The 140,852-nt window shown below is 42.1% G+C and overlaps 6 protein-coding genes, 3 long non-coding RNA genes and 1 pseudogene across 18 annotated transcripts in view; 4 read left to right on the top strand and 6 right to left on the bottom strand.

Moving 5' to 3' along the window:
* Positions 1-46,841, bottom strand: part of LOC140641333 (uncharacterized) — a 66,532-nt gene extending 19,691 nt beyond the window's left edge. Inside the window, exons 1-3 of one of the 3 annotated variants that reach the window (XR_012037869.1) lie at positions 46,740-46,841; positions 40,330-40,507; positions 35,816-36,115 (exon numbers count right to left, since the gene is read on the bottom strand). This is a non-coding gene — a long non-coding RNA (uncharacterized lncRNA). Of the gene's footprint in view, positions 1-35,815; positions 36,116-37,246; positions 38,679-40,329; positions 40,508-46,739 lie in introns of those variants that run through there. The other 2 variants (XR_012037868.1, XR_012037867.1) reach the window with 2 other exon arrangements.
* AFF4 (ALF transcription elongation factor 4) overlaps positions 1-72,668 on the top strand; it is a 92,928-nt gene extending 20,260 nt beyond the window's left edge. The window contains exons 2-22 of one of the 4 annotated variants that reach the window (XM_072840987.1): positions 11,715-11,806; positions 12,276-12,402; positions 15,258-16,052; positions 18,216-18,260; positions 21,778-21,864; positions 44,269-44,305; positions 45,863-45,908; positions 48,220-48,274; positions 48,748-48,785; positions 49,168-49,330; positions 49,989-50,906; positions 53,851-53,939; positions 54,543-54,783; positions 58,759-58,853; positions 59,450-59,513; positions 59,628-59,764; positions 60,021-60,092; positions 61,209-61,302; positions 62,089-62,132; positions 63,400-63,620; positions 66,835-72,668. In XM_072840987.1, coding sequence (XP_072697088.1) covers positions 12,280-12,402; positions 15,258-16,052; positions 18,216-18,260; positions 21,778-21,864; positions 44,269-44,305; positions 45,863-45,908; positions 48,220-48,274; positions 48,748-48,785; positions 49,168-49,330; positions 49,989-50,906; positions 53,851-53,939; positions 54,543-54,783; positions 58,759-58,853; positions 59,450-59,513; positions 59,628-59,764; positions 60,021-60,092; positions 61,209-61,302; positions 62,089-62,132; positions 63,400-63,620; positions 66,835-66,962 — 3,492 coding nt within the window. In that variant the 5' untranslated portion in view covers positions 11,715-11,806; positions 12,276-12,279 and the 3' untranslated portion in view covers positions 66,963-72,668. The remainder of the gene's footprint in view (positions 1-11,714; positions 11,807-12,275; positions 12,403-15,257; positions 16,053-18,215; positions 18,261-21,777; positions 21,865-44,268; positions 44,306-45,862; positions 45,909-48,219; positions 48,275-48,747; positions 48,786-49,167; positions 49,331-49,988; positions 50,907-53,850; positions 53,940-54,542; positions 54,784-58,758; positions 58,854-59,449; positions 59,514-59,627; positions 59,765-60,020; positions 60,093-61,208; positions 61,303-62,088; positions 62,133-63,399; positions 63,621-66,834) is intronic. The other 3 variants (XM_072840990.1, XM_072840988.1, XM_072840991.1) reach the window with 3 other exon arrangements.
* Positions 26,783-26,865, bottom strand: LOC140642076 (U4 spliceosomal RNA; annotated as a pseudogene).
* A 612-nt stretch (positions 72,669-73,280) lies between the features above and the next one.
* On the bottom strand, positions 73,281-74,481 carry LEAP2 (liver enriched antimicrobial peptide 2). Its single transcript, XM_072840998.1, has 3 exons — positions 74,143-74,481; positions 73,855-73,994; positions 73,281-73,562 (listed from the first exon to the last, which is right to left on the bottom strand). Exons 1-3 carry the CDS (start codon positions 74,197-74,199, stop codon positions 73,526-73,528), a joined length of 234 nt encoding a protein of 77 aa, XP_072697099.1. The 5' UTR covers positions 74,200-74,481; the 3' UTR covers positions 73,281-73,525.
* Positions 74,482-79,909: 5,428 nt separating this feature from the next.
* UQCRQ (ubiquinol-cytochrome c reductase complex III subunit VII) lies at positions 79,910-82,097 on the bottom strand. Its single transcript, XM_072840997.1, has 3 exons — positions 81,371-82,097; positions 81,057-81,224; positions 79,910-80,075 (listed from the first exon to the last, which is right to left on the bottom strand). Exons 2-3 carry the CDS (start codon positions 81,208-81,210, stop codon positions 79,981-79,983), a joined length of 249 nt encoding a protein of 82 aa, XP_072697098.1. The 5' UTR covers positions 81,211-81,224; positions 81,371-82,097; the 3' UTR covers positions 79,910-79,980.
* GDF9 (growth differentiation factor 9) lies at positions 81,497-86,462 on the top strand. Of its 5 annotated transcripts, none has more exons than XM_072840993.1 (3): positions 81,497-82,155; positions 83,415-83,592; positions 85,108-86,462. In XM_072840993.1, the coding sequence occupies exons 1-3, from the start codon at positions 82,066-82,068 to the stop codon at positions 86,070-86,072; spliced, it is 1,233 nt and encodes a 410-aa protein (XP_072697094.1). In that variant the 5' UTR covers positions 81,497-82,065; the 3' UTR covers positions 86,073-86,462. The 5 variants fall into 5 exon arrangements, with proteins under 5 accessions (XP_072697094.1, XP_072697096.1, XP_072697097.1 ...); XM_072840995.1 differs by having other exon boundaries at positions 81,497-82,329; XM_072840996.1 differs by having other exon boundaries at positions 81,498-82,155; positions 83,279-83,592.
* Positions 86,463-101,851: 15,389 nt separating this feature from the next.
* Positions 101,852-118,664, bottom strand: LOC140641326 (uncharacterized). The gene is made up of 2 exons (XR_012037865.1): positions 118,468-118,664; positions 101,852-102,399 (listed from the first exon to the last, which is right to left on the bottom strand). It is a non-coding gene; the product is annotated as an uncharacterized lncRNA (long non-coding RNA).
* Positions 107,394-116,926, top strand: SHROOM1 (shroom family member 1). Its single transcript, XM_072840986.1, has 9 exons — positions 107,394-107,529; positions 110,991-111,188; positions 112,241-113,289; positions 113,382-113,437; positions 113,664-113,873; positions 114,072-114,644; positions 114,748-114,874; positions 114,972-115,244; positions 115,351-116,926. Exons 3-9 carry the CDS (start codon positions 112,279-112,281, stop codon positions 115,681-115,683), a joined length of 2,583 nt encoding a protein of 860 aa, XP_072697087.1. The 5' UTR covers positions 107,394-107,529; positions 110,991-111,188; positions 112,241-112,278; the 3' UTR covers positions 115,684-116,926.
* Positions 118,665-118,704: 40 nt separating the features above from the next.
* LOC140641327 (uncharacterized) lies at positions 118,705-119,059 on the top strand. Its single transcript, XR_012037866.1, has 2 exons — positions 118,705-118,805; positions 118,929-119,059. It is a non-coding gene; the product is annotated as an uncharacterized lncRNA (long non-coding RNA).
* A 1,878-nt stretch (positions 119,060-120,937) lies between these two features.
* SOWAHA (sosondowah ankyrin repeat domain family member A) lies at positions 120,938-129,445 on the bottom strand. Its single transcript, XM_072842628.1, has 2 exons — positions 129,316-129,445; positions 120,938-124,453 (listed from the first exon to the last, which is right to left on the bottom strand). Exons 1-2 carry the CDS (start codon positions 129,443-129,445, stop codon positions 122,361-122,363), a joined length of 2,223 nt encoding a protein of 740 aa, XP_072698729.1. The 3' UTR covers positions 120,938-122,360.
* Between the last annotated feature and the right edge of the window lie 11,407 nt (positions 129,446-140,852).

Raw genomic sequence — 140,852 nt, 5'->3', positions numbered from 1 at the left:
GGAAAGATCATTCATCTGTGAAAGATAGTGAAATTTTGGGAAGCTTTCAGGGCCTCGTTCAGGGTGAGTTATGAAAAATGATTATGAGAGATTCAGATAATATATAAAGATATGATGAACAAAGCACAAATAGTATGGAATTCCCTTTGTTTCCATGTGTTTCATGATAGTATTTTAAACCCAAAGGCTATAGAAGTCTCATGACTGATTCGGGGGCAAAGATCCTTCTCTGCAAAATAGTTTTGGGACCTGGTGTTTCACTGCTAGTGGCTTTGATCTCCAGGCATACAATCTTAGTTTCTCTGCCTTTCAGGAATTAACTTCTTCAGATTCTCAAGATAGAGAAATCCTACCAAATGAGGCCAAGAAGGGTTTCGGTACTCATGAGGGTTTTGCTTTAATACATTGTGATAAGGTTACAGTTTAATAGCATTTCTTATATACTGAATCCTGAAATGATTGTGATCTTAGCTCAAGTCTCATTTAGACTTTTGGAGTTTAAATCATTTAATAGTCTGGTAGTGGAATGGCTCTGTCAGCAGTTTAGTTCTAAGACAGTACTTGAAAAAAAAAACATAGTAATAGGTTCTGAACACCACTAAGAGGTAAGTTAAAGGTCACATTTTTAAAAAAATATTTTATTTCTTTATTCATGAGAGACAGAGAGAGAGAGAGAGGGAGAGACACAGGCAGAGGGAGAAGCAGGCTCCATGCAGGGAGCCCGATGTGGGATTCGATCCCGGGACTCCAGGATCATGCCCTGGGCCTAAGGCAGGCGCCAAACCGCTGAGCCACCCAGGGATCCCCTAAAGGTCACATTTTACTTAAACTTTTTGTAAATAAAAAAATGTAAGGGGTGCCTGAGTGGCTTAGTTGATTAAATGTCCAACTCTTGATCTCAGCTCAGGTCTTGATCTCAGGGTCATGAGTGTGGGGCCTATTTAAATTTAAAATGTAATAAAACTAATAATGTGTTTTTTGAAAGATTATAGAAGATTAATTTCTGGTTCATTTGGGAATGCACATTAAAATTTTTTACTGTGTGCTTTACTGTAATTTTTTATTGTGGTAAAATGTATATAACACAATTTATTTAAACCATTTTAAGTGTATAGCTCAGTGGCATTAAGCACATTCACAATGTTGTGTAACCATCACCATTATCAGTTTACAGAATTTTTTATCATCCGAACAAACTCTATACTTGTTAAATGTAGTCCTCTATTCCTCCTTATCCCCAGCCCCTGGCAACCACAATTCTACTTTCTCTCTTTCTGAATTTGCTTTTTCTGCGCACCTCATGCATGTGGGATCATATAGTATTTGTCTTTTTGTTACTGGCTGATTTTACTTTGTATGATATCCTCAAGGTACATACATGTTGTAGCATGTCATTCTTTTTTAAGGCTCAGTAATGTTCCATTGTAGGTATATCCCACATTTTGGGATGAATGGATTTTGTTTTTTCCATTCATCTTTTGATGGGCATTTGGGTTAATTCTACCTATTGACTCTTGAGGATAGTCTGCTATGAACATAAGTGTCCAAGTGTCTGAGTCCCTGCTTTCAGTTCTTTTGGGTATAGATGTAGGAGTGTAATTGCTGGATCACATGAAATTGTATGTTACACTTTGAGTAACCACCACAGTGTTTTCCACTGCAGCTGCACCATTTTACATTCCCACCAGCAATGCACAGGGTTCTAATTTCTCAACATTCTTACCAAGAGTTATTTATTTATTTATTTTTTTACTTTTTGAAAATAGCCATCCTAATGGGTGGTTATATGGTATCTCATTGTGGTTTTGATTTGCATTTCCCTAATGACTAATAATGTTGAGCATCTTTTCACGTATTAACTGGCCATTTTTTTTCTTCCTTTTCTTTTTAAAAAATTTAATTCAGTGTAGATAACATACAGTGTTACATTTCTTATTAGCCATTTTTATATGTTCTTTGGAGAAATATTTAAGTCCTTTTCCCACTGTGTTATTATTTACCTTGGCACTTTTTTGGAAAATCAGTTATAAATGTGTGTTTCTGGACTCTTGGTTCTGTTTGATTTATATGTTTGTAGTAAGTTTTGAAATTGGAAAGTGTGTATCTTCTAGCTTGCTTTTGCAAGACCGGTTTTTTGTTTTGTTTTGGTTTGGTTTGGGTTTTTTTGGCTGTTTATGACCCTTTGAATTTCCATACTAATTTTAGGATCGGATTGTCAATTTCTGCATAGAAGTCAGCTGGGATATTGATGGAGATTGTGTTGAATCTGTAGATGAGTTTAGAAAGTATATCCATCTTAACAATAATTAGATCTTCCATTCCATGATATGAGATGTCTTTGCATTTATTTTGGTCTTCTTTCATTTCCTTGATTTTATAGTTTTCAGAGTATGTTTGTTTTTTTGTTAATTTCTGAGGGCTCTGGGTGGCTCAGTTGGTTTTGACTGCCTTCAGCTCAGGTTATGATCCCAGGATCTTGCTCAGCACAGAGTCAGCTTCTCTCTTTCCCACTCCCCCTGCTTGTGCTCTCTTTTCTCTGTCAAAGAAATAAAATCTTTAAAACTTTTTCATTTCTGAGGATTTTATTCCTTATGATGATACTGCACTTTCAAGTTCAAATCCCAAGAGACTATAATGTTTGTCCTTATTTATATCCTTTATCTCTTGAGTAACATCTGATTGTTGTTTTAATGGTATGAGACCTCATTTGTTTCTGATAGGGAAACACACAGTTTAAGCAAAAGGTGAGGAGCCTGAATTATTTAAGGGAATGCACTGGTGTTCAGCCCATCCGTAAGGCCTTGAAGATGGAGGAACAGTTGACAAATGGTAGTAATCAAGGATCCTTTTCAAGTTAATATTCGTTTATTCTTTTTTTAAAAGCAGCTTTATAGAGATAAAATTTCATAAAATTCCCTCATTTTTAAGCCTACAATTGAGCAATTTTTAATCATTTTATAGAATATGCAGCTATCATCACAGTTTATTTGTAGAACATTTCCATCACCCCAAAATGATCTCTTGTGCTTGTTTGCAGTCACCTTTCGTTCTTTGTTTTATCCTTTATGCGTGTGTAGTCGTAAGTACCCAGTACATTCAAATACTTTTCTCATTTAATCAATATCATCAGAGTAGTGTGGACATTTTATGAGAGACAAAACTGAAATTTAGGGAACTTACTCAAACCTAGTATATTATATAACCAGGACTAAAAATCTGGTACCCTTAACCTGTTCCAACTACTAAATTACATGCCTCACCTGTTTATAATTCAGTTAAAATATGGAATTTACATTACTTTGTTAATTAAGAGGTAATTGCCTGTGTTGGTTTTTGATTACTAGACATTTTATATTTTAGAATGTTTATTAGCCAGGATACCATGCTACATCTAGATTATCAAATAAATCCATGATTATAGCTAAACCACTTGAATCACCTACAATTTAAGGTACTGTGTATTGGGAGATAAAGGGTCATCTTGAGAATTGATACCCTAGCCTCTTGATGGTGATTACAGAGAAATAAAGACCTCTCTTTTGCCCCCAAATATTCATCCAGCAGATAGTTATCACACATGTATCATATTATTGAGTTATTCTTGATGTTCTTCTGAGATTGCTATTCTTTTTTTTTTTTTCTTTAAGATTTTAGTTATTTATTCACAACACACACACAGGCTGAGAGGCTGAGAGGCTGAGACATAGACAGAAGGAGAAGCAGGCTCCATGCAGGGAGCCCGATGCGGGACTTGATCCTGGGACTCCAGGATCACATCCTGGGCCAAAGGCAGGCGCTAAACCACTGAGCCACCCAGGGATCCCTTGAGATTGCTATTCTTAATCCCTCTCTCATTGCCTGCCTTTTTCCCCAAGAGGTCCTAAGGATCTTCAGAGAAATTTAAATGGCTGAGAAGTAACCTCTTTCTAATTTGCCCAGTTCTACTATAAATGCAGTTTGACTTGGCTGGAGCTGCTAGTCGTGGGTGGATGAGACTTTTGTAATAACTGCAGTGGGTGGCAGGGGCTGCCAATGAAAGCCAGCTGTTTCCTTCCTTAAATACTCCAATCCCATGTTGTCCCTAATAGAACTCATTTTTGGTCTTTTTGGATACCAAATAACTGAGAATTAAAGATATAGATAGCACAGTATCTGTAGCATTGGAATTTAAAATTATTTAGATTAATTTAGTTACCTCACAGAAATAAAGAATGGAAAATTCCAGAGAGGCTGAGCAGTTGCAGATCAGGGTGAAAGGAAGGAGGCAGACAGAAGAAATAAATCATGAGACTTGGAGAGATAACTGACAAATTTCCACAACTGCAGTATGCTTTACTTACTGTGAAGGGATTGAGGAGAGTTTAGGCATGGCTTGCCAGTAGAGTTTGGGAATAGTCTTGGAGAAGGAGGCAGAAGATTTGAAAACAGGTAGTCAGTTAAGTTAGAATGCACACTTAAGTATAAGATTTAATTCTATATTGGTATTCCTAAAAAAGTAATAATAATAAAAAATAAATTGGTATTCCTTAGTTAAGATATGTGACAAATTGAGAAAGCATAGGTACCACATAATCAAAAGACTGTCACTTTAATAGAGAAATGGACAAAAGATGTGAATACATAGTTTACAGAAAAAGAAATATAAATAGCTAAGTGACACATGAAATATGTGCAATCGGGGATCCCTGGGTGGCTCAGCAGTTTAGCGCCTGCCTCTGGCCCAGGGCGTGATCCTGGAGTCCAGGGATCAAGTCCCACGTTAGGCTCCCTGCATGGGGCCTGCTTCTCCCTCTGCCTGTGTCTCTGTCTCTCTCTATCTCTCATGAATAAATAAATAAAATATTTTTAAAAATATGTGCAATCTAATTATCAGGAAATTCGGAAGAATGCAGTTATTAACTGTGAGATCGGCAACGGCTATCTCTGTCATCCACCATTTTATCCCTAGCTCCTGGCACGGTGCCTAGCAATAGTAGATAGGCTCATATATTGGTTGAGTAAATGAAATAAACAAATGAAGTTGGGTTTTTACCCTCTTGGGTTGGTGGCACAATTTAAAAAGATTCCTAATGCCTAGGATTGAGAATGGCATGATTAAAGAAAGGGCAGTCTTGTATTTTGTTGCTGGGGTTGTCTGTGATACAGTTTTTTTGAAAAGCAGTCTGGTGATACATATTAAAAGGGTATAACATGTACTCTTTGACTTAGCAATTGTACACTTAGAAATCTATCTGAAACTAAAATAATTTCACATATAAACATTCACTGTAATGTTTATGATACTAAATTTTGGATATAACCCAATTATCAGGGGTTTCTGGTTAGATGAATACTATATAGTCAATAAAATAATGAAAATTCATATATATTGATATGGAATTATGTTCATTATGTATTAAATGAAATAAGAATTATGTAGTATTTTTTGCATGATATGACTGTATGTGACTCCACATTATTGCTTATTTCAGGGGATTGAAATTGTTGATTTTATTTTTTTTTATTTTTTATTTTCTTAATTTTTATTTATTTATAATAGTCACACACACAGAGAGAGAGGCAGAGACATAGGCAGAGGGAGAAGCAGGCTCCATGCACTGGGAGCCCGATGTGGGACTCGATCCCAGGTCTCCAGGATCGCGCCCTGGGCCAAAGGCAGGCGCTAAACCGCTGCGCCACCCAGGGATCCCATGAAATTGTTGATTTTAGATTTCAACTTTATATTAACCATATTAGAGTTTTTAAGCAAAGAGTATACTTTTATATTTGGAAAAACAAAACCATTTAGGTTTATCTCTTTGAAAAATGCATAAGTGGAAGAATATTTTTCATTCACATTTACAGAACCAAAACATTTATTGAGGACCAAGAAAGAAGATATAGCTAAGTAGGGAGACATGCTATATCTTGTGTATGAAAACTGTATATTCAATTTTCTGGTGTTTAGCTTGTCAGAGTATTCGTTGTCACATTTTGATGTTAGTTGAGTTAGTTGTATCTAATTCTTATCTATGTGTTCAGCACCTAACAATTCTACTTATGAAGTTGGGCAGCCCAGGTGGCTCAGTGGTTTAGTGCTGCCTTCAGCCCAGGTCGTGACTCCGGAGACCTGGGATTGAGTTCGACATCGGGCTCCCTGTGAGGAGCCTGATCACTCCCTCTGCTTGTGTCTCTGCCTCTCTTTCTCTTTGTGTACACGTTCTCGTGAATAAATAAATAAAGTATTTTTAAAATATAATGAAGGATCAGTCATATTATATATATTGTGTTATATCTACTTATTGTCACATAACAGCAATTATGGAAATCCCTTCAAGTTCATGGGCAGAGGTCTGCTTCTTTTGTTTTAATAAACTGGCTTGTTTAACTGTTAACTATTTTTCTGTTCTTGGTCATGTAGTTATTTTTAGTTGTTTTGCCACTAACAACAGTGCTTCAGTAAATATTTTTATAGCTTATGGCAATATAAGCCATAGCCTTTGGGATATAGCCCTGCAAGTGAGGCTCCTGGATTGAAGGGTTTGTGTATTTTTTCTGAGTTTGAAACATTGCTTCACCATTTTAATGACTCATTTTAGGAAAAATACTTGGCTTTTACTGTTGTTATTAAATAGAACATTTTATTTTATTTTTTTTCAAATTATTTTTATTTACTTTTTGAAAGTAATCTCTATACTCAGTATGGGGCTCCAGCTCATGATCCCAGTGGGCTCAATAGTTGCATTAGTTGCATGCTCCACTGACTGAGCCAGCCAGGTACCCCTAGAACATTTTAAATAAAACATTTTTTTCTCGGGGATCCCTGGGTAGCTCAGCGGTTTAGCGCCTGCCTTTGGCCCAGGGTGCGATCCTGGAGTCCTGGGATCAAGTCCCACGTCGGGCTCTGGGCATGGATCCTGCTTCTCCCTCCTCCTGTGTCTCTGCCCCCCCCCCCCCCCCCCGGTCTATCATGAATAAATAAATAAATCTTAAAAAAAAACACATTATTTTCTCATTGAATTTGATTTGTGAACTATTAAAATCCCATATATCTTTGAGTTCATTTCTGGTTTCGGTTTTGGAGATAATTTCGTTCATTTCTGTGCACTACCATGCTATTTTGATAATGATGATTTTATAGTAAATTTTAATATCTACTGTGACAAATTCTTGTTTTCTCTCTGGTACTAAGTATATGATCAATACTTCTTGCATGTTTATTAAGTTAATAAGTAAACTTAATAAACATAATAAATATTAAATATTCAGTCTTGGCTTTAGATAAATTTGACAAGCCTATTTACTTTAGGGAAACTGAAGCATGGCATGTTGATGGTTTGCCCTACTAGCCAAGAATGATATTACACTTTCTTAAATGTAATAAACAGTGATGTAGAGGAGGAGTTTAGAATTGAATGATCAGTTTAAACATGGTAGGCATGAAAGAAAACTTGAAGCCCTAGAGAAGAGATAGTTTGATTGTAAATCCCAAGGCTGAAAACTGCTGGAGAGTACCCATAGTGCTCTACTATATAAATTTTTATCACTCTTTTCCTTCTTTTATTTTAAAAAATTTCAAACCCATAATATGGTATATGTCCGTATTCCCTTCCATCTGGTTATACCAGTTGTCAGTATTTTTACTGCAATTGCTGCTGCTCTACTGTTCGCTTCCTGTCTTTTGTCCCTCCTTCCTGTTCTCTCTCCTTCCTCTGCCCCCGAGTGTGTGTGTGTGTGTGTGTGTACACACACACACATTCTGTTTCTTTTTCTATCGCTCACTCACTGTCTACACATACTAGATCTATATTCAGATGGCTACCGAACCATTTGAGAGTTGCAGACATGATGATATTTCACCTGTGTATGTTTTGTACATTGTAAGACCCCAGAACATTCTCCTACATAACCAGTTATAATTATTATAGTTCAAAAACTAAACATTGATATAGTTATCTGAAATACTGTTCATATTCTGATGTCCCCAAGTTTCCCTGTAATGCCCTTCACAACCATTTTTTTCCTCTCCAGATCTAGTATGTGAATCATACATTATTGCCCTTACTCGTCGTTTTTCCTTGCATGTAGAAGAATATAGAAGTAATCCCCAGCCTCTTTTGTTCGTTTTCATGATACTGGCTTTTTTTTTTTTTTTTTTTTTTTATACTGGCATTTTTGGAGAGTCCAGGCCAGTTTTGCAGACTTAAGGTTTGTCTGCTTATTCCTGATTGGATTCAGATTAAATTTTTAGCAGGAAGAATACCTAGGTGGTGATACGTCTGATCAGTTGATTTGAGGATATTGTTTATTGTACTTCTCTGTTTTAAAGATTTTTTTTCTAACAGTTTGTGGGGTGATACTGAAGATTCCATTCCCCCCAACTTTTTTCCCAATACTTCTAGCTTTGGTTTATTTTTTTTTTATTTTTTTTTCATTGATGATTCTTAGTGGTCACAAAGTGATTTTCTAATTCTTCTATTTCTTCTGCATTTATTAGTTGACATTCTTCTACAAAGAAGGCCTTTTGCTCCCTGCTTTATCTCTCTTCATTTTATTTTTACTGTGGACTCAAATATTTGTGTGTATTTGTGTGTGTGTGTGTGTGTATTAACTAGGCTCCACACTTGCATGGGATTTGAACTCAACCCCAAGAGCAAGAGTAGCCACACTCTACTGACTGAGCTAGCTAGGAACCCCTCGGGGAGCCTTTTTTTACTCATTTGGTTATATTCCATTCTTGTCTTTATTTTGATGCGTGTGTTTCTAAATCTGACCAGTGAGAGCACCTTCAGGCTGGTTCCTGTGCCCTTTTGCTATCTCCATCTGTTTTTATACATTTTCTTGCTGTTAAAACAAGATGTTTTAAGGTCTTTTTGTACTTCCTCTACTGCAGTCTTCGAATGAACTATTTGTCCAAGAAGTTTATTTCACTTTAGTAGGAAATGATAATAGAAATCAGAATTTGCATGCTTAGGGTGCTTCTTTTTTCTGGTATGTCGCTGCTCCTAGAATTTCAGTATACAGAGATGGAGATTGTATCTGTCTTTCTGGAAGTAGATAGATCGATAGATATATTTTTAAAAATATAAGCATGTGTTCATAGTGCTACTTCTGGTTCCCAATGCCCAAAAGTTCTTTTCTCTTTATTCTTTTGTATATTTGTACCCCTCTTCTCTCACAGTAACATGCCTGGATCCCCAAAAATTTCAGTATATTTACTCATTTGCTTCCTCTTGTAGCAATGCAATTGCTACACCATAGAATATTATTTGTAATAAATGTATCAGCTTAAGTACTTCATGGGTACTTAAAACCGTTTACCTTAAGTAATTAAAAAAATTTAGATGGAGAACTCTCTTTTCTATTTGCTAATATTCTTTTAAAAATTATTTTGTCTGGTGGTCCCACAGATTTTGTTTTGATGAGGCAGTTAGCTAATTTTAATGGAATCCTTTTTCAGTGTAGTAGTTGCAAATGTCCTGAGGTGTACATGCTGTAAAACAGGTTTGTCCATACAACACAGGTGTACTTCAAATTGACTCATTTAAATTTTAATTTTAGGGGAACTCAGGTTTGATCACTTGATTACTGGAATTATTACTTTGTGTGAAACTTTATCCTAGGCAGAAATACTCATGTTTAAAGACACAAGAGAAAAATGCGGATCTGATAAATTAGATGTGAAAATAAGGCACATCAGAAAGAAATTAGAGAACAAGAGCTATACCTAGGATATTAGTTATTATAAACAGTCATTTAATTTTGTTCTGCTTCTTGGCAGTCTTTTTAGAATGAAATATTCAGTCAGATGACTTACATTGCTTAAGAAAAGAAAACACTATGAATTGTAGGAGGAATTTTATTGTGGGAATCATATCTGTTCCTACAATAAATGTACAAGTGTTCTTGCATGAGTATTTTAGTGGTTTAATTAAATTATAGGCATTTCTTTTTCAGGAATTGAATTTAGGAAATACAAGGAAATTAATATTTAGCATACTCTTTAGACTCTTAGGATACGAATAACCTCATATGCAGTAGCACCATAGCTGTAGAGGTCTATCTGAAACCTGATTGTTAGTGATACACAGTTATTAGTTGGTTCAAGTGTATTATAATATATATGTTCTTTGGTTTTACTCTTTGAATACCAAAATGTAGATGTTTTCTAGTATTTATTAAAGAAAGAATCAGGGATGCCTGGGTGGCTCAGTTGGTTAAAGGTCATGATCCCTGGGTCCTGGGATTGAGCCCCCAGTCAGGTTCCCTGCTCAGCGGGACTCTGCTTCTCCCTCTTCCTCTTCTGCTCCCCCTACTTGTGCTCTCTCGCTCTCTTTCTGTCAAATAAATAAAATCTTAAGAAAGAATAAAATACTTTAAAAGATTTATTTTAGTGAGAGAGGAAGTGGGGTTGGGGATGGATGAGAGGGGCAAAGAGAGAATCCCAAGCAGATATGGGACCGATTTCACAACCCCAAGATCATGACCTGAGCTAGGATGCTCAACAGATTGAGCCTCCCAGGTACCCCAAAAGAATCAAATAATTTTAGTGATTCTGTATAGTGTTCTGTACCAGGGAGGCCAAAGAAAGCACATACTATTTCAGTACCTCAAAATAGCTTATATTCTTGTCTAAATTTATTTTAGAATACAGACAAATTGAAAAACCTGAATATACATTTAGAGTACTTAGAATATTTTTTAAATATTAGATTGCTTTGATAGATGTTTATTTTTTTATTTTTATTTTTTAAAGATTTTATTTATTCATGAGAGACACAGAGAGAGAGAGAGGCAGAGACACAGGCAGAGGGAGAAGCAGGCTCCATGCAGGGAGCCTGCGTGGGACTTGATCCCAGGTCTCCTGGATCACACCCTCAGCTGAAGGCAGCGCTAAACCGCTGAGCCACCAGGGCTGCCCAGATTTTTATTTTTGAATGTTTACTTGCACTGTTCTTACCATATAAAAATCTCCGAGTATATTGGTTTTACTGTCCATTCTCTTGTTTGTTTTAAAATTTTATTTATTTGAGAAAGAGAGAGAGAGTTCACAAACAGGGTGAAGGGGAGGGAGGAGGAGCAGAGGGAGAGAGAGAAGCAGACTCCCCACTGAGCTGGGAGCCCAACGTTGGCCTCAATCCCAGTACCCCGAGATCAACACCTGAACTGAAGGCAGATGCTCACCTGACTGCACCACCCAGGCACCCCTGCTGTCCGATTCTGATTGTAAAATTACAGTTTCTTTCCAATCTTGATTTACATTAATTTTCTGGATAGATTTGATTCATGAATCATAAGGCTAGAAATGCTCTACAAGTATAACCTGGTTTTTCCCCTTTGGTCTCCAGCAGGAGTTTCCCCTATGCCCCCCTTTAAACAAAACCAAGACAGATGATTTACTCTATTTCCAAGGAAGAATGTTGCAGAGTCCCTGGTAATCCCTCATCCCAGGGTTTGACAACTTTTTTATTATCTAACCATAAGTCCCTGCTACTATAAATAAACTATCTTCTTTGGTTTGTTCTTAGTACAAATACAACATGCTATAATGTTCATAGAAATGACACCCTCATTTTCCCCTCCACCCCAAAAGACTTTCTTTTTCAGTACAATTTTGACTACTATTACTAACCCAAGTTAATTTTAGATTCTATTACTGAAAGCCTCAGTTTTGCCATTTATTGAGGTATTAATTGAAATATTAATGTATTTAGAGCAGAAATGTCGTTTTTTAGGGAATCTAGAGCAACAGCAAAGCTGAGGTCAAACTGCCATAAGGATGGACACCAAGGAAGCTGTGTTTGGGACAAAAAGAAATCAAGATAAGGTAGATGCAAAGTAGAGAAAAAGCACTGGACCCCTGGGGGGGAGGGAGTGGTAGGCGGGAGTGGGTTTGTGTGCCTCTAATGGCAAAGAATAGTTAGATTTCTGAAGAGGAAGCCGTGAAAGGCTTATAGGAAATATTAAGGATTTGGGTTTAACTACATCTGTCTGAATGTATAAGTTTTAACTGACTTTTAGTTAGCTTGACTACTTTAGAAATTGCTAAGGTTAAGTGTTTCAATGGGGTGGATCCTAATACTCTGGGCTAGTGTTTCCTGTCTCTATAGTTGTGCAAGACACTATTGATATTAGTTGATAAAATAATTACCAATACCCAGCTTCAGCACTAGGCCTGTTACTACTTGGAAGTCGAAAGGGACTCTCGAATGAAACATTAAACTCACAAAATGAGTACAGAACATTTAATTTTTCCTATCCTTTTTGTGATACAAAAATTGTGTTTCTCTTCTTAGCAACATGAACCGTGAAGACCGAAATGTGCTGCGTATGAAAGAACGGGAAAGGCGGAATCAGGAAATTCAGCAGGGCGAAGACGCCTTCCCACCTAGCTCTCCTCTCTTTGCTGAGCCATACAAAGTTGTAAGTCGTCCTGTGAATAGTTTTTTTCCCTTAACAGTGTGACATTTTTGCTTTTTTAAGTGTTTAAACTTGATTTTTATAGTAGAAAAGAGTTACTATCATATATGCCATTTAACATTTTTCTTTTCCTCTAAGTAAGAATGTACTTTTGGGGGGTAAACTTGTCATTGAAGTATAACATACATACAGAAAGGTACACAAAACCAGTGTTTTAGCTGAAAGAATTTTCACAATATGAACAACCTTATATAATCAGTACCCAGATTAGGAAACTGAGTATTGTTAGCATACTGAAGTTGGCCTCAAACCCAAACCTCCACCCCTCCCCCTGCTGCTATCTAGTATTCTTGAAAATGTGGTCCAGATTAGCTCAGACAATAATCTCTGCATCCCAGGCATTTCACCTTTCTGAATTAAATTAAAATTTTGAAGATTGGTGTGTATCATCTGCTATTTCCTAGGTTCTTTTGCGTATAACATTAAAGACAAATATGTCAGATTCTTTTGTTTCTCACTTATTTCTTGCCATTTGCTTACTTAGGTTTTTTTTTTTTTTTTTTTTTAAAGATTTTATTTATTTATTCATAGAGACAGAGAGAGAGGCAGAGACACAGGCAGAGGGAGAAGCAGGCATCATACAGAGAGCCTGATGTGGCACTCAATCCAGGGTCTCCAGGATCACGCCCTGGGCTCCAGGCGGCGCTAAACCGCTGCACCACCAGGGCTGCCCCTGCTTACTTAGTTTATTAAGTATCAGCAACTGCTACTGTGTTTGAATAAATGTGTCTTCAGTATCAGTCTGGTTCCTTTTTCTGTTATATACTAAATTTATGGCTTTTTTTAATGTGCTTAATGAACCATATCCATTTTAGATTAAGAGCTTGTTGTCAGATGTTCAATGAAGTGAACCAGTTACTATTTTTATAACTTATCGTTGTACTTGATTTGAGATCACATAAAACACTGAATGGTATCATCACTTCTCATGACTCTAATGTGGCCACAAATGTCTCTAATATTTGATTTGGCTTTGGATTTCATTTGATCTACCTTTAACATTTTAAAAGCTTATACTGTGTATAATGGTATTGCAGCAGTAATGACCATTTTTGGTTTACAGTGTGAGACTGAGAGTGTTAGACCTTATAACATTTGGTGTTTGTAGAAGCCATTTATGAGATCTATAAAAGCCATTTTTTTAGAGTTTTTAAGGATTTTCATTTAAAGGCAGTTACACTGACATCATTTATTTTTATTTTTATTTTTTTTAAATTTTTTTTTAAAATTTATTTATGATAGTCAGAGAGAGAGAGAGAGGCAGAGACATAGGCAGAGGGAGAAGCAGGCTCCATGCACTGGGAGCCCAACGTGGGATTTGATCCCGGGTCTCCAGGATCGTGCCCTGGGCCAAAGGCAGGCGCCAAACCGCTGCGCCACCCAGGGATCCCCACTGACATCATTTATATGAGTGTAACATAAAACCTAGGGTTTGGGATTAGGAAGTAAAGGCAATTTAAAAAAAAAAATACAAAACAGGAACTTGGTCCAGAATCTTTGAATCATACTACCATTTATTTTGTTATTACATTGTAATCAATTAGATTCCTGATCTTTTTTTTTTTTTAAGATTTTATTTATTTATTCATGAGAGAGAGAGAGAATGAGAGAGAGACAGGTAGAGACACAGGCAGAGGGAGAAGCAGGCTCCAGGTAGGGTGCCTGATATGGGACTCTATCCCGGGTCTCCAGGATCACGCTCTGGGCTAAAGGCAGCGCTAAACCGATGAGACACCCGGGCTGCTCTTGATTCCTGATCTTGATGTTATCTACAAATTGCTATGTATTTTCCTCTCTTGTTTAATAGAGGTCAGACTGATTTTTCAAATAATCTAAAGTCATTATCAATTCATGCCAACCTCAAAATAAATTGTAGTTCTGTCTTGATTTCCTCTTTAATGCAATCAGTAAGCTTAGTGTCTTTCATGTTTATGAATGTGAAAGAGTTCTTAAGCTTGTAGATATTTTGGACTGTTTTTTATTATCCAAGACTGATTTTTAAAACTTCAAGTCTCTACCATTGACTTCAAAACTTGGAGTGTTTCTTGGTCAGAATTAATAGAGTTAATATTTGAAACTTTATCAATGGATTTTCCATCCTTTTTTTAAAAATTTTTATTTATTTATGATAGTCACACAGAGAGAGAGAGAGAGAGGCAGAGACATAGGCAGAGGGAGAAGCAGGCTCCATGTACCGGGAGCCCGACGTGGGATTCGATCCTGGGTCTCCAGGATCGTGCCCTGGGCCCAAAGGCAGGCGCTAAACCGCTGTGCCACCCAGGGATCCCGGATTTTCCATTCTTAATTTGTGATTGACTTTTATTAACGTAGTTGGTCATAGTAACAGAAGGAATTAAAATTTCATTTCTCCTTTTAATTATATCATTGAACTCTAGGAATATAATGTTTTCCTAGATGGCCAGAATAATGAAGAGTTGGCTAATCTCACCTAGAACTTAACTACATAAGGGCATATTACTTCTCTGCTCTTCAAAAGATTTTTATTACTGTTCAGTATATTTATTGGTGAAATTTTTTCCCCTCTTGGAATCTTGTACATACTTCTCAGTGTCCTATAGAATATTTGTGTCTATGCATGAATGTTTTTCACTTTCACTGCATTTTTTTCACTATAAAAATTAGGTATTTGGAATTTGCTTTTGAGATGTTAACCTTAAGATAGAAGATGAGGCCTCCTGTTGAAAAGCCTCCTTGAATTTGAAGTTAGGAAAGTCTGTTTAGAAGCATTATTTCCATTTATGCTAATTATATTGTTTTACTTTACAATTTTTTTGTAGACTAGCAAAGAAGATAAGCTATCAAGTCGTATTCAGAGTATGCTTGGAAACTACGATGAAATGAAGGATTTCATAGGAGACAGATCTATACCAAAGCTTGTTGCAATTCCCAAGCCCACAGTACCACCAACAGCAGATGAAAAATCTAACCCAAATTTCTTTGAACAGAGACATGGGACCTCTCATCAGAGTAGCAAATGGACTCCAGTAGGACCTGCACCCAGTACTTCTCAGTCTCAGAAACGGTCTTCAGGCTTGCAGAGTGGACACAGTAGCCAGCGGACCAGTGCAGGTGGCAGTGGTGGCACTAATAGTAGTGGCCAGAGGCATGACCGTGACTCATACAGCAGTAGCGGAAGCAGTAGTCGGAAAAAAAGCCAGCATGGATCAGAACACTCCAAATCACGCTCTTCCAGCCCTGGAAAACCCCAGGCTGTTTCTTCATTGAGCTCTAGTCATTCCAGGTCTCATGGGAATGATCACCATAGCAAGGAACATCAGCGTTCGAAATCACCTCGGGACCCTGATGCAAACTGGGATTCTCCTTCCCGTGTACCTTTTTCAAGTGGGCAGCACTCAAATCAGTCTTTCCCACCTTCATTGATGTCAAAGTCCAGTTCAATGTTACAGAAACCCACTGCCTATGTGCGGCCCATGGATGGACAGGAGTCCATGGAACCAAAGCTGTCCTCTGAGCCCTACAGCAGCCAATCCCATGGCAACAGCATGACTGAACTGAAGCCCAGTAGCAAAGCACATCTCACCAAGCTGAAAATACCTTCCCAACCTTTGGACGTAAGTCTCACATTTAGAATTTTTTGTTTGCTTTTTTAATTTATACATTTGTTTTAGAGAAGGAGAGAGGGAGAGAGAGAAGGAAAGAGAACCTCCAGCAGACTCCCATCACCTCGAGATCTGGACCTGAGCTAAAATCAAGAGTTGAACGCTTGATCAACTGTGCCACCCAGGTGCCCCTGGAGCCTTTAATATTATGACTCTGTGAAGCAGTTGACTATGAAATTATATTTGAACTTGAACTGTGTCTCTGTTTAAATAATAAGATATATATAAGTTTAAAAAAAAGACTTGTGGATTGACTCCCAAGTGGATCGGTAGACCAGTTAGCTTCCCCTATTGGACAATAGAAGAAATGTCACTCACTGTTTTGAAATATTCACATGATAATCAGTTATCGAATAAAAGTATTATCTTTGAAATCAAAACTTTATTTTATTTTTTTTTAAAGATTTTATTTATTCATAGAGAGGCAGAGACACAGGCAGAAGGAGAAGCAGGCTCCATGCAGAGAGCCTGACGTGGGACTCGATCCAGGGTCTCCAGGATCACGCCCTGGGCCGCAGGCGGCGCTAAACCGCTGCGCCACCGGGGCTGCCCTGAAATCAATACTTTAAATTTCCTCCTTTTGATTATACAAAAGAATACATCTTGACGACTTTTTTTTTTTTTTTTTTTAAAGATTTATTTATTTATTCATTCAGAGAGAGCTAGAGAGAGGCAGAGACACAGGCAGAGAGAGAAGCAGGCTCCATGCAGGAAGCCCGATGCGGGACTCGATCCCTGGTCTCCAGGATCACACCCCGGGCTGCAGGCGGCGCTAAACCACTGCGCCACCAGGCTGCCCCATCTTGACTTCTTTTGTTTAAAAAAGTTATCTTCTGTATTCTCATTGGGATAATTATGAGCGTGATGTGGGCCGTGGATCATTGTAGGGAATATTGGGATTTTGGGAGGGGGCATCCATCAAGATGGTAATATTGATAATTTTCAATGCCATGATCTTTTTCTCTGGTTACACTTAAGGGTTTGAGACAGCTGCTCTAGATTCATAGTGGTGGTTTGAAATTTACAGTATTTATAACTGCATACCAAAGCATCAGAATAACCAAAGAAATTGAGGATTGACTGTGAAATAGTTGAAGTTTTATCTTTTAACGTAAGTCTTAAAAGTGGTGTCTATAACTGATAATCATAGTTCATAGCTTTTTTTATTTTATTTTATTTTATTGACTTATTTGACAGAGAGAGAGTGCACACACAAGCAGGGGGAACAGCAGGTAGATGGAGAGAGAGAAATAGGCTCCCCGCAAAGCAAGGAGCCCGATGTAGGGCTCAATCCCAGAACTCTGGGATCATGACCTAAGTGGAAGGCAGGCACTCAACCAACTGAGCCACCCAGGTGCCCCAGTTCATAGCTTTTAAAACAGTGGCAGAAGGGATCAAGGATAGGTAAAATGCTATTTTGAGAACATTTAAACATTTTTCTAGTGGCCTTGAGAAACTCATGTTCATGGCAGTTGTCATCTAATTATTTCTCTCAAGAAAACAGTGAAGTGTAGTTATTTGTACTTTTTTCAAACAGTGTGATTGTTGGAGGTAGACTTATGTTCAAACTCTAGCTCTTTAATTCCTGATTGTGCTTTAGAATAAACAACTTTTCTGTGATTTTAGAAAAGTAGTGTAAAATGTCCATCATGTTCCAGACAAGTGTTCTTTCAATAATAATGGTTTTATTCTGATTGTTAGTTTATGTGAAATGATGTTTTTCAGTATCATGGTATATTTTGTACATAAACTCGAATTTTTGACAAATTGCTCACCTGCAAAATGACATTTAAAAATTTATTTCTAATCTAAATATAAGAAAGATAAAATTTTAAAAAAAAGGAAAGATAAAATTTTTCAAAAATTTTGGAAAATACAAAGTTCTTCAAATCCTGTATATTTGTTGATTAAATCTTTTTAGAGCTTGAAAAATTTGTATTTAAAGAAATTTGTTGAAAGATTCTAATTAGTGTTGTGATTTAGAGTTGTGGGATCATAAATATGTCTTTAAATTTAATTCGTTTTCTAACAATGTTGCTGAAATTGTGCAAGAAATGATAAAAATCTAAATAATAAATGACTCTAAGTCTAACGTGTATTTCTTTTCCTTTTAAGGCATCTGCTTCTGGTGACGTAAGCTGTGTGGATGAAATTCTTAAAGTAAGTTGTTGTTATAATACTTTAGGTCTTTTTTGTTTATGATACTCTACTATATTCTTGTCCTCTTTTCCCTGATATTTCACAAAGGTTCTAGGGCAGCAGATTGCTTACATGTGAAACCATATTACATCTATGAAAAATAATGCTGCTTTGCTTACTTTCATACTTAGTTTCTGAGTCATTTGGTTTATGTACTCTCTGCCCTCAAAGAACTGGTTTTGTTTGTTTTTCATTTTTAAGTGAAACAAGTTCCAGTCATAATAGTTTGCCTTGAAAAGAGAAAGAAACCAAATACAACAATACTTTCTAAGGCTTATCAGTAAATTACCAGTCCAATTATTTCACTGAAAATAGCTTGCTTTGTAATTCATCTGTACACACTGGTCAACTCCTACAATGAAAGACCTCCTCTGAATACTGCTCATTTTGAGTGTTGGATGGAATATTTTTAAAATTGATACATGACCGAAATGTGCATTCCTCTTTTGGGAGAAGAAAAAGTTGTCTGTTGGAAAAAGAGAAAAGTCCAGTGGGTTAATCAGTGGCAGTGACTGCTTTTGGCTCAGCAGTGAAAAACTGTCAGTCATACATTACTTGTGTTTTTACATAAGCTCCTGAATTTTTTGTGTGTATATCTGCATTTCACTGTGGATACTTATGAAAGACTACTTTTGTTGCTACTTATGCACTTTATTCCCTCCTTCCTTTCTTCAGCCCAGCACAGTCTCATTTACCTCTGTCATTCTGCTGAAGCTGTTTCTGTAAGGTCCTGATCTTCCCCTTCAGTGGTGGCTTATTTGAGTTCTTTGCTCTTTCTGCTATTTCATCGAATTTTTAGTTTTTCCTTCTGGAAACCTCATTCTTCCTTCGTTGCTTGTTGTTATGCTTTATTTATTGTTTTTATTTCCATCTACCTTTCTTGTCTCTCATTCTCTGCCTTTTGGGAACCTTTGTGTCTTCTTTTACCTTTTAAATATGGTTCTTTTCTCTCAGTTTCTTTCTGCTCTGTCTTGATTTTCCTCCATTGTTAACGGCTTCACCTGTTAGGTAACTGTTTGGTCTTTCTCTCCTTCCTGGCCTCCTCTGAGTTCTAGTTTATGTCTCTTCTTTGCTTCGTAGTTGTGTGTCCTTTGCATTTCTCCTTGCTTCTTTGGACTCAGTGTATCTAAAGGCAGATTTCTCAGACTTCCTTCTCTTAGTAGTGCCTCCTGTGCTTATAACTGCATGTACACTTCGAATATTCCTTGAAAATACCATTCCTTTATTTCCATTTTTGTCACCTTGAGCTTTAAGAATTGTAATGTTATAGTCCTCGCTTTGCTCATCTGTCTTCTGCATTGCTACCAGATTCTCCCTTTAATCCATTATGTTCCTAAGTTAATCTCCACCTTAGAAATTTCAGTGATTCTGTAAGCCTCATAGAACTTTGTAGACCTTTCACAGATTGATTCCAGCCTCTCTTGCTGTTGATTCACCACTTTTGTCAAATTGTCACACACTTTCTTTCCCTTTTACCTTTTTAAAGTAAATTTAAGTGAAATAGGTTTCTCCTTTGTCTTCATATACAGATTCTGTTTTTTCTTAGAATTCCAGTGAAATCCTTCTTTCCCCTGTGTCAGACCATCAGATCACAATAGTAACTCTTTCTTTTGAATCTCATACAGCATGCATTTCTCAGTTGCCATGTATATAAAAAGTGTAACGGACTGTTTATCATTTCTCTCTGAAACCTCAGGAACGCATAGCATTGTAATACCTGGAAGAATCTTTTTCTTGCATTTAATTATCTCTTTGATGATACTGACCATTTATTCTACATTTTATTTATGCAGGGCTTGGCACATGGCCTTGGATGTAGTAGGTCATTTAATTTAATTTAATGGAGTTAAGTAGATTTTCCTTTGAAAGTACTTTGGTATTTGAGGTGTAAAATGCCATCACTGAAAACCTGGAGTGTTTGAGTTTGTTTCCTTTCCCTGTATGCAGTACATAAGGAACTGCAGGCCCAAATTACTTTCATGTTTTCTTGATGTTTATAATCAATACTGTTTCTAGGAACTCCATAATGAACTTAAAGAAAAAACTTTTAATCTAAAAATGACATATGTTTATTGTAAGAACAAAAAAGGTTAATTTGCAGCTTTCTAATAAGGAAGCACCTGCCATGTATCAAGCTCTTTGGATACAGTACTGATAATGATAGTGTTGCACCTTTGAGCTGACGTTCTTGCTGCATATTGGAAATAATTATGCAATATTTCAGAAAATGAAATGCTATTAAAAAAATCATTGTAAGAAGAGAAAGCGCAATTACTGTTTTATGAGATTCCAGTAGTAGAGATTGTATCAAGTGCCCATGTCTCTTTCCCCTTCTGTTGTTCTGTTGCCCAAAGGTAACCAGAGATTTTTTTCATATATATTTTTTCATATTTAAACATTTACTAGGACATGGACTATCAATTAATAGTATTTTGAGGACATCGTTTCACATCAGTAGTTAAGTCCCTTATTTTACTATCTGCTTGGTGTTCCATTGTATGGCTTTCTGGTAATTTATTTAATCTGTGCTATGGATATTTAGGTTGTTTCCATTTTTTAAGTGTAGGCCCCTTGAACATGTATCTTTACATAACTGGGTGGGTATAACCACAGGGTAAATTCCTAAAGTTAAACAACCTTTAATTTATTGTATTTTCTTAGTCTTCCTAATGGCTCACTTTGAACCACATGACAGAAATAAAACCCTCCCTCCTTATTCTAGATCTGATGTTTCTCTTTGCTCCTCTAACATATATATTGTGATCTTATCCAGATCTCCACTTGAACATAGTTGGCATGTGATTAAACAAAGTGTTGAATGAAATCATACTTAAGACCTTGCTTGTCTGTCTTCCTTCTCATGTGTTTTTAATCTCTCTCTTCTGGTTTCCTCCACCTGACCAAAACTTGCGAATGGGCTCTGCAGCCAGACTTCCTAGGATGAAATTTTGTGTCCATTTGTGTCCACAAATATGTGATCTTTAATAAATAACTTCTGTGCTTCAGTTTCATCACACATAGAGTTAGGATAATGATGGTCTCTACCTCCTAATATCATTGTGGGAGCTAAATGAGTAACAGACATGCAAAACGGTATCTGGCCCATTAAAGGTCCACAAAAAATGTTAGCTCCTTTTCTTATCACTATCCCCTCCTCCTGTTCTCACAGCACGCTCTTCCTCAGTAGCATTATACTGTGCACCTTGTATTTGATTACAGGCTGATTTCTGTGACAATTCACAGGTTTCATCATCTTAACTCTAAGCTTGAAGCCAGGGAGGGTATATTATTTATCTGACTACTTCCTACCCCATAGTACCTTGCACACAATTGTGCTTAATTAATATTTATTGATTAAATATGTATACTTTTGGAGGAGCTATCATGAAACCAGCATTTATAATAAAAATCTGGTTTTTAGCTATGTAATTTTTATCCTTGAACTGGTTGAAAACAAACTGTAATAATTACGTTTCAGGAGATGACGCATTCATGGCCTCCCCCTCTAACGGCTATTCATACACCATGCAAAACAGAACCTTCCAAATTTCCTTTTCCAACTAAGGTAAGTAAATAACATGTGTCTTTGGTACTGTTAGAAAACTCTAAATGGCTTGACTGAAATCATATAAATTCAAAATTGTCTTGCCATTTCCATTCTAGTGGGAGACAGACAATAAGTGAATAAATACATAAGTTCAAATAGTGGTAATTGCTGTGAAGAAAATAAAACAAGATAATGGAATCAAGAGTGACTTGGATTAAGAGGTTCTTGAAAAAGCTTTGAAGGCAATTGGGAAGAGAATTAAAAGGCATCGGGGTTTATTGCAACCTGTTACAATGTTCTAGGCTGCAGGTGGTAAGGGCTTCTCAAACTTTTGTCTGAGGACCCCTTTTCCATTGGACGTAACAACCATACTAATGTGCTGTGGAAAGAGGTTCCACAAACAACAATTCCAAGTGTGACTGCAATTAGAAGATGTGTTTTTCTTTAACATTAATTTATATTTACACGGATCATGCAAGAATATATTCTCCTTGTGGGAGTTTGACCAGAACTCCTAATAATAGCCTTCCCCAGTGTTGCCTCCTCCATCTTACCAGAGCAACTTCCACGCATACCTTTGCAAGTCTTTTCACATGGATTTGCAGACATACGCATGTGATCATTGTATGTAAGCACTCTCTCATTGACTTTGTTTCTGCCCAGATCTTTTGTTCTGGTTTTTTAATCAGCAACAGGTCTTAGAGACCATTCCATGTTATTGTGTCTTTATTATAAAAAGATCTTAGATTACATATAGAGGTATTTCACTTCTTTATTTACATCCATAGTATAAGTGTATCTTAGTTCTATTATTTTCCTTTGGTATTTAGGTTGTCAAGTTTCATTTCTGTAAACATTGCTTTTGTGGGTATCTTTTTGATGCCTTCTTGTGTGCATATGAGTTTCTTTTGGGTAAAGTAAGAAGTAGAATTGTTGAGTATTGAGACTATATACTTAATACATATTCTCAAATTTCCTCTGTATCAGTTGTACCAGTCACCACTCCCCATTTGTATTCCCTCTTATTCCTCACATGCACACCACCGTTTATTACTCTAAGCACTAATCTTTTGAGTGCAGAATGGCATTTCATTTCCTAGATTGCTAGCAAGGTTCATCATCTTTACACATTTGTCATCTGTGTGAGTAAATTTACCTGTTTCTTCAGCCTTGGGGTTGCATCCTTCACCTAAAGAGTTTCCGGAGGATTTGTTTTTGTGTTTGAATTGTGGATTCTAATATTTTCTTCTGTGTGCTGCTACAAATACATCTCCCAAATTAGAGGCCTTTTAAGTATTATGGTCTGGAAGGTTTTAATTTTGTTTTTTTTTTTTTTAAAGATTTTTTTTTTTAATTTTTATTTATTTATGATAGTTACAGAGAGAGAGACAGAGGCAGAGACACAGGCAGAGGGAGAAGCAGGCTCCATGCACCGGGAGCCCGATGTGGGATTCGATCCCGGGTCTCCAGGATCGCGCCCTGGGCCAAAGGCAGGCGCCAAACCGCTGCGCCACCCAGGGATCCCTGGAAGGTTTTAATTTTGATAAATAAGTAGATCATTCTCTTCTGTGAAGCTTTTACTTTTTTTTTTTTTTAATTTTTATTTATTTATGATAGTCACAGAGAGAGAGAGAGAGAGAGAGAGAGGCAGAGACACAGGCAGAGGGAGAAGCAGGCTCCATGCACCGGGGCCCGACGTGGGATTCGATCCTGGGTCTCCAGGATCACGCCCTGGGCCAAAGGCAGGCGCCAAACCGCTGCGCCACCCAGGGATCCCTGTGAAGCTTTTACTTTTTATAATGTCTTGTTAAAGAAGGTTTTTCCTTCCCCAGGATCATAAGCATACCCTTTTATTTTTTATTTTAATGTAATTGTAATTTTGTTTTCTATGTTTATCTTTAGCCCAATTTATTTTTGTGTATAATGTAAGGGAGACATGTAACTTTCTGCCTCTATGTGTGCCATCACATTCTTTTACTTTTTAAATCAACCTTATGGGTGCCTAAAAAATGCACATGTATTTAATGTACAGGTGTGTAAGTATATGCACCTGTGTAACCACCATCCTAATCAAGAATTAGAATATTTCCATCACTGCCAAAAGTCCCCTCATGTTTCTTTGCATTCTACCTCTCACCCCCATCATTGGCCCCTCAGTTACTGACCTGTTTTATGTCTAGAGAAGTTGTACTTTTTCTAGAATTTCATATAAATGGAATCCATACCATATGTACTCCTATTGTATATATGTTTTCATTCTTTTGCTCAGCATATACTTTTGGAATTCTTCCATGATTATGAATGTATCAGTAATTTGTTCGTTTTTACTCTTGAGTTTTCTTTTTATTTGTGTTGTATGAAAATATCAGAATTTGTGTATCTATGACCTGTTGATGAACATTTGGGTTTTTTCCAGATTTGGGCTATTAAGAATAGACTATAAAACAAGCCTTTGTGTAGACTTAAGTTTTCTTTTTTCAAGGATAAATATTGGGTTATATGGTAAAAAGTAGAATTGCTGAGTCATATATTGAATTCATGTTAAATTTATACTACAGTAAAAACTATTTTTCAAAGCAGTTGTGTCATGCTCCTGCCTCACTCCACTCACATCCCTCAGCAGTATTTGATTTATTCTATATCCTTTTCTACTTTTGGTATTGTCTTTTTAGTTTTAGCCATTTTCCTGGACATGTAAAGGTGACTCATCCTGGTTTCAGTTTGTAGTTCCCTGACAACTAATTATGTTGAACCTCTTCTTATGACCTTATTGACCATTCTTTTTGAGTATCAGTTCAGATCGTATGCCTGTGTGTGTGTATGTGTGTTTGTGTGGTGGTGGTGGCAGGAGTAGGAGATTTTGTTTCTGGTTTTCTTTAATATCTTTGGTTCTGGTATCAGGGTAGCTGTAGCTCTTTAAAAGGAGCACAGAAATGTTCTCTTCATCTCTGTTTTCTGTACGGTTTGTGGAATTAGTTTTCATCCTTCCTTGAACATTTTAATATACTTCCAACAGTGATGCCTTCTGGGCCCATCGTGTTCCTTATTAGAAGGTATTCAATTATAAGTTCAGATTTTTCCTTAGACATGGAGCTATTCAGATTTTCTTTTCCTTGTGTTAGTCTTGTAATTTTTCATTTCATCTTAGTAGTCAAATTTATTGACAAAGTTATTTATAATATAAAGTTATTCTTTTAATATCTGTGTAGGATCTCTAGTAAAGTCATTTTCTCCCTGATAATCAGGGATTTGTATTTTCTCTTTTTTCATTTTCCTTGATTAGTCTAGCTAGAGGTTTGTTGCTTTTATTGATCATTTCCAAGAACCATCTTTTAGTTTTTTCAACTATTTCTTTGGTTTTTCCTTTATTGCAGTTGCTTTCTTTCAGCTTATTGTGAGTTTCATTACTTTCTTTTAACTTCTTCAGATGGAAGTGTAGGTCATTAATCATAAACATTTCTCGTTTTCTGTATTTAAAACTATCAGTTTGCCTCTGAGCCCTACTTTAGATGTATCTCACAAGATTGTGATATATTGTGTTCTTATTACCATTTAGTATGTCCTATTTATTTCCTGTGTGACTTCCTCCTTGATCCATGGGTTATTTAGAAGCATGTGGTTACATTTTCAAATATTTGTGGATTTTCCACATACTGTTTTATTACTGATTCTGATTTATTTGTATTCTTGTTAGAGAATGTAAACAGTATAATTTCAGTTTTTAAAAATGTACTTTAATGTTTTACGGCCAGTACACAATCAAGTTTCTTGGTGAGTATTTTATGTATGCTAGATAGAATATGTTCTGTGTCTATCAGATCAAGTTGGTTGAGAGTAATTAGTTGTCTACATTTTTTACTGTCTTTCTCTTTGTCCTATCAAATAATGAGAGTGTTGACATCTGCACCTCTATTTGTGGGTTCTTCTGTTTTCCTTTCTCAGTTTTGGCCATTTGGGATTCATGTATTTTGACGTTTTGTTATTAGGTATGTACACTTTCAGGATTATGCTTTCTTTCTGATAAATTGATCCCCTTTTTTCATTATGAGATGTCCATCTTTATATCTGATATTATGCATATTCTAAAATCTACTTTAGAATTTTGATCTTCATATAGTCACTCCAGGTTTCTTTTAATTTACTGTTAACACAATTTAACGTTTTCTATTCTTTTATTTTTAATCTATTGGTGGCTTTATATTTAAAGTGAGTTTCTTATAGGCAGCATTGTTGGGTCTTGGTTTTGCAGTTTGCCAATCTCTAGCATTTAATCTTGGAGTGTTTAAACCATTTCTTTTTAATGTAGTAATTGATATTGTAGGGGTTTTTTTTTGTGGAGTTTTTTTTATATTGTAGGGTTTAAATATACCATTTGCTGTTTGTTTTCTCTTTGTCTCAACAATTCTTTCTTTGTTCCCTTTCTTGAGATTGTTTCAGATTAAAATAATTATTTTTAATATCCTACCTTGAATTATTTAATAGGTATACATCTTTTTTTAATTGCAAAATTAAAGCTTGAGTTCATTAGAAGACTTTGAGCATAAGTTCATAGTTCTGGCTTATGAATGCAAGTCCATTCATAATTTTTTTTAGGTAACAGTTTTACTGAGGTATAATACACCATATAGTTCAGTAACTTAAAATGTACAGTTAACTGGTTTTTAGTATTTTCATAGTTGTGTAATCATCACCACAAATATTTTAGAACATTTTATCACCACAAAAAGAAACCCTATACTATTTAGCAGTCACTTTTTTATGTCCTCCAGCCCCCTACCCTGGCCCTAAAGCCATCACTAATCTACATTATATCTCTATTTATTTGTCTATTCTGAACATTTCATATAAATCAAATTAGACAATATGTGGTCTTTTGTGACTGGGTCTTTTACATCTAGCATGATGTTTTTATTTTATTTTATTTTTATTTTTTATTTTTTTTAGCATGATGTTTTTAATTAGCAATAATCGCACCTCAGATAAACCTCATTGGTTCTGAAACTGCCACTGGGCAAAGCACTAGCACGATGTTGTTCCATATTATGGCTAAATATATTCCATCGTATGGATATATCACATTTTGTTTATGTTTAGCAGTTGATTGACATTTGGGTTGTTTTCAGTTTGGGGCTATTTTTTTTTGTTACATTTTAAAAATTTAAATTCAATTTTCCAACATAGAATTTAAGACCCAGTGCTCACCCCATCAAGTGCCCTTCTCAGTGCCCATCACCCAGTTATCCCATCCCCCCACCCGCCTCCCCTTCTGCCACCCTTTTTTTGTTTCCCAGAGTTAGGAGTCTCTCATGGCTTGTCTCCCTCTCTAATTTTTCCCACTCAGTTCTCCTTCTTTCCCTTATATAGTTTGGGACTATCATGAAAATTGCTGCTGTAAACATTAGTGTGTAGATGTAGATTTTTAGTTCTCTTGGTTATTCCACCTAGGGGTGGAATTGCTGGGTCATATAGTAACTGTGTTTAATCTTTTGAGGAACTGTCTGATAATTTTCCAAAGTAGTTGTTCCATTTTATATTCCCATCAGTAGTGTATGCGAGCTCCAGTTTCTTCAAATCCTGGCTGAGTAGTTACCCTTCTTTTTGACTATAGCTGTTTCAGTGGGTGTGACATGGTTTACCATTGTGGTTGTGATATCCCATTGAATCTCCTTGGTACCTTTGTGGAAAATAAATTGACCATAAATGTGAGGGGTATTTTGTGTACTCTGAGTTCTTTTTCACCGATGTATCTGGCCTTATGGCATTACTACACTGTCAGGAGTACTATAGCTTTGTAGTGAATTTTGAAATAGGGAAGTATGAGTTCTCCAGGTGTGTGTGTGTGTGTCTGTGTGCCCGCTCTAGGGTTTACAGCATCACATAGTACGATTACTATAATACATCATTTCGCATACAGGTTAATTGTAACAGTTTAACTTCATTTCCTTTTTATTTTTTCTGCTTTTATCATACATGTTGCTGTCTGTATGTTATAAACCGCACAATACATTATTATCCCTTACATTTTAAACAATCAAGTAGGGACGCCTGGGTGGCTCAATGGTTGAGCATCTGCCTTTGGCTCTGGTCGCAATCCTGGAGTTCCAGGATCAAGTCCCACATCAGGCTCCCTGCATGGAGCCTGCTTCTCCCTCTCCCTATGTCTTTGCCTCTCTCTTTCTGTGTCTCTCATGAATAAATAAAATCCTTAAAAAAACAAACTATCGGGCAGTCCTGGTGGCTAAGTGGTTTAGCGCCGCCTTCAGCCCAGGGTATGATCCTGGAGACCCGGGATCGAGTCCCACATCAGGCTCCCTGCATGGAGCCTGCTTCACCCTCTGCCTCTGTCTCTGCCTCTCTCTCTCTCTCTGTGTCTCTCATGAATAAATAAATAAAATCTTTAAAAGAAAAAAAATAAACTATCAAGTATATTATTTTAAGTAGCTTTATTGAGTATTATATTCAATAAACAGAACATGTTTTAAATTTGATATTTTGACTTATGTGTAAACCCATTATGACAGTACAATTAACATATCAATTACTCCAAATATTTCTCTTAAAAATTTTTTTGGGGGGATGGGTACCTAGGTGGCTCAGTCCCTTAAGCATCTGACTTTGGCTCAGGTCATGATCTCGGCGTCCTGGGATTGAGCCCTCTGTCGGGCTTCCTGCTCAGTGGGGATCTCTTTGTCCCTCTGCCCTGACCCCTGCTTGTGCTCTTTCTCTTTCTCTCTCTCTCTCTCAGATAAATAAAATCTTGAAATTTTGTAAAAAATTAATTCCTCTATAATTAGTATAGTGCTGTATTAGTTTCAGGTGTACTGTATAGTGATTAAACAATTCTGTACATTACTCATTGGTCATCATGATAAGTGTACTCTTAAATGCTTTCACCATTTCACCCATTCCCCCCACCTCTCTTCTGGTAGCCATCTGTTTGTTCTCTAGATTTCAGAGTCTCGGTTTTTTGTCTCCTTTTTTTGTTTATTTGTTTTCTTAAATTCTACATTTAAGTGAAATCATATGGTACTTTGTCTTTCTCAGACTGACTTGTTTCATTTAGCATTATACTTTCTAGACACATCCATGTTGCAGATAGCAAGATTTTATTCTTTTGTATAGCTGAGTAATGTTCCATTATATGTATATATTACGTGTGTGTCACTACAACTATTTTACATATATGTGTATATATGCATATGTTTGTATATATGTGTGTGTGTGTATATATATACACACACACATACATACACTACATCTTCATCCCTGCATCTATTGATGGACACTTGGGTTGCTTCCATAATTTGGCAATTGCAAATAATGCTACAGTACATATAGGGGTGCTTATTATCTTTTTGAACAGGTAGTTTCATATTCTTTGGGTAAATACCCAGTAGTGTGATTATTGGATCATAGAATAGTTCTATTTTTAATTTTTTGAGAAACCTCCACACTGTTTTCTAGAGTGACTGCACCAGTTTGCATTCCCAGCAGCAGTGCACAAGGGTTACTTTTTCCTCCACATTTGCCAGCAGTGCTTGTTGTGTCTTGTATTTTTTATTTTAGCCATTCTGACAGGTTTGAGGTAAGATCTCATTGTGGTTTTGATTTGCATTTCTCTCATGAGTGATGTTGAACATCTTTTCATGTGTCTGTGAGCCAACTGTATGTCTTCTTTGAAGAAATACATGTTCTTGTCTTTTGTCCATTTTTTTAAATTTATTTTTTGGTGTTATGTTGTATAAGTTGTTTATATATTTTGGATACTAACCCTTACTGGATATATCATTTGCATATATTTTCTCCCATTCAGTAGGCTGTCTTTTTGTTTTATTGTTTTCCTTGCTATGTAAAAGCCTTTTATTTTGAAATAGTCCTAATAGTTTATTTTTACATACTTGGAAAAATGTTACTATAGCCACTGTCAGAGAAATTATTGCCTGTACACTCTTGTAGGATTTTTATGGTTTCAAGTCTCACATTTAGGGCTTTTAATCCATTTTGAGTTGGTTTTTGTGTATAAAATAAAAATAAAAATGGTGTGAAAGTGGTCCAGTTTCATTCTTTCACATGTAGCTGTCTGGTTTTCCCCACATCATTTGTTGATGAGATTGTCTTTTTTTTTCTTTTCTTTTCTTTTTTTTTTAACAGATTTTATTTATTTATTCATGAGAGACAGAGAGAAAGAGAGAGGCAGAGACACAAGCAGAGGGAAAAGCAGGCTCTACACAGGGAGCCCGATGTGGGACTCGATCCCAGGTCGCCAGGATCATATCCTGGGCTGAAGGTGGTGCTAAACCACTGAGCCACCTGGGCTTCCTCTTCTCTTCTCTTCTCTTTTCTTTTCTTTTCTTTTCTTTTTTTTCTTTTCTTTCTTTTCAGATTTATTTATTTATTCTAGAGAGAGAAAACTTTTGCATGAGTGGAGGGAGGGGCAGATGGAGCCACTCTTAAGCAGACTCCCTGCTGAGCACAGAGCCAGATGTTGGTCCCAACTCATGAGATCATGACCTGAAACCAAGAGATTTGCACACTCAACTGGCTGAGTCACCCAGGCGTCCCCCACCCCATTGCATATCCTTGCACTTTTTGTTGTAAATTAATTGACTGTATAATCATGGGTTTATTTCTGGGTTCTCTATTCTGTTCCATTGATCTATGTGATCAGTGTGTCTTTTTGCCAGTGCCATGCTGTTTTGATTACTATAGCTTTGTGTAGTATATCTTGAAATATGGGATTTTGATACCGCCAGTTTTATTCTTTTTTAAGATTACTATTCAAGGGGCAGCCCGGGTGGCTCAGCGGCTTAACGCCGCCACCTTCAGCCTGGAGACCCGGGATCGAGTCCCACGTCAGGCTCCCTGCATGGAGCCTGCTTCTCCCTCTGCCTGTCTCTCTGCTTCTCTCTCTCTCTCTGTCTGTCATGAATAAATAAATAAAATCTTTTTTAAAAAAAAATATTGCTATTCAGGGGCTTTTGTAGTTCCTTACAAATTTCAGCTTATCTGTTCTAGTTCTGTGAAAAATGCTATTGGTATTTTGATAAGGATTGTGTTAAATCTAGACTGCTTTGAATAGTATAGACATTTTAACAATATTTGTATTAATCCATGAGCATGGATTATCTTCCCATTTGTTGGTGTTTTCTTCAATTTCTTTCATTAGCGTTTTGTAGTTTTCCTAGTACAGATCTTTACCTCTTTGATTAAATTTATTACTAGGGGGATGCCTGGGTGGCTCAACGGTTGAACATCTGCCTTTGGCCCAGGACCTGATCCTGGGGATCTGGGATCGAGTCCCACATTAGGCTCCCTGCACGGAGCCTGCTTCTCCCTCTGCCTGTGTCTCTGCCTCTCTCCCTCTCTGTGACTCTCATGAATAAATAAATAAAATCTTTTTTAAACAATTTATTACTAGGTATTTTATTATTTTTTGGTGCAACTGTAAATGAGATTGTTTTCTTAATTTTTCCTTCTACTTTGTTATTAGTGTATAAAAATGCAACAGATTTCTGTATGTTGACTTTGTATCCTGCAGTCTTACTGAATTCATTTATTAATCCTAGTAGTTATTTGGTGCAGTCTTTACAGTTTTCTGTATATGGAATGTCATCCACAAATAGTGAAATTTTGACTTCTTCCTTACCAGTTTGAATATTTTTTTTCTCTCTCTCTTTCTTTCTTTTCTTTCTTCTTTCCTGATTGCTGTGGCTAGGACTTCTAGTACTATGGTAAGAGTGGACTTGTCTTGTTCCTGATCTTAAGGGAAAAGCTTTCAGTATTTCCCCATTGAGGATGATGTTTGCTGTGGGGTTTTCATAATATGGCCTTTATGTTGAGGTATGTTTCCTCTAAGCCTGCTCTATTGAGGGTTTTTATCGTGGATGGATGGATGGATGTTGTACTTTGTCACATGCTTTTTCTGTGTCTTTTGAAATATTCATATTTTTTAATCCTTCCTCTTGTTGGTATACCCCAAATATTCCTTGATACTTTGTAATGTTCTCTTCCTTGTAATCTCTGCCCTTCCCATCCCTAGGCAACCACTAATTTGATTTCTGTCACTAAACATGTACAATTCAAAAACTAAATAGAATGATTATACATGTACTCTTTTTGGTTGGTTTCTTTCACTCAGCACGATTACTGTTTATTAGAGCGCAAGCAAGCATGAGTTGGGGAGGGGCAGAGGGAGAGAGAGAAGGACAGAAGCCGACTTCCCTCTGAGCAAGGAGCCCCATGTGGGGCTGGATCCCAGGATCCTGAGGTCATGACTTGAGTCAAAGGCAGATGCTCAACTGACTGAGCCACCCAGGTGCCCCTCAGCACAATTGTTTTAAGATTCATTCATCTTATCAAATGTTTAAATCATTCTTTCTTATTGCTAAGTAGTATTTGGTTTCATAATTATACCAGAGTTAGTTTACCTGTTTAACTACTGATGGACATTTGGGCTATTTCTGGTTTGTAGTTAAAAAATAAAGCTACTGTGAATATTTGTATACAAGTCTTTGTATGGGCACATGCTTTTATTTTTCATCAGTAAATACCTTCAAGTATAGGGTGAATGTACATTTAACTTTTAAGAAACTCTCATATAGTTTTCCAAAGTGATTGAACCATTTTATATTCCTACTAGTGATGAGAGTTTCAGTTGAATCACATATTACAAGTGTTTGGTATCGTTAGTCTTTTTAAATTTTAGGCCTTTTAGCAGTTGCATAAGAGTGCTTCATTTGGTTTTGATTGGCATTTCTCTATGACAGATAAGGTTGAACACCTTTTTATGTACTTGTCATTTGTGTATCTTCTTTGGTGCACTGTTTAAAATCTTTTGCCCATCTCTTACTGGATTGTTGTCCTCTTTTTATTGAGCTTGAGAGTTTATATTTTCAGGAGGCAGGTCCATTATTGGATACAGGATTTATACATTTTGCCCCCAGTAAGTTAGCTTCCCTTTTCATTGTCTTAGCTTTATCTTTGGAAGAGGAGAAGTTGCTAATATTGATGAAGTCTAATTCATCAGTTTGTTTACAGATCATATTTTTGGTGTATAAGAAATTTTGCCACAGTCTCTTGTGTTTTTGTTTTGTTTTGTTTTTATTTTTATAGTATTAGGCTTTACATTTAGGTCCATGATCCATTTTAAGGTAATTTTTATATATGGTGGCACGATATGGTCAGTTTAAATTTTTGTGTAATATACCCATTTCCATCATCATTTGTTTAAAAAGCTTGTTTCTGGAGGCTCGTGGGTGGCCTAGTCAGTTAAGTGTCAGACTCTTGATTTCCAGCTCAGGTCATGATCTCAGGGTCTTGAGTTTAACACCTCCCCTCCCTCTTATGGGCTCTGTGCTGGGTGTGGACCCTGCTTGAACTTATCTCCCTCTTCCTTTGACCCTCACCCCCACCTCTTAAAAAAAGGAAGCTTGTCTCTGTATGGAATTGCCCTAGCAATTGCAGTTGATCGTGTATTTCTTTTTTTTTTTTTTTAAGTTTATTTATTTATTTTTAAAGAGGGGGATAGGGAAGGGGCAGAGGGAGAGGGAGAGAATCTCAAGCAGACTACCCCACAATGAAAACAGAGCCTGATCCCCTTTCCCATGACTGAGCCGAAATCAGGAATTGGACACTTAACCATCTGAACCACCCAGGCACCCCTTGAAGTTTTCCAATTTTCTTGCTCTTCTAAAAAACTGCTTTTGTTCCATCATTGTTTTTCAGTTTTATTGCATTGATTTCCATTGTCATCTTTATTATTTTCTTATTCTGCTTTCATGTGGTTTAATTTACACTTCTTTAAAAAAAAAAAGTCTTTTTTTTTTTTTTTTAAGATTTTATTTATTTATTCTTGAGAGACACAGAGAGAGAGAGAGAGAGAGAGAGGCAGAGACACAGGCAGAGGGAGGAGCAGGCTCCATGTAGGGAGCCTGACGTAGGACTCACTGGATCCCAGGTCTCCAGGATCACGCCCTGGGCTGAAGGTGGTGCTAAACCTCTGAGCCACCCAGGCTGCCCTAAAAAAAAAAGTCTAGAGGAAGCTAAGGTCATTGATTTGAGATCTTTCTTACTTTCTCATACAAGCTATTAGTGCAATGAATTTTCCTCTTAGTAAATGTTTTATTTGCATACCACAAATTCTGAAATGTGTTCTCTTTTTTATTCAGTTCAACGTACTTTCTGATTTCTTCTATATTCTGAGTATTGTTTTGGAGTATCATTAAGTTTTCAGATATTAGGAGATTTTCCACCTATTTTCTATTACCGAGTATATTTTGTCACTTGTGGCTTAATTCCATTGTGGTCAGAGAATGTTCTTTGGGTTACTTGAATCTTTTTACATTTATTACAGCTTATTTCATGATCCATAATATTGTTTTTTTTTGGGGGGGGGGTAAAAGTTTTGTATACACTTGAATATGTATTTTACTGTTTGGTAAGTGGAGTATTTTGTAAGTGTTGGTTAGATCAAGTTGGTTTATAGTATTAGTCTTCTATGTTCCTACTCATTTTAATTCTACTTGTTCTATCAATTGAGAATTATAGTTAATAGCCAATTATTTTGAATTTATGATTTTGAATTTGTTATTCATTTCTTCATAGTTCTAGGCGTTCTTTTTTTAAGGTGCATAAACATTTGGGATTGTTATTAGTTCTAGATGAATCAAGAACTTTACTGTTCTGAAAATGATCCTTTTAATCCTGATGATAATCTTTACTCTATAAAATTTACTTTTTCTGATATTAATATAACCAGCCTAGCTTTCTTTTGATTAGTGTATATATTGAATACCTTTTTCCATTCTTTATTTTTAACTTATCTATGTTCATTTAAAATACATTTCTTTTAAGTGGCATTTGCCTTTTAAAAAAAAAATCCAGCCTGATACTCTGCTCTTTTATTGGGGCATTTATTTATTTGGGGCGTATATGTAGGCTATTTACATTTAATGTGGTTATTGATGTGCCTGGGTTTAAATCTACCATCTTACCTTTTGATATCTACTTGTCCTATCTGTCCTCCCCCTCTTTAGCTTTCTTTTGGATTGAGTATTTTTTATATTTGCATTATAGTTTTGGCTTATTAAATTTAACTGTTTTATTTTATGTTTGCTCCAAGTCTTATAGAATATGTCTTTGTCAAAGTCCTTCTTCAAGTAATATACCATGCCTTTCTGTTATATAAGAATTTTCAACATTGCACTGTTTCTCTCTTCCCAGCATCTGTTCTATTGTTTCATACATTTAAGTTATAAACCCCACAGTGTTTGTACTGTTTTTCATTTAAACAGTCTATTATATTTTGAAGAGATTTAAATAATAAGGGAAGAGAGATTTTGTTTTTCTTAATATAATTACCATTTCTTTGGCTCTTTATTTTTTTGTGTTCATCCAGATTTCTGATTGATGTGTTTTCCTTCTACCTGGAGGACTTCTTTTTAACGTATCTTTTAATACTTGTCTGCTTGTGATGAATGCTTCCTGCTTTTGTGTGTCTGAAACTTTTACTTGACCTTTTTTCTTAAGATATTTTTTTTACTAGAAATAGAGTTCTAGGTTAAAGATGTTGTCCACTATCTTCTGGCTTGCGTTGTGTCTGATACATAATTTATTGTCCTTTTTTTCCTTCTCTGTATATAATGTGTCTTTTTTCCTTTTGGCTGCTTTTAAGATTCTTTTTGTCTCTGTCACTGATTTTAAGCTGTTTGGTTTTTATGTGTCTTGGTGTGGTTCTTTTCATCTTTTTTGTGCTTGGAATTATTTTTAGTTTCTTAGAACTTTGGTTTTATAGTTATTATCACATTTGGGAAAAATGTTTCATATTATTTTCTCAAGAGAATTTTCTGTATTCCCTCTTTCCCTTTTCTCCTTTACTTTTGGGGCTCCAATTACATGTATATTAGGCCTCTTGAAGTTCATAACTGTTCAATTTTTTCAGTCTTTTATCTTTTGTTTCATTTGAGGGTAGTCTGTTACATCTTCTCTTTTGGTAATCTTTGCTTCTGCAGTGTCTAATCCGCTGTTAATCCCATTTAGCATATTTTTGATCTCTGGCATTATGGCTTTCATCTCTATTAATTTGATAGTTATTTGTCAAACATTTACTTAATAAGTTCTTAATATGTTCCAGGTATCATATTTAACAATGTATTCTTTATTGATGATACACTTTTAATTAGAAAGCTGAGGGCCAAAGAATGATTGCAGAGGCACAAAAGATACTGGAGACGGTGAACATGTAAACGAAGATTTTCTTTTGAGGCATTGTCTGTAAAAGGGAACAGAGAAATGTGATGGTGCCAAGAAGGGTATAGTGATGTTGTCAGGTGAGTATTTTCATAAGATAAGAATATTTTACCATATATACATACATCTGTAATATGTATATATGTTGATCATGATGTTTTAGTAAAAAAGAAAAACAAATGATACATGGGAAAAACAGAGGGTAACTTTAGGAAATCTCCAAAAGAGAAGTTGAGATTCAGTGCTCAAGTAGAGAATATTGACTTTAGAATAGAGCACAGTTAAGTCATTTTCTGTCATAGAGGGAAAGCAGATTAGGTGGGTATAGTTGGGAGATAGGTTGGTAGATTTTCCAGTGACAGTTTGAAGCCTACTAAAGCTTTTAACTGCCCTTGCACATATTCAGTGTATGTTTGAAACAACAACTGGCCGTGTTCTAGGTGCTTCAGAGGTATAGCATTAAGTCATTTGGATGTTACCCCTATTCTAACTAAGATTGGTATTTTAAAAAACAATTAGGATAGTATGTGCCAATGCCTAGAATAGTTACTGGCGCATATAGCTGTTCAGTAAATGTTTGTTTACTGAATTTGGATATAAATACTCAAGTAATGTGGTTAGATTTTTGGTTTTTCTGAAACACATCAGTTAGCTACTTAGTGATCATTACTTTGATTGGGTTGCTTTTACAAGTTGGGTTTTGCTTTTTTATACCCCATCTCACTCTGACTTTCAGTGAATATACCTTTGTGTGTGAATATAGTTCATGGCTTTATACAAAGCTTTAATAGGTATTTATTCTCTGGGTGTGCCAACCATATGAACGAAGTCCACTGAGAGGACGGAGAAGGGAATAAATTTTGATACGTAGGGAATTTGGAGATGGCATCCTAAGATGATGATACCAACTGGGCTTAGAAGAACTATAAGATGCTAGAAGCACATGGGAAAATAAGGAGCACAATAGGAAGATTTCACACTCATTAGCAGATCTGAAAGATCAGTTCACATATGGCTTGTGGTGAGTGAGAAATTGAGTTTAGGAGTATGTTTGGAGAGCTGGTTTGGTGAATCCATGCCATTGACTTAAACATCCTTGATCTGTCCAATTTACAAACACCATCATACATACATACAAAGAAATAGATCCCACTATTCCATGTGATTCTCTAGCCAGTCCTCCTCCCTAGAGTTAAACTTCCTGAAAGAGTAGTTCCTCATTGCTCTTTGTTATTCTTTCCTCAGACACTCCTCAATCTAGTCTGGTTGATCTTGCTTTTTACCCCTGATACCTCACCATAAGGATTTTCATTATGACCACATTTTGTAAATCCAATTAATGTTTTTCATTTTTTATCTTCATTTGGCTTCTCATGAGCATTAAATACTATTTTAACCTATTTCTTCCTTGTCTTCCACTATACGTTGCTCATCCAGAGTTACTTTGCTTCTCTGACTTTTCCTTTTTCTCCTCTATCTTTGCCTCTACCAATGTAACTTTTCTAGGCATTGTGCTCAATGCTATAATAGAATACAAATGAAATGTGTTTTGCTTCAGTCTGCCCAACATTGGTTGTGGAAATAAAATAATACAAAAGAATGAAAAAATTACATATTACTGTTTATGTGGATGCGTAGTTATACATACCATGCTTAGACCTAGATTGTTTTGTCCTTTGTATCCTATTCCTCTTTACTTAATGTGTTCCACAAATTTTTATCTTAATAAAATTTTTTATCTTAATTCCAGATACATATATCCAGCTGCATAGTTGACAGTTCTTAGATGTTGAGTTTCAAGTCCTTTGAGACATCTTCCAGGGAAAATTTGTGATTCTCCCTGTTAGCTCCCAACCAAAAGCATGAGAAGACAAACATAATTGTCTTTTACTGTTCCCTGTCTTAGTGAAGCTAGGAAAACCTTGTTGGAATTATCTTTAGTACTTACCTCTCTTTCATACCCAATAAACTGTCACCAAGTCCTAATGATCTTACCTCCTTGAATGTGCTTTAATTCTATTCATTTTTCTCCATCTTTATTCTCACTACTATGGTAAGTCAGTGATCTCCAAAGTGGAAAGCATATACTCCAGTGTTGTGTGTATTAGAGATTGAGGGTGGTGGTGGGGGAACAGGATGAAACTTTATTATTTTTCAGTTCTCAAATTCTCTATTTTTCAGTCTCAGAAAAAAAATCCAAGTAGTATTGCTTGTCTTGATCTGAGTGGCAGCTGGTCACATTTTATTTCTGAAGTATTGCAAGAGAAGGTTAGGTCTTCTCATTATGGAAAAGTTGATAGTTGATTGTTCTCATTGATTTGCTCTTACTGGCTCCAGCATATCACAGTTTTAAACGGGCTTGGTTAAGATGATTTGCAGATTATTTTAACTGGTTTTAATTCAGCTAATCTTCACTAAATGTGCAAATGGTTTAAAAGATAGACCTGCAGTGAAACTACCCAGCGGAAAATAACACTAAAATGCATTTCTAAGCAATCAAGAAAATGACAGAGCTGAGATTTTTCTTCTTCTGGTATGAGCTCTTTATCTGTCACTGTACAAAGTAGAAACAAGGATGCCCTAAGCTAAAAAAAAAAAGAAAATATCCAGATTATCAACAGTAGTTTGAATGTGCATATATGTCATTAGCCTTGCTTTTAGTGTATAATGTACCTCGAGATACTAACAAAATTATGAGGGCATCATGATTCATAGTCACTGGTATTTTGAGTTGTGTGATAATTCAATTCAGTCCTTTAACATTTAAGTTTAGTAAGTTGTATTAAAAACCTATTTTGAGATTTCTCCCAGTGTTCTATATCTTTGTCCAAAAACTTGGTCTTTCTGCTCTAGTGAAAAATGAGTAAAATCTAGTAAAGAGAGAATATATTAAAATGCATTTCTTTGTCTGGAACCACTTTTGAGGCAGTTTTAGAAAACGTAGCTGAAGATTCAAGAAACAAATACTAGAATAAATCATTCATTGTATAAAATTAGCTATATAGAGGTCGATGAAAGTGCAGGTGCTTCTAATAATCTCAATTTGTGATTTTTGTTAGATTCTTTTCCAGTTATAAAACATTTGAAGAGCTACTACTTTGTGCATCTCTCAAAGAAAGATAAAGATAACAGAGACAATATAAACTCTCAAGTATAATGTAAATAATTTATCCTCCACCCTCCTCTTTTTCCCATGGAGAATCTTTTTTTTTTTTTTTTTTAATTTTTATTTATTTATGATAGTCACAGAGAGAGAGAGAGAGAGGGGCAGAGGCACAGGCAGAGGGAGAAGCAGGCTCCATGCACCGGGAGCCCGACGTGGGATTCGATCCCGGGTCTCCAGGATCGCGCCCTGGGTCAAAGGCAGGCGCCAAACCGCTGCGCCACCCAGGGATCCCCCCATGGAGAATCTACATAGTAATAGTACTCTTGAATCTTTTTTACACTAATATAGAAGTTCATATCTTTTTTAAAGATTTTATTTATTTATTTGAGAGAGGGGACATGCCCATGCGCACTCACACACCCATGAGTCAGGGAGTGGGGGGGAGGGGCAGAGGGGAGAGAGAGGAAGAGGGAAAGAATCTCAAGCAGAGCTCCATCCCAGAACTCTGAGATCATGACCTGAGCTGAAATCAAGAGTCAAATGCTCAAACAAGTGAGCTACCCAAATGTTCCAGAAGTTCAGATTTTTTACACTAACATAGAAGCACTGGTTGCTTTGTGACATGTTACCTTATGTGAAAATGAGTTAAACCTTCCCCTTAACCCCCCTTCCTCTCTGTCCCTCCCACAAGTCCCCAGTTTTACTAAATAGATGTGGTTGTGTGTATATATATATAAAGATTCTTTAATGTAATCTCTAAAGTCTGCATGCTATAGGATCTAGCCTTTTTAGTCTTGAGTCTCATTTCTCACTACCCTTCCTCCTGTACCTTTTCCTCTCATGGACTGCCTTTCGGTCCTTTATATACTAGTTGTGCTCCTATCTTTTCTGGCTTTACACGTGCTGTTCTCTGTACCCTGAACACTTTCCCAGTTTACTTCCTACCTACACTTCAGGTCTTAACATGAATGGTACTTGCTCAGGGAAGCCTTTGTTCATCTTCCTGGCTAGATCTGTCTGTCTCTCCCTCTCTTGCTCTAAACTCACACATTCACTCACATGCTCACGTACACACAATTATAAGCTCTTATATAATATACTGTATGTATTGCCTTTCATTGTGTACTTACCACAATTACCATTTTACCTTTATGTGCATGAATAGTTGCAGAGATAGTCATTGACATTATTCAGATGAGTGTTAAGTTCCATGAGTTACAAGGCCCTTGTCTGTTTTTGCTTATTATTCTTTTTTTCCAGTTCTTAGATATATGAATGGATAACATGTAAAGAGTTTGAGTTTCATCCCTAGGAAAAACAGAAAGAGCCATTGAAGGCTTTATGAAAAAAGAGTAGTGGTAACTCATACTAGGATTTGGGCTTTAGAAAGATTAATTAGAGGCTATGGTTGAGTGAAGGAGAAAGATTAGAGCCAGAAAGACACACCCACTAGATGGCCTATGTAGATTTAAAAAAATGAGGATGGGGTGCCTGGGTGGCTTTGGCTTGGGCCATGGTCCCAGGATCCTGGGATCCAGCCCCATCGCTGGCTTCCTGCTCATTGGGGAATCTGCTTCTCCCTCTCCCTCTGCCCTGCTTGTGCTCTCTTTCTCTCAATTAAATAAATAAAATCTTTTTTTTTTTTTTTTTTAATGTGAGGACCAGAAAAGTCTTTGCAGTGTAGGTGGAAAGGAGATGGTGTTGCATTAGTAGATGTTTTGGAGACAGATCCACTAGCATTTGGAGACCAGCAAACTGACTTTTGTCAGAAGTGTGAGGAAAAGGGGTCTGAGATTAATTGAAAGTTTGGGCTATTAACTTTTAGGCCATTTACCACTAAATGAATATAAAATAATTAGCAATTCAAGGAAGTAGAAGATTATTTGCATCTTTAACACATTTCACAGGCATGAGCTTGGCCACTGCTCTATTTGCAGTTTTTTAAATAGTTTGATTGAAATACAATCCACATACTTGCCTCCCACCCATTTAAAGTGTACAATTACATGGTTTTGAGTATATTTATAGGTATGTGAACTATCACAACAGTGAATTTTAGCGTATTTTCATCACCTCAAAGAGAAACTCCCTCTTCTTCTATTACCCACTGTCCCTCTGTCTCCCTCCCAGCCCTATGAAACCACTGTTCTTTGTTTCTGTAGATTTCCTTTTTCTGGACCTTTTGCAAAAATGGAATCTTAACCATAAATGGCCTTTTGCACCTGGATTCTTTCACTTAGCCTAATGTTTTCAAGGTTATCCCACATTGTAGCATACATTAGCACTTCATTTCTTTTTTTTTTTTTTTTTGTGGCCAAATACTTTTCCATGTATGGTTATATATCACGTTTTGTTTATACATTCATCAGCTGATGAACATTTGAGTTGTTTTGAGCTTTGGGCTATTGTGAATAATGCTGCTGTAAACATTTGTGTACAAATTTTTGTGTGGACATAATGTTTTCTTTTCATTTGGCTATATAGCTAGGAGTAGAATTACGAGGTCATACAGTAACTATATGTTTAACTATTTGAGGGACTTCCAGAATGTTTTCCAAAGCTAGCTGCACCACTTTATATTCCCACTAGGCTTTCATTTTCTCTTCATCCTTGTCAATACTTGCTGTTATCTGTGTTTTTGATCCTAATCATCCTAGTAGGTGTGAAATGATATCTCATTATGGGTTTGATTTGCATTTTCCCTGTGACAAATGATATCAAACAACATCTTTTCATGTGCTTATTGACCATTTGTAAATCTTCCTTGTAGAAATGCCTATTCAAATCCTTTGCTTATTTTTTACTGGGTTGTCTTTTTATCATTGAGTCGTAAGAGCTCTTTATATATTGTAGTAAGTAGTCTCTTATCAGATATATGATTTGCAGATATTTTCTCCCATTCTGTGGGTTGTCTTTTCACTTTCTCAGTGGTGTCCTTTCAAGCACAGAAGTTCTTAATTTTGCTGAAGTCCATTTTATCTGTTTGTTTCTTTTGTGTTTTATGCTTTTGGTATCATAAGTATAAGTTCTTTGCCAAGTCATTAAGGTTTGACTCTAAGTTTTCTTCTAAGAGTTTTTTGAAGTTTTATCTCTTACATTTAGGTCTTTGACCCATTTTGAGTTATTTTTTTAGTACTGTCTGAGGTAAGCATCCAACTTCATTCTTTTACATATGGCTATTCAGTTGTCCCAGCACCATTTGTTGGATGCTCTTCTCATACTTGATGAAAATCAATTGACCACAGATGTAGGTTTACAGTGTTTTTTTTTTTTTTGTTATCAGCAAAACTGTATATTTAAAAATTCATAGTATGTGGATTTCTCTTTCACAGATAATTCTATCATTAAAGTAAGATTGTGCTTATTTTTAAGTGGGTTTTTAGGGATGTTTGTGTAATTTTAATACTACATTGTGTACTACAGACTTAACCTAGAAAAATGCACAATTTGCACATGTATGAAACAGGTGTTGTGATCATGAAAGTTGACTTTGGAAAGCCATGTTTGTTTCACTGACAGTGACATTTGGGCTTGCTTTTTTACTAGTGCTTCCTGAGTGCTAGACACTGTACCAGTGCATGGCATACAAAGAAGTACATGACAATCTTTTCCTCAATTTGCTAATTATAAGATATTGGGAGTGGAAAAAGGAAGGTAGTAAAATGACATGTGAATACCATGTGAGGTTTTTAGTTCATGAAAGTGGTATCTTTGAGTCTATATAGGCTGCACAGCTATTTTCTAGTGTAGGTTTTTATTTTGATTGATTGATTGATTCATTCATTCATTCGTTCATTTTAGAGAGAGCATGCCGGCAAGCTGAGTGGGGATAGGCAGGCAGAGGAGAGGAAGAGAGGAAGAGAGAGAATCTTTTTTTTTTTTTTTTTTAAGATTTATTTATTTATTCATTCAGAGAGAGCAAAGAGAGAGGCAGAGACACAGGCAGAGGGAGAAGCAGGCTCCATGCAGGAAGCCTGACGTGGGACTCGACCCCAGGTCCCCAGGATCACACCCCGGGCTGCAGGCAGTGCTAAACCGCTGCGCCACCGGGGCTGCCCAGAAGAGAGAGAATCTTAAACAAGCTCCATGCCCAGAGCAGAGCCTAACACAGAGCTCTATCTGATGACCCTGAGATCATGACCTGAGCCAAAATCAAGAGTCAGACACTTAATCAACTGAGCCACCCAGGCACTATTCATTCATCCATTCATTTTTATTTATTTATTTTTAGTTTTCTTAAGACCAAGAGTTTTCTTTTTTTTTTTATTTTTTATTTTATTTTTATTTTTTTTAATTTTTTTATTTATTTATGATAGTCACACACACAGAGAGAGAGAGAGAGAGAGAGGCAGAGACACAGGCAGAGGGAGAAGCAGGCTCCATGCACCGGGAGCCCGATGTGGGATTCGATCCTGGGTCTCCAGGATCGCGCCCTGGGCCAAAGGCAGGCGCCAAACCGCTGCGCCACCCAGGGATCCCCTTTTTTTTTTTTTTTTTAAAGAGTTTTCTTAAGACCAACATTTTCTTAAGACCAAGAATCTTAAATTGAAATCATTTGCTTTCCCAGGGCTCTAAATTAGGATAAGAGTACCATGGGTGATGCTGAAAGAAATGAATAATAAAGAGGAACTATTAGGTAGCTTGATGCTTTTTTTTTTTTTTTAAGATTTTATTTATTCATGAGAGACAGAGAAAGAGATAGAGAGGCAGAGACACAGGCAGTGGGAGAAGCAGGCTCCATGCAGGAAGCCTGACGTGGGACTCGATCCCGGGTCTCTGGGATCCTGCCCTGGGCTGAAGGCAGCACTAAACTGCTGAGCCACCGGGGCTACCCGCTTGATGCTTTTTGTAATGAGCTTTGGGAAAGTTTATTGTTGACCACATGATTACTGAGGCTGAGCAAATGTGATTGTGAAATTCTTCCATTGTTTTTTCTTTTATGTGTTCTTAGGAACTCAACAGGATCTTTCATTGAATTAGCTGGAATTGAATAGTTTAATTTAAAGCATATGTCACTAATGAACGTTTCTCTTAATGCCACTGTATAATTTTATGTCCCTTTTTCTTAGGAATCTCAGCAGTCCAGTTTTGGCCCTGGAGAACAAAGTGAGTATTACTTTTCCTCTTGGTTTTCAAGTTAAGCTTTTTATTGAGCATTTATTTCTCAGGCTCACATGATATATTGCTTTCATAATTCCTTCACTTACCTTATCCCAGTTTTTAGTATCTGTTGATTAGTAATGAGTTAAACCAAATCTTGATATACTTAAAAAATGAAGAGTTACAGATCATTAGCAATCAAAATTAACTATTTTTATTAAATATTTGAAGTAATAGTTCAGAATTCATAAATTCAGTTTGATGGGCCCCTCTTAAACCCAAGAGCCATTCTTCTGTCTTCCTGTCTCCTTTGTGAAGAGTTGGTTCTTTGAGAGTTAAACTAATAAGCAAGAAGGGGTTGTAGCTTTCCGTAGCTCTTCTCTTCCTATGTCTGTATTTATTCCTTTTTCCCAGGCCTTTCGATCTGGGAAGAAAGTCCACTGTCCATCTTCTGTCTTTTGGTTTCTGAGAAGAACTTAAGGAAACTATAGCCTTAGAGAATTTAAGTGTGGTCTCAACAGAGACCAGAGACTAGGGGGTAAGGTCAGGAACCTTGCAGGTGTCTAGGCTTCCCCCATATAGCTCTGTAACAAAATAAATGGTCTTTTTGCCAAGAGTAGTAACTTCTTTAATAAGGTAGATTTACACTGGTTCTGCCTTAAAGCTATAGTTGTAGGAAAAAGTGACCTGCCATTATTGGTATGTAGAAAATAGCTATAAGCTAGAAAGTATACATTTTCTCTCTTAAAATGTTTTAAGAATGTCTCATTTTTAGTTCTGTCCTCCTCTCCCCATAACTAATAGTAAATGGGATCATAAACTGCCCTTACTGTTTATTGCTGTGTTTTCCACTTTATTTTATTTTTTAAGATTTTATTTATTTATTCATGGGAGACACAGAGAGAGAGAGAAGCAGAGGTACAACCAGAGGGAGAAGCAGGCTTGCAAGGAACCTCATGTGGGACTCAATCCCAGGACCCCAGGGTTACACCCTGAGCTGAAGGCAGGTGCTCAACCACTAAGCCACCCAGGCATCCTTCACTTAATTTATTTTAGAGCTGTGTCTGTATCAGTATAAAAATTCTGGTTCATTCTTTTTAACATGAAAGTTGTGTTATATTATATGAATGTACCATAATTTTAGTACCTCCTGATAGACATTTGTTTCCAGTTTTTGCTGTTACAAACCATACTGTGATAAACGTCTCTGTGTGTGTGTGTGTTTATGTATTTTTCCAGAAACTCCTGTAAGGTAAACATTTTTTTTTCATCATAATTGCTTACATCAGTGTATACGTGCATTTCCAGTATCAGTAGGATAATATTACCAGATTGCCTGCCAAAAAGATCGTATGAATGTATAGTCCTACAAACAGCTTCTGAGCATGCCTGTTTCTACCCATATCTCATATTTATTGGACTTTGTAGTGTTGCCAATTTGGTGGAGGGAAGAATTCTGACTCATTGTTTTGATTTACATTTCTTCCAGGGTATATTGCTACATATTTTATAATCTATATAGCCATATTGTAGTTGTTAATTTTTGCATTCTTTTTGTTCTAGAAAGATACAATCCTTCTAAAACTTCAAATGGACACCAGTCTAAATCGTAAGTTTATTGCTTAATAAGTTTGTTTTGCTAAAAGTCTATCTGTAATGTGTACATATTAGCACCACACTTAAATATGTGTACTTAATCTTTTAAGGAAGGGGCAGGCAAACTTTTATGTAAAGGGCCAGATAATGAACTATTTTAGGCTTTAGGGGCTTAGATGGTTTTTTTCCCAGCTAGTCAGCTCTGCCATGGTAGTATGAAAGCAAATATAGGCCGTGGGTGTGGTTATGTTCCCATAAAACTTCTTTATGAACAGATAGTAGTCTATATTTGACTTGGAGGCCATAGTTTGCCTATACTTCCTCTGAGATTATAGTTTTTTCTCATCTCTTAGAGATGTATTTGTGTTTGCAGGTAGGTTGGTAGTTTGTTTTTAATAAAGACCCAAAAATACAGGATTCTTCTTAGTACGCCCTCCATTTAACTGCTGTATATAGTATTTTAAGTCAGCATAGCATAATTGTACCCTCTTTAAGTTTTCCTCCTTCTGTAAGTGGAACAGGGTGGGAATATATATCAAAATGTAATTAGGCTAATATATTGGACAATAATAAATTCCAGCTTATGGGATGAGCTCCTCAGTTCCTGAGACCACATGTTGACTCGCTTGATTAAAATAAAAATTCTGAAGAAATTGTGGTCACAGTGCTAGCTTCTCAGCTCTAACCCACAATCTGTACTGATAACCTCTTCTGCTGAACAGAGGGAGAACTGCGTGAGAATGACCTTATGTGAATGCAAGAAGTCCCTCTCACTGCTGAAGAATTAAAATTATATTCATATTTATCATATTTATCCATATGCAAAGAACTGGTAAAAGCCTACCATATATGTGCGAATCACTTTGGTTTGCTGAGGAAACAAAAGCATGCAGGACCTTGAACAGTCTGGTAAAAACTTTGACATATCCACATGTGTGAACAGGTTCATTGAGCTGCCATTATTAAATCACAAGGGCTGAGAGAATTCAGAGTAAGTACATTTCCTTACAGGATATCAGTCATAGAGATGCACTAAGCCCTGTCCAAAAGAAAACTCTTTTTTTTCTGTCCCACTTAATTGGGCCAGCCTTAAAACACTTTTCATAATTCTGTAATCATCTGGTTACTTTGTTTCAAGGTGATTTTTTAGGGGATAATCTGACTTTGGGGTCAGATTTAGAAATTGAGGTTAAGCTTTGAGGGGAAACTATTAGTAGTTATTGGAGTGAAAGAAGATTTCCTTTCCACTGATTGGAGACTGTCATGAAATTTTAAGAAGAAAGGTAATGGAACTACTAGTAATGAGAAATTAAACATTTTTCTAGTGGTTTTTCTATTAATTTTTGCTCTTCTGTAAAAAGGCAAGGAGTGTTTTGTGGGTCATTACTCAGGTTCTCTATTTTAATGTTGATTTTATGGCCTTAAGGAAAATTTAAATCTGTAATTTTACTTTGAAAAATGAACTTCAGAAACTATCAGTTTATGGTATTTATTTGTGTTTTTTTTAATTGATTTGAACTTTGATCACGGAAGATGAGGCTGGAGCTTATTTTTCTTTTTAAAGATTTTATTTATTTATGAGAGAGAGAGAGGCAGAGACACAGGCAGAGGGAAAAGCAGGCTCCATGTAGAGAGCCTGATGTGGGACCTGATCCCGGGACTCCAGGATCAACGCCCTGGGCCTAAGGCAGGCACTAAACCTACTTAAGCCACTCAGGGATACCCTCATTTCTATTTTATATAAGGTTCTTACTCCAAATTATTACTTCTCCAGAGGGCAGTCATCTTTCAAAGCAAGGCATTTAGGAACCAGTGCTTTGACTTTGTGTTCTGGTTTTCACAACCACTTAGTTGTATGAATCTCTTTGTGGAGCATGAGGAACAGTGAAAGAGAATTGCTGAAACTTTCATTTTATCTTCCTTCTTTTTAGGAGTTTTATCTCTCTAGGGGACTGTTGGGTATGAGTATGGTAATTTGTTTTACTATGAATGAATGGGTATGGATACAATTAGAGAAAAATAGAGATAACTGAGTATAAGAGTTTGTAGAAGGTGACTTATTTAAATTAGAAAAGATGGTTACATGTTTAACTTACGGAAAAGTGAGAGCTTATGAAATGTTCACTTCCTCCTTTCTCAGTTTTTACTCTGGATGTGAAGCACACCAGACAGAGTAAGACGTACTGGTTCTTTTCCTTGTTTTTTAATTAAATCTTTGGCTGCCACCATGATTATTTCTAGAATGATTAGTAAATATTTAATACTGTGGTGTGCCATGATAAACTGTTACAAAAATACTAATTCTTTCTGCCTTTTCCCTCTAGTATGTTAAAAGATGACTTAAAACTAAGCAGCAGTGAAGACAGCGATGGGGAGCAGGTGTGTCTACTGCTTTATGAGTTTGCCAGTATCATACAGTATTGATTTGCATTGTATTTTTTAAGAATTATAATTGAATGATACATTTATGATTCATTTATTTAAAATGAATTACTTAAATTAAGTTCCTTAACTTCTGACAGTGAAATGTTGTCATGTTCTGGTCTGTCTTTAAACCTGCTTTTTTTTTTTTTTTAAACTGGCTTTTCCTTACTACTTATGGATCAGAGTGTACTCCTGAAGTATAAGATTGTTGCCAAGAAGAACTATTAACAAAGCTTTTCATCTTAGCCTGGAAGTTAGTTATTCTTTATGTAAAAACGGTGTGTCCTAAGTGTTAGGTAAACTAACACTTGATTGATGTATACATTAGAGCTGCTAGTGTTCCTTTTAGGGGTTCAGATATTGTTCACATTAAGCAGATAGAGTGCTACTTATTCGTTCACAGATTTCCTCTCGTGTTTTATTTTTAGGATTGTGATAAGACAATGCCAAGGAGTACACCAGGAAGGTATGCATCCTTTTATTTTTAGTTTTCTTTGGAGCATTGTAGTAATATAATAACCTTATAAAGTAAATATGGTTGGAATGGCGATTGTAAAATCTTGTAAATTAATTAAAAATCATTGAATTGTACACTTAACATGGGTGAATTCTGTGGTATGTATATTATACCTCAGGAGAACTGTTTTTAAAAGATAAGTGCTAATGGCTGAGCAGCATATTAGAAACTTTTTAAGGAAGCATTTTACTTATAAATGGAAGTTCTGGATTCATAGAGCTGTAATAGCGTAACAAACCATAAATATTTTAAGTGGATTGTCAGATTTGGATGTTTTCCTGCTATCGCTGTAAAACAACTTTGGTCATTTATATGTTTTATGTCTTTTTAGTAACTCTGAACCTTCACACCATAATAGTGAAGGAGCTGATAACTCCAGGGATGATTCTAGCAGCCACAGTGGATCTGAAAGCAGCTCTGGATCTGACTCAGAGAGTGAAAGTAGCTCCAGTGACAGTGAGGCAAATGAACCATCCCAGAGTGCATCTCCTGAGGTGAGAGGGAGGCAGGGGTACCTTCCATAGGCCTCTCACAGCCCCTGCTGATGGCCAGTTAAGACCTGATTAGGAAACAAGGTTAAGAAATTGAACTGTGTGTCTTGGAGAAAACTTAGGTACTTCAGTTTCCTTGTTATTTGAGCACATGTTCAGTCTACATTAGGAATTAGTTGAGGTCATATTTCAGGTCCCTAAAATACTGGATTTCTTTAGTCTGTGCTTCTTTTTCTGTCTCAGCATGGTAATTTATATTATGTAGTTACTTTGGTAAAAAGGAGTATTAAATTATACAGTTTTACTGTAGGTTGATAAAATAGGGTTAAAAATCTCTTATCAGTACCTAAATCATTTGTTTACTTTCTGGAATTAAGTATACCCCCATTGTCATTTACCCCCATTTACCTTTCAAGCTGGGTTCCTGACAGGAATCTTTAATGTTTGAAGGCCATATGTAACATCAAGCTTAACTTCTTATTCAAGTGATGAGAGCTCTGATGGTCAATATTCAGCCCTTTGCTTTAGTTCAGTCAGAAGTGGGAACAACAAATGCCTTTATGGCCTTAGACATTGTGCTTTTTTTCTCTTCCTTGAGATTGTTAAGGAGGGAGAAAGCTTCAGTATTGAAAAAAAACATACTTATTTCTCTCTTTTTCAGCCTGAACCACCACCAACAAACAAATGGCAACTTGATAATTGGTTAAATAAAGTGAACCCACATAAAGTGTCACCAGCTTCTTCTGTGGACAGTAACATCCCGTCATCTCAAGGCTATAAAAAGGAAGGCCGAGAACAGGGCACTGGGAATAGCTATACTGATCCAGGCGGACCTAAAGAAACAAGTTCTGCTACTCCTGGACGAGACTCCAAAACTGTACAAAAGGGATCAGAAAGTGGGCGCGGGAGGCAGAAGTCCCCTGCACAGAGTGACAGCACAACACAGAGGAGAACTGTAGGCAAAAAACAACCCAAAAAGGCTGAGAAGGCAGCCACTGAAGAGCCCCGGGGAGGCCTGAAGATAGAAAGCGAAACCCCCGTAGACATGGCTACCAGCATGCCTTCCAGCAGACACAAAGCAGCCACCAAAGGCTCAAGGAAACCCAATATCAAAAAGGAGTCCAAATCTTCCCCTCGACCATCTGCAGAGAAGAAGAAATACAAGTCAACGAGTAAATCTTCCCAGAAATCAAGGGAAATCATAGAAACAGATACCTCATCCTCAGATTCGGATGAAAGCGAGAGCCTTCCTCCTTCCTCACAAACTCCTAAGTACCCTGAGAGTAACAGGACTCCCGTGAAACCCTCCTCAGTGGAGGAAGAAGATAGCTTTTTTCGGCAACGAATGTTCTCTCCTATGGAAGAGAAGGAACTTCTTTCACCCCTCAGTGAGCCTGATGACAGGTATCCACTTATTGTGAAGATTGACCTGAATCTTTTGACCAGAATACCAGGAAAGCCTTACAAAGAAACAGAGCCACCCAAGGGGGAAAAGAAAAATGTGCCAGAAAAGCACACAAGAGAGGCTCAGAAACAAGCCTCAGAAAAAGTTTCCAACAAAGGCAAGAGGAAACATAAGGTTTGTAAAGGGTTTTTGTTGTGTTGTTTTTAAACATCAGAATCTGAAATGCAATGGAAATCTCAGTAAGCCAGAAAATACCTGACTGAGTCATAGCTATGAGAGAAAATAGAGGGTGAGCCTAAGACTCAGGGGAGGCTACAGACAGAACAGTCTCTTACGGAGCCCTGAGCCTCTACCTGTCTCCTTTACTGTCTAATCCAATAAGAAATGAGCCAGTGCTTCTCTTCAGTGTATGTGTGCTGGCCAGGGTGGAGGTGAGGGTGAAGCAGGGATTGCAAAGTGGCCTTCACAACACTCTTAACATTTTGATTTTAAATGTCTTTAGTTGAGGGGCATCTGGGTATCTCAGTCGGTTAAGTATCTGTCTTTGGCTTAGGTCATGATCTCAGGGTCCTGGTCAGGAGCCCCTGCGTTGGGCTCCCTGCTCAGCGGGAGCCTGCTTCTCCCTCTCCCCTCTGCTCCTGCTCTCTCACTCTCTCAAATAAAAAGTCTTTAAAAAACCCAAAACAAAACAAAGCAAACAAACAAACAAAAAAACCCAAAACACTGGGCTATATATTTTCCAGGTTGTCACAGTTTTTAATACTCTCTTCTCTTTTATACCCCAGGCCAAGTCACACTTTTTAAATTACTAATTGCAGCTTCAAAATTGACACCAATTTTGACACATCCTTAAGAACTTCACTAGTCCTCTGTACATATCTTTTTTCCCTTTTTGAAAACCGATGTCTACAAGTTCAGAACTAAACACGTTTGCTCACACACGGCCAGCACTTGTCCTTAAATTCTTCTGGAATGATTTGAGTTGAGAGGTGAAGCTTGGTGTATATTTAAGATCAGCCTTTTTAAAGACTTAGGAGATGGGAAGACTCACACATGTCTCTGTTGGGAGGACAATGGACAGAGGATGAAAAGATCTGAATAACTCACATGTGTAGATGGAGATTCTTTGGGGAAAACACCGTGATCTTTCAGCTCTAGTAAGAATTTTTTAGAGGAAATTTTAATGATTTGTATTGAAGAATAGTATGATTTCTCCTGGTGAATATGACTGTGTAATACCAAGGTAGTGAGCACGTGGACTCAGAGCAAAACCTCAATCCCAAATGACCTTGAAGATCTCATAGTAGAGGATAGGAAGGATAAAATATTTTCTTAAAAGGAAGTGAGGAGGAGATTTTTCCTCCTCTTCTTAAGACCACAGTGCAGTGTGTGCAGACAATGATGTATATTTGACAAACTAGAATAACCTTTTTTTTTACTTAAAAAATTGGAAGATTTTTAAAAATTTGAATTTCAAGAAAACTGAAGCTTACTACTTTGGGCACTGTAGCGAATGAGTTTCCATATATGTAGTATGGGGAAACTTTTTCAACCAGTAAGTTCAGGGCTGCTACCCCTATTAAGCTACAACCTCAGACTGCTGGACTTGGTTATGTAATTTAACTTATAGGATTACATGAAGTGAGAGCTTATATATGATGGACTCTGCTCTTTAGAAAGCTAAGGTACTTCTTAAAGAATTAAGAAATGGTCCTTTTGTGTTTGAAAAGTATTACATATTCTTTGTAAGATTCTATATAATACAGAAATACAACATAGAATGTCCTTTTTACTCTTTGGTAAAATTGTCAGGGGTAGTTCCTGAAGATAAAGCAGATGGTACTGAGAGGAGTCTCACCCAAGGGTAATGAAGGATGATGTAGATTCTTTTGTCTCATGTTTTTATGTGTCTACTTTTAATGATTTGTGTAGGAGAACAGATTTTTTGTCATGGCACAATGTTTTAGATTCTTGGGCCCTGAAGTTTAAAGCAATAGGAAAAATTAGGATCAATCAAGAAAGTAGCTTTGGCAATGATGGCTCACAGCTTTTGTTTCAGCAAAAAGAATTTTTCAGAATCATCAAGCTTGGCTATAATAAAAAATATGGACAATAACAAGTATTGGTGAAGATATGGAGGAGTTAGATTTTTAATTACAGTGCTGATGGGAATATACAATGATATGTAGATCAGATTCTAACTGCTTTAGAACACAGTTTTGACAGTTCTTCAAAAAGTGTACCTGTATGACCCAGCAATTCCACTCCATTCCACTTAGGTATAAACCCAAGAGAAATGAAAACATGTCCACACAAAAACTTATAGGTGAATGTTCACAGTAGTATTATTTGTATTATCCAAAAAGTAGAGACAACCCATATGGTCATTAACTGATGAATAGATAAATAAAATGTAGCATATGCATACAATGGAATAGATTCAGCTATAACCAGGAATGAAATCCTGATACATGCTGCAGTATCAATGAACCTAAAAAATATACTAACTGAAGAGAACCAGAGACAAGAGTCCACAAATGTGATTCCATTTATATGTGAAATGTCTAGCATATGCAGATCCAAAAAGACAAAATACAAAAAAAAATTTTTAATTTTAAAAAGGACAAAATACATAGATTAGTGACTACCAGAGTCTAGGGGTGGAAGGAATGGGAAAATGCCTGCTGAAGGGTCCAGGTGTCTTACAGATGATGAAAATGCTCTAGAATTGTTTGTGGTAATGGTTGTACACCTCTGTGAATATAGTAAAAGTCATTGAATTGTGTACTTTTAAAGAGTGGATTTTATTGTATGTGAATTATATCTTAAGTATAATTTCACTCATCCCCAGAATCATTAGGATGAAAAGATGTCATTTTAAAGATTATAGGAAATGTGTTTCAGTGTTTGGGCTCTGTTTATCTAAAATAGGAGACTTAGTCTTGAAACTCAGTTTACTAAACATTGTTTAAATGAATTATTTCACTTCACATTTATCTTCTTTCTGAAACTTATCAGGGATAAATTATTTGAGGGTGACTCATGCTGGAAACTGAAATTAGATGAATAAAAAATCAACCTAGTAGTTTCTTTTTTTTTCTGTTTTTTTTTTTTCCAGAACGAAGATGATAACCGAGCCAATGACAGCAAGAAACCCAAAACAGAGGACAAGAATTCAGCAGGTCACAAGCCATCCAGCAACAGAGAGTATGTCCCCAAAACATGTTACATGTGTGTTAAAATGTGTATGTTGTTTGCCAGTGGGTACTTTCTAATGTGTTCTGAGAATGTTCCTCTCAGTAAGTGTATGTCATATGCATGTATACATTTACATAGACCAACGAGATGGGAGCTTTTGCTGTCAGCTAACAGGGATAGAAAGTTTTTAACATTCAGTCTCTCCTTCCTTTCTTCTTGTAGTGAAGTAGGATTGAGTAGAGGCTAAGAGTTCAAGTAAAGCTTTACCACTTTCTAGTTAGATGACAAGCTTATCTCTATCTGTCCAGAGGCCAGTTTCCAACTTAGGAATTTCATATCTTCATCATTCCTCTTCTCATTCACATAACCAGGATTTATGGAATACTTGCTGTGTGGCAGGCCAGCATTTAGGTGCTGGGTGTACGTACAGCCAGGGAGTGGAAAACAGAGATGATGTCTGCCCTCAACTTTGTTTTGTTAGAAACCATGTGTCCTAGTACTCAGGGAGAAACAGACTTGTTTTGAGAGCAGGCAAAGAGAAAAAGAAAAAAAAAAATCTATCACCCCTATATGACTTGGTGGAAAAGTGAGAGCATTTGTTTGGTTTGGCAGGTCATCTAAGCAAAGTGCTGCAAAAGAAAAGGATTTGTTGCCGTCTCCTGCTGGGCCCGTTCCTTCAAAAGACCCCAAACCAGAGCATGGCTCTCGGAAGAGGACTATTAGTCAGTCATCATCATTAAAGTCCGGTGCTAACAGCAACAAAGAGAACAGTGCGAGCAGCAGGAACAGCTCCTCCACATCCAAGCAGAAGAAGACTGAGGGGAAGACCTCCAGTAGCTCCAAGGAGGTCAAGGTGAGGCGTTGGGACTCTGAGCCTTCTGAAAAGTACTCTCATTGCCACAGGAATTCTCCAAGGTGACACTGCTTTGACAGTCTTGTAAAGCTCTCATTAAATTTATAGACCTGTGCATTTTTGCTCTGAGAATGTCATAATCTTGATAATAAATGTACGGGGTTGGTCTGAGACTGTAAAAGCAATGTTTCACCTGGCCACGTGCATACTAATTAAGACAGAAACCCTTAATTGGAAAAGTTGGTTTTGGAAGAAAGTAGTTGATACTGATCTACTTATAAATTACTCCAGTTGTTAGGATCGAGTTGTCTGTGGCTTGAAATTGGCTTCAGATTCTTTAGAATTAGATTTTACAAGCAAGTGTATTACACAAAGTGAGAAAGTAACCAATTTGGCTTAGATTCGTGAAACAGAGAAAATTCTTTAGCTGAGGTAGCACGGGAACTATTTCCAGGGCATGATCATAATGTAGAGGAATATTCTTCATATTTATGGATGGAGAATTGGATCGCAGAAGCTTTTTCAGGGGTCTGTTTTATTAGATTCTCACTCTCGCTTTGTTTTCTCGGTTATTTGCATTTCTAAACCGTTTTGATCAGGAGCAAACGCTCCAACAAAACTAGGAAAATACGTAGTTTTTGTTTTTTTTTTAAGATTTTATTTATTTATTCTTGAGAGACAGAGACACAGGCAGCAGGAGAAGCAGGCTCCATGCAGGGAGCCCGACGCGGGACTCGATCCCGGGTCTCCAGGATCACGCCCTGGGCGGAAGGCGGCGCTAAACCGCTGAGCCACCCGGGCTGCCCGAGTTTTAAGAATAGATTTTTAAGAATTCACTGGGTTGTTATTTGTGACTTGAGTAAGCAAAGTTTTGAGAGTTGAAAAAAATTGATCATTAAATATAGTTACTCATGCTTATTAAGTGTGGTAGTTTAAGTCTTTTAGATTGAGTTGATTTTAATTATGAACAGTGGCTCAAATTGAGATATACAGATGACTTTTTCTCCAGGTAGACACCCTTCTCTAGTAGCTTAGAGAGTTAGTCCTAGTGTCCTTAAGGAACTTAAGTGTCCTTGTGGTCTCCTTCACCGTCCTAGTTCTGTGTCTGCTTGCTAATTGGCTTTCTCTATTTTCCATCCTTTACCTGTAGGATTTCTCCCTCTCCCTCTCTCTCTCTCTCTCTCTCTCTCTCTCTCTCTCTCTCTGTCTCTCTCTCTCTGTCTCTCGATTTATTTGAGAGAGAGAGAGAGTACCCAAGTGGGGGCAGGGGAGAGTGAAGTTCAAACAGACTTCCTGCTGAGTGCAGAGCCCATTATGGGGCTCAATCCCACAACCCCGAGATCATAACCCCACGCTGAAATCAAGAGTCAGAGGCCTCACTGAATCACCCAAGCACCATCCCCCCACTCCTCTGCTTTTAAATGTATTCTTTAAATGAGCTCACCTGTTCATTTGGCTTTTGCGATCTCACAGGTAAAACTGTCTCCCTTTATTGGCTTGTCAGGTCCTTGAAAGCAGGGATTTGTATCTTGTTCTAGGTTTTCTCCATTTTCTGACTTAATAGGTAATCAGGAAATATTTGTTGGATCAAATGTAGTTATTTGGTACTCTGTTATTGACAATATAAAATATAGGCACTGACTACTTTGATTTCAACATCTTAGGGCATGTAACTGTTAGAATGTTTTTTTGAGATTTTATTTATTTATTCATGAGAGACAGAGAGAGAGAGGCAGAGACACAGGCAGAGGGAGAAGCAGACTCCATGCAGGGAGCCCGACGTGGGACTCAATCCCGGGTCTCCAGGATCACACCCTGGGTTTAGGCAGGTGCTAAACCGTTGAGCCACCCAGGCTGCCCAACTGTTAGAGTTGTTAATGTTAGTTTTGGCAATTTCCAATTTAGGCAATTACATATGGGTTTATTAAGGAAGAATCTATAATTTAGTTGGAAAATACGTTTTTTCTTATTTTAACTAAAGAAAAATTAGGTAATATGGAAAACCAAAATTACATATACTTTTTTTTTTAAATTTTTATTTATTTATGATAGTCACAGAGAGAGAAAGAGAGAGAGGCAGAGACATAGGCAGAGGGAGAAGCAGGCTCCATGCACCGGAGCCCAATGTGGGATTCGATCCCGGGTCTCCAGGATCGCGCCCTGGGCCAAAGGCAGGCGCCAAACCACTGCGCCACCCAGGGATCCCACATATACTTTTTATCTTATGTTCTCTACATAGTCATATTATCAAATATTCAAAATATGTTGGCATAAAGTTGTTCATTACAGTCTTTTATGTTCTTTTTTTCTTTTATGCTCTTGATATCAGTAACATCTCTACTTATATTCCCCTTTTATTCTTTTTTTTTTCCCTTTTATTCTTAATATTAGTTCTGTATGCCATTTCTCTTTTTCCTTGATCAGGCTCATCAGAAGCTTATTTTACTTGTCTTTTCAAAAAATAGCCTTTGTTTTTGTTGATTCTGCATGGTTTATTTTTGTTTTCTATTTCATTAATTTATTGTCTTGATGATTTCCTTAGTCTTTCTTTCTGCTCTACTGTTCTATTTACTGACTCCTAAAAAGATGGATACTTAGCTCATTAATTTTTAAATTTTATATATATATATATATATATACACACACACACATATATATATATATATATATATATATATATATGGAACCTGGTTCCTTTTCAGATTTTTAAGCACAGGAGTAAAATTAATTTTATATTAATTGGGTTTTTAAATGTTGAAACATTCATGCATTTATAGGATAAATTCTGCTTATTTCTGGTGTTTTATTGTGGGAAAATGTGTATAGGAAAGCAGTTGGAAAGACAGGATCAGTCCCTGCATAAAGGGCTATGTAGATAGAATACAGATTAAGAAAGTGGCTAGCCTTTTAAAATGTGACAGACCTGGATTTAAAAGCCACATTCCAGGAATGCCACTTAAAAGCTGTTTAAACTTGGCTAAGTTACCCTCCTTTGCATTGCTCTTTATTCTGTCCCAATAGCAGTATGCATTCCAGAGGGTTGTGGAAGGGTTTAACCACTGTGCCCAATATGCAGTTAACTTACTGTCAGGTAGGCAGGCAGTAAGCATGGATTAAGTGTTAGATCTTATTATTGCTGTTTTCATTGACCAATAATTTTCAGTAAATTTTGTCTTAAGCAATACTGCTATTGTGATAGTAGGTTTGTGTCTTCCTTATGTTTTTATTTTTTATTTTTTAAGATCTTATTTATTCATGAGGGACCCAGGGAGAGAGAGAGAGAGGCAGAGACACAGGCAGAGGGAGAAGCAGGCTCCCTGCAGGGAGCCCGATGTGGGACTCGATCCCAGGACTCCAGGATCACACCCTGGGCTGAAGGCAGGTGCTAAACCGCTGAGCCACCCAGGGATCCCCTTCCTTATGTTTTTAAATAGTGTCTATTTCAGTGTCTGGTACATAGTAGATCTCTGCTATTATTATTATCATTATTATTTTTATTTTTATTTCACACATATGAACCAAGGAAAGCTTTATTTATTAAAATTTTGAGAACAGGGACAAAGTATTTTCTTTTGTTTTAAAATATTTTATTTATTCATGAGAGAGACACAGAGAGAAAGGCAGAAACATAAACAGGGAGAAGCAGGCTTCTCACAGGGAGCTCGATGCAGGATTCGATCCCTGATCTGAGATCATGCCCTGAGCCAAAGGCAGGCACTCAACAGCTGAGCCACCCAGGTGTCCCAGACCTCTAATATTAGAATGAATATTTTTGGTTATATAAAGTGGACCCATTCTGTTAAAAGGGTTTTTACATTCTGAATTTTAAAAATTCTGTAACAAGGAAATTAAATACTAAAGGCAGTGGAATTTTGTTTCCTTTTACTAGTGGTTCAAGAAATATTTTCAGTTTAATATTTATCACCTCCGAATTCAACATTTTATATTTTCGATGTTATATGTTTCTTTGGTCAGGAAAAGGCTCCAAATAGCTCCTCTAACTGTCCTTCATCTACACCAACTCCTGATGCTTCTAAGCCTCGGAGAACAAAGCTTGCCTTTGATGACAGGTGAGAGAAATGTTTTTTATGTATTGAAGAAATCATCCCAGTCAGCATATAAGAAACTCATTTAAATTTCTATCAGTGACCAGAAGAATTCATACTTGTGTTGTGATCCCCAGAACATTTGGATTTTAATTTGAAAGGCACCCGGTAGTCCAAGTATTGCTCCTTTAACTGAACTTCATGACTCAAGGGGGATGTGAGTAACATGACTTCATGTAGAACCTGACTCCTCCTACCACTGTTCAAGATGGGGGCTTTCTTAAATAAGGAAGAGCAGTGTTGAGGTTTTCCTCCATTTCGTAAAGAGGTTATTTCCCTTACCCACATTCCATTTATTCCAAAATTTTCAAACAACTTAGCATTTAATACTAGGGAGCTTGATTTCTCTTTTCCTAAGGTAGAAAATTTGCCAGTTGGCCAACAGGAGTTATGCTCCTAACCCAATAAAAACATTTGTCAGAAAACATGGAACTAAATGTTTAGTGGTAGGTCATCTTCTTTACTTGAGGACATGAAAACTGAGGGATGCTAAGACTAAAATGAACAAGCAATATGGAAATATTTACCATTTTTATTTACTATAAAAATTTACATTGCAGAAATTATTCAGCAGACCATTATTTACAAGAAGCAAAAAAGCTAAAGCACAATGCAGATGCATTGGTATGTAAACATTCTCACATTTGTTTAATCAAATTAACTTAAATTCTCATTTGTTGTTTGTGTTCCCATAGTACCTCAGTGTATCTCTCATTACCTTTATTCTCCTTTCTTCAGTCTGATAGGTTTGAGAAAGCTGTATACTATCTTGATGCTGTGGTATCTTTCATTGAATGTGGGAATGCATTAGAGAAAAATGCTCAGGAATCCAAATCCCCATTCCCTATGTATTCAGAGACAGTGGAGCTCATCAAGTAAGTGGGAAAACTTGCTGCCCCGTCATTGGCACTATTATTTCTTTGGTTCATTTTGGAAGGGGCTGACAGAGCTGTATACAGTAAAGCTATGGAGGGTCTTAATCCTTTCTTGTCCTGGGATAAGGAGAACCAGATACTTCAGTGGGTATTTTTGCCTTTGTTTAGGTTGGGTTCTAACGTTCTGAGGACTAAGGAAGTCCTAAGATCAAGGTGAAGTACTGTGTTTTGTATCATTTGTTGCTCTAACTCACAGATACACTATGAAGCTAAAGAATTACTTGGCACCTGATGCTACAGCTGCAGATAAAAGGCTCACAGTACTTTGGTAAGTGTTGTGTCCTAGCCTCTGCTAGATGACCAGCTGTTCCCTGGGAAATTTTGCTGTTTGTGCCCTTCTGAAAGTTATTCTTGAATCAACCTTTCATAACCCAGGCATGAATCTATTCTTGATGGGTAAAGTAGAAAATAAGTCAAAATTCCTACTGAAAGATTTTAGTTGTTGTCAGCTCCGATCCATTATGCTCACGGCAGAAACATTGGGATCTGACCTTAGAACTCCCAGTGTCCCTTTTCTGGGTTCTTCTTTTGATATCTTGCTCCTTATTCACACGTAAGTGTGATAAGTACCTTTCCTTAGGGAGCAAATGTTGAGCTTGTTCAGAGTGAAGAATGTGGCTTGTTGGCTTGGTCCCAGGGAGATATTATCAGATCATTTGTTAAAAGTATTTATTCTACCTGGCACTGGGTTTAGCAACTGGGAACGTAGCTGTGGATAAACTGACATAGTCTTTTTTGTCATGGGATCTAGTGTCTGGTGTGAGGAGACACAAATTAAGTCATCACACAAGTATATGAATTCAGTACTTTTGAGAGAAAAGAATAGTAACTGTAAGAGTAAAGTGTAGGGACACCTGGTCTTCAGGTAGGGGGGATATGTGCAAGGGCTGGACAGTGGAAAGAAACTGGGAATGACTGAGGAATGAAAGAGAAGACCAGAGAGAAGGGAAAGGTAGGCAGTGGTGATCATGCAAGGTTTTTGTAAGCCATAGTAAGGTCCCCATATGTCACATCAGAGATGTACTATGCATAGTTGAGTTTCCTAGTTTTTGTTGTTTAATTTTAGATATTTAAAATTTGACATAGAGATTCTGCTTCTCAGTGATTTCTTTTAATGCATATGTTATGATATGTTGGTGTCTTGTGGATGAGGTTTTTATTTTTTATTGTCAGCAAATAGAGTAGCCCTGAGTCTCTTACCCTCCTTTGGGTGTGCACCGTAATAAACGCATCTTGCAGTTTTACCCGAGGGTTAGTGTCATTGACTTTATAGTATGTGTTCACATGAGCCAGTCCTGTATTCTTGCACAATACAAAAGTTGTCTGTGCAAATGTGGCCAGAGTCTGCTGTGCTGGTAAATAAGCTCCCTTTTCCATTGGCTAGCCTGCGATGCCAGTCTTTGCTGTATCTGAGGCTATTCAAACTGAAGAAGGAGAATGCTCTGAAGTACTCAAAGACACTGACAGAGCACCTGAAGGTAAGTGTGGAAAAGAGGAAGGGCCGTGGCCTAGGAAACAGATTGGTAGTCTCCTGTCCCAGCCCCAGAGTGCCTCTTCATATTTTGCCTACCACCGCGAGAGAGGAGCTACTGTTCACTAACTTTCACATGGGTTTGAGATTGCTCGGAATGTTTTTTCAGTGCACATACATCTGATTGTAGAATCTGTGTAGCCATATGCAGGGGCTCTTACTAATATTTCAGTAGATGTAACCTCTATCAGGAGACCTAGTTTCTACTTCGCAGATAGCATTCTGTTTTCACTACCACCCTTCCTTAGACTGTTGTATTAGTTTCCTAAAATGTCTAGGTTTTTTTCCTCACACCACCACAGAAATCTTAAAATCTGCCCCTGGTTCTGAGTTGGAGCCCTTCAGTGACTTACTGTTGCTTTTGCCATGTCAGGTATAAACTTCTTACCCTGACCTCAAACCATCGAGGTCTCTGTCTCTTGTTCCTTACCTCTGCCTAAGGGAAGCTGTATGGGTCACGTCCTTTCACAGCCTTTGCATATAGTATGACTCAGGTTTTGTCTGAGTGTTACGCATGCTTTAAGCCTTCTGGAACCCCCAGCTCTCACATCTTTGTCGCACATTTACACACACAGGCACACACTTTGTCTCGCTCTCAATGATTATACTTTGTGTTCTTAAATGTGTAAAGCTTCTTAAAGAGCAGTTTAGCCCATTGCTTTTAAATATATATAGTTCTTCAGGAGTCGTGTTTTTTTTTTTTTTAATTTAAGTACATTTTATTTTTCCACAGAATTCTTACAATAATTCTCAAGCACCATCACCTGGCTTGGGAACGTAAGTAAATTTTATTTTATAAAATATTTTTTTTGTGACAAAATTACTTGTTTTTGTGTAAAAGTGGAATGGATAGGGCCCAATTTCCAGAAATGGAAAGGTGACACTTTAAAAAAAAAAAAAAAAGAAAACCATCTCTAATAAAGTATTTTTTTAAAGTTTCATTTTTTTCTGTTTATTTTTTACTAAGTTATTTTTTACTAAGTTGAAAATATTGGTAATGAACATAGTTTTAGAAGGAGTAGAGAGGGGACATTTCATTTGTAGAAATATGAGTTTTTATGACAGCATTTGAGTCCTTCTTAGAGTTTAATTTCTACAGCTACTTGGGTTTTTATCAGTGAGCTTTATTTTACTCAAGTCTTGACACTGCCAGAAATTAGTAACAGTGGTGCAGTTATGGTTTCTCCTCCATCCCACATCACCCCCTAAAGGAGGAAAATTACCATGACAGCTTTTGGGTTGTGATTTTTTTCTGTTCAGTTATTATTTTTATGTTAATTGACTTTCTGTCTTTGCCCTTGTGTATTTTCCTAACCAAATTTATGGTGCCAAAAGTGAAGATAAAAAACTATTCATAACAAATCATTTTTGTCCCCCCAACTTTTGTTTCATTTTCCTTTTTTTTTTTTTTTTTTTTATGGCCTTGGACATTTCCACAAATTTTAGTACTGCTGAAATGAACCTGTCAGATTTCAGCATGTATTTCTTAGAAATATTTGACAGGAAGCTTGAGATAACGGCAGTTGATTGAAAAAGCTGTACCTCTTTGTCAGCTTTGAGTAACTTGGTTAAACAAGGAAAGTACCAGAAATAATGGAATCAAATTAAGATGTTCCTGTCTACCACAATTTTCTTGTGTTAAATTGCAAATTCCATCCAACTTGCTACAAAACAACTTGAAAAGTACCTAGTTACATGCCAGAATAGAGGAAAAGTGTGTCGAGCTGGGAGTGAGGTGATCTAGCTTCTAAGCCTTGGAACTACTGCTATCAAGGTGTGTGACTTGTCATTTCTTTGTCGTCTTTTGTTCTTTTGCCGTTGTGTCCTTCATTAAAACAAAGAGTCTAGACGTGATGATTCACTGTGGGCTTTAGTGAGCCTTATAAGTGTTTACTGAGAAGAAATTGTACTTCTCTGGGAACTCTTCTGGTTTAAAAGAATCTTTAAATTGTAAAAGCTTTCATGGAAGAAGAGCCTGTAGAACATTGGTTTCATCCTATTCACCATATTCGTATGAATAAGCTTCCTGTTTCTCTGTGTGTAGCAAAGCCGTTGGGATGCCTTCCCCTGTTTCTCCAAAGTTGTCGCCAGGCAATTCAGGAAATTATTCTTCAGGGGCCAGTAGTGCTTCAGCAAGTGGTTCTTCAGTGACCATTCCACAGAGGATCCACCAGATGGCAGCCAGCTATGTTCAAGTTACATCTAACTTTCTCTATGCCACGGAAATTTGGGACCAAGCTGAACAGCTTTCCAAAGAGCAGAAAGGTAGGAAGGTCTCTAGAGAAACTTTGAAGGATGAAACTGTTAAAGGAACTTTTATGATCTACGTAAATAAGAGTCTGATTTGCATTTGGTTTATTATGTAGTCTAGAGTTGGCGGTAAAGAGTTTCCTAATCATCATTGCTTACCGGTCATACTATATGTACTGAATTTAGTCAAAAATATCTTTCACTGTACCAGTGACACACACTAAACTTAAAAATAGCTTTTTCCGGGATCCCTGGGTGGCGCAGCGGTTTGGCGCCTGCCTTTGGCCTAGGGCGCGATCCTGGAGACCCAGGATCGATTCCCACGTCGGGCTCCCGGTGCATGGAGCCTGCTTCTCTCTGCCTGTGTCTCTGCCTCTCTTTCTCTCTCTGTGACTATCATAAATAAATAAAAATTAAAAAAAAAAATTAAAAAAAATTAAAAAATTAAAAAAAATAGCTTTTTCCCTAAGACACATATGCCTTTGTTCTGGCATGTTAAGTGCAATTCCAATTATAAGAGTAATAAAATATATGTTCTACTCTAGGATGGTAAACAGTAAACTTGGCTTAGGCGTAGGATTATGTGCAGACATCTTGTATATGTGAGATATTTAATATATAGGAAAGCACATTCAGGGGCACCTGGCTGGCTCATTCAGAGAAGCGTGTGACTCTTGGTCTCAAGGTCGTGAGTTCAAGCCCTAAGTTGGGTGTAGAGATTACTAAAATAAAACTTAAAAAAAAACAAACACAATCATATTGGATTTTTAAGTGAATTAGAAAACCTATATGATAAAGGAGACCACAAAAAAATCAATTTCTAACCACCAGGGCACCCCAACTATACTGGATTTGAAATTTAAAATAATAAGTAAACAGAAGATCCCAGGTAAAAGTACTATATAAACACCATTTTATTTTCGTCATTGTTAGTAGCAGATGTGTGTGTGTGGCAGCTATTCAGGTAGATCTTTTGTAGAAAAACACGATACTAGTAAATCAAGTGTCTTTTTTTTTTCACAGAGTGCATTTAAATATTTATAATATAAACAGGTAATCACATGAAGGTGAAAGATTCCTATTCCTAAAGAAGGAAAATAGTGAAAGGTAGAAGAGGAACCCCAACATCTAACAGAAAATCCTGTTTCTCCTTTCCTAAAACTGTATTGCTCAGGAAAAGTTACAAAGCAGAAATTCTAATTAAATCACTCCTGCTTTATTTTCCATTTTTCTCCTTGATGCCAGTTTTCTAGGCTAATTTTTCCTTTTTAAAATATTCTTTTTTATTTTTACTTTTTTGTATGGTACTTTTCAGATGTTGACAACAGGAAAAATAATGGCATAACAATCCCCGTGCACCTTTCATTCAACTTCAGCTTTAGCAACGCATTTTGCTAATCTTGTTTCATCTCTTTCTTTCTGAATCATATTTTTCTCCCTGCCCCCCAGAGTATTTAAAGCAAATATCAGTTATTGGTGATGTTTCACCTGAATATACTTAGGTGTATGCATCCTTGGGTGATAAGGATTTTTCAAGAAAGTGATTGCTGTGCCTTTAACACAGTCACCAAAATTAACAGTAATTCCTTTCTCGTACCTGGTCTGCCATCCAGTTTCCCTATTGTTGCAAATACACCTATTTTTTCCCCCCTTTCCAGTTCTGTGTTTCCAACAGGATCCAAACATTCCTTCATCAGTCTCCAAAGTCTGTCTTCTTCCTCCAGTTTTTGGTGTTTGAGGGGACAGGGCGCTGCGCCATTTATTTTGAGGAGAAAATGAGTCATATTGTGATTTGACTGACTCCTTCCTTATAGTATCATTTAGCTTCTCCTCTGTCCCCCTTATTTCCTTCATACTGATAGTTTTATCTTGAGATTTGATTAGATTCATTATTTGAAATAACATTTCGTAGGTGGTCCTCTAGATTGCCAATTATATGATACTATGAGGCGTGTAATGAATACTTACCTCTTGTTTAGTGATAGTAAGATTCGACCCCTGATACAATTCAGGAGGTTTCAGCCTCATCAATTTGATGTAAAATTCCCCATTAAACCTTAATTTAGGTTTTAGCATTGATTGATGGTCATTTCCTACATCCATTATTCCATTAGGAAATAGGAATTTTCAGAATGCCTGGGTGGCTCAGCCGGTTAGGCATCCAGCTCTTGATTTCAGGGTTGTGAGTTCAACCCCCACATTGGAGCCTACTTAAAAAAAAAAAAAGGAAATTGGAATTTTCTATTCTGATACTGCATCTGCATTTATTATCTGGAATTCTATAAAGAAGACCCTTTTCTCTTCAATTCCTTGATTGCTTCTTGGATTATTTGAGTAGGCTGAGGTCTTTATCATGAGAATGACCCCCTTTTCTCTGCACGTATAAAAACTCCTTACTGTCTGAGTTCTACATGGGGATCAAATGTTAGGATACTGTCGTTCCCTCCTCCTCTTCTGCACCCACCTCACGTGCAGATCAACCTATATTTGTTCAAATAGGAAGAATCCTTTGATCTCCATCCTTTACATTTTTAAATTATACTCTCTAAGATGTGGGATTTAATTTATCAGTGTTGCATGGTATATGATTACAGCAGAAGGTTTGGGGACAGACTGTCATAAAGGAGCTCTTAGGGATGGAGAAACGTACAAAGAATCTCCTCGTTTCTTGTACCACTCACTTCTTACACAAAAACAGTACACAGGGGCACCTGGGTGGCTCAGTGGTTGAGCGTCTGCCTTTGGCTCTTGTAATGATCCCAGGGTTCTGGGATCAAGTCCCATATCGGTCTCCCTGCAGGGAGCCTGCTGCTCCCTCTGCGTATGTCTCTGCCTCTCTCTCTATGCCTTTCATGAATAAATAAATAAAATCTTTTTTTAAAAGAAGTACACAGACTGTTTGGAGTAATAGTACAATATATACATTGTCTCCACTTTAGTAATGTTTACTGCATACTAGCAATTGATAATTTCCATCAGTAGAATTCCATTTTTATATATAACAATTCCTAACCATACAGTCTGTTTGAAACATTTCATGATTACAGGAATAATAGAACTTGAAAGAGACTAGGGAATGGTTTGTTCTGAAATATGGATGGGCATCATATAGTGCAGGAGGGAGTGGTTTTTTTACTTCATTTGACTATTTATAATCTAGACTAAAATTTTAAAAGCAGTGGTTCAGGAGAGTGTGTGCATCATTTAATGACTGTTTTTGATTTTCTAGAATTCTTTGCTGAACTGGATAAAGTGATGGGCCCTCTCATCTTTAATGCGAGCATCATGACAGACCTAGTTCGATACACCCGGCAGGGACTGCACTGGCTTCGCCAGGATGCCAAGTTGATATCTTGAACTGAACACATTCTCGTTGCCTCTGATTTTCTCCACAACACTGTGTCACATCACGAAGGAAAACTGCCATAACATGCCACCTAGTCGACACTAAGAATGAGGAATGGTTTTCTCCTCCCTGGTTCATGTGTTCTTGTTATTTATGACCCAAAGCCATGATGTCAGTTGAGCCCTTTAATATTCCCAATATGAAAAATTATTTAAATGTTTTTAAATCTGCAGCACATTGATAAGATGGTTTTGGTGATCTGTAATAAGATTGAAATTCCAATTGCAATTTATAACTGATCAATTGAAATTCTATTTATTTTAATTTTTTTAAGTTCCCAGATTGGGGCTAGCTTAAAACTTAGTAGTTTCTGCCTATAAATTTACTCTGTTGAAAATTTAGCGTAAATTTAATGTAGGCATTTTTATTTATATACTTGGGGAGCTTTGTTACCTAATGTCTTTTTGTGGTAGCTCTTCTAAGAGTAAGAGTGGGTTCATCTAAAATATGGACATGTTCTTTCTACACCTACTACCTGATATTATTTTAAATCTTAACTACAATTTTATTGCAGAATTTATGCTTAGTATTAAGGATACTCTTCTACACATGAAAAATCATTTAAATATGAGAAGATGGCATTCTACAGATAGAAGATGAAATGTGTCTGATTTGGTATGCATTATTTCAAGAACTGTGAATGTGTTAATAACACTATAGCAATCACAAGGTGACTATATCTTGCATTTAATGCATTACAGAAGAGGGCAGGCAAACTTTCTAGGAGAAGGATATTTTGTAAAGGGTTTTGTAGATGGACAATCTTGAACTTCATGGATTTTATTAGAACCATGTGTTCTTTGTTGTTGCTAATAATTTGATGGTTAATTGAAAGAGAGTAAGTTACTGTGGAACGAAGGGTGATCCAGCTCCTGAGGGCTGCTGCCTTGATCTCTTTCAGTGATGATGTTTGAAGGGTTAAAGTTCTCTTCAGAATTCTTATTTTTAAAATGTTTTTGCCACACTAGATTATGGTGCTCTCATGGGAGCATACAGTGACAAATGCAGGAATGGGCTGGAGCTTTGCTGTGTGTGCTTTTGCTCTACAACTTACGGTTGTAATGCCTGAGGTAGAGATGAAGTTCTTCTTTTAAATCTGTCTTGTACTGACTCCTTTTGTACTATGAAGGCCCTCACCAGTGATTTATGTTTCTGATGATATCAGAAGATTCACACTAGGAAAGTACCTGTTTGGTTCATTGTTAGCTCTCTTGGGCAGGGGAGGGGAGCAAGAGTAGAGCCGAAGCCAACTCTGTTAGGAGTTGTATTTCAAAGTACCTTTCCCTGTAAGGTGCATATAGGAGTCAAAGGTGAGAAATGTACCCTCGATCATGCCCCGATCATGTGCCCCTATCATGTCTGGTGTGCCTTAAATCTTACCTTTGAATGAAAACTCTATGGATTGTTTACAGATGAAGTTTTACACTAGGACCAGATCACCTGTTACGGTTGGTCTTTGGCAGTAGTAATGTTAAATTCTCTTTTTTAATCTTCGTTTAGGGTCACATAAAGAGGAATTATTTCAGAAAAGTTAATGCTTTGGTTACATGACTTAGTCTGATTGGGTAATGCTGCTCCAAAAAAATAGTTTGTCCTTCTCCCCATTCCAAAAATGAATTAATCCAATCAGGAAAAACAAAAACAAAAAAAAAAAAGGATTGCCCTGCTATTCATAGATGGTTGCTAAAGCTTGAAATGGGAAAGAAAGGATAGAACTCCCAGGCCCAGTGGTGCAGTGAATCCTCTGTGTTTGAGTCTTTTGTACACTTATTTCTGAAGCTTGTGAACCTTCCTTGTCCTGTGGCTTCATATTTACAGAGCTTTTGTTTTGTTTTGTTTTGTTTTTTAACTGTTCTGTACCTCCGGCTGTTTTTGCATGTCACTGGGGATTGGAATCTAGAAATTATGCTGAAGTTAATCTTTTTCCCTTGGAGAAATTGCCTTTGAAATCTTTCTAACTTAATCTTACTAGTATGTTTTAGGAACAGTTTTCCTTAAGAAGACAACTTCTTGGTGATTAGGGTAGTTATTTGGTAAGAAACTTGCCCCTGTTAATCAAGTAGATGTATGTCCTGTCCTTCTCTGGTTGCTCTTACTCTGATTCCTTAATTTGCAGTGATATCTTAGAAATGGATAAAGTATCCTCCGAGCTTTTATGCTTTCAGCAACAGCAGCCAGTGGGGCACCTCTGAGTTCCAGCGTGTTCTAATCTCTTGTGTGTCCTGAAAGGCAGCAGGAGTGTTTCTGGGGTCACACTGATTTTTTGTTAAGACAATTTCCTGCATGTTTTATGGTGCTGTTCTAAGTTAATTCTCTCTAAAACTGTGTTAATTCTTATGGAATGAATTTTTTCAAGCTTTTCATTGTGGAGGGATTTTCCCACGATGGTAATGGGCAATGGATCAGAATCCTATCCTAAATAATTGAATTTTCAATGTAATAGTCTGTGGAAACACCACTCCCCTTCCTCTGTCCATCTCCTCAAAAGTTGTCTGTGTCTTCATCTGCTCCAGCACATACTTTGGATTCCCCTAATAGGCCACCATTCCTCCTTCCTCAATAGGTGTCTTCAGTGTTCTCGAACCATTTAAAACTGAATTTGACAAGTGGCTAAAAACTTTACTTCGTCTGAGACTTGTACTTTAATATATAGTTAATTATAGAAATAGCAACTATTTAAAAAAAATCACTCTGTTGACTGCTCTTTCCAACCACACTTGTATGCCAGGAGGCAGCAGCCTATACCACTGGACTTCCCAGGCAGCCAGTGAGCAGTTCTGCCCAGCCTGGGCTGGGCTGTGGGGGGCCCTCCCCTCCAAGCCATTCAGCTTCCACTGTCCAGCCGGGGTGCAGTCTGGCTGGGGAACACTCAGCCCAGTTCTTGCCTCAGTGCCACCTTCTCCTGGGCAAGGAGCCAAGAACTAAGTTTATAAGCAACAAGTACTTTAGATAAATCTTCGGCTTTAGTTGCCGAAGAGTGGAGAAGGTTGACCCTCACTGACGTAATTCTCCGGTGCAGAAGCAGTGTAGCGTAACGTGTGCACGTGCCCACACATGCCTGCGCTCTGGGTAGCTCTCCCCCTGGTGGATCCATAGGCACCTGGGCTGCACTTTGCATTCACTTGTGGCTTTACTAGACTCACTGTTGTTGTTGTTTTTTTAATTGTTGTTTGTTTCTTTTTATTAAAGAAAGATTTAATCAGCTAAATCAGACAAGCATCATTTTGTATTTAATGACAGAAACTTTGGGAAATTATCTTCATTGAGCGAGCTTGCATTGTGAAGCAAGAGCCTACAGAAGGCACCTGTTCTGAATGAAAGTTCCAGTTCTGGAGTCTGTGGCAGCACTGTGGAGCTCCAGAGCAGCCAGTGGTCGCTCCAGTCGGTGATGCCTCATTGTGTAGTGGAGAGGTATGCTGTGCGCTCTTCTAGGTGTGAGGGTATGCAGCTTTGGATTTTAAAATTATGTACACATACACACTTTATATATATGTATGTATGTATGAAAACATGAAATTAGTTTGTCAAAAATGTGTGTTTAGTATTTTAGCTTAGTGCAACTATTTCCACATTATTTATTAAATTGATCTAAGACACTTTCTTGTTGACACCTTGAATATTAATGTTCAAGGGTGCAATGTGTATTCCTTTTAGATTGTTAAAGCTTAATTACTATGATTTGTAGTAAATTAACTTTTAAAATATATTTGAGCCCTTCTGTAGTATAATAGGGCTCTTACAGGGTGGGAAGGATTTTCATTTTCCAGTTGCTAATTGAACAGAATGGCCTCATTATGTATTTGAATTATAGGAGTTTGCCTCTGGGTCCCAGGAACATCTAATGGGAATGACTGTTTTAGGCAGATTGTGATGATTTTTTTTTTTTTAAGCTAAGTAAATTGGGAAGCAAAGCATTTCACATTCATGTAGACTCCTATCACCCATATCCTCTAATTATGTGGAGCACAGATTTCATTTTGATTTCATGTATTAATGTGTTGGAGAGGCAGAATTTTTTCCAAAAATAAGTAATGCTGCACATCTAAGATTGCTATTCAGTAAAATTAAGAGAAGAGATAAGTATCAAACGATTTGGAGTATCCAGAGGAAGAGGCCAAGTTGGTCATGTTTTTTTGTGTGCTTATCTTTCCTGTACTCAGTAATGGAGAAATTCAGTTTAGACTTCTAGACCCTAGAACCAAGCTGGCAAGTGACAGGAAGTAAGTTATTACCAGTAGGTAAAGCAGATGCTGAGTCTCTTCATTTGAACCACATGGTTAATTAAAAAGAAGTCACTGTCTTTAGAAAAACAGTGAAAAATATCTAAATCTTTTCCTTTCAATGAAATCTGGTCACAGATTAAGAGCATTAGAGTTAAGTCTAAAACAAGTCTTCTAGATGTTTAAGCATCCTGAAATAGCAGCCTAAACATCATGTAATGAAGCTGACTTTGGGACTGTCAGCATTGACCTCTCCGTGCCACCATTGCTCAGCTAAGCATAAATTGCTATTCTTAAAAAAGAAACAAACAAAAAAGCTCTCTAAATGAGCATTGGGGAAAAAAGTTCCCACCCAGAAATTCTAGTGGTCTGCAGTTTTGACCTGTTACTGCTTCCATGTGGGGTTTCTTTTCAGCTTTTAACCACTGGAACTTTCTACCTGCTATGTTCCTCTCTGGAAAATACCTGTTTGGAAATGCTGCCTTTCATATCTATGCCATGGTTATCCATACTGTTGAGTTTGTTGTTGCTGTTCAAGAAGTGTCCCCATTTTATAACTTGATGCACACACCTGGCAAATCATTGACATGAGCGTTCAACAGTACTGGGGTTGGGAGGGGGGTGGGAGGGCTCACCAACAAAGCTGGCCCAATGGGCAATGCCTGGAAAGGCACTACCTTTGAGGACCAGATGTGAGGTTGGTTAGCGTGGTTATGGAAATTTCTATCTAGCCTCCGTTTTGATGGTTTTAAGAAATTTTGTATATGGAGGATGGAAATGCTTTATATATTTATTGAATCCTTTTATCTTATTTGAAATTAAAATTATTTGGTGAATAACAGTTTGATATTTGGGGAGGGTTTTGGAGGGGAAGTAATGTCACTGATAAAATAAAAGCCTTGTTGATTTTGCAGAAAGGTACTGTTACTGTCTGATAGGATGCCTTTGTTTTGTACATGATCCAAATCTTTGTTTTACATTTCTTTTATCCAAAATATTTAGGCATCTGACATTTTCAACCAAAATTTCAATTATATACTGTGATTTTTATTTGTTGCAATACATTAAAATTTCAGAGGTACTTTGGGGCTCAAAAGCTAGGATTTCTAAGTATGTGCATTTCACATAATAAAGCTGTTAATGGTGAGCAAAGTATTATATACTAACTAGATTTTTCCACATCTGTATAGTATATTATATGTATTTTGTGGTATTGAGATTATAGAAAGTTTAGAGTGTCAAACATGCGTTTAATGTGTATTTTTAAACAAATTTATGGCAATTAAAATATTTGGAGACAAGGGTATCACATTTCAATTTGTAAAGATCTTTTTAACTCTACTGTGTCATTAAGATGCTTTGTATAATGCCAAACCATAGCTGGAGAAACTAAGTTTAATAAATATCAAATAGATTTTCTGTATTAAAGTTTATAAACACTGTGCTCTTTAAACTTCTTCAACTCTTACTTTGCCTTTTCATGTAACTTCTGTTTTGTATCTTAGTGTCTGCTGGTAGCTACTCTGCTTGAGAAGTCTGGTCCCCCAGTCCACCTCTCATTTTCTGATTACAGAAATTCTGAACTTGCTGGCCATGAGTCCTTTTGCATAGATCAAAGTTCGCCCTATTCCAGCAGAAATCTTCAAAAAGTCTTTTCTGCTGTTCTTGGGGGCTTGGGCTTTTATTGTTTTTATTAAACTAGGTTTCTCGTGCAATTCTCTGCCTTCTCTTCAGTCCTAGACAAACTCGGGCACATCATCAGGTCGCACATGCCAACACTGCCCACCTTTGACACCTCACTGAAGAGTTCTGACACAGCGCAGGGCCAGGATTCAGAGCCACAGCTTGTGAATGTGCCAAGGCAGATCACATGGCTATTACTAAACTTTCATCTTTCAGTCGTCATGTTGTTTCTTAAATGTTCACTTCACTGTACTTTGCAGATTGAGAAGTCTGCTCTTAGGCAATGCTGGGTTGGTTTGTTTGTTCTTTCTTTTTCTGTAACATACAGAATGAATCATTTTCTCCTAAAAAGCTTGAATTCCAGACTGAAATTTTTGAGACATTTAATAGTATACATAGAAAAATAAACTCTAACAAAGTTTAGCAATGCATATCCACATAACATTCTAAGAAGAAACGGAAACCAGTTTAAAGCACATATCTGTCTTTAAATATTAAAAATACAAGATTGCTTCATTTAAGTGTCTCCAGCCAAAATGCAGTTAATCAATATTCCATAGAACGGAGCATTGTGGTAGGTAAGTGCTGTCCTCCTTTCCCCTGGTTGGACATCATTCCTGGGCCACACTTAGGGAACAGCGTCTTTTTCTAAAGGAAAAGAAAAGGTGGTTTTTAAGACAATGGTTTAGCAGTGCCCAGAGCCAGCCACCTCTGATGCATTTCCTGCCTCTGTTTGCTCTATCCAGCCTCAGGACAAACTGCAGAAAGGAAAAGCACCATTCTGGTGGTATCTGTATGGAGCTGTTCTTGGTTCTGCAGTCCTGGGGGATTTGCCATGGAGCTCCCCACTAAAGCCCAGGCAATCGCCAGCCCAGTTTTATTCTTAGGTCTGTGTGTGTGCTGCTCTTTCCTCTGCCCTGCTCTCAGGTTTGTAGAATACCTGCACAGCCTCGTGATACACTCAGAATCGTCCCGGCAGGAGGATCCAATGGGCCTTAGGGAAACCCCTCTCCAAAATGGGGTCATTCTCCGTGGCCTTCTCTTGGTTGAACTCAGTTCCATTATGGGGGAGCCATCTACCTGTAGGGCGAAGACCAATCAGCCTCAGGTATGGAAACATACACCCTCCCGCACACCCTGGGAAAAGGATCACCCCCAGGAGGCTGTAGACTCCAGAGCAGAGTCCCCCCCTCCCCCCAACCACAGTCTTTGCACATCCATCTCTTACCTGGTTCAACAGCAGCAAGCAGATCATGAGCACTGCAAAGAGTTTGAGGTGCCACATCTTGACTAATGGAGGTTGTTGGATCCCAAAATCCAGCGGCAGCTCCCACTTCCTTTTATAGAGTGAAATTCACTTCTTTTATGGTTGCCAAGTGAGATGGGGCAAAGTTTATATTTGCCATCAGGGTCAATTTAATAAGTTAATGTCTACCAGAAGAATGTGCTCAAGGCTTGCCTTTCAGGCACGTTGTATTTACTGATCCCTCATCTGGACTTTGGATGATGGTGTTGCTGGCTTGGACCCTTTCACCAAAAGTCAGCACAACCCCCTACTTACCTTTGAAAGCCACGTGAAGCCACTGAGGGAAACCAGGCACCTAGCCACATTTTGATTCCAAAATAGCTCAGTGAGATCACTGTAATCAAAATAGAATTCTCATAATGAGGTTGACCCCTTTCAGCCTTGTCTGGGAAAGAAGCACCAATCTCTTGTGTTGTAGGCAACTGGATAGGGCCTTACCTCCCCTCTGTGGGACGTTATGCCAGCCAAGTGTGATTGAACAGTGCCGCAGATCCCCCTTTTGTATAGATGGCCTGTCATGCTAGTTACCTGCTCCAGATCGTCTCCCTAGAAGAATGGACCCAGCTGTGGCAAGTTGAAAGTGTGATCTACCTGCCTTCTCCCAAGGGAAAGGCCATCATGAGTGGTGTGGGACTTGAACTGTGGGTGAATAGAATGAATGATAGTACTGGTGGATTCTTTGTTTTTAAAAATGTGAATGAGGAGTTAAGGAGCTCCTAAACCAGTGGGATTGTTTGATGGTGACAAGTCACAATGCAATCCTTGAATTATGGGCTCTCCTCCCAGTAGTTGGCTGGGGTCCCCTGTGGAGCATAGCCTTCTAGCAGCTTTGGGGAGCTAACGTAGGGCTGAACTTCAATCACTACAGCCCAAAACGTCCATCAACTTAAGTAGGAAGTGCTGCAGATTGCTAAAACAAGAAAGTGCATGTACCTAAGTCAGGAGGAGGTGTGGGTACTCATTAAATCACATGGACATTTTAATAAATTTGGGGGAAAGGTGTAACTTCTCAGGAAGATTTATAGGACTTCAGATCTTCCTATGACCTGGAAGAATGAGCCAACAAGACAAATGTAACAAGATTATTTCTCTAACTGGTGTCTTTCTCAAAGCTTGACTGATAACTTCTTCGCAAAGCCCTTATTTTCAGAAGTTGGATATGTAGTTTGAGCCTGCTTGTTCCACAAGGTGAAGTGGAGATGAGGCACAACTGAAGGTGGAACAGGATGGTCACCAGTCCTCTTGTCAAGGGAGAAGAGGTTGGTAAGGTGGACCTCAGAACTGGGACAGGAGGCAAGGGTGGTATGACTCCACAGTTCTGTCTGTCCTGGTTCAGGTCCATTAGGACCGTGGAGCCAAGCCCAGAGGCAGACACCACTGCTTGCACTTAAGGAACGTGGAGAGGCAGGAGGAGTCAGCTGCTCTTTCTCTTTACCCCTGAGCTTGGATGCTCAATCACCCCACTTAGGGGCTTAACTAGGAGCCTTTGTGGGGTGGAGAAGAAGCTATATGTGATGACCTAATGAACATTGGGTAAGAACACAAACCTGATTAGATAAGAGACTGAACAACGTGATGTCCTAGACACAGCTGGGTCTGCAGCCACAGTGCCAGCTTGCTCTTAAGAGGGAGATGCCAAATGGCATTTGGAAACTAGTTCCAAACATGGGTACTTTCTCCCCATGTTTAATCCTTTCTGCCTTCCTGTACTTCAAGCAAAATCAAAGTAGCCTTCTGTGTTCATTTATATAGCCAGTACCCCAGCCAAGGAAAGGGCCTGAGGCTATGGTGTGCATAGGGGGAAAGAAGTACCATTCATCATCACAAGTGTGACAACACTGTGGAAGCCTCTGGGGTTTGAGCCTCTATCTTGCATGCCGCCCCAACCCCCAAAAGAAAAAACCCGTTACTGTCCAAGGAAGGAAGCAGTTAGGAAAAGTATTTCAACATAGGTCTATGTTACCTGTCATTGTTTTAAATTAAACGTGGAGGGGATCCCCGGGTGGCTCAGCGGTTTAGCGCCTGCCTTCAGCCCAGGGTGTGATCCTGGAGACCCCGGATCGAGTCCCACATCGGGCTCCCGGCATGGAGCCTGCTTCTCCCTCTGCCTGTGTCTCTGCCTCTCTGTGTCTTTCGTGAATAAATAAATAAAATCTTAAAAAATAAACATGGAGCAAAAATCAAAGTTTTAAAAGCAAAGTAGCATCCAGACAGTATTAGCTGAAGTAACAGCAGTTGTCCACAGCCATCCCATAGCCCTTGAATAGTTGTGAAATCCTATTCCTGAAATTAATGAATATGAAGAATTCATGGGCTCTCCACAGTCAAGTATTTTGCTGAATGAACACAGCTACATACTCCTTCCTCCAGCAGAAAGGTCTCAGCAGCCTTTAACAGTTTCAGGCATAGGAGAAAGAATGCCTGGCTGAGAGGCAAGAGGGGGCGTCTAGGTTAATTGACCACAAGCCAGCACTTTCCCTTTGAGCTTTAGTCTTGTGTTCTCTCAACGACATGGGAGTAGATCTGAGGCCTCTCAGGCACTGACATTAGGTGTTCAAGTAATTAATTTACAGGAAGGAAATGAGAAGCATGTTTGATAGCTTCTAGCTTAGTAACTCTAGGATAACACCCAGGGATTTCTGCTGTTAAGTGCATAGGATGAAATGGGAGGAAAAGGGTGTAGCTACCTGAGCAGTTTGAAATACATTCCAGGTGGAGAGGAGACCATTAAAAGCTTGGCAGTAACTGGAGACGTTTTTTTGCTATCCCTGAGCAGGATATGCCTAATAAAAAATTAAAGACTCTGAAATGAAAAACTTTTCCAGGTAAAACTTCAAGGGCCAAAGTGTATTTGCTTTTTTGCTGGTTGGACATGGCACAGACTTCCGGGCCTCCACAGGCGATGCCTGCGTCGCGAGAACTTGGTTGGCGAACTGAAGTTCACTTTGCCACCCTGTACAGCCCAGAGATAAAAGCCCTGCTGGGGGCAGGGTGCTGCTGAGGTCAAAACGGGCTAAATGAGTAAGTGGCTGTGGCCGGGAGCAGAGAAAGGAGCCACACCCAAGCCTGGAGGCTCCAAGTGCAGGGTTCTAGGCTTTGGGACCCACAGCAGTGGTCCCCTTCTTCCTTGAGACTTCACCCATGTTTTTTTCTTTATGGATTTTGCCAGATCCACTGGTCCCTGAAATAATACCAGATCCCCTATCACGTACAGGAGCACTAAGCTAGGACAACTCCCCACATTCTAGCCTCCCACCCACTTCATTATCCCACTACACAGGCTCCATGCCTCCCCTTCCCCCCAGCTCAGAGAACAAAGCCCTTTGGTGAGAGACAGGTTTAGGATTGACTTTCACCATTTTCTTCTAAAGCAGCTCAGCACATAAAAGGGCTTACAGCAGGGTCTTCTCAGCATGCTCCTAGGAGAAAATGGATTCAGACCTGGACTCGATGCCTGGTCAGAGCTGAGAAAGGGTGTTTGCTTTTGAGCTGTAATCTCCAAAGGCACCAAGGAATCAGGAATAGTCTTGGGGTAAAAATGAAGCCAAAATGGGAGAGGGTAGCCATCTCCCCGAAGCTTGGGGCTAATCAGAGAGAAAGAATAATGTCCCGTCAAGGCAGGGCCCTTCCCTGGCGCCTGAACCTGCTCAAACTATGCAAAGTGAAGGATGGGTGGTACATTTACATCTTCAGGTCCACAGCTTCATTGGACTCTCAAGTCTATGACACAAACATGCGGTAAACCCTGGCAACAAACTTGGATGGAGCCCAAGAGAGCCAGACCATGCTGGGTGAGGCTGGAGTTTTTATTATAGCGGTCCTTTGTGACGCCTGCCAGACCTACAGATCACTTATTTCACCATTACCACAACCCTAGGGTTTTAAGATTACCTTACCTGTGAAAAGGTCAAAGCTCAGGAATGCAGGTTACTTGTATCATATAGTGAAGCACAGGATAAAGGGAATGGACCCAAGGTCACCCAACTCAGAAGTTCTTTATCCTACCTCCCAATCAATACAATTTTTTAAAGATTTTATTTGAGGGCAGCCGGGTGGTGGTTTAGCACCGTCTTCAGCCCAGGGTGTGGTCCTGGAGACCTGGGATCAAGTCCCACGTCGGGCACCCTACATGGAGTCTGCTTCTCCCTCTGCCTGTGTCCCTGCCTCTCTCTTTCTGTCTCTCATGAATAAATAAAATTTTTTTTTTAATTTTTATTTATTTATGATAGTCACACAGAGAGAGCGAGAGAGGCAGAGACATAGGCAGAGGGAGAAGCAGGCTCCATGCACCGGGAGCCCGATGTGGGATTCGATCCCGGGTCTCCAGGATCGCGCCCTGGGCCAAAGGCAGGCGCTAAACCGCTGCGCCACCCAGGGATCCCTAAAATCTTTAAAAAAAAAAAAAAAAAAAAGATTTTGAGAGACACCATGAGCATGAGCAGTGAGGAAGCAGAAGGAAAAGGAGAAAACAGACTCCCCGCTGAGCAGGGAGCCACAAAGCAGGGCTGGATCCCAGGACCCAGGGATCATGACCTGAGCTGAAGGCAGACACAATCGAATGACCAACCCAGGTGCCCCTCAATGCAATTTATAGCACCATCTTTTTGAAGTATTTTAACTCTGGTTCCTAAAAGATAATAATCATTAGAATAAGAAAAAATATACAGACAGAAACTTAACTACACTGTAAAAGTTGCTGTTCCGGCCCAGCAAGCAGTTGTCTGCAGAAGTGAGGAAGTTTCTAGAAATGGAGCAGGGAACCAGAAGTATAAAGCTACCAACACCTACTTCTACCATCTCCTGGTGATGGAAAAAGGGTTACCTTTCTACTAAAAAGGTAATTCAAAGGCTCTAGAACGGGGGTAAACTTTTCAATAAAGGGCCAGAGTAAATATTTTAAGCATTACGGACCATATGTGACTAAAACCCACTATGAGCACAACCTGGTACAAACACAGGCAGTTTAACTTAAGAGACCAAGGGGAGACCTCTCCCCTCCTTTATAGCTGACTTCCTTCCCCTCAGATTAAGAAAGGCCTGTCTAGGACAGCTTTAGGAGCAAAAACTTCAGGGGCTCCTAGGTGGCTCAGTGGGTGAGAGTAGGCCTTTGGCTCAGGCTGTGATCCTGGGGTCCTGGGATTGAGTACCGCATCAGTCTTGCCACAGGGAGCCTGCTTCTCCCTCTATGTCTCTGCCTCTCTCTGTCTCATGAATAAATAGACAAAATCTTTAAAAAAGCCAAAACTTTAGTAACAGACTCTACCATTCGTTAGCTGTGTCATTTTGCTCAAATTACTTACTCTCACTGTGCTCGTGTGTCCTCATCTGCAGAAGGAGTACAATGATACTTAATGCAAAGGCAGTTGTGAAGTTTAAAAGCACTTATTTGTGTAAAGGGCTGAGTACCTGACACATGGTAATTACAATATAGCTACCGGATTTTATGGTTACTATAGGAGCAGACCCCTGGGAACCAACTGCACAGCTGATGCCACCCACAAGTGACCAGCTGCAGGAGTAGCTGCTGCTTATTTCCTGCAGATTATAGAACAAACACTAAGCCCAAATCCTTCACCCAACTCAGAGAGTAGCCAAACTTTTCAGGACTCATGCGACAAGGGGAGTTCATGAGCTTGAGCAGCAGCAGTCACACCAAGGACTTGCTCACAAAAATGCAAAATCACAACAGTGCAGTCCATAATAAGTTTATTACTTCTTCAAGTCGTCCAGACACTGGGAACTACGATCCAGATGAGTGGCTCATTTGTCATTTTCATAGGCAGCTGGATTCTTCCTCTTGGATTTCTCAAATTCCTGGGTTCCCCATGTGTAGACAAGGTAAAACGCTATGAACGCTTTAAAAATCAAAAATGACAGGAGTGAGCCCAGGGTGTCAGTCTTTTCCCACTCACTGCACGCTCTACCCTACTGTCTCTAGCTTCCAAGAAGCCACTTTGAAACCAGATGGTCAAGGAAGGTTTGGGGCACGAGGGCGGCTCAGTGGTTGAGCCTCTGCCTTTGCTCAGGTGGTGATCCAGGAGGCCTGGGATGGAGTCCCTGCAGGGAGCTGCTTCTCCCTCTACCTCTGAGAGTGGCTCAGAGTGGCTCTGCCTCTCTCTGTGTGTCTCACGGATAAAAAAATTTTTTTAAAGATTTTATTTATTCATGAGAGACAGAAAGAGGCAGAGACATAAACAAGCTCCATGCAGGGAGCCTGACGTGGGACTCGATCTCGGGTCTCCAGGATCCCGCACTGGGCCGAAGGCGGTGCTAAACCAAGCCACCCAGGCCGCCCAAATCTTTTAAGGTTACATCACACACCCATTTTACAGGCGACCAAAAGAAAGGGCCAGCCCAGGAAAATCTGTCACCCAACCTTTCCTCGCTCTTCCATTGCACACACGCACACAAAAAACGTTAACGAGATAATTCAGGTAACATGTACCTGAATGTAACATTTACATTCGGGGCGCTTCCCCTCTGCCACTTAACAACTAGTGGTCACTTCTGTGGCTTTTGTGTGTGTGTGTGTGCCGATTCACAACGCTGTGCTCCCGCCATCCCTATCCGCTAACGCCTAACAGTTCATCGCTACGAAGTGGCCACCTCGGAGGGAGATGCTGGCACCACACAAGGGACCAAGTGTTGGTCTGTGACTCAGTTTGCTCCCTTGTAGGACGGGCGGGGGGCGGGGGGGAGGAGAATACACTAGGGCGAGGGCTTCCAGTGAGAAACCGCGTGTGCGGGGCAGGCTGCAGAGCGCCGGCGCCACGGAGGCTCCCCGAGGGAGGGCTCCGCTGTCACTCAGCATCCCCCGACCCGGCCAAGGCACTCACGGGGCACGACGCGAAGGGCGCACGCCCGCGTACGGCGCAGCACGTTGGGGATGCCTTTGCTGAAGTAGTGCGGGAAGGCGCGCTGCTCGAAGGGCGACAAACTGTAGGTGATCACATGCCGCATCCGGGTCAGGTTCCCAAACTCGCGGCCCATGGTCGCGGCGGCGCCTGCAAGACCGAGGGTGGACGGGCGCCTGCCTCAGCCCCCGCACGCGCCGCCCCCGCCCCCGCCCGCGCCCCCGCTCCCCCGCTCCCGCTCCCGCCGCCGCGGCGCCCCCACCCTCCCTCGTGACCACCCAGACCCCGCGACCCACCTCACTCCCGCACAGGGGTCACTTCGCCCTCCACCGTCGCGGGAACCGCCGGCGTCCGCCCGTCACTTCCGGGAGGCCGTGAAGTCACTTCCGGGGGATACCAGTTTCCGGCCGTCTCCGGGGGGAGGCGCCGTTGCTCCCCGTTCCGCAGAGAAGTGTTGTGCCCGGTGGCCCCGGGAGTGGGCGGGGCCGGCGCGGGACGCGGAGTACGGAGCGGGCTTTGGGGCCCGGGGGCGCTTCCCCTCTGCCTCCTGCCGCGCTGGAAGCGGCCGGGGCCGCGGGGAACAAAGAGACGTAGTGACCTCCGGCCGCGCCCTCCGCGCTCCAGTCCGGGCGTTGAAGGGGCTCCGTTCTCTCCAGGACAGCGGCGACGCCGGCACCAGGAGCGCGCACGTGATGTGGGGCCTTCTCTGGGTAGAAACGTCTCCCCCGGTGGCGCCCCCGGAGTCCCCGAGGAATGGCGGGGGCGGGGCCGAGGCCACCTCGGAGCCGCGCAGCCAGTCCGGCCCCGACGCGCTGCGGTGCGCCCCCGCTTCTCCTCTGCCCCGGCGGCCGCCTCGGGATTTCGGGAAGCGCCCTGGGCGGGAGGCTGCTGCGGGCCCGGCCGCTCTGCTCGGCGCGCGGAGTCTGTGACTTGCCCGCCCGCCGCGTGTGCTGTCGGAGCACGCTGTCACTCAACAGGGGGCAGGTGTTTTATGGGACCCTGCCTCCCAGCCGGGACTCAGGGCGCCTTGGCACGCAATCGAACTGAAAACTCGCAGACTTGCCTCAGTTTCATGACCCTAGTAGGTACCGCACAGAGTGCCCGTGAATCTTGTGCCCTGAACGCGGGTTGACGTCCTTCCAGCGCGGTCTCCTTACGGGTGGCACCGGATAAGCCCTCGTTTCAGCCTTTCACGGCACAGCTCAGTCTCCTGTTCCTAAAACATCAGCTCTAGCTTTGTCTCAGCTGCAAGAACGTGAGTCCTTAAAACAAAAACACCCTAGCAAGTTAAATTAAAAATTAGAATTTAAGTTTAAAAACAAAACAAACAAAAAACCCTGCAAACATCTTCAAATCTTTCAACCCAAGTCTATGTAGATGAATGTGTGGACCAAAGTAAAGGATCAAGATCTTACATTTAAAGATGAGTCAAGGTTAAAAGTGATGTCCTTTATTAAAACATAGTGCAGGATTCCAAGTACATAATCCATAGGAAGCTCCCTGAGAATTGGGCAACCCAAAGGTTCTCTGCTCTCTGGAGTTTTAATGTCAATTGTGACTTTTTTCCTCACTCTCCAAAGCAATATGCAGTAAGTAATTATTCTAACCACCTGGCAGTGGGGGAGGTGATGAGGATGAAGGGAGAGGAAGAGGGAACAACCCAATAAATTACATAGCAACAGACCTTCATATCATCATGAATAATTAGCTTCCCCACTTGCTTTGGAAGTCCCAGCAAGTACCTAAGGAACTTTTTAAGAATCCTAATCTCAAAAAAATGGTTGGTTTTATGATCATTTCTCAATTCCGTTGGCCTTTCAGTTTGCATAACTAGTCCATTGGCATAACAATAACTGAAGAGGTTTTAAATAAATGCCTCGAAAAGGGAGAGAGGAAAGTAAAATAACAGATACATTTGTATCTAATGAGGACAAATTAGATAAATAGGACGGTATCAGCAGTTTGATGCACAGCTGACAAAAATTGTCTTCAGCTAGGCGTCCTTGAGGTTGATTACAGAAGTGACCCTAGCCTACCCCCACACCTAAAATTTATTTAAGAGACCAACCTAGGTACTTCCGGGCTTTTAGGAAGAAGACTGATATGGGGAAATGCATCCCTGGCTAGCTCTTCCAGGCCATGGCACTTCTCAGCAACTTCTTCCTTTGGTTTTTCTGCTTAACGTTGCTGTGTTTTCCTATTAGTCTTGGTTCTCAAGTTTCGAGAGGAGAAGCTCGGGCGGCGGCTGGAGCTGAGTCGGAATCTGTGGCTGAGCCTTGGTCATTGCTGCGGCCTCCAGATGGAAGAGACAGATCTGGCTTCCTTTCTCCTCTTTTCAAGGTTCTATATGATGGGCAAGGTGGCACGCCTAGAGCTTTGCGCTACATGAAGAGGCTCTATAAGGCCTATGCTACCAAGGAGGGGATCCCTAAATCCAACAGAAGCCCTCTTTACAACACTGTTCGACTCTTCACGTCCTGTGCCCAGCACACGCAGGCTCCTGGGGACCAGGCGACAGGTGTGTAGGAGCAGACTGGTTAACGGGTGGTGGGAAGATGATAGACTTGTCTGTGTTGCAGTTATTAGAAAGGAGCTGGGCCTTGCTCCTCGAATTACATATTACTTTGCATGATCCTCAGTATCCACATTGCAACAAATCTGGTACTTGATCTTACTGTTTCTTCCTAATGCTCTCCTGGAATAAGGGGGGCTCCTATGGTAGAACTTTAGAGCTAGAAGAGACTTAACAGCTCTAAAAGCTGAACAGAGTGTGGCTGGAGGTTGGCTTCTTATCCAGGTCACAAAATTCAGACTGGAAACCAGGTATTTTGACCTCTCTTGGCTTATTCTTACCATTCTATCAGTGTTGACCTGGAACTGTGTCTAAAACATCTCCTAGCTACCGAAGTATCTATTGTGTTAAATAGGATTTTACTGCTTTATATGAGGAAAACTGAAGTCTGCATTTGGAACAGTAGGTCCTCTGAAGAACCAGGTGTTGGTCATCAACCTGACCCAGCACTTTGGAGTCCTATGTGAGAAAGGAGCAGTGCTTTAAAAAACAAAACAAAACAAAAATCCCTCTACATTCTTACTAGCTCATGACCAAAACTGTTTTTTTTTTTTTTTTAAGATTTTATTCACTTATGCATGAGAGACCGGCAGAGAGAAGCAGGCTTCTCTCTGAAGAGGAGCCTGATGCAGGACTCCATCCCAGGACCCCGGCATCCTGACCTGAGCCAAAAGCAGATGCCCAACCACTGAGCCACCCAGGTGCCCCTGACACAAACAGTTCTAACCCAACAGGTCAGCTGTGGCTGTTTTAAACCCTTTCTCCTGGGCAGCTCCGGTGGCTTGGTGGTTTAGCGCCACCTTCAGCCCAGGGTATGATCCTGGAGACCCGGGATGGAGTCCCACATCAGGCTTCCTTCATGGAGCCTGCTTCTCCCTCTGCCTGTCTCTCTCTCTCTCTCTCTCTCTCTCTCTCTCCTTCTGTCTCATGAATAAACAAAATCTTAAAAAAAAAAAAAAAACCCTTTCTCCTTTTTCAAAGTCTTATTACAGTGGCTTTAGAGCCTCCATTTGTTATCATTCTCAAGTGTTCCCAATTAGACCATTAAGTTTTTCGTTGATTCTGTTCATTAGGGCTTAAAAAGTCGTCTTAACAAGACCAATAAATGTGTTTGAGTTTTCTCTCTAGAGATTCTCCAGGAGAAAAATAGTATTTATTAGCTGCTTCTAGGTTTGGAGCCAATGATTGAGATTGGGAAACAATGATTTTCTATGGTTGTTCACCACCAAAGCCATTCAGACTTTCTGTTGATAAAATAGCTAGGTTGGGCACTCTGGCAGTTAGCGTGGTACCTGTAGCAGGTATTTTCTCTGACTCACCTCCCCCCCCCCCCTTCCTCTTTAAGACTGGGGGAAGTGGGGAAAGAGAAGGGAGAAAGCACATGACAAGGACAAATGCCTTGACTGCTTGTTATGTTGTGTTTGTATGCAAGCACTACTGGCAGGTTGTTTTTCTTCTCAGGCTCTGTTCCACCTGTGGACCTGCTCTTTAACCTGGATCGTGTTCCTCCCGTTGAACACTTACTGAAGTCGGGTTTGCTGTACTCTTTCAGCAATTCCATTTCTTTCCCCTCTGCCGTTAAATGTCTGTGCCACCTGGTGATCAAAGAGCCAGAGTTTTCTAGCTGGACCCCCCAGAGAGCTCCATCCTTATTGACCTTTAACTCACAGTTTGAATTGAAAAAGAAATACAAATGGTTTGAGGTTGATGTGACCACTGCTCTCCGGCCTCTAGTGGCCTTGCACAAGAGAAGTCTTCACATGTCTGTAAATTTTACCTGTGTGAGAAACCAGCAGCAGGATCCTGTGGCACAGGATGGGCCGTGGAATAGGACGCTGCTGGTACCCCCATCCCTGCTTTTATATCTGAATGACACAAGTGCTCAGGCTCATCACAGGTGGGATTCCCTTCACTATAAAAGGAGATCTTCACAGAGGGCTGACCAGAAGGGAGGTCTGTCTGCCTGTCCCATAGGAGAGGAATCGACTGAAGGTGGAAGATCTTCCCGTCACCGGAGAGGTCAGGACACCGTCAGCTTGGAACTGCACAAGCCTCTGGCTCCCGCTTCTTTCAATCTGAGTGAATACTTGAAACACTTTCTTTTCCCCCAACACGAGTGTGAGCTCCACGACTTCAGGCTGAGCTTTAGTCAGCTGAAGTGGGACAACTGGATCGTGGCCCCGCACAGATACAACCCTCGATACTGTAAAGGGGACTGTCCAAGGGCAGTTGGACATCGATATGGCTCGCCAGTGCACACCATGGTGCAGAACATCATCCATGAGAAGCTCAACTCGTCAGTGCCAAGACCATCGTGTGTACCTGCCAAATACAGCCCTCTCAGTGTTTTGACCATTGAGCCAGATGGCTCAATTGCTTACAAAGAATATGAAGATATGATAGCCACTAAGTGCACTTGTCGTTAACATAGGCTTCTTGAAATGAAAGCTTTTGAGCCTCTTCAGCAGAGGAAGTCCTGAGCGCCTATCTGTGCCTTCAAGGGAGAGTTCTGGGTGTCAAATCACTTTAAGTGCAGTACGAGTTGTATAAGAAGGAGCCTGTGTGGATGAACCCATGGTGTGGCACCTGTCAGTGTAAAGTGGTAACATCTGCCTTTATTTCCAGATGTAAACAAAATAATTTTGGAGGGCTTTCAACTTTTTTCCCTGAGCGATTTTTTTTTTTTCTTGGAGTCTTGTTTTTGAGTGAAAAGAAACATCTTAACATAAACCTTGGATGGAATTGCAGCTCTAAATAGTTGAGTGCTATAGTTTTATTTCCTGGAAGAATAAATCCCTCTCTGTGGCATAAATTTACCATGTGTGTGCCTTTTTTGTTTTAAAGGATTGCTTTCAAATGGTCTTTTGGGAGGGAGAAGCATACCTATAAGCTAGTTTTGGCTTAACTTTTGTCTTTTTAGAGTAAAAGAGAAGCTAGCTTCTCCACCTGAAACCTGTTGAAGGGTATTTATTGGGACTGTAAGCACATAACCTATGTCCATTTGTTAGTGTGATGGGTGTACCATATGCTATTTCAGCTCTTCAGGTGGAACGTATAAATAGGGTGGCTCACATAAACCCCAACATTTGTCCTATTTTTTTTTTTAACAAATTGTTTTGCAGATTTTTACAAGATGATGACAGTGTTGAAGATTTTTAGAATATTTTCTCTTTTATGTATTTAAAACCTCTGACCTCACGGAAGGAAGTCAAGGAACATTTTTTCCTTTTTGTTTGTTTTTGCAGATTTCCCTCAGCTACCATCACTGACCCCATACATTTTTTCCAGGTGGATTTGGGAGTGTTGCCATTAAACTAACCTGGGAGTGATGAGGTTACATTACAGAACAGGCCCATTTGGATATGATGGTTTATATGTAGGTTTTCAATAAATCCTACCTTGGGAGAGCCCTAGAGGTACACAGTTAGGATTAATGCAGTGATGCCTGTTTCAGCATTTCTAACACCCTAATACACAAACCAAAGTAACTCCTAAATGCAAGATGTACTTTTAATTCTTTTTTTAAGGTTTTATTTGAGTAATTTCTTCAGCCAACATGGGGCTGGAACTCAGAACTGCACGATCAAGAGTAGCTTGCTCTTCCAAATGAGCCAGCCAACCACCCTGCACTCTCATTCTTGTAAATCTTTTCTTAGTAGTTAGTGCTTACTGCCTAAGGAGCCAGCTGGGATTTTGATCGGGATTGTGTTGAATCTGTCAGTTTGGGAAGTATTAGCATTTTAGCAATGTTAAGTCTTATAATCCCTGAGCATGGGAAGCTTTTCCTTTTGATTGAGGTCGTCTTTCATTGCTCTCAACAATGTTCTGCACTTTTCGAATGTAAGTTTTGCACTTGATATTGTTAAATTCTAAGTATTCTTGCTGTGACTGGTAATAGAATTTTTAATTTCCTTTTCTGTTTCCTGGTGTGCCATCTTCCATACATGTCACAAGCCTGCACAAACGGACAGGAGTGCTCTTAGCTGCTCATGATTTCTTCCTCTCAAAAACATTTTTTAAAAAAGAGCCTGGGGCATCTGGGTGGCTAAGTTGGTAAAGGAATCTGTTTCTCCTCGGCTCCTCGCCCTTACGTGCGTACGTTCTGTTTCTCTCAAAAACGTGAAGGAAAAAGACTGAAACAAGGGGAGGTTTTAGGTGGCTCAGTTTCCAAGTAACTTTGCCATCTTGTTGTTTAACCTGAAGGCGTTCTTATTCTGTCGTAAATGAGGCTGGCCAGTCTAAGAGATGGTGTTTCAAGGGTTTTGTCTGGTCCTCTGTCATTCTTGAGGGTGTTAAAAAAAAAAACATGAGTAACGGTGGCGATATACAATTGAACTTACTTGAAGGTTAAGTCTCCCTTAAAGATGGCTGTTTTCCAGTGGACCACATAAAATATGTATCATGTTAAAGTATTCCTCATTATTCAAACTAAACTTAAACCCCCCCCCCAAAAAAAAGGGATTTTTTTTTATTCATGGCCTAGTTGGTTTTTTGTTTTGTTTTTCAAAGATTTATTTATTCATGATAAACAGAAAGAGACCCAGGAAGAGGGAGAAGCAGGCTCCATGCCGGGAGCTCCACGTGGGACTCAATCCCGGGACCCCAGGATTGCGCCCTAGGCCAAAGGCAGGTGCCAAACTGCTGAGCTGCCCAGGGATCCCCTGTTCTTTTGTTTTGTTTTGTGTTTTGATTCATGAGAGAGACGGAGAGGCAGAGACACAGGCAGAGGGAGAAGCAGGTTCCATGCAGAGAGCCTGATGTGGGACTCGATCCCAGGACTCCAGGATCATGCCCTGGGCCAAAGGCAGGCACTGAACCACTGAGCCACCCGGGGAGCCCCTCATGGTCTAGTTCTGTGGTTGAGTAGGGATATGGTTTGCAACCTGAAGGTTTAGAAAAAAAAAAAAAAGTTCTGATAGAAGCGAAGTGTTAGGGTTAAAGCCAAAATTAGGGGCAGAAAAGTAGTTCATCTTTAGAGGTAAGTTCTAAAGGAGACTTAATTGTGTATAGTATTTAGATGCTACAATGGTGTTGTGATAGCATGAACTGTAAGTTTGGCTTCCCTGTTATTTTGGGCTTTTTTTTTTTGGTGGGGGGGTTGCTTGTTAATCTAGTTTCTTCATTCATGGGACAGTGCTAATACTAAGGGATGATAAATCTGCTCAATTTAAACTTGAAAAAATTCTCTTCTGCGCAGCACAGGAGGATATACACTAGTCTCCCAAGTACCGCCTTCAAATGAAACCTGTTTTTCTTTAGTTACTCTTAGAAAAGCTGCCGCTTGAGAAAAGAAATGAGAAAGGACAATGGTGATTGAAATCTGGAAATTCAAGGATGAGGCTACATGTGCCTTAAAGAGATGCATTCAGCTTTGGTATTTAGTCCAGATGAGATAGGAGGTCACCTAATGGGATGGGTGCTTTAGTATGCCAAAGAACAATGGGGCATGTCAGGAGCCAGTTTTACTTCAGCTCTGGGTTTCCTGTTCCTTATCTGTTTAAATCAACTCCTGTGTTACACTGAATACTTGGTGTGTTACTAACTAGGTTCAAGGGTGGCAGCCACTGGACTTGGTTTAGACTGTTTAGACAGTCTGGGGAGGGGGGGGAATAAAGCTACTCTGTGGTGGGGTGGGTAAAGGAGGAAGTGTTCATGGTTATACAAATGATAAAAGCAAAATGTTCAGAACTTGATTTATATCCAAATTGTAAGTAATCATTTACATTGGTAATTTAAGGATTGTAAGTTATAAAATGATAAATGAAGTGAAATGAAAATACTTCAGATATTATTTTAGAGGATGTTAGTCCCCAAAACATTTTTTTTTAAAGATTTTATTTATCTGACAGAGAACGAACACAAGAACCCTGGCCAAAAGCATGCTGTTAGGGACACCTGGGTGGCTCAGCGGTTAAGTGTCTGCCTTCAGCTCAGGGTGTGATCCTGAAATCCAGAGATCAAGTCCCACATCAGGCTCCGTGCATGGAGCCTGCTTCTCCCTCTGCCTGTGTCTCGCCCCTCTCTCTCTCATGAATAAATACATAAAATCTTAATGGATCAAACAGCATGTTTTTTTTTAACTGTTCTCTAAATAGAAGGAAAAAAAAACACAACTAGAGGGTTCAAACACTTCATTCTTGACCAGAATTGACAGGTCAAGTAGGCTCTCTGTGTGTTTAATTACTTCCTGATGCAGTTGTCTTTCCCAAAGCACAGATTTATTAATCTTTGGAAAGGGCCCTAATATGTTAGACCAGGGCTATTTCAGTACTTAAAGAATGGGGGGATCCCTGGGTGGCGCAGCGGTTTGGCGCCTGCCTTTGGCCCAGGGCGTGATCCTGGAGACCCGGGATCAAATCCCACGTCAGGCTCCCGGTGCATGGAGCCTGCTTCTCTCTCTGCCCCTCTCTCTCTCTCTCTCTCTCTCTCTCTCTCTCTCTCTCTCTCTGTGACTATCATAAAAAAAAAAAAAATTTTAAAAAATGGGATTTTTTTTAGGTCGTCTATAAGTATTTGTCCCTTTTGAATATGTAATGCAACTAGCATGTAACTATTGAGTAATATATGTGGGTAAGAGTCAACAGTATTTTAGACACTGCTTGAGAAGTGCTACGTGAACAGTTCTTTACAGATCTGTCTTTGGTGCTGGTGTCTTTCCCTTTGGAATGCTATGACGGACACTGTTAGGAGTTCACAGTCTGTGCCTCGGTCATTTTGGCTTTCTCAGAAATAGCTCACTGAATAAATATTTATCGAACACAGACTATGGGCCAGGTGCTATGTGTGGTTAAGAACGGAGTCTAATGTTCTCAGCTGCAGGAAAAATATATCACGTACCGGAAACAGAAACTTCCTTTATTACTCTAAATTCCAAAAGTGAGCTTTTATCACCAGAGAACATTCTTTGGAAGAATATACTTTGAGGTGATACTACATAAGCAGACTGAATGAATAGTATTTTTAGGTTGGAATTCTTTAAAACTTAAGGTAATTGTAGATAAATATGCAATAGTAAGAAATACCAGAGATACCATGTTTATCTTTTGTCCAGTTTTCTCAATGATAATATCTTGTGAAACTGTAGCATGCTATCTCAACAAGGATATTGTTGTTGATAGATTTTTTTATATATATATACACACACACACACACACACACACACACACACATTGAAACCTACTGGTTGAAGGGAAATGTTCATCCCAACATCAAAGTCTTAATAGACCCTGGTGTTTTGTTATATTGATATTTTTATATTAATGATTGAATACTTTTTCATCTTCTGCCATTTCACTCCTACCCTTGAAACTTGGAATCCTTTAAACTATAGTTTTATTTATTCAGGAAGTACATATTGACCATATACCACACGTTAGGTACTCCTCTAAGTGGTTTAATAGTGGTAAATAAGATAAACATGGTAGTTGTTCCTATGACGCTTATATTACAGTGGAATGGAACAGGCAACATACAAACATCAGGAGCTTCTAGGCAGGACAAACTGAGGTGAGAATGAGCTTGTGTTCTCAGAACCGAAAGAACTGGGTGTGACTGGCAAGTAGGAAAGGAGGGAAGGGTGGAATGCCAAGTGGAGTGGGAGGAGAGGAGATTGAAGAGCAGACTGACCAGATAGATGATAAAGACCTTGTTTAGCCAGCACAAAGGGATTGGCTAGGAAGCCACTGACAATCTTAAATCAGGGACCGGAAATAGTTGGATTCACTTTTTTTTTTTTTTAAAGATCACTCTTTATGTCACATGTGCAGTTGTTTGGCAGAACCTAGTCTGAAGCATGAAAATGGCTTTAGGGGACTCTTGTCAGCATCCAAGGGAGAGAGGATGCTGACTTGGATTATGGCAGCGGAGATGGGGATTTAGAGGTGAAAAACTTGGCATGTTTTTCCGTGGGTTCTTGATTTTTGTTACTGGGCACATCCCTCTGAGGTTGTAGGGTTGCAACCTTCTAGACAGAAGAAACTCTGGTGCATGTGGTGACGCGAGAGAATAAAACTTCTCCCATTCCCTGGCTTCATATTCCCATCCACATGAGCTGTGTCTTAATTATAACTTTTGTTGGTTCTTTTGGTTTTCTTCATATTTCTTTTTTTTTTTTTTTTTTTTTTTTTAAATTTATTTTTGTTTATTTATGATAGTCATACAGAGAGAGAGAGAGGCAGAGACACAGGCAGAGGGAGAAGCAGGCTCCATGCACCGGGAGCCCGACGTGGGATTCGATCCCGGGTCTCCAGGATCGCGCCCTGGGCCAAAGGCAGGCGCCAAACCGCTGCGCCACCCAGGGATCCCTTTCTTCATATTTCTTAAGAGTTCTATTGGTTTGGGGGCATCTGGGTGGCTGTCGGTTAAGGTCTGCCTTCAGCTCAGGTCATGATCCCAGGGCTCCCTGCTCAGTGGGGGTCTGCTTCTCCCTCTGCCCCTAACCCCACTCATGCATGCTTGCACTCTTTCTCAAAAATCTTTAAAAAAAAAAATACTAAAAGTTCTGTGTGTTTGGTCTTTCCCTTTCGTGTTAGAGGTGTTTCCAAGAAATCTTCTGTTGTGCATCTAGAAGTCCAAGGCCCTAGAAAGCTATGGGAATATCTGGGTGAGAGGGCAGGAATTGTTTTCATTTAAGGCTTGTGCATTTGAGGCTTCTAATGGTTTCTATAGGTTTCTGCACAGAAGAATTACTGTATCTTCTGATGGGAGGAAGAGGGGACAAAATACAGACTGCAGCTGATGGTTGTAGACCTCAGTAATGCAAGGGACTATGGGCTTTTACCTAATCTTCTTATCCCCATATGGTGATTCCACCCCCCTTCCCCCAATCTCCACCACACCTGGAGTTGACTTGTCTGGAGCCTCTTTGATTACATACTTACACAGAATCAACCTTCATTCTCCTCTACTGGGGTGGAGTTGTTCACCTAGCTGCTTGGAGTAGGGGAGTGTACACTGGAGTCTAATTGTGGTATCTCTAGACTCTGTCAATACTCAGCATCCTAGCAGGCACCATTGCCTTCTATAGTATACAGCATCTTTATTTCCTGATATTTCCCGGGCTTCTCTCTGCACCTCAGGTAGTGTCTTGTTGACATCCCCATCCATAGCAGGTTTAGGTTTCCTTTTTCATGGGTGCTGCTGGCTCTCGCAGCCAATCTCCACTACCCCCAAATTTATTCACACTCATCTTCTAAACTCTCCTATCCTTTGTCCCTGGGAGTATATTTGATAATCACTTGCTCTAATGGCAGTGGAAGGGAGTAGAGATGAAGGCATATGAAAAGTCCCATGTAAAGTCTCTGTTCAAAACTTAGAGAAAATTGATTAGAAAACTAGAGCAAACTCTAATCCCTTTGTAATCTGCAAAGAACTTTTTATATGTTCCTGTTTGGTAGCTTCCTTAGACTTCTCCACCTTATCCTTGAGGTCAGGTCAGTTTTGGGTAAAGAAAGTGAACTTACGGGATCCCTGGATGGCTCAGCGGTTTAGCGCCTGCCTTCAGCCCAGGGCGTGGTCCTGGAGTCTGGGAATCGAGTCCCATGTCAGGCTCCCTGTATGGAGCCTGCTTCTCCCTCCGCCTGTGTCTCTGCCTCTCTGTGTCTCTCATGAATGAATAAAATCTTTAAAAAATATATACAAAAAAAGTGGACTTATTTCTAAGGCAGGAGAATATCCAGTATGTGGACTGCATGCCATATTTAAGATTTTTTTAAAGTACCTCATTAGATAGTACTAAGACTAGTCTACTTGTCAATAAGCAATTGAAAGTTTTGCCTCAATGTAGAAAATTTGAATTCATTTGTACGTTTTAAAAAGGGGAAAACAGTTTGTTAAAGTCAAAGGTTAATGTGCCCAACTTTCATTGTGTCATTTGCCAGGAAAATTTGTGCTGTAAACTTGGCAAATCATTGCATGGTTGGAGAAGAAAATGCTCAGGATCACAAGTTGTCATTGTGTTCATGCCCTTGACCATTGTCAGTTTGTGAAATACAAAGGGCTAAAGCCAACTGGTGGCGATGAAGGATTCTTGGAGATGGACTAAAGTGATGGCACACAGGGACCTTTCCCTGGAACCAAAGGGTTCATAGCTTCATCTTTTTCAGCTTTTTTTTCCAACAACTCTACTGGCAAGTGGGGCAAAAGGGATCCCCAGCAGAGCAGCACTTTGTTTATGACCACTCATCAAGATCCTACTGGAGAGAGATGCCTGGGTGGCTCAGTGGTTGAGCATTTGCCTTTGGCTCAGGTCTTGATCCCCAGGTCCTGGAATCGAGTTCCCCATCATGCTCTCCGCCAGGAGCCTACTTCTCCCTCTCCCTCTGCCTATGTCTCTGTCTCTCTGTATGTGTCTCCTGTGAATAAATAAAATCTTAAAAAAAAAAAAAATCCTACCAGAGAGAGAAACGGTAGACCTAGGCAAGAGAGGAATGAAAACCACAAGCCCTGGAACCACCTTGGCTGTATCTTGGGGCACTTGAGCTAACATCTCTGAACCCAGCTTCCTTATCAGTGAAATGGAGATACTAAGAGTGCCCATTTAATAGGGTTGTTGGGAAGATTCAATGAGTTAATACGTGTAAAGAGCTGAGAACAGTGTCCAGCAAATAAATTCTCAGTGCATGCTGTTTTTAAACATTTTTATTTATTTATGATAGTCACAGAGAGATAGAGGCAGAGACATAGGCAGAGGGAGAAGCAGGCTCCATGCACCGAGAGCCCGATGTGGGATTCGATCCCGGGTCTCCAGGATTGCGCCCTGGGGCAAAGGCAGGCGCCAAACCGCTGCGCCACCCAGGGATCCCTGCATGCTGTTTTTATTAGTACCATAACTAAGATGCTCTGAAGCTGTACTGTCCTAGTCATTACCATATGTGACTATTGAGCTTTTAAGATAGGGCTACTCAAAATGGAAACAAGCTGTGAATGTAACATATACAATAGCTCTTTAAGACTTACTATGGGGATCCCTGGGTGGCGCAGTGGTTTGGCGCCTGCCTTTGGCCCAGGGCGCGATTCTGGAGACCCGGGATCGAATCCCACATCGGGCTCCCGGTGCATGGAGCCTGCTTCTCCCTCTTCCTATATCTCTGCCTCTCTCTCTCTCTCTCTGTGACTATCATAAATTAAAAAAAAATTAAAAAAAAAAGACTTACTATGAAAAGATGTAAAATATCTAAATGTTATATTGATTAGGTGTTAAAGTGATGACTTTCTGACATGTTGGATCTATTTGGATATATTAAATATGTATTATAAAAATTCATCTAAATTTTAAATGAGGCTATGAGATTATTTAAAACTGCATGTGTGGCTCATAGTATTTTTACTGGACAGAACAACAATCTCTTCTTCATAGGATTTCACTGTGCACTCCAAACTGACATTGTTTCCCAAGGTAGAGCTCATGACATTTCTAAAGTACTCGCATTATATATTTATTAATCTGATACACTTCCCTCCTATTATGCAGTATCTTTCTCTTGAATAATGATCAGGGGTACTTCTCTCCCACTCTTGAACTGCCCAAGCATGGTAGAACCACTGATGGTAAGAGATGAATCCCAACTCACTGGTGAAAACCATCTCAATTGGAGGAGAGAGGCACAGATAGAGAGAGATACATGTGAAACATGCTTTCATTTCCTGTAGCTACCTTTGGATCACAGTTCTCAGGCTGATTATCTGCCCTGTCCGAGTCAAAGGAGTTGACGTACCATGAAAGTCTGCCTACCAAGAGCACTCAGGATCTGTCCTGCCAAAGTTCCTTTTCTTTCATGTCTACATGTTCTACATGTCTACCATGTAGACACATAAGTGCTGTCAGGATAAGATATGCTATAACTTGGTAGGTCCTCAGAATAATTTAGATATTCTAATGATTTCATCAAGTCAGATCAAAATTAACAGATGGCACTAGGCTGCATACTTTTTTTTTTTTTTTTTTTTAGATTTTATTATTTACTCATGAGAGAGACACAAAGGCAGAGACATAGGCAGAGGGAGAAGCAGGCTCCATGTAGGGAGCCTGATGTGGGACTCGATCCCAGGACTCAGGATCATGCCCTGAGCTGAGCCACCCAGGCATCCCAAGGCTATATACTTGTAAACAGGCTGCTTTTGTATTACTGCTAAAGATTTGTTTTTACGTAATTAGTAGACTTTAATTGGTCCTCAATAGTAGTTTCTTAAAAGTCCTAAGACTTTCATGCCTATGAATATCAGAACATGTAGCCCACAGATAAACCTCAGATCGCCTGGGTTGCAAGATGCTTTAGGTCTCTGGGCAGATCTCTGCTGTGAACTAAGTGAGTAAAAGAGGTTGAGTATGTGAACTTTATTTTTGCTTTTATTTTTAAAGACTTTATTAAGAAGAGAGCACGTGAACAAGAGAAAGAGTAGGAACAGGGGGCAGAGGGAGAAGCAGACTCTTTGCTGAACAGGGAGAGCCACATGGGGCTCGATCCCAGGATCCTGAAACCATGACCTTAGCTGAAGGCACCTGCTTAACTGCTTAACTGACTGAGACACCCGGGTGCCCCCCCCCCTTTTTTTTTGCCTTTAAACATTAACACTCAAAATGCCAGAGTGGTTAGAGCACTTGGAGGCTAACCCTTGTTTTGTATATGAAGATCTTGAGCAAGTATTGGCCAATGTCAGCAACAACTGTTAACTCCATGTGTATATGTGTATTTATCCTATATTTATCTCTGTATGTGTATATACATACACATACAGAAAGAAAAGTTGGCAGACTATAAAATTCAGTGTTAAAAACTGTACCATTTGTGATTTTGTTTTTTCACAATGTTATGCAGCTATCACCATTATCTAACTCCAGAACTCTTCTATCCTCTCTTCCAAAAACTTCATACCAATTAATACTCCCCCATCCCCCTCCTCCCAGCCCCCCTCTGCTTTCTGCCTCTATGGATTTGCCTGTTCTGGACATTACATATAAATAGAATCACAATATGTTGTCGTTTTGTCTTTTTCCATTTGGCATAATCTTTTCAAGGTTCATCCATGTATCAGTACTTAATTACTTTTTATGGTTGAATACTCCATAGTATGAATATACAACATTGTGTTTATTCATCTGTTGATGGCCATTTGGGTTGTTTGTACTTTTTGGCTGTTATGAATAATGCTGTTATAAACACATACTAGTTTTTGTATGTGCATATTTTCAATTCTGTTGGTTATATACCTAAGAGTAGAATTGCCCAGTCATAGGGTAACTGATAAACTGACAAACTGTTTCCAGAACGGGTGCACCATTTTACGTTCCCAGCAGCAGTGCATGAAGGTTCCCGTTTCTTTAGGTTCTTACCATTTTAATAAACGGTCTTTTTGATTCTAACTATTCTAGTGGGTGCTAGGTGGTATCTTATTGTGGTTTTGATTTATATTTGATATTGAGCATCTTTTTCATGTGCTTATTGGCCATTAGTATATCTTCTTGGGAGAAATGTCTATGCAAATCCTTTGCCTATTAACAAAAAAGGTGGATTATTTGTCTTGTTGACTTGTAAGCCGTTAAGTGTATTAAGGTAAATTTACTTTAGATAAAGCACTCACTGCTCCAGGGAGACCAGATGGTTGCAGTTTGGCTTTATTTTTAATTCTTTGCAGGCATGTTTAAGTCTTTGGAAACACCATTGTGTTTTTGTTTTTGTTTTTGTTTTGTTTTTTTAATATTCTGTTTATTTGAGAGAGAGCACAGGAGGGGGCAAGAGGGACAACCGCCACTGAGCTCAGAGCCCAACGCTCCATCCCAGAACCCTAAGATCATGACCTGAACCAAAGTCAGATGCTTAAAAACTGAGCCACTGAGGCGCCCAGAAACCACCATTGTTTAGAGACTGAAATAGTACCTACTGCCACCACTAATAAAGATTATTGATTTAATCCTAAGAATCCAACAGAGGGCTGGGAAATTCTATTGAATGCTCTTGGAAATCCTTGATTCCATCCTTGGCACAGCATCCCAGATCTCTTTCTGTTATGCCCAAGCAAGTGAGTAAAGCAATCTACTCTGAAAGGAAAGTTAGCCCCTTCTAGTATGGTAAGTCACATCTTTTTTTGTTAAAACTACCAAAAGGAGAAAGCAAAGCAAGAATAGTAGATACCTGCTTATTCCCCCACTGAGCAGATGAGGTGGAAGAAGCAGATGATCCAAGACCTTGCTGGCCAGCCCAAGGGGAGTGGCTAGGAGTCCAGCCCTCACTGGGAGAACAGGCTTTAAAGCAACATTAGATCCTGGACTGGTCATTTCCTTCAAGTCTCTGTAATTCTCATTGTGTTTTCTCCTTTTGGTAGTTCTAACACAAATTCTTCCAGCCAGTCTGCCCATGAGCATAGCCGGCAGCCCCTCTGAAGGATGCTGATGCTGGAGTGGATACATGTTACCGAAAACGGCTCTCTGTGGCAGGAAGGATGCTGCTGACTTCCTTTCTGGCTCTTGGCTCCTAGGATTTGTGTCTCTTGCCTCTAATTTTAAGCTATGAGCCAGTTGGTACACACAATAACTTGCTTGCTTATTAAGTGATTACTTTTTACACCATCACTTCCACTGGAGGGCCACTTGATACCTAGAATGCTGTTTGTGTGGGCATTCCCTCACACCTCCCCTGAAGCACACGTACACACATGTACACATATACATGCTAATTACTAGATCATGGAAACCAAGATCTACATCCTTGGATGTTGCTACCAGCTGTGAACTCACAGAATGGAGGAATGACACAGCTATCTGTCCAGATCAGGGTTCCTAGAAGCATTTGTTCAACAAGTTCTGAATCTGGCACAGCCAGGCATCCTTTTGAGAGTTCATATTCTGTCTAATGGGGCAGACAAATGACTATTCTACAGTGTAGCATTAGATGGGGCAGCGAGCAATGAACTCTGCCTAGAGATATTGGAGAAGCTTCACTGAGGAGGTGATACTTTGTTCGAGGGTTGTGTAATTCAGTGTCAAGATGGGTCTTCACTAGGGATGTTTGCTAGTGGGGGAGGAACAAAAAGAAGAAACTTGAACATATGCCCAGCTCTCTGTAGGAAGTAGCTGTGGGAGGGAGCCTATGATTCTGGGTCTCAAGGCAAGCCCAGCTTGGCCTGACCTCAGCTTGGACCTTTGGTCCATTCTGGTATGAAGAAACAGGTAGAATCCAGGTCAACCCTCTTTGCAAGAATAGGAAAAAGAAACATTGAAATTTTCCTGTCTTTGATTTTCTGTTTGTTAAGGGAAATCTTGTTTTCACTTTTGTAGTGAATGTTTGTGACTTTGAACCAGGAACTTGCCTGCCTTGTGTTTCTCCTGCACTGCTTTATCTTGTTTCCTGAGTTGGTAGTTTGGAGGTTGTGTAAGACTTGCTCAGGGGTCTCCAGCCACATCAAAGGCCTGGGATGGCCTCCCCTTAGCCCCAGAGCAGCTGTGCGAGAGCTCTCTTGCTCCATTGCCTGGTAGTTACTTCTTCCAGGGAAAGAGTAGCTTGCAATACCCAAGTCTGACTAGATTTCCTCCTGCCTAACACTGGTATCTCAGTGTTGAAAGAGGTCTTGGCTCCATATCAGAAACTTCTTAGTTTCAAGCAACAGCAACCAGTTATGTCTGACTCACTCAACAAAAGGAATGTATTAGAAGGAAGTGTGGTAGTTCATAGAATTGACTAGAAAGCAGGAGGACCAGACTATGAAAATGGACAGTAACCAAAAGAGCCTGGGTAACAAGAGCAGGAGACAGCTGGTCCTAACCTCCAATGTCACTGTACCCGCAGACTTTTGGTAGCTTCTCACCTGTCCTTGTGTCTCTATGCCACTCACATGAGAATCCTGGCAGGGGTGTCAGATTGGTCAAGCCCTGGTCTCAGGCTTGAGCTGAGGCTTTCAGAGTTGGAGGAGGGGCCTTGTCTTTACATCACAATGTGGGATTCCCCCAAGAGGGAAGTGTTGGTCCACTGCAGCCCTGTTTGGGGGGAGTAGTAACCAAAGTTTAGTAGTAAGCAACCAATAGCATGACCAACACTCATGGGGAGCCTCTGGTGATACATAAACCACCCTTCGAGATAAAATTGAGGCTGGGACTAGGTGATATTGTATTCCCCATAGGGGAGGCTGAAGTGAGGAATAGTAGTTGACATCATTTACTGATGGCCTGCTGCAAGCCTGCTGCTGAATATATGCGATGAAATCTCATTTAATCTTTACCCAGCAAATCTGCAGTCCTATCTCTGTTTTACAGATGAGGAAATGGAGGACCAGGAAGGTTGGGGTCTCTCCGGGGTCATACAGAGACTGGCGTTCACATTGAGTCTGTCGGGCTGTAAGCTCATACCCTTCTTCCCACTTCCCGGTTTTCCTATACCTGGGACGCACTGAATTGGAGAACATATCCCTGTTTTGTGGGGAGAAATCATAGGGTGGCCAAAAGCCTGCCTCTAAATCCATCTCTGCTTCCTCCAGGCAATTACTGTTCATTGCTATTTAACCCCAGAATTCCTTTGGGAATGTACCCAATCAATAGGTACATTCCCCCATGACCTTGTTAGCTGATTTGCTAAAAAGTCAAAAGTAACTTCCTACCTTGGTTTTTCTTTTCTAACTCAAACCTCTCTTGAGGTACAAAGAGCGGCCAACTAGAGGGTGTGTGTGTTGTCACATTCATCCCCGACAGGGTTCTAAAAATGCATGGAACATGATGGATGCTGGACATGGGCACCTATAGGTTTTAGAACGAAGTCTCCTTCGTGTGAGTAACTGATCAGATACATCAGTTAAAATCAACATTTCCTACCTGAATGTTAAATAGCTGCATGATCCACTTCCAGAGCCAACCATGACCACAATTTCTCCCACATGCACATGGCATGCTCTGACCCAATCCTGCCCAAGTCCAGCACGCGGCTTTTGTGTGCAGCTCTGGGACCAGGGCTCTAGAATTGGATTACTCTCCCCTTACAAATGCTGACCCAGCAACTTCTTGGCAAGCGGAGACCTTGGAGATCGAGCTCAAAGAGAGGGCACTTTTAGGAGAGGGCCCTTTGGGGGAGCATCTCATGGCTTTGTCAGGGCCTGAGCACAGAAGAGGTGGTTTGGCCATTTCTGAGCTTGAGCTACCTGTTGCCCTTTCTGGGCAATGCTGTTGGGGGTCTTGTTCAGAGATTGAGTGTGTTTGTGTGTGTGTGTGTGTGTGTGTGTGTGTGTTTTATTTATTCATGAGAGACAGAGAGGCAGAGACACAGGCAGAGGGAGAAGCAGGCTCCAAGCAGGGAGCCCGATGTGGGACTCGTTCCTGGGTCCCTGGGACCACCACCCAAGCCAAAGGCAGACGTTCAACCGCTGAGCCACCCAGGCGCCCTGAGTTTATATTCTTGAAGACCAGCATCAAGCTTAGCTGACACTTCCTCTGGGTCCCAGGAGACCAGAAGAGCAAAATAGAAATGCTTAGTTGACCACTACTCATCTGTCCTGGATCCACTGGGCAGGAAAAGAAGAGAGGCTTCTATCCATCTATCTCATTTAACCTCTCTTGTCCAAGGGTATGTAGGCAACATCTGAACAAAAGCAGACCAGGAAGATGAAACAGTCCCAGTCTTGAGGCTTGGGCTAGGCTAGAGGAGAAAAGCTGAATTATTATGGTTAGAGCAAACAGAGGTTGAGATGTCACCCACTCTCTGTAGAGAAAAGTTGATATATGTGAACTTAATAGGAATGTGACAGCCCAACATTCCTGCTGACCTGAAAGGGAACTTTGGTTTAATCCATGACAGTCCCTACTCAGCCTTGTCAAGAGACCTTACCTGTCAGAAGCCCCCACAGGAGGGGGGCTTTTATCTCATGGCTATCTTCCTGTGAAGTCTTATCTTTAAACAAGTGTGATGAATTCACTGTATAATAAGAAAGCGAACAAACCTGCTGCAAGGGAGCATTTACAATTTAAGTAGAGACTTGTGTATAAGCAATGATTAATGTTTTGTTGGATTTTTAAAAACAGGCAACATGATTTTATCGAAAGCTTTCTAGACTCTACCGTATTTTAACCAATACATGGCTATCTCAACTGATTAAGACAGCTATGTAGCTGCTGTCTAAAAGAAAGATAAATCTTTTAATTCAGCAAGGGATTATATATTTATTACAGATATATTGCCACCACAAAGTCAAAAGACACAGCCTTGGGAAAATACTCGCCACACATAAGAAAAACAGTTAATTGCTTTAATATATAAAGAGATCTTACAAATCAATAAAAGACCAATAATCAAATAGAAAAATGGGTAAAGGGAATTGACAGATCAAGAAAGTGAATACAAATGGCTTCTAAATGTACAAAATGGTGTGTACTTTCATTTATTAAAAATGTAAACTAAAGTAGTGAGCTACTATTTTTGCCTTTCAGATTGCAGGCATCAAATTTTGACAATACTCTTTATTAGGGAGGATGTAGGAAACGGTCACTCTCCTACATTGATAGAAATGCAAATTGGTACAACCTCATTGTAAGAAATTTAACAGTATCAACCAAATTTGAAAATTTACATTTTCAAATGTAATTTGTAAATTTCAAACTGAAATTTACTGTATAACAAACTACTCCAAAGCTTAATGACTACATTTACAATTATTTTGCTTGTGATTTTGAAGGTGAGAAATTGAAGAAAGGCTAGGTTGGCTGGTTCCTCTCTGATCTGTATGGTGTAAGCTGGGGTGGCTGGGAGGATCCATTTCCAATTCATCTTTTAGGAATTTATCCTACAAACAAATGTCAGCAAAGGTATATGATCAGGGGTACTTATTACAAAATAATTAATAGCAAAATACAGGGTTAACCTAAATATCCATCAATAACCCAATTTATTTATGCCCATGTAATGGATAACTAGGCACTTATTAAAAAGGATGCTACAGGGACGCCTGGGTGGCTCAGTGGTTGAGTGTCTGCCTTTGGCTCAGGGCATGATCCTGGAATCCTGGGATCGAGTCCCACGTTGGGCTCCTTGCAGGGAGTCTGCTTCTCCCTCTGCCTATGTCTCTACTGCTCTCTCTGTGTCTCTCATGAATAAATAAATAATACAAAATCCTTTTAAAATAGGATGCTACAGCTCTAGGATGATACAGCTCTATGTACAGATAGTGAATGAGCTCCAAGATATAACTTCAAATTTAAAAAATCAAGGTGCAGGGGCACCTGGGTATATCTGTAGATTAAGCACTGGACTCATGATTTCAACTTGGGTCCTGATCTCAGAGATGTGAGATAGAGCATGGTGTCAGGCTCCATGCTAAGTGTGGAGGCTGAGTAAGATACTTTTTTTTTTTTTTTTTTGATTGTATTTACTTATTCATGATGACTACAGAGAGAGAGGCAGAGACACAGGCAGAGGGAGAAGCAGGTTCCCCTCAGGGAGCTCGATGCAGGACTTGATCCTGGGATTCCAGTATCATGTCCTGAGCCAAAGGCAGACACCCAACCACTGAGCCACTCAGGCGACCTGTAATTAAGATTCTTTATCTCCTTATCTCCCTCCCCCACTACCCCTCTCCCTCTCTTAAGGAAAAAAAAAAAATCAAGTTGCAGAACCCCTGGAAAAGTTATCTCTTGAAAGAAAAGTTTTGACCAGCCCTTTATAATAAACCCATGGAAACTATGTGAGATTTAGCCCAGATGTGTATTAGACCATTCAGGACATAGAGAGAAGGGATTCTGTTTGGGATCTTGCTGCTGCTCATTTCTCACCTTCCCCATTTACTTTCTAGTCCTGCTCAATCTGAAGTCAAAATTCTGCTGTCCTACATGGGCCGGAAGGGTGCGTGGACATCCATATCTTGCAATTCTTTTCGCTGGTTATGTGAAAATGGCCTTTGAAACCAGCCATCATGGCGTTAAATTTTACCTCTACTTTTAAAAAGATTTTATTATTTTTATTTGTAAAGATTTTATTTATTCATGAGACGCAGAGAGAAAGGCAGAGAGAGAAGCAGGTTCCATGCAGGGAGCCCGATGTGGGACTCGATCCAGGGACTCCAGGATCACACCCTGAGCTGAAGGCAGACGCACTCAACTGCTGAGCCACCCAGGTGTCCCAAGATTTTATTTATTTAAGAGAGAGAGAGAGAGAGAGAGAGACAGCATATGAGTGGGGAGGAGGTGCAGAGAGAGGAAGAAGCAGGCTCCCCATTTGAGCAGAGACCTGGACGTGGGGCTCAATCCCAGGACCCTGAGCCAAAGGCAGTTGCTTAATTGATTGAGCCACCCAGGTGCCCCACGTCTACTTTTTATGAGCTACCTGACCTTGACAAGATATTTCATCTCCCCAAACCTCAGTTTCCTCACTTGCATAATGATACCTACTTCTCAGGAATAACAGGGTTAAAAAGGTAAGTAGCACAGATTGAGCCCAGTGCCTGGCCGCAAAGACATGGTGTGTAGTATTTATACCCTTGTCACATCACATCACCAAATCTAAGGAGGTGCAGGGATCAAAGCAAGCAGCCACAGAGACTTGTGAGGGGTCAGTGACTGAGGTATGTTTCAACAGTTCAGATGCCAAGCCATGTGGAGTGTGGCCCATCACCTTCCCCCACCCATCAGTTCCCTGAGCTAAGGCCTGGCTGGCACTGCAATCCTGACTAAGCCCTGTCACCTAGGAGGCTCTTTATTTTATTTTTTTTTAATATTTTATTTATTTATTTATGATAGTCACACACACACACACAGAGAGAGAGAGAGAGAGAGAGAGAGAGAGAGGCAGAGGGAGAAGCAGGCTCGATGCACCGGGAGCCCGACATGGGATTCGATCCCGGGACTCCAGGATCGCGCCCTGGGCCAAAGGCAGGCGCCAAACTGCTGCGCCACCCAGGGATCCCCTTAGGGGGCTCTTTAAAAAAGACCTTTCCCCAGCCTGGGAAAATACTGAGATACTAAGGGACACAGAAATCTGTTTTCTTATGTTGTAGAAAAATGTGATAAATATGTGGATGTCTCCATCCTCTTCAGAGCCCCTCCTCCCTAGCCACCACCGTTAAAGGTGAACTGAACTTTGCAGTGTTTTTTCTCCTCCCCTCCATCCCAAGATTCTTTGAGCTTCTTTTTAAAAAAATATTTTCATATAATATTTTATAAGAGAGCGCATGTGCAGGTGCTAGAGCAGGGGTAGAGGGAGAAAGTGAGGGATAACCAGACGCCCCATGGAGCTTGGAGCTCCATCCCACCACCCTGAGATCAAGACCTGAGCTGAAGACAAGAGTTGTCTGCTTCACCCACTGAGTCACCCAGGTGCCCCTTCTTTTCACTTTTATAATAAAGGTCTAGTAGGGTTTTTTTTTTTTTTTTGGAGATTTTAACATGTCATTTACATTAAGCATACACAGCAAGAAAGCAACAATACACACCTTAAAATAAATACAAGGCGATACGTGCCAAATACATTTGAATTGTCACCTGTGGCAGGGAAAGGAAGGGTATAAATCGGCATTTCTGTACTTCAGCACTACTGACATTTTGAGCTATATAATTCTATGTTGTGGGGACCTGTCCTGTGCATTGTAGGATATTTAGCAGCATCCCTGGTCTCTACCCACTAGATAAGAACTAGGAAAATTAATGCTCTCCAGTTGAAGACCACCAGGAACACACCTGTAGTTGAGCAAAGTGAAGGGGAATGCTCAGGCATGTAAGAGGGCATTAGAAAAGACTTACAGAATTTGGGCTTGTGTAGTGCCTTTGGAGACAAGCCCTTTCTCAGTGTTTGATGCCATCAGGAAGGAAGAGTAAGTCCATGATTGGGCTTATCAATAAGTCTTATCCAGAAAGAAGAGTAATGAGAATGAAGCTAAAGCCACAGTTGGGGAGCACCTGGGTGGCTCGGCGGTTGAGCAGCTGCCTTTGGCTCAGGTTGTGATCCCGGGGTCCTGGGATTGAGTCCCGCATCAGGCTCCCCACAGGGAGCCTGCTTCTCCCTCTGCCTATGTCTCTGCCTCTCTCTCTGTCTCCCATAAACAAATAAAATCTTTAAAACCAAAAATAAAGCCACAGTTGGTAAAGAAACTGCAGTTACTCATATTAGCCAGGACAGAAAGCTATTTGGTCATTTTTATGATGTGGACAAGGTTCATGGGTTGTCTGTGTTCCGCTGTGACTACAAAAGGGTTACCGAGGAGCCTTATGTAATGTTGGTGTCCTATGAAATCGATTATGTGCAACAGGAGAACACCAAGGCCTTGACTATGAATGTCAGCTCAGCTCCTAGTACAGGTCAACTTTCAGATGTCAGGGGGCTGCTTTTCTTCAGAAGACAGCAGGCAGGAGAGAAGTGGATAGACAGGATTTCAGTCTTCTGGGAGATAGGCGGAGCTTCTGTAGAGTGTGTAAGAGAAGTAAGGGAGCAGGAAGGTTGAGAGAATAAGAATTGCTGTGATCACGGTGTCCACGTTGTGGTTTTCAAGATACTTTTTTCAATATAAAATTGAAAATATACATTTAAAATGTGAGCAGTTTTTAATTGGCTCTTGGTTGCTGGGTTGTGTTCCCTCTATTGTGATAATGCTCTGAGCCCAACCAGGGGGATCAGGAACTTAAACGCAGCGGGGCCTTCAAAGCCAAGAGGTTCTGAGCCACTGTCTTAGAGCCCAGGGATCCAGCTCCAGCTGAAGCTGATGCCAGAGTGGGAGTGGTGTTCGGAGAAGCAGAGACAGGAGGGCGCCAAGCAGAAGCCAGGCTCAGGTGCCTGCTGTCTGTCTCCACCCCTAGAAGACCCAAGCAGACAGGGTTCTCCAGGCTCCCCATGCGCCCAGAAAGTGGCAGCTTTGACCCCTCATCTGAGTTCTGGGCCCTGTTAATGCCACCAACAAAAATTGTCATCCAAGGATGCCAGGATGGGGGCTGCAGTCCCCACCCTCATGCAGGCTGCTTCTGTGGGAGAGCAAGGGGTGCCCACACCAGGGGCAGAGGAACTGGAGGACTGGAAGGGATGGAGCATTTCTTGGTGGAGCCAGGATTCAGAGGATAGAGGTTTGGGAAGTCGGGGCAGGGAAAGCTGAGGACATGGCTGGGAGGAAAGCACGGTGGCAGATGACTTTAGAGCATTCTCCGAGGTCTGGAGAACCCCAGAGGCAGAGACCTTGAGAGCCAGGCTCCAGGCTGGAGTGAACGCTGTCCCAGCCGTAGGGGGTGTGCATAGCTGCAGCTACCCGGGCTGGGGTTCCGGGCGCGGGCCTCGGCGATGCGGGATAGTGGGAGGAAGGCAGAAAAGGAGACGAGGGGGCAAAATGGGAGAGAAGAGTCCACAGTGGGCGTCAGAGAGCTGGAAGAGTGTGGGCACTGGGGGACCTGGAGGGAGAGTTGGTCAAGGAGGGACTTAGCGTCTGAACGGTACTCAGAGGCTCGGCAACAGAGGCACGAGCCCCAGGCTTACTCGCCAAACCGGAAAGGAATGGGGGCCGTGGGGACCCCCGGGGCCCCCCAGCCGGCGCACCCCGGGAGCTGAAGGCTCGCCCGGCCCGGAGGACGGCGGGCGAGCGCCGGGGTCGCCCCTCCCATCCTCCTCTCCTCCCGCTTCTCCCGCTTCTCCCGCCCGGAGCCGGAGGCCGCTGTCCGGCGGGAGCACGAGCGTCCACCCCTCGCCCTCCACCCCGCCCCCAGCCCGGGGCCGCGCCGCCCGGAGGCCACCACGGGGCGGGGGTGGGGCGCGGAGATCCCGGGGCCGCGCCGCCACTCGGCGCTCCCGCCCCCTCCCCTCCCCTCCCCTCCCCTCCCCGCGGCCGGACGTGGCACCTCCCCCGCGGCGGCTGGAGCCCGGAGGTGGGGTCGGGAGCCCGGGCCCGGGCGCTGATGTCACCGCGCGGCCGCCGGCGCCCGGGAGCGCGTCTCGGGCTGGAGTTCAGGTACGCGGCGGGGCCGGGCGGCGGGCGGCGGGATCGCCCGGGGGGGTGCGCCGCGGAGCAGGCCGTGCGCGGGCCGGGTGCGGGGCTCCCCCGCGGGGCGGCGGGGCGGCGGGGCGGCGGGGCGGCGGGGCGGCGGGGCTGCCGGGGGAGCGCGGCGGCGCACAGTGCGGGCTCCGCCGAGCAGCGGGCGGAGGCGGGGCCCTCGCGCCTGAGTCCGCGCCGCGCCCGCCCGCGTCCGGTCCCGGCCTCCCCGACCGTGACCCGGGCGGGAAGGGCCCCGCGAGGCGCCCGCCGGCGGCCAGCGGCTCCCCCGGCGTCCGCGGGTCCCGCCGTCGCGCCGCGCCGCGTGACTCTGCCGCCCCCTGCGGTCGCCCGCCTCGGCTCGAGTCCGCCCGGGGCCGCCGCCTCCCGCCCGCGGGCGCGGGCGCAGGCAGCGCGGAGCTCGAGGCCCTGGGGACCACCTCGGGGCGACAGCGACGCGGAGCGGAGGCCACGCGGGCTGCAGGCTGCCGGGTCCGCGGACCGCGCTGGGAGAAAGGGCCCGCAGGGCGCCGGGGGAGCCGCGCAGCTTCCCCGCCGCCTGCCTGGCCAGACCCAGCCTGCGGAGCCGGCGCCCAAGACGCGGCCCGGCCCGCTCAAAGCCCCGCCCGGCGGGGACGCTTGCCCCCCCGAGAGCCCCCCAGAGAGCGTGCCACCCAGGGGAGACCGCTGAGCCGGGCGGCCTGACGACCTCTCCACGGAGAGGAGTGACGGGAGGTGGCCTCTGAGAGGGTATGCTTTCATTCCCCATCATTGCGCATCATTGGAGGTTGCCTGCCTTTCTGGCAATCTTACCTGGATCTGCCCCCGTTGCATGGGTGTGACTTTACCAGCCCGAAGCTGCCCTCATCGATTAACCCAGCAACCTCTCACTAAAAACCTGAGTGGGCCTGCTTGCCTAGTCTAAACTGCTGAGGTCTAGACCCACATTGCAACTTCCCAGCTTCCCAGACTTGCCACAAACACTGCAAAGCCTACAGGCCCCAGACTGAATGAGCCCTGGACCCTGGACCAGACCCCATCTCAGCTTCCTCCTTCCTGAGAACCCGAATCCCTACCTCCCAGGCCTCCAGTCTGAACACTGAAGTCATCTTTGTCTCCTTTTCCTCTCTTGCTCTTTCTTTTTTTTTTTTTTTTTAATTTTTTTATTTATTTATGATAGTCACAGAGAGAGAGAGGCAGAGACACAGGCAGAGGGAGAAGCAGGCCCCATGCACCGGGAGCCCGACATGGGATTCGATCCTGGGTCTCCAGGATCACGCCCTGGGCCAAAGGCAGGCGCCAAACCGCTGCGCCACCCAGGGATCCCCTCTCTTGCTCTTTCATTCAGGTGACAAGTATATGTGACCTCCCCCCACCACTCTACTGCCCAATCCCAATCTGGCGCTCTTCTGGCAGGGATTCCATGCTGCTTCCCCGGCTTTGGTGGGGCTTGGCCAAAGGCCTAAAGAGCTTTTTGACCTCTAGCCTCTGGACTTCAGTGCTCTGTAGGCACTGGCTCTGCAGCCCAGCCTATAGCTGATGCTAATGTTAGGGTTCTGGGGTGTTGCCACCCACAGCCACAGTGGCTAGCTGGACTGCAAGAGGCTCCCTGCAGCCAGATACATTTGCAGACTCCTTGCTCTTTGTGTTGAGGCCCCAAAACACATTAACGGAGTTGCACCCTCCTAGTGTAACAGGTTCTGCAGAAGGTACAGTGTGAGTATCCTGCAGGGTTACTGGCCTACTGAGGCCACCACTGCAGAAGTATCCTCAAGACAAGTGATGGGCAAAAAGCCAACATATGTACACACAGTTTTATTATCCATTAAGCTGTTTCTTTTGGTAAACTCAATCCTTTGTGAGCACAGTAACTCACAAGATTAAAAAAAAAATTTTTTTTTTTAAGATTTTATTTACTGGAACCCTGGGTGGCTCAGCGGTTAAGCCTTTGGCTTTGGCTCAGGGCATGATCCCAGAGTCCCAAGATCGAGTCCCACATCAGGCTCCCTGCAGGGAGCCTGCTTCTCCCTCTGCCTGTGTCTCTGCCTCTCTTTCTCTGTGTCCCTCATGAATAAGTAAATACTTAGAGGCAGAGACACAGGCAGAGGGAGAAGCAGGCTCCCTGCAGGGAGCCCGGAATCACATTCTGAGTCAAAGGCTCGAACACTGAGCCATCTAGGTGTCCCCAAGATAGAAATTTTCAGGCCTTTTTGGAGGAAACTTCTTCGTATGTGAACAATCACTGGTGCCTATAGAGGCAAGAAGCCAACAATGGGCAGGCAAGGGTGGCATGAACAGGGAAAACAATGCTCCAAGGTGGGCTCAGACTAGGAAGAGAGAGGGCTAGTGCCTGGGTGTCTAGGGTGGGTTTCCTAAAGGAGAGAGGTCCCCAAACCTGACTGTGAGGACCAACCTGCAGGGCTGGTGTCGATGGGCATAAAGATACCTCCAGGTAGGCACCACCATTCTGGTCCTCGATCAGCTGAGAGCCCCTCCTTGAGAATATTGCAGGCACTGCCTCTCCCTTGTGGGAAATACCATATCCTCACACCACTAATCTCCCCTACCTTCCTTGACCTGTAATCTGTAGCGTCTGCAGCCTTTGGGAAGGGGGTAGAGGGTGACCCTGAGTTCCAAATAGTATTTAGGAGGCTCAAATGAGCCTGCTTTTCATTTCCCACCCCAGCTGCCAGTCGCCCTCCTCTGCACTCCTCAGCAAGCCAGCTCAGGGACAGTGAGCCCTCCCCACTTCCCAAAGTCCCCATAGCCCATATGGAGCTCCAGCTTCCTAAGACTAAAAGCTACTCTCACCCTTGACCCATGCATACCCATATGCATGGACATAGCACTGAAGTCCAGAGGCTAGAGGTCATCTCCTCCCCTTACTCCCTTTGCTCCCTCCCTGGCCCTGGGGAGGTACTGATTTCTGGCCTGTCCTGCTCCACCTGTGCTTGCCTGCTCTTTTGGTTCCTAACAATGCATGAGTAACAATGCATGAGATACTCTACAGTGTCAGCAGCCTCATTCATTCTGTCTTCTTCAGAGAAGATGAATAGGGGGATGCCTGGGTGGCTCAGCGGTTGAGTACCTGCCTTCCACCCAGGGCATGATCCTGGAGTCCCAGGATTGAGTCCCACATCAGGGTCCCTGCGTGGAGCCTGCTTCTCTCTCTGCCTACGTCTCTGCCTCTCTCTCTCTCTCTCTCTCTCTCTCTCTCTCTTTCTCTGTGTGTGTGTCTCTCATGAATAAATAAAATCTTAAAAAAAAAAAAAGAAAAAGAAAAAAGATGAATAGGGAGAGAAGAGTGGGGAAGCAAAGGAGCCCTCTTCCTTCTCCACCAAAGCCACCTCATCCACTCATTGCAAGTTTACTTCTTTCCTTGCTATTCAACAAATATTTCTCTCTCTCTCTTTTTAAGATTTTATTTATTTATTTGACAGAGAAAGCACAAGCAGGGGAAGTGGGGAGAAACAGGCTCCTCACTGAGCAGGGAACCCAACGGAGTGCTGGATCCCAGGATCCTGTGATCATGACCTGAACTGAAGGCAGCCGCTTAACCAACTGAGCTGTCCAGGCACCCCTCAACAAATATTTCTGTAACATCGACTACGTGCCAGGCACTGAGGGTACAGAGATTAGTAAGTACAGGGCCTGTTCTCAGGAAGTTCAGGGGTGGGAATGGGAAGAGGGAATCGCAAGCCTGCCAACAATTACACTCCAAGGTGATGAGTACTGTGTTGGGGGGTGGGGATGGAAGGGAAGCTCTGAACACTGTAGGGGATCCCAAAGGGTCAGGAGCCCCCTAAGCTGGGCCCAGTAGGAGGAGTGCGAGCAGCAGGACAGAGTCAGGGTGTGAGGCTGCAAAGCAGAGACCATATTATTTTGGAATCTGCTAGTATTTTGAGAGCAGGTGGGGATAAATTTCCCACAGTGGAGTTTAGGTTTTGTTGAAGGCTTCTGGCAGTTGAGGGACGGAGGTAAACTAGCTTTCAGCAGTGTTTGCTTCTAGGAAATTGATTCTGGCTGCAGTGAGCTTGGAGGCAGGCCCAAATTCCAGATAGGGTTCTGCTTCTTACAGGCTGTGTGTGCCCTTGGGCAAATCATTTCCCCCTTAAAACTCCAGTGTCCTCATCTGTAAAATGCAGATAGTAGTTGTGAGGATCAAGATAAATATTTATATAATGTACCTGGAACATAACTGACACAGAGGCGGGGAAGGCTGCGAAGCTGCCTCTGTCACCTGACCTGGGTCTTGCTCCTTCCTTTCTTGGCTCCCCTGTGATCTCAGAACGTTCTTGACCATTGTTTATTAGGGGAAGATCACAGGGAGAAGCTAACAAAGCTGCCAGGAAGCTGCCTGGGTGGGACTGGGTTGGGGAGGGAAGGAATATGGGTACATTCTCCGCGCTCCAGGAGGTGCCAGGGTAGAGGCCAGGGCTGGCCTCCTGGAGAGCCTCTGGAGGTAATGGGCTAGCCACCACCTAGCGCACCCGTCCCCCCACTCCCCTGCAAGCAAAGGGGAATAGCTTAGACCCTCAAACTCCAGAGGCTAGGGGCTAGCCCTACCTATGTCGTCCCTGACCCAGTGTGACCAGGGAGGGGAGTGTAAGCCCCTGGCTGTCCCTGTTGGAGGGGCCAGCCTTACCCGGGGCTCCTCCCGCACCTCACCTCGCCGTCTGTGTTCCTCCAGGCCCCACGGAGCTGGCCTCAGCACTCACCTGCGCAGCCATGGAGGCCCCAGGGCCCGGGGGCGACCGCGCCTCCCCAGCCTCGTCCACCCGCAGCCTGGACCTGCGGCGGCTGTCCGCGCGCGCCGACTCGGCCTACAGCTCCTTCTCCGCGGCCTCCGCGGCCCCCGAGCCGGAGCCGCGCACGCCGTCGCCCGGGACCGACCTCCTCCCTTACCTAGACTGGGACTACGTGCGCGTGGTGTGGGGTGGCCCGGGCCCCGCCGGCAGCCTTCGCGCCTCCGCGCAGCCCCGGCCCGCGGCCGCCGCGCGCAGTGGGCCGCGGCCGCCCGAGGTCCAGGGCACGCCGGGGCCGCTCAGCCGGCAGGCCACCCCGCTGCTCTTTGCGCTGGCGGCCGAGGCCGAGGCGGAGGCGGCGGCGCGGCTCGTGGAGCCGCCCAGCCCACCGGCCTCGCGGGCCGCGTACCGCCAGCGGCTGCAGGGCGCCCAGCGGCGAGTGCTCCGGGAGACGTCCTTCCAGCGCAAGGAGCTCCGCATGAGCCTGCCCGGCCGCCTGCGGCCCGCGGCCCCCGCGCGGCCCCCCGCGGCGCACCCGCGCTCCGCCTCGCTCAGCCACCCGGCCGGCGGGGGCGGGGGCGGGGGCGGGGGCGGGGAGGTGGAGCCCGCGCGCCCCGGGGCCACCGCCGCCCGGGCAGACGTGGGCCGGGGGCGCCTCGCCACCCAGCAGCGGCAGTGGTGCTTCTCCGAGCCGGGGAAGCTAGATCGCGTGGGGCGGGGCGGTGGGGCGGCCGGGGAACGCTCCGGTGAGGCCGCCTGCAGTTCTGGCATCGCCAGGCCCGGGACCCGGGAGCGGAGGGTGCTGGCGCAATTCCAAGGCCACCAGACCAGACGGCTGCCTGAGTCGCCGCCCCGAGGCACAGAGGACCCAGAATCCGGGTCCGCGAAGCTTGGTGACGCCTATAGGCCCTCCGGTCGGAGTCAGAGTCAGAGCGCGTCAGGGGAAGTCTTGGCTCCCTGGGGAGGTCCAGGAGGGGTCATGCCCATTGTCCAGGTGTGGAAGTTAGGGGCTGCGGGCTTGGGGTGGGAGACATCTGGGAGAATGAAAACTTGAGCTACATTTCAAGCAATGATTTGCCTTTCCAGGCTGTTCCCCAAGGAGCAGAAACCCCCAGACCATTGTTTCAGGCCCAACTTGCCAGGTGAGAGACATGGACCACCAGGGAGTGGTCGACAAAGGCAGTTTTCATAGTTCTTGCCCAAGACAGAGAGGGCCTCTCACCTATTCTCAGTTTGAGCCTTCTAATTCTGTCTTTTGCCAACTACATCCCCTCTTGCCCTCCACCCCCACCCCGGTGCCACGCCACTGTGTCTCTGGTGCAGCACCAAGAGCTCCCTTCCTGGTCACTGAGGTGTCCCTTCCTACAGGTTCCTGACTCAGAAGGAAGCTGCAGTGGTTTGTTCTGCAGTGTATCCCCAAAGTAGCCCTGCTGACTGTGAACAGAGAGCCTCAGAGACATGCATTGGGTGTACCCGGCTCCCATCCCTTCCAGATGATGAGGTTTTCCTGGAAGAAGTCCCCCTGGCCAAAATGAGATCACCTCTAGACACCCATACCTGCCCAGAAAGCCCAACCAGGTGAGTTGCCTCTTGCTTCCAAGCTGAGTGAGACATTTCCTCCCTACACATATCAGCCAAATGCTAGAGGGGCAGGGAACCCTCTCCTAGCTGGACCCTGGGAGCCTGGCTGGTAGGGATGGGGACAGGTGGCCCTTGGAGGCTACTGCTTGGTTTTGGACAGAGCTTTTTCTGACTCAGTGTCTCTTCCACTTCCAGTATCTATGTCTCTGACCAGCGGTATGGAACTGGCTCAGGCCAGAGGGCTGACCAGGCTACAGACTCCCCAGAGAATCCCCTCCATGAACACCCAGAGACTGCAAGGGCAGATGACTGCCACCAGAGGATACATGGTTCTGTGGGTGTCTCTGGGACCATATACTATAGGCCCCCTGGGACTGCAAATGGTGACATAGCAACCTTTCACACCAATGGACTGCTGACCATTGACTCACTTGCAGCTACAGAGAGTGACCCGCTCAAACCTCTCCCAGTTGATGTCCTCGGACCTCCAAGCAACAATATCCCAGGTGCTCCTGGCTGTACTGCCGAGGCTTTGGCCGCTGGCCAGCCCGGTTCTAGGCCAACATGGCCCAGTCCTCGCCTTGAGGAGCTGGTTCAGGAGCTGGCCAGACTGGATCCCTCTATGAGTGACACTCTCACTTCCTGTCCCAGCCCAGAGCCACCCCTGGACCTTCTAGATGGGCTGATTCCTTTAGCCGAGGTCTGGGCTGCAATGAGGCCAGCCTGTAAGGAGGCTGGGAAAGAGGCTGCTGGTAGTCCTGAGCCAGGGTGAGTTGGGGGCACCAGGGACTCAGGGGATTTGAAGTCCCTGCAATTTGGGGCAAGACAGCCCAGGAAGCTGTGGCTTTGTCCTCAAGTTCTGTCTCTTTAGCTCCAGCCAGCTCCTGCCAACTTCTCAGGAGGAGACAAGGTTTGAAAACCAGACCACCCGCTCTGTGCCTGACCAGGCCTGTGGCGAGCATCTCCCTGATCCAAATAGCAGCATCCAAGCCAAGAAGGTGAGTGTGGAGGGACTAGTGGAGATGGGGTGGGCAAGAGTAGGGGCTGAGAAGGGTGGTCTGGCCTCACCCTTAAGTACCCACGCCTCCCCTGCAGATGGAGCTAGCCGACCTCCTCCAAACGATGCTGCGGAACCTTCAGGCCGAGCAGGAGCAGCTGCACCAGGCGGCCCAGGCTTGGGCCAGGCGCGGGGCTGCTCTGGAGGCCGCGGTGGGGCAGGCCTGCGCTCCCCGTGACCTAGAGCGGTTCAGCAGGTTCATGGCCGACATAGAGCGTGTGCTTGGCCTGCTGCTGCTGCTGGGCAGTCGCCTGGGCCGCGTGCGGCGCGCCCTGGCCCGGGCAGGTGCGGACAGCGACCCAGATGAGCAGGTGACAGGGGCTGGAGTGGGGCGGTGAGGGGCCTATTCTGTCTGGGACCATCCCTGGAACGGCGGCTCACCGCCCTGCTCACCGCACGCTGTCCCTTCGGCTGCAGGCCTCTCTGCTGCAGCGTCTGGGGCTCCTGCAGCGGCAGCAGGAAGATGCCAAGGAGCTGAAGGAGCACGTGGCGCGGCGCGAACGGGCCCTGCGCGAAGTGCTGGTGCAGGCCTTGCCCCCCGAGGAGCTGAGCGCCTATCACTCCCTGCTGGTCGGCAAGGCGGCCGTCCTGGCCCAGCAGCGCAGCCTGGATGAGCGTGTCCGGCTCCTTCAGGACCAGCTCGACGCAGTCAGGAGCGACCTTGGCCCTCATCCCCTGCCTCCCAGGCTGGCCTGGCTCCCAGAGGCCTGTCTTCCTGATAAACCGCCCTTCCTGCCACCCCTCATCTAATGACAGGCAGTGGGAGTGGGGAGCAGTGCCCCTGCCCCTCACCCACCTAACTGGGGGTGACTCTGGTGCTTTCCCTTTGCGGGGCGGAGGAATGGGGATGGGGCAGAGCCAGTGTGGAAGACCCAGGCCAGGGCTTCCTAGGACACGTCTAAGTGTTTTCATGTGGTTTTACCCATTTCTTGTGGATTATTTGGTGATTAATTTATGAATTTTAAAACTACAGTATTCCCCCTTTTTGTGAGGAGAGAGGCTCTGTCTGGGTTGATCGGAGGGAGGAGGAGACAAATTAGAGGAGCATCTGAACTTACTATGCAAAACAGTTTTTTCTTTTCTATCTTACTAATAATAGATGTGGGAAGTATGTGTGTCACCTGGAGCCTAGCTTGGGGAAGGAATCTTGTTTACAGACAATGGACACCAACCTTGCCTGACTAGAGCAGAAGAGGGATTTGCTGGAGGACATCAGTCAGGTCTGAGAATCCTTAGGAAGACTGGGATACAGGCTTGAAACCAGGAGGGACCAAGAGGAGGCCAGGCCTTCCAGCTCCACTGCCACCAGGAATCCCTAGCACTTCTGGTGATCACATCACTACCACAAAAGCCTAGGCCTGATTGGCCGACTCCTTCTCCTTTGTTGGTTTTTACCCAAGCCTCCAAGCTCAATAGCAGAAGTGAGGGTAACTGCTTTCCTTCAAGACTTAAGGGATAGGGAATATCCCTATACACAAAATAGATTCAGTAGCTTCACTGCCTAAAAACCTTGACGAATTCAGGGACATTTATTCCAAGACTCAGAAGGAACTTTGTCTTCCAATTATCAAAAGTGAGTTTATCCAGCTCTCTTTGGAAACCCCACTGGATCCACCAGGCTTGAGGAGGGCTGTTGGGCATGGGAGCTGAAGGTGAGCCGTGAGAGACATGGAGATCTAGAATGTGGGGGCTGAGGTGTGGAGAGACCGCTCTGTTTGTGGGCCAAACAGGCTAAGCTGGGAGTGAGCTGGGGTTGGGAGAGGAGAGTTAGGTGCTGGTGTGGAATGAAACAGAGGCCACACACTCCCTTCTGTTTGTGCATCAGGCCTGTGTACACAGAGTCAATGTGAAGTTCTCAAATATACATGGGAAAATGTGCTTTAGTATTTGCAGCTGCAAAGGCCAGGGCCAAGAACATTGTTCATGCAAATGTTCAGTGTATTTTTGGAAGTTGGGCACATTAAAAGGCATGTGTATGTGTATTTAAAGCCAACTGACCCCAAAGTGAGAAATCTCTGCTTCTGGGCTTGTTTTCTGATGCGTATTGTCACTAAGTGCAACTGGTTGGGAATTTTAAATGGTTGTATTCATACCAAAAGCATTAGTTCCAACAGTCGAACTATTGAGCACAGAACAATGCTAACATTGTGCCTTTTTATAAAAAACATATGGGACTCCTGCTGAGGCAGTTGCGGGTTCTAACATTATGCTTTTGCTTTTCTCCTTTGAATGCTGTGGGCGGGGCCTCCACTCCAAAGTCCTCAGCCTAGCAGGGCAGCTCTCTTTGAGATAGTCCGGATGGAATAAACTTATTTCTGCCTTTTGCCCTGTACAGCCTCCCCCGCCACACTCATTCACCCAGTGTGATATTCTTGGAAAAACAACAGTCATCAGTTAGGCCAATAGAAATTGTGTGCTGTTCAGACAAAGCACTTCCAGCCTTGGATGGGCTTGAGGAGCACTGTCTGCTGTGGTCCTGCTAAACTGCACTTTGGTTCTGTGCTGGGTTTTTCCATGGGGGAATTATGAGGTTCCTGTGCTTGTCCTTATCAGATGGGGAGAGTAGGGCCACACCTCCTGCACCCCCCCTTTCATCGTGCCTCTGTGTTCTTCCTGCCCCATTTAATGTCCTTTCCACACCATTATAACGTCAGAGTGCAAGAATGAGCACCACAGGTGTTCAGTATTGATGCCATAGACTAAGATTTTTTTTTTTTTAAAGATTATTAGAGCACTGAGAGAGCGCATGGGAAGGGGCAGAGGAAGAGGGAGAAGCAGACTCCCCACTGAGCGGGTAGCCCCGTAAGGGGCTCTATTTCAGGACCCTGAGATCATGACCTGACCTGAAGGCGACCTTAACCCACTGAACCACCCAGGCGGCTCCAGACTCAGACTTGGTGGTGCTGTGTGGGCAGGTGCCAGAAGCCCGGTGAATTCCACCCTCCAGGACGCTGCCAGCAGAGGGCACTGTTCTCCTTGTGATGAAGGCTCCTACGCTTCACCGTGGCCTCCTCCCCAGCCCAGTAGGCCCTCTGGGCTAACCCCAGGGGCTTTGCCTTCCGTGCAGAGCAGTGCTAGTTAGGCCTGAAGACTCGATGTGAGCCTTTTTGCTTCTGTTGGAAACAAATTCCGTCCAGCCAGCCACGGCGAGGCTGGCTTGCCTTCCTTTGCCACCAGGCCTTCGCTGGAAAGTTGTTGGTTAATGCGAAGTGGGGGAGGAGGGAAGCCGGGGGCGTTGATCTGGAGTATCAGTATCAAAAAGAGCCTTACTTAGTCTCCGAGGGTGGAAAAGAGGGTTTCATGGGTCTCTGTTGGGGTTTCTGCCTCCACCTCCTCAAAGCCACAGGTGCCCCCGCCTGCTGATTCCGCCCGCATCCCCGCTGCCCGCCGCGCGGCCCTCCGGGTTTTGGCGGAGGGGAGGCTTTGGCTGGCGCTGTTGCTAGGCAACGGGCGGCCGCGTGGCCACCTCCCGCGCTCGCCGCGCCCCGCCCCCGCTGCTCCTCCTAATATGGATTTAATTAGAGTACTTTTTACCTTCAGACTGTCAATTGGAAACCGAACAGGGAAGCAGCGTTCGGCGGCGCCCGCTCTGTCTGGAACAGCGCGTTCCGCGCACCACGCACCTGCGGGAGCGGCTGCTGTAAACCTCAGGGATCCTCGCCGGAGCGCAACGCGCTGCTGTTCGTTCACGTGTGAATCGGGAGCCTGGGTGGCAATGTGGGTCACGTGTGCTCGAGCGCCGCCGAGAGACGAGGTGAAAGGGGAGCGTGGGGGCAGGAGGAGGAAGAGGTGGGGGCCGGCGACTGCTCTAAAGCAAATGCTCTCAAGGACCCCGCAGTGTTACCGTCACATCCTGGCTACGGGCAGGGCAGGTGCTTATCGGTTGTCGTTGAAACTTAAATCAGCATCACCTACCCCCTAGGAAAATGGTGGGTCCCCCCCCCCCCCCCCGGAGGAGACATCGGGACCTTCTCCTTTTTATCTCTTCCCTACAGAAACGACTGAGACCACCTGGGCTTCACAGGTTCAAGTCCAGAGGTGTGGCAGTTCTGGAAGGGTAAGGCCAGGACAGAGGTTCAAGGCAAAAAGCTATGTGGAGAGCAATAAAAAGTCTATTTATCAAACTGTTATGAAAGGCCAAATAATTTCTTCCAGGAAATGGCCCAAAAAGGGGGGGTCAAATATGGGTCCAGAGAGGGCCCAGCTTTATAACTGTGTTGAGGAGTGCTTTCAGCTCAGCTGGCTGGATGACCTGTTTAGGTTCAGAAGACAGGGGTACGTATGCTAGAGGAATGTTAAGAAAGACATGGTGATGTCTATTTTTAACTGAAGTGATATACAGAACATGAAATAATCTCCCTTTGTTGGGACTACATCCCCTCCCCAGTCCATTGTTATTTATGTATACAAATACTAACATGGTTAGTGATTATAAGAATGGTGATCGTGTAAAGCCAAGCTACAGATGAGAGCTATTTGGTTTTGGTACTGAGGCCACAAACCCCAATGGGACCAATTGGGCACCGTGGTAGTATTTCAAGATGGTGTTGCAGTTCTCAAGGAGCCCTAGGTACTCCCTCCCTGTGCTCTATCCTCCTCACAGCCTGTAGGATAGATGCTGCAGTCCTACCACCCACGGAGGAGGGAGATAGAGTCTGGAGAACTGGATGACTTGCCTAAGGTCACTAGATGAGTAAGGGCTGAGATGAGGCCACCTTGCTTTTCTGCAGCAGGACACTGTCAGGGAAAAGAGAATCAGGAGGCCATCCCATCTGTGACAGTTATAGCTGTGAATCCTGGACAAGGTACTCATAGTTTCTTGAGGCTTCCATTCCCTCACTTTAAATTCCAGATACTATCAGGACATACCTTGTAAGGTTGAGGTTAATACCTGCACAGTGGTTAAAACTGTACTTGGCACTTAATAAACACAGGCCATATGTGCATCACCCATATCCTGGTCTCCATTAGGTGTGACATGTTCTAGAATAACCTCCAACCTCCTTTAAAGGAAGTATAAACCTTTATTTAAAAGTTTGTTCTAGATGACTCATACACATCTATATAACAATTAACTTCTCCCCCATTAAAAGGAGTGATTCTCTTCTCCATGACAATTCTAGCCAGCTAAATTGCCTTAAATTAGAAACAATTTTTCTTTTTCTTTTCTTTTCTTTCTTTTCTTTTATTTTGTCATTTGTTGAAAATACCCCTCACAGGTGTACCTCCCGCTAGGCAATATGTAGTTCTTGAAAACTTTCCATATACATATCAAAGTATAACTTCTGACTGACTTATAGTTCTGGAACATCTTGACCTGAAAGGAAAAAACGATGGTTTCTAATACCTAAGTTTTAGGCTTATTGATCCTAAACTCTTGCCAAATGTTTTACTTCACTTGGAAGGCTTGCAGCATGCCCTTCTGAAACACAGAGATTCTTCTGGCAGTTTAAGTAACCCTCCTCTGATTTAAGTGTGCAGTAAACATTAGTTATTGTTATTACTACTCTCCTGGTTTAGATTTTGTTTTTCTCAAGGCAGGTCATACCTCTGTTTGTGACCTTTGTTATCCTGTCTCAGTCAAGCCTCTCTCTTACCATGGAAAATCTCTAATATTTTATTCTGTCTTCTAGACCTTCAGCAACTGAGACTGCTATAATTATTGCCTCCTACAATTTTTTTTTTCTGCAGAGGCAGATTTAATTTGCATTTTTAAATAATTTATGCAGCTTAGCAAGAGTTCCAGGCAAGGAAGGTGGGAAGGAAAGGGTCAGATCAGGGCCTACATTCATCTGTTGTTTTTTTTTTTTTTTTTTGGATACTATATCCGTGTGTGGATGCTGCCTTTATTTAGCAGATCATTCCAAACTCTTTCAATAACAGAATGCCTGGAAGAGGCAGAAGAGGATGAGGAAGAACTGAAGAAATTAAGTAAATAAAAAGACAAGAAAAATACAGTAGTAAGGGCTGTAGAATGTTTAAGGGAAAGACATTACCACACAAGTAAGAACAAAATGGGAGACTTGTTTATTTTAGTGCTTAAATCAAAACATTCCATTAAGGGCTGCCTTAAATAATGTCACACAGGATATATATGGAAGGGAGAAAACACACTCCCCTGTGCCACAAAAACTATTTGATATAACTAATGACATGCAAACACGATTTGCAAAAGCAGAGCATGACCACAATATGATATTAAAAAAAAGGCTGGTTGAGCAAACAGAGTCCCCATCTTTAAAACAGAAAAAGAGACCTTATAGTTAGAGTGGGTTGAACCTGGTACCTCTTGGTAATAGCAAACCTTCTCCATTACAGATAGGATCAAAGGTCCAGAGAAGTTAAGTCATCCCTGAAAGGTCACTAAGCAAAGAATTCTGTATTTGCTATTTTGGAATAAGTGGTTTGCTTTCAGATGGCTTTTAAAAGTGGATATATTTTTTGTTTCTATAGAATCTTCATATAAAATAGTTGCTCTTTAAGTGTATCTACTTTTATTTAACCAATTATTTTTCTGGTATAATGCTATGACATGTTGTTGTTCTTTAAATATTCACCTACTGCATTGAAAGGCGCATCCAGATTGGAAAACAAGATTCAGAAACATGGCACAATGGTGCATTCACAAGTAAATCATACTTAAAAAATTAAATATTCATGCCAAATCAAAATAATCACCCACTAGTGCCGAAGACAGTTTATATTTCATCATAAAGACAACCAGAAATTGCAAGTATTTGCCAAAATGTCTCCTTTCTCTCACTGTTAAATCATTCTTACTCCCCAGATGCACTTGTTTCCTAATAGTTAGCATTCACAGTACAACTGAAATGAATTACATTCACAATGATCACATTCTGTGTTCAAGTCTCTCTAGAATCGCCTAAAATGAGGTAGATAAACGTTTAAGGGTTTTGTTGGTTGGGACTACTTTCCTTTAGATCATGATCACCTGTTTGTTTTTTAATAGAATTCCAAAATACTCAGCAAAAGATTGAAAATGAGCATTTTGCCTAAAAATGGAAAAATATAATTTCAAAAGGTTATTATGAAAGTTGTTTTACCTCATTTTAATTTAAAAACAGGATAAAGGCAGCAAATTACAAAACCACTGGATATCTTAAAGCTGACAGTCCAACAGAACACGTTTAAAGAGACCCTTGCTCTAGTTCTGGCTTGGGAGTGTGTGGTTGCAGAGGCATCGAGTTCACTCGTTCGGGGGCCCTTAACTCTGACCCAATATTCAAGACTGATTTCTGGAGTTCTTTATAGAAGGCTCTCCCTGACGTCTTGACTCCCATCTCCAGAGGCAGGTCAAGCCTCGGGCGGGAGCTAGAACAGGCTGCACTGCGCGCAGCTGGAGACGGTGCTGAGCGGCTGTGAGGGGCAGGCCGGGTTACATCAACCGAGCCGGGCCTCAGGGACCGTCAGGTTGGGGGCGGGAGACTGGGCACGAGCCCAGCCAGGGGCCCGGGAGTAGGTCGGCGAGAGAGTTCTGGGAAAGCCGGCAGGCCGCTGCGGGTCTTCGTCTTTTTCCGTGGAGCTGTGGGCGAGGCACCCAAGAACTTGCTAAGGGAGCCCGACTTCCTCATGCCTCGAGCCAGGTCTTGGAGCATCAGGTCGTCGGCCAGGACGCCCAGGAACGCGCTGGTGGTGGAACTGAGGATGGTGGCGGCCACCTGCACCGGGCGCCGGGCCGCGTGGGAGCCACTGCCGGCCGCGGTGGCGTCGGCGTCGGCAGAGCCTGGAAGGCAGGGGTCGCCGAGGAGGCGGCGGAGCGCGTACGAGGCGCCGGGCGGCAGGTACTGGTAGGCGCGCCGCCCGCTGTGGTCGCGCACGTGCACCTGCGCGCCCAGGCGCACCACCAGCAGCACGGCGGCGTCCTCGCGGCCGTGCAGGGCGGCCAGGTGCAGCGGCGTGTAGCCGCCGTGCGAGCGCGCGTTCACGTCCACCCGCGCGCCCCCTCGGCGCGCCACCTCCACCAGCTGCAGCGCCATCTCGCGGTCGCCGCTCTTGGCGGCCCAGTGCAGGGCCGTGAAGCCCGACATGAAGTCGCGCTTGGCCGCCAGGCCGCTGTCGCGCAGCAGCAGCCCGTGCAGCTGGTGGGTCCAGCAGCCCCCCGCCGCCCGCACCAGCCACTCGTGCTCCGTGGGCTCCAGGGGCACGGCGGGCGGCGGCGGCGGCGCGGCGGGCACTTCCTCCGCGTCCGGGCTTAGCAGGCGCGGGCCTGCGCGCGGCAGGCGCCTCAGGTGCGGGGAGCGGCCCGGGCCGGGGCCGAGGCCCAGGCCCAGGCCCAGGCCCAGGCCCAGGCCCAGGCCGGCCTCCTCCACCGACAGCCGCCGCCGCAGCAGCGGGGAGCTGCGCGGGCTCGGCTCCTCCGACAGCTGCCGCCGCAGGCCCTGCTCCTCGGCCCGGATCCGGAGCGCGGCGGGGCCCGGGACGCAGCGCACGGGCAGCATGCAGGGCTTGGGGGGCGGCGGCGCCTCGGCCGTCGGGCCGCGCCCAGGTTCCGCGTCCGGCGCCGCGGCGTGGGGCGGGGGCTCCCCCGACAGCGGGCTGGGCGGCGCGGCCGCGCCTGCAGAGAGCCCCTCGGGGGCCAGGGCTAGCTCAACGGCTGGGACCCGGGGCCCGGGGGCACCCCCCGATGGCTGGGCGGGACCCGCCGGGGGCTCCGCGGGCTCCGCGGGGGGCTGAGCGGGCCCAGAGGCGTCCTGCGGCTCCAAGGGCAGGGCCGCGTGCTCGCGTGGTGCCCCCGGCTGCTGCGGCGGCGGCGCGGCCGGGGATGGAGCCCCCGCGCCAGGCGCTTCCCGGGGCGAGACGGGGGTGCTCCGGGGGTCGCCGGGGTCGCCCGGGGGCAGGGCCCGCGCCGCCTGCCGGGGCCGCAGTCTCTTCTTCAGCACCACGAACTTGACGCCGTCCAACTCCTTCACCACCGCCACGTCGTTGACGAATTGCTTGAAGCGGTCCCTGCGGGCGGCGCGGCCGCGCGGGTCGCCGGCCTCCAGCAGGGGCTTGAAGCGGCTCAGCAGGTCGCAGCTGCGCACCTGGCCGCCGTGCTCCAGCAGGAAGCCCAGCACGGCCGCCTGGCTCACCCCGGCGGCGGCGGCGGCGGCGGCGGCGGCGGCGGCGGCGGCCAGCGCCATGGTCAGCGCAGCCCCGCGGGGGCCCGGGCCGCCGCGCCCCCGCGCCCCGCGCTCCCGGCTGCCGGCAGGGGCAGGTGCACGCCGCGGCGGCCGCTGGGACGGGCGGGAGCGGGGGCGGGGGCGGGAGCGGGGGGCTCCGGGGGCCACGTCCTCCCCGGCCAGGCTCACCCGACCGTTTCCACCGAGGCGCGACGGGCGTGTCCCTGAAGCTGGACCTTGGTCACGCCCGCGCCGTGCCGCCCGGGGGCCTCCTGGAGGAAGGTGCGGGGGGCCGCATCGTGCACCCACCGCCTCCGGGGTAGGTTTCTGCCTTCGTACTGCGTCCGATGGGCGCCGGGCTCCATCCCCCGTGCTCGGTGCTCCCTTACAGGTGACAGCTGCCACCGGGACCGCGGCGGGAGGGGGGAGCGGAAATTATCCGCCGCCCCCTCCCCCACCCGGGAATTAAAGGCGCAGTGCCACGCTTCAGCGGGCGCCCGGTTGCCAGGTGGGTGTGCTCCCCAGGGATGCCGTGGTCGACCGGGAGAGGCGACGCTTTTTCTTTCCTTAAGGAATAGCTCGCCACCACAAAAATACCGGGAGGTTATTTAACAGCAATTATTTGTTCATCGATACCGCTCCGATTGTCGACTGCGTTGACCGCGTTTCGCACAGGGAAAGGGCATCTTGCAATTTGCAGCTGAGACAGTGGCCATGCATGTTACCCAAGGTTTAGAAGGGATGTTTTAAAAAAGCAGTTGTTTCATGATGAGATAGTACATTTTCACATGGAAGTTTGAAAATAAAACCACAGAAAGATACAAAGGAGAACTATCACTTGAAATCACCATTAACATTTTGAAATATTTTTCTTCTTCCTTCCATACACACGTGCATACATGTTTTTTGTTTTAGAATAAAAAGCGAAATGGTAATCATGCTATATTTAAATTTTTTCATTTAAGACACAAATATTTGTTGAGCACCTAATTTGGGCCAGTACCTTTTCCGGCTGTAATACATCAGTTAGCAAGAGAGATAAAAACCCCTAATCCAGTGGAGCTCACGTGGCAGGGAAGGGGGAATGGAAATAATATGGTGAATCTGAAAATTCTGTAATATGCTAGATAAATACAATGGAAAAATAAAACAGTAAGACAGGGGGGTCAGATTGCAATTTTGCACCTTGTGTTCAGGGCACGACTCATTTGAAGGTCCCAATTATATAAGGACTAAGGACTTGAAGAGATCAGGTAGTTATGCAGCTAGGTAGGAGAAGAAGCTTTTTGGCTGAGTAAACCACCAGGGGCGAAAAATGGGATCAGTTTCTTAACTTACAAACACCTTACTACAAGTATATAATCAGAGGTACCATTTCTTAGTAGTTTAAGAGAATAAGCCTGGGATCATAATTGCACACTCGAATCATAGCTCTACCTTGGCTTACTTGATTGACCTCTCTGTGCCTCAGTTTTCTTATCTATAAAGTGGGGATGATAATAATGCCTACCTCATCAGATTGTTGTGAGAATTAAGAAAATAAACACAAGAGACTTAAAGCAACGCTTGGCCCAAAGTAAGCATTCAAATTGTATAGCAATGATTATACCACTATTAATGACCAAAACAAAAAAGAAAACAGTAAAATGTGAAAGGCCATCCTTTTCCCAATCCCATTTCCCAGGGCAATTTCTGTCTTCAGTCCTTAAATGCATACGATTTAATCTTTTTTCTCCCACTTTTTATTATATTGTGAGCATTTTCCTCAATGACAATATCTATTCTTTAAATATATATGATTTTTACTATAGCATCAGATAAATATAGTATTACGCTTATTTTCTTATAGTTAGTAGTCTAAATTGTTTCCAGTTTTTAATTCTTGTGAATAGTGGTGCTCATATATAAAACTTTGTGCACATTTCTGATTAATTCCTTAGGATAGAATCCTACCAGTAGAATTACTAGGTCAGAGGGAATTCTTTTCAAAACTCTTGAAACTTAACGCTAGATTGTTTTCCAGAAAAGTTACAGTCCTGTAAAAGTACCTTGTCTTTCCCTCAATGGTATTGAGTAGCATCTTTTAATTTGTCAGTTTGGAAGGTGAAAAGTTGTAGCTCACTCTACTTTTTATTACTAGTGATGTTAAACTTCCCCCCACTTATTTATTGTCTATTTGGATTTTTTCTTTTTGATTTACCTTTCCCCCCCTTTATCCATTAATATCTTCCTGTTGATATGTAGTTATTAACCTTTTATTATATACATTGTCCAGATTTTCCCAGTTTGTCATTTGCCTTTTAATTTTATTGATGACTAGTTTTTTTTATTGTAAATACTGTATCCTTGTAGCTTAAGAATGCTAGTTCAAAATATGAAGATACATCTCCCATTTAAAGGAGAACGTGTAGGATCAACTTACTCTGTAATATTAAGCAGTCTACATCAGAATGATAACAATGCCCTTGAAGAAGTCCCTGTGCTTTTAATCATGCAATGATAACTGTAATCAGCTATCATTTATGTCTGAATATTACCTTTTCTTCAAATCAAACTCAAATCGCACCCTTGCAAAGTCTTCTGCAGCTGCCCCAGGGGCATCCTCCTCCTCCTTTTTTTTTTTTTTTAAGATTTTATTTATTAATGAGAGAGAGCGTGGCAGAGACACAGGCAGAGGAAGAAGCAGGCTCCATGCAGGGGCCCAAAGCGGGACTCGATCCTGGGTCTCCAGGATCACGCCCTGGGCTGAAGGCCGCGCTAAACCGCTGAACCACCCAGGCTGCCCATCCTCCTCACTTCTATGATCTATTTCAACAAACATCTATTGACTATCTTTGGGTGCAAAGCAGTGAGCCAGGTGCTCAGGGGAGAAGGCGCAACCTGCCTGTGGAGAGCTTACTGCTTAGTGGAAGAGAGAAAAACAGTTAATTATGTTACATTCAGATGAAATCAATGCTCTGCAGGCTTACCAGTGCACAGCTTCTAAAAGACCCATGAGGAAGTCTTCAGGAGGCAGGCCGAATTTGCATATGCACAAGATAGGCAAGGGTTTGCAAGTTGGACAGTGAAGACTGAATTCAGGGTAAACAGTCTAGTGTGTTTTCTGTTTAAGTTACGTGTTAGAGGTACAGAAGATAATGTCAGGGAAGTAATCTGGGGTCATGGATAGAGGACCTTAAATTATACTTTGCACTTTATCCTGTTTGCAGTAGATTGCTGTGGAATGCTTGCTTTCTTTTTTCTTTTTAAAAAGTAGCTTCAATTCTTTTTTCTTTTCTTTGTTCTCCAAAAATGATGGGTTCATTTCTTTAAGATTTTAATTCCATTAGTTAACATACAGTGTTGTATTAGTTTCAGGTGTACAATATAGTGATTCAACAGTTCTATACATCACTTGATACTCATCAAAAGTGCCCTACTTAATCCCCATCGCCTATTTCACCTATTCTCCCACCCACCTCCCCTCTGGTAACCATCAGTTCTCGATATATTTTAATTTTCTTTTTTTTTTTTTTTAAGATTTTATTTATTAGAGTACAAGGGCATGTGCAGGCGCATGCATGTATTCGAGACAGAGAGAAAGAGAGAGAGCAAGACCAGAGGGAGAAGGAGAAGCAGACTCCCTCCTGAGCAGAGAGCCCTAAGCAGGGCTAGATCCCAGAATTCTGGGATCATGACCTGAGCTAAAGGCAGACGCTTAACTGACCGAGCCACCCAGGTGCCCCTAATTATTTTTTGATTATAGAATTCATGATTATGTTTTCCCAAATTCCAATAATTTCCAAATTAACAAAATAGATCACATGTTTGAGAAGCATTCCTAATATTTGTTGGCTTATTCTATGAAGCTTTTTATCTACCTCCCTAGGTATAAACACAGCCATGTATTTGTTCAGTGCAGGTGGCATTAGAGCACCCATTATTTTATAACCCATGCTGCTTTGCGGCCTGCCTGCTATAACTGATGCATGTGTGGTGAAGGGATGGAGGAGTGGCACTGCTGGAGGTGATGGCACGTCCTTGGGAGAGACAGAGACAATGAGCTACGGCAGCAGGGCAGAAAGATAGGAATAGATGCCAAAGCTATTTCAGAAGCAGAATTTGCATTATACTGCCTGTTTTCATTTTTAGTCACGTTCCCTTCGTTGTGATTTTCATTTCCATAGCTACTTTTCATATGACAAATTGCTGGTGCCTCAGAAAAATTATTCTGTGATCTCATAGGAAGTGGAGCCTCAATCGAGCTGGAATTTTGTTACTGCCTCCTCTCTCTAAGAGGAGGCGGGAGAAGAACCCTCTGTTAAAGATCATTACTGACTTATGCGGTTTGAACTCGTTCTGACTGTGATCACCAAGAATAGACAACGGATTAAATACTGATTGAAAAGGAGTTGCTGGTACAAGCAAAGTTTATTGACAGTGCTTGACAGGCTTCAGGCTCTGAGCTATACAAAGCAATGTAACCAAGGTCACAGTTTATTATTGGCTGAGCCCAATACTAATTTGTACTCATTTACCATTTAAAATTAGCTCACCAATTACTTAGAAGCGATGTTCTGAATGTTTAATAAGGAGAAAACTCATATAAAAGTCTAGCTTAAACCTTTACACTTGTGCATCTGAACATACTCCACTTTAATATTTTAAGTGATGCATTTATAATTTGGCAAACATCAGGGCAAGTGTGCCAATGACATCCAATTCCCCAGGCTACTTTTAAAGTTCGGTGCCCTCCTGACAGTGAGGCCATCAAATCAATTCTTCCAGTGACTCAGTAGTTTTCTCATAAATATTAGGAAAATCAAATATAAAATGTACATTTATAGCAAGGGTAAAATTTTATGTGTCTTGAATTTGGAGGAAGCAACAGACATTTGTTTTCTATCTCATTTCTCTCAAATCTCATATCTATCTCATTTTTCCTATCTTTCAAGTGTTTGCTTCTATCTCAGTATCTTAAATTTGAAAGTCAGCATAGATGGCCCTTTGTATTTTTTAAAGCCACATTTAAAAATAAATGTAAAATTTTAAATCCCCCATGCTCTGTATTCCATAATGTATTGTTTTGTTTTGTTTTGTTATATTGTGTTGCCTATTCCAACATACAATATCCCTTGAACTCTATGTCTGGGCTCCACAGAGACCCAGAGTGGATGTTTCATGTTTGTGACTGTCTCGCCCCCATAATGGGACAAGAATAGGCCCCTTACATTAGGCTTCATCCACCACAGTCTGGCTCCTCTGCCTCCTGGTGTCTCACCATGCATCATCATCAGTAAAGAAGAGTGTCTGGGGTCCCAGTCAGCAGGAGCTCCAAGGATATGAGGACGATGGTCTCCCCAGAACGGCTGTAAAGGGACTTTGCCCAGATAGCAAGCTTTTGCAGTCATGACTTCCGGAATAAATCATGTTTTGTTCTTGCTTACCAGCTCAGAGGGAGCAAAAAGGGCCTCTTTCTCATGCCTGTGACTTCTATAGTTCCCTTTTCTTCAAGGTTGAGGGACTATCTTTATTTCTAAATCCTAGTGACGGGATCCCTGGGTGGCGCAGCGGTTTGGCGCCTGCCTTTGGCCCAGGGCGCGATCCTGGAGACCCGGGATCGAATCCCACATCGGGCTCCCGGCGCGTGGAGCCTGCTTCTCCCTCTGCCTGTGTCTCTGCCTCTCTCTCTCTCTCTCTCTCTCTGTAACTATCATAAATAAAAAAAAATTTAAATCCTAGTGACAAGTGTCACATCCTTCATTATATCTGAGATCCATTTCTCAGGATGCTTACCAGATTCTGCAGATGTGCTCGGTGGGTTGTTAGAGCACCAGTAGGTCTAGTCTGTGGACACTCGGAAAACTGTCCATGGTAGGCAAATCATGAGCAGATGTGGTCATTTTCTGCCTTTAGTCATTCCTTCTTGGCCTATTTTATTCTCATAGATGAGTTTTGATTAAAAAATATGTTTACCCCCCCAGAGGGACATTTTGGGACTCCTTTTTATTTTCAAGGGAGTCAGTGTCTAAATTAGGAGAGCTTAGTTCCAGAGGCCTGCAAAGTGCTATTTTAACCATTTCCTTAATCGTAAAGTGGAGTCCCTGCTTGGGTCAGAGTGAATAAAACAGCAACCCAAAACAGCCCTTCCACTATGGACTTCCCCATTCAAGAGGGCTTTGAGAAGACAGCACCAAGTGTATGAAAATGAGAAATCCACCAACATCTGGCTTTAAAGATGGACAGGTGGAAACAGTTTAAATCTTCTCTGAACTCTTGTACTATATATACTACTATGTATACTATGTAATATATTATGTTTAACTTGCCTTCCATGTAACAACATGGCTAAAGGTAGAAAGAATTCATAGATACAAACTCATCCAATTTCCTAGTCAGTGATTCTAAGAGCTCATTAATAGAGAGCTCCAAATAAACTAATTTGAAGTAAGTTATACAGAGCCTGAAAGTTATGCGTTGGTTGAGACCCTTCTAGAGGGGATGTGTTGGGGGAGGAGTCAAACTGAGGTGTGCAGTTGGGTGGTGGTTGGAAGTGACAGGTGGGTTGTGGGATGGACAATCAGCCAAAGGGCTAGTTCCAGGTGCTCAGCTTGCTTGCTGAGCACTTGCTTCAAGATTTGCTTGCTGCTTCAAGACTTACTTGCTTGCTTGCTGCTGCAAGACTATCAGCTAAATAAATGGTGAACAGTTTTATTAACAGTCCTCAGAGTAATAATTGGTGACACTGAACAATGGGCAAGAAACAGGAAGATGAACCCTGCCTCTGAGGCTGTGTGGTCTGGGGAACAGGTCATTAACAGCATGGGCTTTACTTATCTGACTGTGCATCAGTGAAACACAAGAATTGCTAAATGGGAACGAGGATAACACAGGTCCTTTTCCTATATTATTTCCAATATTCCTACTCCTGAGATGGCTCAGGCTCCTGGGAGTGAGATGCTATGTGTCACCTGTTGGGACATAATGCTAAGTGTTCCATAAATATTGCTAATGATGGAATGGTGACAATCTGTCACATGATAGTGACTTTCATTGCTTTGATTTTTCTGATTCAGAGTGGGCTCAGAGGATGCTGTCCTCAATAACTAATCAGTGGTTACTTAATGTGCTCAATAACTATTGATAATGCTGAAACAGTAACAGCTTGTCACATGACAGTGACTCTCATCACTTTGTTCCTTTGCAAAATGGGCAGTTACTGTCCATAAAGCTGGCTCCCACCTGGGGGTAACCCACTTGGACATGTTACGGTGGGTTACCTTGGTTCAAGAGGCCCATTATTGCCAGAGTGAGGAGTGAGGCCAGAAGAGATCTGCTCTTTTTGGATTTTTCTGAATATAAACTTCTGGTTACCTTTTCAGATATGGATTGAATGGAGGTGAGTATAGCACGGCTAGAACACAAGCTACACTAACCCTGCAGGCTTCAGTTCCAGATGAAATGGCTGGAGCAAGAGCAAGGGAAAAAATACAGAAGTGCTTGGTGGTGCTCAGCAGGAGGAAAGGTTCCACTTCCCCACCCAGTCTCAAAAACACAGACAATTGAGGATTTCTCTCAGAAAGAGAGAAACCCTCAGCTGCAGCTTGGCGCTGGGTTCCTTCCTCTCTCCATCCTTTCCCGATCTTTCTCTTCTTTACCAATGATGATAGAATTTCCTGGGCAAAAGAATCCATTCTTTTTTAACTGGAACTTTTGGGCAAAATGTCACAATGTTCTTCTGTCTTCAGAGCTCAACATACTGGGCCTTAGAAACTTTCCAGGGGAGAGACAATAAGGCCACAGTCTGCACAGAGCCTTCTGTGTGGCTGTCACAGTGAAGACAAAAACAATCATGGTAATGTTAGTGAGGCTTGGGTTTTTTTTTTTTCTGCTGCTTCTTTGTGATAGTTTTTCACTATTCTGTCTACATTTTTAAAGAACATTGTTTATGCCCTCATTAAAAGAAATTGTTTATGTCTCAAAATTATCAAATCCTGTGTCTTATTGGTCACTTTCCATTCAGAAGGTGTAGGGGATTGAATGGTGGCCGTCCAAAAGAGATATGTCTATGTCCCAGAACTCATGAAAGTGACCTTATTTGGAAAAAGGGTTATCACGGATAAAATTAAACTAAGGGTCTCAAGATGAGAGCATCCCAAGTTATCTGTTGGGTGCCAAATCCAATGACAGGTGTCCTTATAAGAGACAGAAGAGAAGACAGAGAAAAGGAGGTCATGTTAAGACAGAGCCAGAGATGGGAGCGATGCAGGCAAGGAAGCCAAGGAATGCCTGGTGGTAGTAGAAGCTGAAAAAGGCAAGGCAGGAGTCTCTCCTGCTGAATTTGGGGAAGTGCAGCCTGCTCATGCCTGGGTCTTAGATTTCTGGTCTCCAGAACTGTGAGAAAATACATTTCTGTTGTTTTAAGTCACACTGTATGTGATAATTTGTTATGTCAGCTATAGGATACTGATAGAGAAGGTTAGAAAAAACTGGAGGATTTATCCAAATCCTCCAGGACTGGAAGATTGCATCCTGAAATGGCTTTCTTCAGGTCTGTAGGGCTCAGATGACCCAGGGCTGTGAAGGGATCTGGCCCAGGCATGTCTCAACTAAATCCCATGGTGTGGCTGCATATTGGAAAGTCTTAGTGTCCAGGTCAAATGTTGGGAGGAAAAAATTCCCAGATAGTATAAAGCTATCCAGACCCCAAGGTAGGCCCCTCAGTCTGTGAGGCATTCTAAGTGATGAGATGGCAGGCCAGAAGATTCTTTTTACTCCATTTGGGAGGGGTGTTCTTTTTTTTTTTATCAAAATCTTTTAAGATTTTATTTATTCAGAGAGAGAGCATGGGGGGAGGACACTGGGGCAGAGAGAGTCTCAGGCAGACTCCCTGCTGAGTACAGAGCCCAATGCAGGGCTCTATCCCACAACCCTGACATCATGACCTGAGCTAAAATCAAGAGTCAGACACTTTATAGATTGAGCCACTCAGGCACCTGGGGAGGGATGTTTCTTGATAGTTCATTCAATGAACTCCTGGTTCCTCCCTGTTCCTTCTCCTCCCATGACAGACTTTTACTTTCCCAGAACCCCACCACACCTTGTACCACCTGCATTTGTCCAAAATCATCTGCAACATGGCATTCCAAGTAGTCATCACCAAGCTGAGAGAGTTGACAAACTAGGTGAAATATCTTCATATTTCTAACTTGAAGGATAATAGGTGACAGTTCCTATCCCCTATGAAACAATTGCCTGGTAGGGAAAGTAGACATATGAAAAAGAGATTTATGGGAGGATGTGCTCAGAGCTAGACAAAATCTGTTAGCATGCTGGGGCACCCAGAGGATGGAGCGCTTCTTAGGAGAATCTGAAGGTTTTCTGAGAAGACAAGAAATGTGAGCTGAGTAATAATCAGAAACTGCAGACTGAGAAGGGAGAAGGAAGGCATTCTCACCAGAAGCATTGGCATGAGCAAAGACATATATATATATATATATATAGTATGCTTATGGAACAGCAAGAAACTCAGGGTGATAAGAGAACAGGGGTAGGGATGGCAGAGGGTTGCTGAGTGCAGAAACAGGTTGGAGAGGGTGGTTGGTGCCAGACTATGAAAGGCCTCACACATCCTTGATGACTCAAACTGAACGTGTCCAAACTAAACTGGTTATCTTCTTCTCAAACCCTCTTGCCCCACCCCCAGGGTTCTCCAGCTCGTAAAAGGGACCATCACTCACGCAGCTGGCATGATTCTTCCAAACCTTCTTTAGTACCTCTTGAATCCATCCATCCAGCTCTCTCTGTTCCTATGCCAGGCCATCATCAGTCTGGACATCTGCAGCTGTCCTCCTGCCCTGCCCTGCCCCTACTCCCTCACACCTCCACCTTCTGGCTTGCCTCCATTCCATTCTCTGCCTGCAGCCAGAGGGGTCCAATTAGAACACAGATCTAATCATATAACCTGGTTGTCTGTGTAAAACTCTAAACTATTTTAAATGGCTCACAAGACCCCCTATAATGTAGCTACTGATCAAAGCAATACATACCCAGAGAAGCTTATCATGGAAAGCAGTAGCGCTCCAACATAGTCTTCCCCATCCTGGGCTTCCTTCCTACAGACATTTTCAGCAGTTCTGAGTCTTGTACTTCCGGTGGTTATCTCTATATCCCCAAATAGTATGCTTATACTGAAGCTTCTTGATTTATCAATCTTGAATATCCTAGTATAGTAGGGCATATATAAGGTTTCATTGACTTCTATTACCTTTGTCTCTCTTCTCCATTACCAGACTATTTGCAGTTCCTCCTCAGGCTTGTTTTGAAATTTCAAAAAGTATACTTAAACCTTAACTTCTTGCCTATCAATCTTGAACAAGTTTACCATTAACCTATCCCTTTGTAAGATGGGAACATTAGAGCTCCTAGCCTATCATCCACCTTCTCTGCCCCAACCATTCTGTACCTTATGCATTTTTATTATGTTTATTTTCCATTTAACCATAGTGAAATCTCCCATAAATTTTTTCCAAGTTGATTCTAAAAAGGCAAGAAAACAAAAACAAAAAAACAAAAACAAAAACAAAAATGTTGTTTGTTTACTTTAGAATAACCACGAAAAACTGTTCAGTGCAGCTCATGTCTATGCTATGTCTCAGTTTGCTTCATATTTGACTCTGCTGTTCTTGTCTGCTTTTTGTTTTTCTGGAAATGTCACTGTCTTTTCTTTCTTTGTGTTCTGTGAATTTCCCGAGCCATCGATCATACTCCCTATTCTAGTCAGTCCCTCCCCAACCCCCCACATCTCTGGTCAAGCCAGCCCAGGCTGTCCCTGCTTGGGCACAGCTCTGCGCTCCCATCGTGAGACTTCCTTTCACTGCTCCCTCCATTAGATGTACTGTTTCTGAATGTTGGATTTTTCTCTTGGTAACTGCTAGAGCACGCGATTGAGTGCTAGTGAGTAACTCCCTTAGAAAGAATGTTCAGGGGATGATTTTTTTTTTTTTTTTTTTACATTTTTGTTATGGGAAACTTCAAACACATGTAAAAGGAGAGAAAATAATACAATGAACCCATATACCCTATCAACTACCTCTAATAGTTATCAACCCATGGCCAACCCTGTATCATGTGTACTCCTAGCTGCTTCTCACCACCCCTAGATTATTTTCAAGCAAATCAAATCCCAGATAGCAATTACCAGTAAATATTTTAGAATTTATTTTGAAAAGGTACAGTTTTGTTTTGTTTTGTTTTAGGGTTTTTTTTTTTAGAGAGAGAGAGAGAGAGAGAGAGAGAGAGGATAGGGCAAGCAGGGTAGAAAGAGAAGAGAGACTCTTAAGCAGACTCCATGCCCAGCATGGAGCCTAACGTGGGGCTCAGTCTCACTACCCTGAGATCATGACCTGAGCTGAAATCAAGAGTCAGATGCTTAAAAGACAGATGCCACCCAAGTGCTCTGGTACAGGCTCTTTTTAAAAAATATAATCACTGTACTATTAACACACCTAAAAAATAGCTATAATTTCTTAGTATCATCAAATAACTAGTCAGCATTACTAGTCAGCATTCAGATTTCCTTGATATATATAAATGTTTGCTTGTTTGAATTGGATCCAATTGCAGTTGTTTGATGTGTCTCTTGCGTGTCTTTTAATCCATGGTTCCACCATCCTTTTTTCTCTCTTCCAGTTTGTTTGTTGAAAAAAGAATTGTTTTTTAGTTTTGTTTTTCTTGTAAAATTTCCCGCAATCTGGATTTTGCTGATTGCATTCCTGTCCTGACTTTTGACATGGTCTTTTATCTCTCGTACTTCCTTGAAATTAGTAATTAAATCGAGGTTGTTGATCAGATTCAAGTTTGATTATTTTGGGGGCACTTTCATAGGTGGTATTGTGCATTCCCAAAAGGATGCACATCGTGTCTACTTGGCTCATATCATGATGTGAGTCGCCACAAGTGATCCTTGTGTAGGTGCATTATTTTATTGTGGGTTGCAACATGGTGTCACTCTTTCAATTAATGGCTAAAAGATTTCTATATTAGAGAGAAACTTCCCCTCATTTACTATTTAGTTACCCTGAGGCTCCTATGGGAAAGGTTGGATATATTCCCTTTATTTACCATTTTTCAAAATAATGAGTCCCTAGCATCTTCCAAAGGCAACCTGTGAACTTTTAAAATTTTAGTCATGGACTTAAGTGTGTTTGTATTTCAATTCATTATGGTTTTGTCATTACTGGTGCTCACATCATCCCTTCTTTTGCTACTATAAACTTTGTTCAGTTGGCTCCTGAGACTCTTTCCTATTTTCTTTGTTGGTATCTGAAATGATAGATATTTCAGTTTTATTTTATGTATTAGTCCTAGACATGGAATGAACTATTTCTTATTGTTACTAGGTTGGTCTTGTATTTCTAGGTCTTTTTAGTAGATAGAGCTAGAAATGCATTTTTATTATTTTTAAAAAATATTTTGTTTATTTTTTTTTAATATTTTTAAACTTTTATTTATTTATGATAGGCACACAGTGAGAGAGAGAGAGGCAGAGACACAGGCAGAGGGAGAAGCAGGCTCCATGCACCGGGAGCCCGACGTGGGATTCGATCCCAGGTCTCCAGGACCGCGCCCTGGGCCAAAGGCAGGCGCCAAACCGCTGCGCCACCCAGGGATCCCAAATATTTTGTTTATTTGAGTGAGTGTGTGTGAGAGAGAGAGAGAGAGAGAGAGAGTGAGAAAAAGCATGAGTGGCAGTGGGGGCAGTGGCAGAGGGAGAGAGATGAGCAGACTTCCCACTGAGCAGGAAGCCTGACCAGGCTCCATCCCAGGCTCCTGGGATCATTACCTGAGCCATAGGCAGTCACTTAACTGTCTGAGCCACTCAAGTGACCCTAGAAATGCATTTTTAGAAAGAGAAAATACATAATGACTTCACACTGAAACTTCTGAATCAAATTGAAGACTAAGGATTTTTACTTAATTTCATGGATCTTTTATTTTTTTTCCCCACACCCAATATGAAGTAAGCCTTTTACCTTTTGAAATGTCTGAACATTTCTTTATTCTCCCTTATGCTGAACTGACAGGTTCACTTGGTATAGAATTCTGGGTTGAAATAGTTTTCCATGAGAACTTTGAAGACATGCTCCATTTTCTTCCAAGCAACCAATGTTACTATTGAGAAGTCTAATGCCATTCTGACATTTTCTTGTATGGAGACTTTTTTCTTTTCATTTAAGGGAGCTTTTAGTATATTTTCTTTATCCTTATAGCTTTGGCATATCACTATGAAATGTCCAGGTGTGGATCTTTTAAAATTAACCCTGATCCACACTTGCTTGGAAAGATGGATAGGGAGAAGTATTCAATATGTAGGTGGCCAGTTAACCTCTGGCTTTTAGCTCCTCTTCTGATGCTTGCTCTATGTGGCATCGGTGGTCTCTGAGTCCAGAGGCAGGGAGGGTGTGTGAATAGGTGGATGTAGTCCTCTCTGTGAGGGTTCTGGTCTTCATGCACTCTGCTTCATACATAAGCATTCATCCTTCCAGCTGCTGCTTTATAGAAATGTGTTAATAAAATCCTTTATCTGAAATCTTGCAGATAAATCCTCTTCTGTATTGAGGAAGAAAAGAATATGCTTTGCAATTTTTACTTATCGTCTCATCATGGACTCTTGGAAAGAGTGGAGATGGACATGAACTGGGAGCCTTGGCCCTCCCCTAGCTCTCTTCCCTGACCACTGGCTCTTCTCAGTTTTTGCAAGGGGACTTGCTCTCTCTGAATTCTGTTCCTTCACCCCAAAATATTTCCCCTTCCCCACCTCCACCCCACACAGACTTTGTGCCTGGTGACTCCTGATCATCTTCCAGTCTATGGCCCTTCATCAAGGTGATCCCCTTGCTCCTTCACTAGATCTGCCCCCCCAACTTGTGCTCCCCTCACATTCTTTACTTTCCCCAGTGTCACACATCTCCATCCACTCCCATTACCTGCTCACTGCCTGTCTCCAGACTCTGAGCCCCTTGAAGGCAGGATCTCATCTGCCTTGCACATCATGATACTCTTCAAAGTCGTTCTCTCTGGGCAGCCAGCAGCCAATATGTGGCCAGCGTGGTTTTGAGGAAGCCATCAGGTAGTAGTGTGGGTGATGAGCTTGAGAGAGTCATGTTGAGGAGACAGATTGGGAGCTGGAAAAGCCCTGGACTAGAGCAGAGGCAGGAGGGAGGGAAAAGAGAGCCCGGCTGTGCAGAAGTTTCTGAGGATGCAGGATTTGGCCACACATCCTACAGAGGTGAGGAAACGTGAACATTCAAAGATGACTCCACAGTTTCTGTCTTGCAAGAAGAAGAAAATGGTGTTGCTGTTTCCTGAGATGGGAAATATTAAAGAAGGGAAAGGTGCAAGTTGAGTTTGGACAAATTGAATTTTTATGTTAAAGGGTGTTTGTAGGTCACCTGGGAAGTAGCTGCAAATGAGGACCTGGAGCTCAAGAAAGGCATCTGGGCTGGAGCTACAAGAGTCATGAGCTCCTAGATGGTGGACGACTTGAGGGTGTGGGCAAGGCCTTCTAGGAAGAAGCAGGTAGGCTCTTGGGGAATGTCAGTCCTATAGGAGTGAGTGAAGGAACAGTTTGTGGAGGGGAAGAGGAAGGAATGGACAGAGAGCTATGAGGAGAGTCCCGAAAGCCAAAGGAGGAAAGAGTTTCAAGAGATAAGGACAGAGAGAAATGACTAAATTGTGGCATGCCCATGTCCTTGAAAGATGAAGAAAGAAGAGCCGTATATAGTGATGAGGAATTAAGTGCAAGTATGATTTTTACTAAATGAACCCGGTGATTTCATTCAACCATATTTATTGAGGGCCTACTGAATGTCCAGGTCCTGGGGATTCATGAGTGAGCAAAACAGCTAAAAATCCCTGTCCTTATGGGGCTCACAATATAGTGGAGGAGACAGAGGACAAATAAGAAAACTGAAATACACAGTATGTGAGAAGCAAAGGCTAGCATAGCAAGCATAATTGTCAAGTGCTAAGGGGCAAAAATAAAGCAGGGAAGAGAAATGGGAAATGTAGGGAGTGTTGTGAAGTCGCATAGGGTGGCCAGGGATGGTGACTTTTGAGAAAGAACTCAGAGAGTGAGGGAGTGAGCTGTGTGAATATCTTGGGAAGAACATACCGGGTAGAGAAAGGACTATATTGGCAGTGCTCCAGGGACAGCTCGGAGTTGTGTGGCTACAGTGGAAAGAACAAGAGAAGGGGTCAGAGAAGTAATGGGGGCTTATATCATGTACCACCTTGCCAGCCTTGATATAGACCAGGGCTTTACTGTGAGGGAGGTGGGAGCCATTGCAGATTTAGGAGCATGGTAGTGACAGGATCTAAGTTGTGCTTCAACAGAATCGCTCACTAGCAAGAGACTGGGATTGAAAGTTCATGCTTGGAAGCCCCAAGGCAATGATATGCAGAGTATAGAAGGAGAAAGTTCAAAAGTTGGAGGTGTACTCAAACAAGATAAACATTTCTGTGGACCAGAAATAGATCATCAATCCAGGGACTCAAACACAGCCCCGATAGACTCACAATCAAGATGCAATGGAGATATCCAGAAGTGCCAGTGGCTAAATGCATTCCCCACAAGACCCATTGCCGAAAATCAGGTGCTGGGGTGGAGATTGTGCAATGAGATGTATAGTTTTTCATGTTTTCTTTCTTTTAAATCCAAACTCTAAATGTATATGAATTCTACTTTTATTTATGAGCGGACAAATATCTAGAAAGACACACATGGGAGTAGAGTGGGAGGTTGAGGCAGGGGTCTCCCAGTCTTTCCCTTTTCTAACCTTTGGGTGTATTTGGATCTTTGGCTCAATGAATATGTACACCATAACACAGAAAGCAACAGAATTCTGGTGCAGTGTGGAAGAGTAGAAGCCACTGGGTTTGGCCAATAAGAGGTCATTGGTGGCCTCAACAAGACCAGTTTCTTGGATTTGTGGAGACAAGGGATAGGCTGCCAAAAGACACAGACACATGCGTGAGTTGACAAGTAGACTGCTCTTTCAAGAGGTTGAATAGGAAAGGGAAGGAGGGAAACCAGAAAGGTCCATGGGGCAGGGGCAGGGAGGGAAGACAAGACTTGGTGTCTTCAAGGAGCCTCCATGAGAAGGTGAAAGGAGGAGGGGAATGAGAGATTTAAGATCTGGGAAGAGGAAGGAACAACTGACCTGCTAACAGGGAACACCCCGAGGAAGAGCCAGGAGCTCTTCCAGGCGGCATCCTGGAGCCCCGAGGGTTGGTGGTCCAGGCAGCACCGCTAGATATGGGTGTTGGGCTGGGTGGAGAGCGTGGGTAGGGCTCAGGGCTCTGGAAGCTGGCCCATACCTAGCAGCTTCAGTTGTAACACAGTCTGTCTGCTTCTCACCTGTCTGGATTTCTCTGACTCTGCTGTGAGGGCAAGAAGTACTCCTGCTGTATCCCTGTGGCTCCAGCACACAGTAGGCCCTCAGTTAATGTCTGTTGATTGAAGGAGTGGATTATTCTTGTTAAAAAGAAGTCAAGTGGGAGGGCTGGAGGCGCGGGGAGAGTGACTAATGTTTGGAGCTGTGGCTGGGGAATGGGCCAGGGCAGTGGCCGGGAGCAAGCTTCAAATTTCTAAGTGACTCTGGGAGGTCTGCTGAGCATGGAAACATCAGGAGGTAGTGCTGTCAAGCAGCATGGCTGTGATACATTTTTTTCTCTCTCATGCAACTCTGGGCAGTGCAGGAGCATGCAGAGAAAGCAGATGGGTTTTTTGTAAGTGAGTTGACCTGCTGTCATCCT

The sequence above is a fragment of the Canis lupus genome, chromosome 10 (genome assembly GCF_048164855.1).
Source record: "Canis lupus baileyi chromosome 10, mCanLup2.hap1, whole genome shotgun sequence".
Classification (NCBI taxonomy): domain Eukaryota; kingdom Metazoa; phylum Chordata; class Mammalia; order Carnivora; family Canidae; genus Canis; species Canis lupus.
Note: the sequence above shows the minus strand (reverse complement) of the source record. Positions and strands in the feature narration are given on the sequence as shown.

What these genes read in the sequence shown, in the direction of transcription:
- SOWAHA (XM_072842628.1), bottom strand. Translation starts at nt 129,445, where the DNA reads ATGACTGCAAAAGCTTGCTATCTGGGCAAAGTCCCTTTACAGCCGTTC. An exon ending in TTTACTGATGATGATGCATG is followed by an intron (nt 124,454 to 129,315) that starts GTGAGACACCAG and finishes TCCCGGTGGCAG; the next exon opens with CTGTCACCTGTAAGGGAGCA.
- GDF9 (XM_072840992.1), top strand. Translation starts at nt 83,214, where the DNA reads ATGGCACTTCTCAGCAACTTCTTCCTTTGGTTTTTCTGCTTAACGTTG. An exon ending in TCCTGGGGACCAGGCGACAG is followed by an intron (nt 83,593 to 85,107) that starts GTGTGTAGGAGC and finishes TTTTCTTCTCAG; the next exon opens with GCTCTGTTCCACCTGTGGAC.
- SHROOM1 (XM_072840986.1), top strand. Translation starts at nt 112,279, where the DNA reads ATGGAGGCCCCAGGGCCCGGGGGCGACCGCGCCTCCCCAGCCTCGTCC. An exon ending in TGCCCAGAAAGCCCAACCAG is followed by an intron (nt 113,874 to 114,071) that starts GTGAGTTGCCTC and finishes TTCCACTTCCAG; the next exon opens with TATCTATGTCTCTGACCAGC. An exon ending in GCAGCATCCAAGCCAAGAAG is followed by an intron (nt 114,875 to 114,971) that starts GTGAGTGTGGAG and finishes CCTCCCCTGCAG; the next exon opens with ATGGAGCTAGCCGACCTCCT.
- UQCRQ (XM_072840997.1), bottom strand. Translation starts at nt 81,210, where the DNA reads ATGGGCCGCGAGTTTGGGAACCTGACCCGGATGCGGCATGTGATCACC. An exon ending in CGCCCTTCGCGTCGTGCCCC is followed by an intron (nt 80,076 to 81,056) that starts GTGAGTGCCTTG and finishes TGATTTTTAAAG; the next exon opens with CGTTCATAGCGTTTTACCTT.
- LEAP2 (XM_072840998.1), bottom strand. Translation starts at nt 74,199, where the DNA reads ATGTGGCACCTCAAACTCTTTGCAGTGCTCATGATCTGCTTGCTGCTG. An exon ending in GCTTGCTGCTGTTGAACCAG is followed by an intron (nt 73,995 to 74,142) that starts GTAAGAGATGGA and finishes TTCGCCCTACAG; the next exon opens with GTAGATGGCTCCCCCATAAT. An exon ending in TGTATCACGAGGCTGTGCAG is followed by an intron (nt 73,563 to 73,854) that starts GTATTCTACAAA and finishes CTTTTCCTTTAG; the next exon opens with AAAAAGACGCTGTTCCCTAA.